The 144,179-nt window shown below is 37.9% G+C and overlaps 1 protein-coding gene across 4 annotated transcripts; it reads right to left on the bottom strand.

Moving 5' to 3' along the window:
- Positions 1-25,556: 25,556 nt before the first annotated feature.
- MME (membrane metalloendopeptidase) lies at positions 25,557-116,694 on the bottom strand. Of its 4 annotated transcripts, XM_060297618.2 has the most exons (24): positions 116,587-116,694; positions 112,329-112,352; positions 111,465-111,634; positions 110,697-110,732; positions 84,205-84,366; positions 83,168-83,248; positions 82,986-83,081; positions 82,748-82,866; positions 80,698-80,763; positions 72,633-72,767; positions 70,541-70,642; positions 68,735-68,871; positions 68,532-68,625; positions 67,254-67,382; positions 66,386-66,484; positions 63,713-63,793; positions 62,272-62,375; positions 49,302-49,360; positions 43,861-43,980; positions 42,023-42,156; positions 41,619-41,684; positions 38,566-38,661; positions 38,146-38,222; positions 25,557-26,747 (listed from the first exon to the last, which is right to left on the bottom strand). In XM_060297618.2, exons 3-24 carry the CDS (start codon positions 111,622-111,624, stop codon positions 26,648-26,650), a joined length of 2,253 nt encoding a protein of 750 aa, XP_060153601.1. In that variant the 5' UTR covers positions 111,625-111,634; positions 112,329-112,352; positions 116,587-116,694; the 3' UTR covers positions 25,557-26,647. The 4 variants fall into 4 exon arrangements, with proteins under 4 accessions (XP_060153601.1, XP_030700506.1, XP_060153600.1 ...); XM_030844646.3 differs by lacking the exon at positions 112,329-112,352 and having other exon boundaries at positions 116,587-116,691; XM_060297617.2 differs by lacking the exons at positions 112,329-112,352; positions 116,587-116,694 and adding an exon at positions 116,318-116,416.
- Positions 116,695-144,179: the final 27,485 nt, after the last annotated feature.

A 144,179-nucleotide genomic window follows, 5' to 3' on the forward strand; every position in this document is an offset into this window, starting at 1 on the left:
TCTTTGAGCTGAGCTATCAATATAAAAGACTTATGTTAGGATGAAAAGAGATGTAACTTTTTTCATGGAATAGCCCTGTTAACAGATTTCCTTTAAGGTCAGAGGACTTTATCAGAGAGTAAAGCCATCTAAAGAGAGCAGACAACCCAGTATTTAATCATCCAACTCTTCATTAAATAAACATTTATTGACCATCTGCACTATCCTGGATGTTAGATCTAATGGGAGCAATGGTTAATCCCCTTTTGGACATCAATTTAGTGGGGGAATAAAGTATTTCTAGAACAGGATGGTGGATACTGTGACAAGGGAAGGATATAGTATGATAGATATATTTAAGAAGGTCACAAAAAGATGTGGCTGAAATGGAAATTATTCAAAAGGAGTAGATCAATGTGCTACTAAACAACGAATGGATCACTGAAGAAAGCAAAGAGGAAATAAAAAAATACTTGGAGACAAGTGAAAATAGAAACATAATGATCCAAAATCTGTCGGATGCAGCAAAAGCAATTCTAGGAGGAAAGTTTATAGCAATACAAGCCTATACAAACGTTACCTCAGGAAACGTGAAAAATATCAAATAAATAACCTAACCTTACAACTAAAGGAACTAGAAAAATAAGAACAAACAAAACCCAAAGTAAGTAGAAGAAGTCATAAAGATCACAGCATAGAGACTAAAAAAATTAGAAAAGTTCAATAAAACTAAGAGATGGTTCTTTGAAAAGATAAACAAAATTGACAAAACTTTAGCCAGACTCATCAAGAAAAAAAGAGAGAGGACCCCAAATAAATAAAATCAGAAATGAAAAAGGAGAAGTCACAACCAACACTGCAGAAATACTAAAGGATCATAAGAGTTTACTGTGAACAATTACACGGCGTTAAAATGGACATTCTGGGAGAAATGGACAAGTTCCTAGAAATGTACAATCTCTCAAGACTAAACCAGGAGGAAATACAAAATATGAACAGGCTAATTACCAGTAATGAAATTGAATTAGTAATTTAAAAACTCCCAATAAATGAAAGTCCTGATCTTCACAGGTGAATTCTACCAAACATTTAGAGAAGAGTTAACACCTATCCTTCTCAAACTATTCCAAAAATTTGCAGAGGAAGAACACTTCCAAACTCATTCTATGAGGCCACCATCACCCTGATACCAAAAGCAAAGATATCACAAAAAGAGAAAAATTACAGGCCAATATTGCTGATGAACATACATGAAAAATTCTCAACAAAATACTAGCAAACTGAATCCAACAATACATTAAAAGGATCACACAAAATGATAAAGTGGGATTTATCAGGAATACAAGGATTTTTCAATATCCCCAAATCAATGAATGTGAAACACTACATTAACAAATTGAAAAATAAATATCATATGATCATTTCAATAGATACAGAAAAAGCTTTTGACAACACTTAACATCTATTTATGATAAAACCTCTCTAGAGAGTGGACATAGGAAGAACATACCTCAACATAATAAAGGCCAGTCTTTCAAGACTCCCCACCTCACCATAAGTCACCTTTCAACCTGACCTGGAATTCTACTTGTGACATGCCTGTGACATCACTTAATGACTCTTGGAATCTGCTCTGTATTCTTATATTTCTCTATCCTTTCTTATGTGATCCCCTCCACTCAGGATGCCCTTCATCTCATTTTTGGCCTGAGGAAACATGCTAATCCTTTAAAACCCAACTAAATATCACCTCTTCACTTAAGTCTTCTCAGAATGACGGTCTCCTTTTTATTTTTTCCAAAGTACTTGGTTATTAGCCTGTAGTGGGGATAAAAAAAAAAAATCTCATTAGCAGGGAACAGAATTTTTTTAGGGAAGAATTTGCCTTTGTTTAGGAAAAGGTCTTGATCATCCCCCAAACAGGAAATCAAATAGCAAAAGACCTGGCAATAAAGTAAGTGGCCCAATTGCTGTGCATGAGAAATGAACAGGAGTTTGCAGTGAGTGGGGGTGGGGGTGTGCGGTTTGGGGAAACAGCTGAGTAACATGGCTGAGAAGCCTAAAGAGCTGGGATAGGGACACTGATATTCCATTGAAGGGTCTCTGTTTCAGTGAGATACATCCTACCTGTATTGCTAAAGCCTTCAGTAGAGTATGGCACACATTGAAAGTCCTCATGAAAGTGAGGCTTTTAACTTATTCATTTGGAGAGGTATATTTGGGTCGAAACGGTGGAAAGGTATACTCACAAGGCAGAGTAAAAAAAAAGCAGTCAGCAGAGCAGAACTTGGGGGCTGAAAATATTTATGAGGCACAGGACAAAACTGGGGATTTAAGCCAATTTTCTTTACATCTCAGGTGACAGCAAAACCTTAGCTGCTATCTACTTCAACGCAATTATACCAATTATCACAATCCATTTTAGATTAAAGATGATTGTAGGTTATGTGTACAGTTCCTGGGGTCAGAGTCACATTAAAATGTGGCTGCCTCTGATGCAGTCATGGAAACGGAGTGATGATGAGGACAATTCATAGAGGAGGGATTCCAGGTAGAAGAGCAATGGGTGTCTGTGACAAACAGTGATTTTCCTTAACTCAGCAGTAATTGTTAACATCACCAATTGGCCTAACCCTGTCTGTATATTGCACTGTTGAGAGATCTTGGGTATGGCTGGCCAAGGCAATATACCATAAACTTCTCACAGGAATACTACATTGCTATGCACTCCTTTGTATAAAACACAAGTTTACAAATGAGCTCAAGGGGTAGGTTTTATAAAAGCAGAAAGTGTAATTCTGTTTATCAGTATATCCTAGGACAGTGCCTGGCCCACTATAGAAGCAAAATAAATATCAGTTGAATTAATAAAAGGATTAATAGCTTCCCAATAAATTTTTAAAATATCAATAGTTTGTTGAATAATACATTCTTATAAGCTAGAGCTGGAAGAAATGTGGTGATTGGTGGCTGATGAGAAATAAGACAGAAAAATGCAGAATGTGCTAATCTATATAACCTGTTATCATGGTCTCTTTTTCTTTTCTTGGTACCAACTAACCTCAGTTGCTACAGAATAGAATCATGGTTATCTTAATTCTGTGTCTGGTGATTTTCCAACTAATTTATAAATGAATTTCAATATTTGCCAACAAACTAAACTGGGTCCACTAAAACACAATCTTGTTTTTCATATTATTTGAATTCTTTCCCTTCATACTTTTAAGCAAACTAGAAATGCATATGAAAGTATGGCTTGAGTTTGATGGTTAGAAGCTACTCCTAAAGATTCTGGAAAAAGGTATTTATGAAGGCTGTCCTTGCCTGTCACCATTCGTTCCCTAGAGCTTCAGAATCACAACTTGCCTGCACTGAGCTGAAAGCTATGACTGTTTCAATAGTTATTTATCTTTCAGTTTCTGGGCAATATTGATTTCCTCTGTGAATTGAAAACACGTTTGCCAATTTCACATGCATGAATCTTAGAGAATACAGTTTTAGGAGGCATTGAAATTACTTACCAGACTAAAAGCTTTTATTTTTGTGAGCAATTAATATAATTAAAATACTTGGTTACATCTGATTGCCTCATTTTCTGAATACTGTACTGATCAAAGTAGAATAAATACACATTGATCAAATATTGGATTACTTTTGCCTTCTGAATTTTTATTTGACTTTTCTGAATAATTTTATGCTATATAATTTGCAGCTGTTCTCTTGTTGCCCTAAGCATAACATTATAGTGTTTACTGCACAGTGGCAGTCTTAGTTTTCTGGGGCTGCCATAGCAAAATACCAAAGTGGACTGGCTTAAACAACAGAAATTTATTGTCTTATGGTTCTACAGCCTAGAAGTCTAAAATCAAGGTCTCAGCAGGGATAGTTCTTTCTGAGAGCTGTGCAGGAGAGCCTGTTTCAGGCCTCCTTCCTAGCTTCTTGTGGATTTCTGGCAAATGTTGGCATCCCTTGACTTGTAGTTGCATCACCCTGAACCCTGTCTTTATCTTCACATGCAGTTCTCCCCGTTACCATGTCTGCCTTGGTGTCCAAGTTTCCTCCTCTTATAAGGACACCAGTCACGTTGGATTAGGGCCCGCCCTAATGAACTCAACTTGATCATCTGCAAAGACCCTATTTCAAATAAGGTCACATTCACAGCTACTGTGGGTTAGGACTTTAACATCTTTTCCGGGGTTGGGGGCGGGGTGGGGGACAATTCAATCCATAACAGTAGCATATTATTTTCAGAGATTGGTGTAAGGCAAAGTGAATAAGAAATAAAAATCTCTTTCAAGTGCTGAGCTGGGCCCTGAAGGGGCAGAGTACAAGGGCTGGTGGAGAGAGACAAAATACTTCACGAGCCATGGGAATAAAGATTCACTCTGATTCCTTTGATTACTATGTCACACCTGAGCCAAGCACAAGTGGAAAGGTCTTATTAAAAGAGATAAATAGTAAAACAAAACAAAACAAAACAACAAAAAAAGAGCTGGATGTCAGTCCCAGCTCTGCTATTCTTCCAGCTAAATAACGCTGTATAAGCAAATCAAAGTCTGCGAGCCTCTTTTTCCTAGTCTGTAAACAGAAGATCTAACAGCTTGAGGCTTAAATGAGATACTCTATGTAAAGCACCCAGAACTGTACCTGTAATTTTTGAGCCCAGCTCAAAAATAGAACTTCCCTTCTCTCCCAGTCCCTTTTCCATTCTCCTTCCCTTTATGCTTTAAGCCTTAAAATTGCACGTATTAATGACTTTAAATAAGTGAAAAATGTATAGCATCATATTGTAATTTTTTAAGATAAGTGTCTGAAGGATGAGGCTGCATACGTATTGTAAAAATGGGGGACCTCTCTGGTGGCACAGTGGTTAAGAGTCCACCTGCCAATGGTGGGGACACGGGTTCGAGCTCCGGTCCGGGAAGATCCCATACGCCGCGGAGCAACTATGCCCGTGCTCCACAACTACTGAGCCTGCGCTCTAGAGCCCACGAGCCACAACTACTGAAGCCCGCGCACCTAGAGCCTGTGCTCCACAATGAGAAGCCACTGCAATGAGAAGCCTGCGCACTGCAAGAGTAGCCCCTGCTCGCCGCAACTAGAGAAAGCCCGTGCGCAGCAGTGAAGACGGAATGCAGCCAAAAATAAATAAATACATAAAATTTTTTAAAAAAGGAATGATTCTGAACTCTTCTTCTGTTTCCCATTCTGACTCCTGGGTTTGGCTTTAGCCTGAAGGCATTTAGTCTCAACAGTTTTTAAAAACTGTTTTCCTCTCACTTGGGAGATTGTCACATGAACACATTACCATCCAATGACTCTTAGGGGGTGTGGAGGTGGAGGCTATTTATTGGATGAGCCAGAGGGTCTTGAGGGAATGTGATAAGATCAGGTTTGTTACATCTAAAATGCTTGTGAGACATTCACCTGGTATCAATTGAGCTCCTTCTCTTTGCCAGGCATTCTGATCAGTGCTGGTGGCTGCTTTTGACAAGGTTTACTTTTTCCTCCCACGAGAAGCCCATGTGTTTGTGGACAAGAGGTGTCTGCACAAGTACGGTCCTGTATGTAAGTGCCAGTGAGTACACAGGGAGGGTCCTGAGGGAAAGATGCTATTAAAGTTATGGGTGATAAGGGTTAGGCTCCCAAGACTCGCTTACATCTTAGAACTGGTCCTGATGGAAGAGGAAAAAAGTAAACACTGCCCTTTAAACGGTGATTATTGTGATAAGGTAAGTCTCAATAGTTTTGTTATGGCTATACTATTAAGAACACACTTCAAAACAGCACACTGAAAACTTTCTAGGCAACTTTGCATGATATCATAAATATTGTCTACGAAACACTGGAAACAATGTCCTATTAAGGAAGTGAGGAGAGTACTTTGAATCTAGGCACTACGGGCCTAATTCAATGATAAGAAATGAAGAGGGCATGGGGCCCCCTTGGGCTCTTATTCTTACTGTAACGTACCATTCCCCTTAGTTAATCATGCTGAGACTTCGCAAATGTCTTGGTAAAATACAATATTAGAGCTGGAACAGGCTTTAGACATCACCTAGTTCAAGTCCCCCAGTTTAGAAGAGAAATTGAAGCATGTAGAGATTAAGTAACTTGTCCAAGGTCACAGCTTCCTTCATAACAGGTTTTCTTACTTCCAATCCTATTCTCTTTCCTTTTGGAGTTGTAGATAAGAGACAGTAATGAGATTTTAATTTTATAATTGTCAATTTCTCTATATATACTTATACATGGGACATGAATTTTCTCCTATATTTTCCTCACTTTTATCAAAATTAAGCTATTGGTTGGTTTGAGATTCTCTGTGATTTGAGCTTGGGTTGTCTGAAATAGAATTCATTACCTTGGGAAACCTGAATCCTTTCCTCCTCCTTGCAGTATTCCTCCTTTCTCTATAAATAGTTGTCTTGACATGGTCTATTACTGTGTATATTTCAACCATTTTGCTAGTTATTCTTACCATTTAACTTTGATTTTCATTAACTGCCAGGTGTTAGGCAGCTGCTCTGCTTATTTTGGGTTCATCCTAATTTTTGAATTCCTTTTATATTAGCCTGGCCTGTTTTGTACAGTCTATCTTAATGGCTTGGCCTAATCCCAAGTTACAAAATAGGTTTGTAACTAGTTAGATACTTTCCAAATTCAGTTGATTTCAGAATAAACCATGGTTTTAAAATATTTTTCACTAATTTTTACTACTGGCCTTACATGGTAACTTTATTTGTAATCTTGGGTTAAAAAAAAGTTATAATGATCAAGTCTGGGAATGCCAAATAATTCTAAATTTGTTCTACATGGTACATTAGCCACAGGCATTCCAACAAAGGGATTATTATGTTAGTTCTATATTTCTTAATAAAGCTAGTATCTTGCAGGCATTTACTGAATAAATATTCGGTTTTATTAGTGTCAAGAAAGAAGCATTCCCTATCTTCCTCCTGCAGATCCACGTGATTAAGCTTATTGGTCACCAGGTCAACCTGTGGTGACAGACATCGTGGAAGTCTGTTCTGCCACAAGTGTTGTTTCATTTTGACTCTTGTTGGTAAGCCTATTAAGAATTTCTTGTGTTGACAAAGTCTTCACCAGCTCAGATTTTCTCACTGACTCCTAGATGACTTTATTAAGGAAGAGCTGGAATCCTAAGAAATGAGCAGCATAAATGGGTACTTGCCTGGCTGGGCTGAGTCTGGGTTTACAGGCCATGCAGTTTCCTGATCTCTGCTCAGGGTCTGAAGATTCCTGGGCAGAAAGTCCTTTTAAAGAAGTGTTGATCTTTTCAAAAATCCCTAAGTAGTGTCTCCAGCTGGATTGCCCTTCTGGGTTAAAGAGCAGATCGAGTCTTTAGCAACAATTCTCTCTGGGGGCTCATGGAAGTTGGTGCAAAATATTGATTGAGCTAGCTGCCTAACTTTTTGTAGGAAGGGTTCAACCCACTGAAGTTCTTTGGAACAGAGACCAATTAGTCTGATAACACATGTAATTTTTGAGGTGACTACTTCTCATATTCTTGTACCTCAACTGCTGTAAATCATGTTTTCACATAAAATTCCCTTTCAAATCTCTAGACCCTTTTAAATACACCTAACGTCTTCCCACAGTCACATTCTTAAAGCACCTAACGTCTTCCCACAGTCACATTCTTAGAGCACATAAGAGTCATCAAGCCTGCTGACACACATTGCTTGAATAGCTCTGGGTCTCTTCATCTTGTTAGGTTACCGTTTCTGCCAATTCTTATTCCAGCTGCTTTGATTTTCCTAGTGAGTGTAGTGACTTGTGTGGCCACCATTTCTTAAGAATAGAGTGTTTTAATATATGTTTCATTTTGGAGGAGCTCTCCATGGTGGAACCCACTGAGTCATACTGAAATGTATTTTGTGGGAATCTGGAGAATGGTTCTTTGGAGGATCAATGTATCATTGGAACCTATATGCATAGTGTTAAGGTAAATGAAATATTTTATAATTGAAAAAAGTTTCTGGCTCAAAAGTATGAAACACATGTATAGATACACATAAATTATATTTTATGTAAAAGCTGAGTACATTTCAATATGTTTGGTATGAAGTAGGGTTAAGCTTTTAAAAGTAAAAATACCCAAGGTCTAGAAAGCTGTTAAAATGCCTTGGTTTCTAGAACTGACATAAAATTTAAAATTAGTGATCCATGTCCAAAAGCAGCAGTATACACATTCTTTTCAAGTGCACATGGAACTTTCTCCAGGATAGATCACATGCTGGGCCACAAAGCAAACCTTGGTATAGTTAAGAAAATTGAAATCATATCAAGCATCTTTTCAAACCACAACAATATGAGATTAAAAATCAACTACAAGGGGCTTCCCTGGTGGCGCAGTGGTTGAGAGTCTGCCTGCCGACGCAGGGGACGCGGGTTCGTGCCCTGGTCTGAGAAGATCCCACATGTCGCAGGGCAGCTGGGGCTGTGAGCTGTGGCCACTGGGCCTGTGCGTCCGGAGCCTGTGCTCCGCGACAGGAAGGCTGCAACAGTGAGAGGCCCGCGTACTGCAAAAAAAAAAAAAATCAACTACAAGAAAAAAACTGCAAACAACACAAACACATGGAGGCTAAACAAAATGCTATGAAACAACCAATGGATCACCAAGGAAACCAAAGAGGAAATAAAAAAATATCTAGAGACAAGTGAAAATGAAAACATGATGCTCCAAAACCTTTGAGATGCAGCAAAAGCAGTTCTAAGACGGAAGTTTATAGCAATACAATCTTACCTTCAAAAACAAGAAAAATCTCAAATAAACAACCTAAACTTACACCTAAAGCAACAAGAGAAAGAAGAGCAAAACCCAAAGTTAGTAGAAGGAAAGAAATCATAAAGATCAGAGCAGAAATAAATGACATAGAGACTAAGAAAACAATAGAAAAGATCAATGAAACTAAAAGCTGGTTCTTTGAAAGAATAAACAAAATTGATAAACTTTTAGCTAGACTCATCAAGAAAAAAAGGGAGAGGGTCAAAATCAATAAAAGTAGAAATGAAAAAGGGGAAGTTACAACAAACACCACAGAGATACAGAGGATCATAAGAGACTACTACAGGCAGCTATATGCCAATAAAATGGACAACATAGCGGAAATGGACAAATTCTTAGAAAGGTACAATCTCCCAAGATTGAACCAGGAAGAAATAGAATGTAAGAACAGGCCAATTACAAGTACTGACATTGAATCTGTGATTAAAAAACTCCCAGCAAACAAAAGTCAAGGACCAGATGGCTTCACAGGAGAATTCTACCAAATGTTTAGAGAAGAGTTAACATCTACCCTTCTGAAACTATTTCAAAAGACTGCAGAGGAAGGAACACTTCTGAACTCATTCTATGAGGCCACCATCACCCTGATACCAAAATCGGACAAAAATATCACAAAAAAAGAGAATTACAGGCCAATATCACTGATGAACATAGACACAAAAATCCTCAACAAAATACTAGCAAACCAAATCTGACAATACATTAAAAGGATCAAATGGGATTTATCCCAGGGACGCAAGAATTCTTCAATATCTGCAAATCAATCAGTGTGATACACCACATTAACACACTGAAGAATAAAAATCATATGATCATCTCAGTAGATGCAGAAAAAGCTTTTGATAAAATTCAACATCGCTTTGTGATAAAAACTCTCCTGAAAGTGGGCATAGAGGGAACCTACCTCAACATAATAAAGGCTATATATGACAAACCCACAGCTAAAGTCATACTCAAAAGTGAAAAGCTGAAAGCATTTCCTCTAAGAACAGGACCAAGACAAGGATGTCCACTCACCACTTTCATTCAACATAGATTTGGAAATCCTAGCCACAGCAATTAGAGAAGAAAAAGAAACAAAAGGGATCCAAATTGGAAAAAAAGAAGTAAAACTGTCACTGTTTGCAGATGACACAATACTATACATAGAAAATCCTAAAGTTGCTACCAGAAAACTACTAGAGCTCATCAGTGAATTTGGTAAAGTTACAGCATACAAAATTGATATACAGAAATCTGTTGCATTTTTATACACTAACAATGAAAGATCAGAAAGGGAAATTAAGGAAAGAATCCCATTTACCATCACATCAAAAAGGATAAAATACCTAGGAATAAATCTACCTAAGGAGACAAAAGACCCATACTCCAAAAACTGTAAGATGCTGATGAAAGACATCGAACATGACACAAACAGATGGAAAGATATACTGTGTTGTTAGATTGGAAGAATCAATATTGTCAAAATGACTATACTACCCAAGGCAATCTACAGATTCAATAAAATCCCTATCAAAATACCAATGACATTCTTCACAGAACTAGAATAAATAATTTAAAATTTTGTATGGAAACATAAAAGACCCTAAACAGTCAAAACAATCCTGAGAAAGAAGAATGAAGCTAGAGGAATCATGCTTCTTGACTTCAGACTGTACTACAAAGCCACAGTAATCAAAACAGTATGGTACTGGCACAAAGACAGATTTCTAGATCAATGGAACAGGATAGAAAGCCCAGAAAAAAACCCCATGTATCTATGGTCAATTAATCTACAACAAAGGAGGCAAGAATATACAATGGAGGAAAGACATCTTCTTCAATAAATGGTGCTGGGAAAACTCACAGCTACATGTAAAAGAATTAAATTAGAACATTCTCTAACACCATACACAAAAAAGTAAACTCAAAATGGATTAAAGACCTAAATGTAAGGCCAGATACTATAAAATTCCTAAAGGAAAACATAGGCAGGACAGTCTTTGGCATAAATTGCAGCAATATTTTGTTTTTTGGATCTGTCTCCTAGAGTAATAAAAATAAATACAAAAATAAACAAATGGGACCTAATTGAACTTAAAAGCTTTTGCACAGCAAAGGAAACCATAAACAAAATGAAAAGACAACCTACAGAATGGGAGAAAATATTTACAAATGATGTGACTGACAAGGGATTAATCTCCAAAGTATACAAACAGCTCATGAAGCTCAATATCAAAAAAAACAAACAACTCAATCAAAAAATGGGTAGAAGATCTAAATAGACATTTCTCCAAAGAAGACATACAGGTGGCCAAAAGGCACATGAAAAGATGCTCAACATCTTTAATTATTCAAGAAATGCAAATAAAAACTACAATGAGGTATCACCTCACACCAGTCAGAATGGCCATCATCAAAAAGTCTACAAATGATAAATGCTGAAGAGGGTGTGGAGAAAAGGGAACCCTCTTACACTGTTGGTGGGAATGTAAATTGGGGCAGCCACTGTGAAGAACAGTATGGAAGTTCCTTCAAAATCTAAAAATAGAGCTACCATATGATCGTGCAATCCCACTCCAGGGCATGTATCTGGAGATAGCCGTCATTTGAATAGATAAACGCACCCCAAAGTCCATTGTAGCACTATTTACAATAGCCAAGACATGGAAGCAACCTAAATATCCATCGACAGATGAATGGATAAAGAAAATGTGGTATTTATATACAATGGAATATTACTCAGCCATAAAAAATAATGAAATTTTGCCACTTGCAGGAACATGGATGGATTTGGAGGGCATTATGTTAAGTGAAATAAGTCAGAGAAAGATAAATTCTGTATGATATCACTTATATGTGGAATCTAAAAAATACAACAAAACAGTGAATATAACAAAAAGCAGCAGACTCACAGGTATAGAGAACAAAATAGTGGTTACCAGTGGGGAGTGGGATGCTGGGCAATACGGGGTGGGGGGAGTAGGAGGTACAAGCTACTGGGTTTAAGATAGGCTCAAGGATATATTGTACAACACGGGGAATATAGCCAATAATTTTGTAATAACTATAAGTGGAAGTACCTTGAAAAATTGTATAAAAATTTTTTTTAAATAAAAAAAAATTAGTGATCCATGGAATACTGGATGTGGCAGACACCACAGAAATCATTAATTTCAATTCCTTTCTCTCTAGCCTTTAATGTTTTACTTGCTTATTTTCTCACAGATGAGAAAAGGGAGCCCAGACAGGGTGATTCTCCCAAATCCACAGAGCCAGTTAGGGACACAGCTTGATTGACAGCACAAGTCTTCTATCTCCTGACACAGCTTTTTTTTTTTTTAAAGGTGGCGTATCACTGCCTACAACAGTTTATGGGTATAACTTGAAAAGGCCAATTAAATTCTGCCTTGGAACTAAGTTAAAATGTAATTTCAGCATTTCATCAAGGGTTTCAAATGAAATAATGAGAAAATAAATTTTAATCTCTCAGCTCTCATAAAATTAGGACCAATGTTGTAGAATGGGGGCTATTCTGAATGCTTCCTAACTCTGACATATGTTATAGGCTACACTTCAGGGTATACTTGAGAGTTGAGGGGATCAAGTGTTTAAGGGGACAACAGATTATAACCAATATGTTTTGGGCTGTTGCTTTCAAAATGGCTGTTGTGGAAGAGACTGAAAATACTCATGAATATTGATGAGCTCCCTATATTTCGCAGTCTTCTATTTGACTAGTTCTGGTCAATAAAATGTGAGTGAAAATTTTGGCTCTCACTTCTAGGCCTGGGTGATAGTGTATTCTGTGTATCCTCCTCAGGCCCTCTCTCTACATCCCCATCCCCCACCCCCCATCCATGTGGTGGGAAGCAAAGAATTCTAAGACAGTGGGTAAAAATACAAAAAGGAGCCAGGTAACAGTCATGGGTAAGAGAAGAGCCACCCAGTAAAACTGCCCAGCTCCAGTGGATTTCATGTGAAGGACAAGTTCTGTGATTGTGCTCTCCAGGTTGAGGAGTGTTTGTTACAGTAGCTCGTATTAATTACCTAGACACAGCCAACTGTCTTTTAAATTTTAGTTATGTATTCATTTGACTATGATGGCCTAGGAATTAATATGAAGTGGTGGCTTTAAAGGACATCAGAAAATTTCTCTAATATAATTCTCTTTTGTCATATTAAATGTAGATTTCCAGACTATTGTGTAGTTTGTAATGTAATAGTGCACATCTAAAGTTTAAGTCCACAGTTCTTTTTCTCAATAGCTATTATTCCCATATAGACTGCACAGTCCCTGAGGTTGTATGATATAGTTTCTCTGGTCATTCAAATACAGATATTTAAACCTTTGTGTCTTCCTTCCAGAGGCTGATGACTTTATAATGACTCCTTGTATTTGTTTGCACACAGACTAAACTGCTGTAACAGAGTCCTCTTCTTCACCCCCAAATGCTCTGATTCAAACAAGATAGGAGTTTATTTCTCTCTCATTAAATAGTCCAGAATAGGCCCAGAGTGAGGTCGCCCAGGGGCCCAGGCTCTATCCATCTTGTTACTTTTCCATCCCAGGTGGATTCTAGCTCATCAGCATCACATCTGTATGTCTGAGTCCGCACCATGGAGTGCAAGCAATCTCCTTCCTAAACTACATGACCCAGAAATTGTATATATGGCTTCTGTTCACATTCTATTTGCTGAAAAATAGTCACATGTCCACCCCTGGCTGGAAAATATGTCTCAAGCTGAAGAGCCATATGCCCAGACACAACTCAGAAATTCTTTTATAAAAAGGAAGAAGAGGAGAAGGGACATGGGAACACAGCAGTTTTTACCTAACCACATTGGGACCTTTGGCCATGTTTCAGTATCAGAAGGGATCTGTTTGCCATATTTTGTACTGTTCTATAGTAAATACCCTTACAAATGAGAAGCATTGATGTTCCCTGAAATTAATAATCAATACCTTTATCATACAGCAATCTTATATATTTTTCCCATTATTAGGGAATGAAGACATGGAAAATATACTTTCCTGTGATAGTTTTAAAAGTGTCATTCTGGGCTTCCCTGGTGGCACAGTGGTTGAGAGTCCGCCTGCCGATGCAGGGGACACGGGTTCGTGCCCCGGTCCGGGAAGATCCCACATGCCGAGGAGTGGCTGGGCCCGTGAGCCATGGCCGCTGAGCCTGCGCGTCCGGAGCCTGTGCTCCGCAACGGGAGAGGCCACAACAGTGAGAAGCCCGCGTATCGCAAAAAAAAACCAGTGTCATTCTGTGAGCCTCCACTGTATTTTCCCTCGGATTTAAGCAGTTCTGGAAGCAGGAGACTAGCCAAAATATTTCTTACTAATCAATCAGGATGGGTGCCAGCTGTAAACAGACGGCACACCCACATAGACACCTACCAGCTGAGTGTTAGCCCTGTCTAGGATGGGGAAAGCTCAACAGGAGTTTGTTTAGAGTGAAGTGAAGAGCCTCATAGAAATAATTTATCCTCAGGGAAGTGGGTTGAGATTCAAGAGTTTGGCTTGGAAGAAGGGAGACTGTGCATGGTCTGTCACTCAGAATGTTGTCATGAGTTCAAATTTTAAGTCCTAAGTCAAGGGGTCTGCAATAACAGGGCAAATACTATATAGATAGCAACTATATTATATGGCATCATTTTATATATATATATATACATACATATATATTTATATACATATATATACATATATATTTTTTTCCCTCCTCCCCAATAAAAATAAAAGTCTTTGTGGGATGTGGGAACACAAGATGTCAATAACATGGTAGTTGATGCGATGGAAAGATTCCATGCTGGAGTCTTTGGCAGTAACAAGAGACAGAGCCCTTCAGTCAGATGACAATGTCCTCAGTGTCTGGCTCAACACTCTGAGAGCTGTATCACTGGGGACATGGCTGTGCCTTTGTGGGTGTTAGCAGCAGTAGCCCCCTCTGTGATCATAGGAACATAGCTGCTGCATAAGGAATTGGCATTAACAGAAGTCTTTGCAGAAAAGTGGAGCCAGAGAGAATTCTTGAGTGGTCAAGAGTACTGAACTTGGTTTGACATGGTACGTGTGTGAGGTCCCTATAGGACTCTCAGAAATATTTGAGAGGAAGTTGAGGGGATCAGGAATTTGTTCCTACATGATGCATGGGAGTGAAGACAGGGAGACCGTTTAGTGACACTTACTGTGACATTTTCTCTACCATCTCTCCCTGTTTTATAAATAGGGACCTCACAGCTAATGTTCTTGATCTATTTGATCTAGGGCTTGAGGCCTTATCTGGTAGAGCTCCAAACCTTGCTACCCTACCACCCTTGGCCTTTGTTATTGATTTGCTTGGACTCTCAGAAGAGGGAAGGGCTCCAGCCTAGCACACTTTCTATTCAAGGAACAAATGATCCCGAGGCTGAAATTAAATGATCCTCTTTACTAAAGCATCCTCCCATTTCATTGAATTCCATTGTTTCTTTTGTTGTCTTGGCCACTCCTTGAGTACCATTTTGCTGGTTCTGATTCAAGGCTCTAGTGAAAGAATGAGGACCACACTATTAAGCAAGTCTCCCTTATTCTAGCCTTTTGTCACAATTTTCTATGCTAATTATGTCTCCTTATCATTAGTCTTGCATCTTAACTTTAACCTCTTAATTTTAATTTGGCAAAATACCTTACCAGAGGAAAGAACGTAAAAGTCACTTTATAAAATGACTTAAGAAATGGTTTAGTATGGGCTTCCCTGGTGGCGCAGTGGTTGAGAGTCCGCCTGCCGATGCAGGGGACACGGGTTCGTGCCCCGGTCCGGGAGGATCCCACATGCCGCGGAGCGGCTGGGCCTATGAGCCATGGTCACTGAGCCTGCGCGACTGGAGCCTGTGCTCCGCAACGGGAGAGGCCACGACAGTTAGAGGCCCGCGTACCGCAAAAAAAAAAAAAAAAAAAAAGAAGTGGTTTAGTATTGGATTAGTTGGGATGTATTAAAAGTATTTTAACAAGTGTGTTTTGTGGTAGAAGGATTAAGGACAATGGCATAAACTCAGCTCATGGTCCCCAAACAGAAAAAAATTTGAGTGCTGTGATGAACTGGGTGCTCTACCAAGCCCTGAAGGTACAATGGTGAGTAAAACAGATGTGAATTCTTATGTTGTTTACTAGGTCTCTTGTTTCATGTTAGTACAACCCCCTTTCTGGCAGAAAATCAGGCTTTAAAAACGCCAATGCACTTCCAAATTTAAACTTCTTTGTTTGGAATTCTAGATCCCTACAATTAGGCCACAAACTACCTTGAGAAGCGAATTTTCTTCTGGTTAGTTTGAGACAACCCAACTGGCTCTTTGAAGAACTGTCCCAACTACCAACCTTGATCCAGGTTGTTCTATTCTCTTGGAATTCCTGTCTTGCTACTTTCCCTGAGGAAGGTCTCTCCATCTTTAAAACCTAGCTTAATGATGCATCTTCCTAAAGCCTTTGCAAATATTTGCAAATAGGTGTGGTCTCCTCATTTGAACTCCTTCAGCATTTGTATCATGATTAAATCCTCTACCATAGTTATTCTGACTTAACTCCCTTAAATTACCATTAGCCCACACATTGCCACTGGGTGAATTAGAAAAAAGTACCCCTTCCTCAAGATACTTTACTTTCATCTATTAGAAAATTGTTGTAACATGTTAGAATAAAAAAGAATACAGCCATCTGTGGAAAAAGTTACCACTATACAAATCTACTATATCTAAGACGTGTAAGAAGTCTCCTAGATAGTGTTGGCCTTTAGATGGTCACTCTGGTTTTACTTACTAGGTTGTGATTTGTCATTGGTCATGGTCAGTGGTGTGTTGGTAAATTTTGAATAGCTGGCTCTCTGGGAAAATCAACCAATCAACCAACCAACCAACTAACCAACCAAACAACCCTGATTTGTAGTGTTGGCTGATGTCAAACTACCAAGATGACATCAACTGGCTTGCAAAATCCGTGCAAATTTAAAAATGGGCTCTCATGAGCTAGTAAGAGCTGACTCCTGAACATCATGGGTTGGGCTTTGTTCATTCATTTTTGCTATCTACAGAACTCAATAAATATTGAAGAAGCCCTAAGTAACATAAATATGAAACTTACAGGTATCGTACATTAAAAAATTAGGAACATTCTTTGTTTTTTTTTTTCGGTACGCGGGCCTCTCACTGTCGTGGCCTCTCCCGCTGCGGAGCACAGGCTCGGATCGCGCAGGCTCAGTGGCCATGGCTCATGGGCCCAGCCGCTCCGCAGCACGTGGGATCCTCCCCGACCGGGGCACGAACCCGTGCCCCCTGCATCGGCAGGCAGACTCTCAACCACTGCGCCACCAGGGAAGGCCCAGGAACATTCTTGGCATTGCTACCAAGGACAACAGCACTTGCCAGTGTAACTATTTAATATTTGAGCATTGGGGCAACATATCTTTTTTACGACACACTTCTGAGGCTGAAGTACAGAAGTTTCTGAGAATATAGCAATTCATTAGCTTGCCTAGGGTAAAATTAATACCTATAAATAACCTTTCAGGAAAATGTAACGTGCCAAGTACAGTAAAATCTTAAGGCTGCTTTGTTAGTACTTCCATGGTCCTGGGTTTCTATTTTCTCAAAGCTTTGCCTAAACAATTTATATTTTAGCTACTTTAGTGGATAAAGCTATAAATATTTTCCTGGCATATTAATGCTTATACAAGTAAGGTCCTCTTTGTGGTTAGTTTGCATGCTGAGATGAAAGGTGGGTGATAGGCAAGGCTCGTTAAGTGTCAAATACCTAACTTCTGTAAGATGGATTATGTTTATTTTATAAAGGCCAATGTTTTAGTCCTTGCATGAGTGAATCAATTATGACTACCCACATTAGTTGAAAATACTGGTAACTCATATCTAGTTATCTCAAACTGGTGTTGTAACCATATACTTCACAATCTAATAACAGATAAGTGAAGAATAATAAATATTTTGACCAACTTTTTATAGTTGCATATATTTTACCATTAGAAGATAATATCTAAGCTTGGCATAATTTTCAAAAAGTTTAAATAATTCTGAAGTATTATACACTGAATATTTATTTATAGCGTGTATTTTCTATAGCTGCTGCAACAAATTGCCATGAAGTTAATGACTTAACATAAATTCATTACGTTACAGTTCTGTAGGTCAGAAATCGGACAGTGGTCTCCTTTGGCCAAAATAAAGGTCTTGGCAGGGCTGGTTCCTTTCGGAGCCTTTAGGGAAGAATCTGCTCCCTCACCGTTTCCAGCTTCTAGAGGCTGCCTGCACTCCTTGGATTGTGACCCGCTTCTTTCATCTTCGAAATCAGCCACAGCTGGTTGTTTTCTCACATCACATGGCTCTGACTTCTACCGCTCTCTTCACTTTTAAGAACCCTTGTGATTACATTGGACCCACCTGGATAAGCTGGGATAGATAATCTCACCTTAAGGTCAGCTGATCAGCAACCTTAATTGCATCTGCAAGCTTTAATTCCCCTTTACCTCGTGCCCTAACATATTCACAGGTTCTGGGAATCAGGATATGGATATCTTTGAGTGGGGAGGGGGGCATTATTCTACCCACTGCATAATCACATGACAAAAATACATTTACATTTTTACACTTTACCTCTGAGCAAACAGTTTCAAAGGGGTTAAATAGCGTTCCCAAGATCTCTGGGCCAATGCCATTTTCTGAGCAAAGTAAAGGAACTTGCATAAACTGTTTTCCCCCAAATTGTCATCTCGCTGAAAACTTCAATTTTGTTCTGAGTGTGCTGCTTTTGCTTTTTTTTACTTTTGAAGAAATCCTCTGCTATTTAAAGGATTGCACGTTTTGTGCCTTTTCTGTTTCAAGAGTGTCTAGTGAGAAGAATGATTCAACAGGGATTAAGTAAGCGACTCACCTAGAGCAACAGAACAGACAATATGGTAAAAAGAAAAAATAAAATTCTAGTCTTTAAGCCAAAAGTCCTCATGTTTTTAAAGGCCTACAGGCTTAATCAAGATATTAAACTTCAATGTGGTTGAAAATACAATTTGCTGGCAACTGGTACAATACCCTTTCCAGAATGGTACAGTGATTATGACCATTCTGAAGAGGAGGAAATTGAAGCTTAGAGGAGTCAAATGCTTGCCATGTAGCCATTTGGCTGGTCTTTGCTTTGACCCTGCGTGTCCCTGGGTCTGTATGGATCACTCTGGATTCAAGTTTTTCCATGACACTGTGCCCTAGTTCTGCACTCTGATATCTTTCGCCATCTCCAAAAGGTTTGATTTGCAAAACATTTCACCTGCCTGCCTTCTGGTTTGGAAAAGGGCTTGATCTTTACTCTGATTTTAATTCTGAGACAATGAAAATGCAGAGAAATTAGTTATTTGCTCAATGCAGTGACTTAGCAACAGGACTGGAATAAGAGTAGTATTCTAACTTCCCAAGAATAGAAACAAATGTCATCCTATCACCCAACTTCTAGCAAATGCAAGAAATGCACAGAACTTCTTTCAAAGTAAAATGATAATGCATAAACGTTGAGAACAGCATAAGACACCTGAAAAAATTTAAAAAGCTTTTCTTGGTATAAGACATGTCAAGAGCCAACTGTGAATAATGAACAATTGTGTCAATCTCAGAGTGCATACTCCCCTTGGCTGTCTCCTTCCAGAATTAGCATTTCTACCTAGACTAATTTGGTTCTTGCTCTTTAGTTGCCTAATTTTGTATATGAGGCGTACACAGCAATATTTCCTTAACTCCTTCTTCAATTTTCAAAACCTCATCCATACTGTCAAATGCAACGTGTTACTTCCATTGGATGTCTTTGCCATAGTAGGAAATTCTCCTGAATTCTCAAATTGTGTTTTCTCTGTATCTCTTGACACATCACACATTCAGCTGCATAATGTGTTTGTGTACATTTTAATGTCTCTACTAAATTAAAAGTCCAGCTGTTTTCATTTATTTTTATCTTCTAATGACCCCAGTAGAAGATAACCTTCTAAGGACTCTTTTATATGTGATATAGTGCATCACACATAAAAGGTGCCGAACATTTGGTCAATGAGTAAGTGAATGGGTATAGTGGACAACTGTAGTGCCAACCAAAAATATCAGTTTATCTTGTTTTTCTTTTCTAGCTATTTGTATTTTTCCTTCTAATATAGTACCTTGAACATAGCAGATGCTCAATGTGTTCACTGCTATAATTGTTTAAAACACTAAACATCCTTTTAAAAATAACAAAGGCTTATGTAAAGTAATAAATTAGAAAATATATTGTTTCTTATAAAAGATATGTTTTGGGAATTATTAGCTACAAATGAGTTGATTCTGATAGGCTAAAATGCATTTTTTAGTGACACAGAAAACTCTGATAGTAAATTTATATAGATTTTGGACTTCAACATACCTTGATTTGGTCCCTTGTCATTTACTATCTTTGTGAATCTGGGCAAATCAGTTAACCTCTCTGAAACTCAAATTCACCATCTGTAAAATAGGAGTACTAACATTAACTCACAGGAAAGTTACATTAAATGGAAACTTTATACAAACAACCTAAATCATGGGCCTTACTCACAATAAGTAAAATGTATTATTTCCTTCCTTCCCACCCTTTTTTATTAAAAACTTTTTTCTTAAAAATTAAATCTAAGTAAAATGCATGATATCTTCATTTTGGTCAAACAAAATTAAAATTGACACATTTGAAATTTAATATGCACAACGTAATCCAAACTGAGATGTTTTGCAAAGCTTTTAAGAAATATCTAGTATAATTTGGTGTTTTGGACATCTGTGTCTTTTCCTTTCTCTTCTAGGAATGGTGCTTTTCTTCTTTGGGGAAACTGCCCTTCTCCTACTCTGTAGGGGATCAATGATCATAATTTCTACAACTTTCTCACTTCCCCATGGCCTATTCACATGGGTAGGCATGTTTCCAAAATGGGCTAATTGGTTTTTCTCCAGGATTTGTCAAAGGTACTGCAGTTAGAAGCTGTGCTTCCCCTGGGAAGGAAGCAGAGAATCTTTGACCCTATCATGTTTGACCAGCATGGCTTCCTTTTGGAGAAAGTCGACTGGCAATCATAAAGTAGACCACATGGAAAGAAGGCCCAGTTACTCTTACTTGCCCCAAATTCAGTTATGGGGATCAACACAATCTCCAGTTTTGGCTAAACTAGTATGAGTTTGATTGTAACCAAAGTCAACTATAAGCAGTGAATTGCCTAGAATTAGCTGTATCCTGCTCCCTCCTCCCTGATCCACCTCTAAACATTAGCATCTGTCCCCCAGGTAAATCATGGTGCCTACCAGGTGGAGCATTTAGGTTTGATCACTGTATAATTTACTGGTTTCTGTTTCACAGTCATATACTGTATCCTTAATTTTGTCAGTGTTTGGCAAATGCTAGGGTTTTGTATGGAGGGAGACCAATGGAAGAGTGTGGCCGGATCAGTTCATCCCTTTAGCATTTTCAGGGGTAAAAGAACCCAAACAGACCCCTCTAGAGTACATGCTCTGTTCTCACAGAACCACTTCGAGTAGTCAGTGGGAAGTCCGCCAAATCCCTTTGCCCTACGTTAAGCTGTGTGTATAAAAGCCACCCCATAAATCTGAGATCTGGTCTGTCGTGGGGTGGGGGAAGCTTCTGACCCAAATTCTCTGCCCTGAATTCCCTGAATCTAAGTAGACTGAGATACCAAAGTGAATAGCTTCTAAAATAAATCAACACAGCTTAAACCCAGGGGAGTTCTATTTCTCTCTCTTTTTTTTTTTTTTTTCGGTATGCGGGCCTCTCACTGTTGTGGCCTCTCCCATTGCGGAGCACAGGCTCCGGATGCACAGGCTCAGCGGCCATGGCTCACAGGCCCAGCCGCTCCGCGGCATGTGGGATCTTCCCGGACCAGGACACGAACCCGTGTCCCCTAAATTGGCAGGCGGACTCTCAACCACTGCGCCACCAGGGAAGCCCCTCTATTTCTCTTTTTGGTCAACTTTTCCATCATTCCCTCCCTTTCATCTTTTCTCCCATACTTCCTCTTTTCTTCCAAATGACATTTTAAAAATGGTTCTTAAAATGTACTGTTTTCACATTATAGAAATATTTAAAATTCAGGAAAAAAGGGAAATAAGAATCACCTGTAATATCACCAATCAGAGATATTCCCTATTAATTTTTCGCATATATTCTTCCAACTCTTTTCCTATGCAACAGTATTTTAACATGATTGAAATCATTATGCATACTCAGCACTATGTCCTTTTCATATTTTCTTTGAACAAATCTAAACATTTTCTGCTGTTTAGTTTTTTTCTTTGATATCATGGATAAAGCTGCTGTGACCATCTTGCCATTACATCTTTGACGACATACTGTAGGGAACATAGAGCTTGGATAGCATGTGTGTTGAAGGATTAACATCAAGGTATTCGATAATCCAGGTACTTGACCCCATTTTTGCCTTCTGGATGTAAAGTAAACTTTCAGGATGCATTATAATTTGAGATGATCAAGTCAGAAATGACAGCAAGTGTACTTACAGAAGTGGAATCAGATGTTAATATGCCTGATAGACCTGAAAAAATGGTTAGTTTTGGCTAGAAAGGAAATCCAGAAGTATAAAAATTAGTCACAATGGCTGAACTTCGTCTTTCTTCACTGCCTAGGATGAGAGCTCAACCTTGTTTCCAGCAAGAGCCAATGCTCATTCTTCTGCCAGACTTCACTTGCACAACCTAGAGGATCTGCTTGGTCAAATAAAACAGAAGCATGTTTGGCTATAAGGATGAAAACGCTAGTGGAGTTTCTCACTGTTTTAGAGGAAATGCAAAAAAAAAAAAAAAAAAGTTGAAATTAAGACAACACTGTTAAAGAAGAGATCAGAATGCAATAAACATGTGCCACTTGGACACCAGTCACATGTGGCGCCTCTCTTCACCTGATCAACCAAAAGTCAAGTCCCTCAGTCCAGGCACAGCACAAAAACAGTTTTGGCTCCCGCCTAAGTCACCTGATTATGCCTGTAATTCCCTATAGCACTTGGCCACCTTTTTTTCTTAACTTTTGAAAACAAATCAGATCAGAAAACTGTGGTATCTTTGCAAGAATGGGGTGGTGAAAACAAGAAAATATTGGTCAAATAGTTTCTATCATTCTTTTTTTTTAAATAAATTTATTTATTTTATTTTTGGCTGCGTTGGGTCTTTGTTGCTGTGCACGGGCTTTCTCCAGTTGCAGCGAGCATGGGCTATTCTCTGTTGCGGTGCACGGGCTTCTCACTGCGGTGGCTTCTCTTGTTGCAGAGCATGGGCTCTAGGCATACAGGCTTCAGTAGTTGTGGCGCACGGGCTTAGTTGCTCCGTGGCATGTGGGATCTTCCCAGACCAGGGCTCGAACCTGTGTCCCCTGCATTGGCAGGAGGATTCTTAACTGCTGCACCACCAGGGAAGCCCTATCATTCAGTTTTAAAAGATTCAATTTGAAGCTAGCAGGAAGTGTAAGGTTACAGAGATAAAAGCTCCATTTGGGCTTAACATTTTTCAAGACATAAATGCTGTGAGGATTTACATGGGGGGTGGTGGGGTGGGAGGGATGGTGGTGGGGAGGCTGGAACAGAGCCGACTAGGAATAAAAGCAATAGTATGAAAAATATTTGTTTTTATTTTTAAGACTGGAACCTGATAAAACTTCCTGATTTTCCATCTTTGGCAGGGTGGAGTCTTATTTCCAAACTAACAGTTATCGTCTACTTGGAGAACTACATCTGGGACAACAGGAATGATAAAGGCTTTTGAGGAAACTCTAACAACAGGACAGACCCAATCTCAATGAAACTTTGGTCTTTGTTCTTTGGATTATAATGTGGTTTAATTGGACTCAGACACTTACATGGGAGTTTTGAGATTATTTTATCCAATGGGTCTTAACTGGGGAATAGATTAAGACAGCACTGGATGTATTCTCCCTCTCTTACTAAGAACTACTAACAAAACCTAATTCTCTTTATTTCAGGTGGGGAAAGCAGAGGCCCAAGAGAAGATATCAAATGCCCAAGGTCACTTTGTCATTAGTGGCAGAACCAGATTAGAATAAGAAAAGACTCTTCTCCCAGGATAGTGTCCTTTCCACCTTGCACTTAGAATTTACATAGACAGTGCAGCATGCAGCAGACACCTTACCAATGATGTTGCCAAGAACATTCTATCTTCATCCCTGAGTGACATCAGCTCCCAACCCTTGGTGTCTCAGCTTATTAACTCTTTTCTTGACCCGGAGTCGGGCATGGTTAGACTTAACGTGTGAGATCATGACAGATAGGTTTTAACTGATGGGATAACACCAAGTGATTGGGAGTGTTTATGAGAGACCATAACGTCCCATACAACTCAACAACTGTGCCACGTATACTTAGTGATGGCTGCATGTGTGAGGGCAGGGGAGGTATTGGTATTCTGACTTTGGTCTAGCCCTTGGCCTCAGAAAGTCTTATATTTCTAGAGATAAAAGATCCAGGCACTGGAGAAACTTTTTTTTCCAAAAAACTTCACTCAAATTATTTCATAAGGATGGGAGCCGGATGTTTTATAGAGCTGGCAGTGGGGAGTCCAGTGCCTTTTTATAATCTGTACCAGTCACTCTTCAGTTCTGGTTCTTCAGCTGCTCTGACAGGATGGAAATTAAATAATTCAGAGATCGCTTTTCTCTTCAGCACTGGATGCTCCAACTATTAATACTACTTAGGAATGTCTTAAGTTTACTTTAAGGAAATATACACATAAGTATACTTTGAATTATCCACAATAAAGGTGGTAGTGATAAAGGAGAAAAAGATAAAGTTTTATCCATGAATAGCCTGAAACTGTATTTTCCATATTTATAATAATTTTAGGAAGGATTTGTGGAAATTAGCCCATTAAAATCTCAAGTACATAAAGATGATAATACACAAGGATGTTCATAATTGCACTACTTGTAACAGCCCCAAACTGGAAACTCCTCAAGTGGATCAACAATGGAAGGGATGAATTGTAGTATAGTCACACACAACAGAATAGTGTTCAGCAATGAGAACAAAGAATCCACAATCACATGCAACAATACAGATGAATCTCACAAACGGAAAGCTGAGTGAAAGAAGCCAGACGCAAAAGAATACATGCTGAACGATTCTCTTTACATAAAAGACAAAAACAGGCAAAACTAATGGATGATATTAGAAGTCAGGACAGTAGTTGTCCTTGGAAGAGTGAAGTGATAATTGGGAGAAGGGGCTTCTACGGCGCTAGTAATGTTCTGTTTCTCAGAAGTCCTGGTTACAGGGACATGTTCAGTGGGAGAAAGTTCATTGAGCTGTACACTTATGTTTTTAAATTTTGGTATATATGTTATATTTTAATACCATTTTAAAAAAACATGTAAATGGACATTTTTCAAGAGGCAGGAAAACCAACACTCATATTTTGGATGTTCCTTCATTTTCATGCTTTGTTAGGAAAAATAAGTATTTTGGACTCCTTTTGTAAAATATTAATCAAGTAATGAAATGAACTAAACTTGCAAACAGGACAGGAAAACAGAACATAAAAGCCTTGAGAGCTGAGTTGCTATCAGGGACTAGACCTCCCCCTCCCAGAACTCTAGGTGAGTTAGAATTTTAGAAGCAAGTCCATTGGATGTGTAGAAGCGTCTCATTTCTATCCAGAAATGCGCTTTCCAAAGCTAGATGGCTGGCACAATAAGCTTAGTGAGTAATGGGTTCACAATTTCAATTTATTATCAAAATATTTCCATCAGATGACAAACCTGAAAAGATAAGGAGATGCAGAGCTACATAGATGCAGTTTTGCCCTTTTATCATGGCCACCTTCAGGGACAGATTTAATTTTGAAAATCCTGCTTGTAAACCACAACTCTCATGTATCTTTAGACCACTGTCCAATGGCAATTTTTACCCCAAAGTTTGTGCTTAAAGCTTTTCATCAATATGATTTATAAGTTTAAAAAGTCTCAAATCTTCATCTGTACATCACTTTACAGATCTTGGTTCATAACTATTTATCTTGGTCTGAAGCTTCAATATTCAATGATTACCTATAATAACAATTCCTTAGTCATAAGTGTAGTTAATAATTAAATATAAAAATTATTATTTACACATTACTACAAATCTCTTAAAAAGACCAAGTTTTGAGAGAGAGAGAACAAGAAATTGCTTAGAAAATTGCAGGGAGCCTCAAGAATCTCATTATCAGTCAAAGCAGGTACAACAAAAAACAGTTTCAGACACTCATTTTTGCCCTAAGAGTGCTTAAAATACAATGCTCTCAGAATGAGTAACTGATGATTGGCAAAATTAGATTAAAACTACTTTAAGGCCCAAGGCCCCAATATGTATAAGAATTCTTTGGAAGAGTTTTGAAGGAGCATAAATTTTGCAAATAAAAGTAAAAATAAGTACATTGGCAACATGTTTTTAACTCTCACGTCACTGCTGTGCTTTTGGTGCCAACGGAATTCTTCCACCTCTTCTTTCTCCCTTTGATTAGAAATGCCGGTCTACATCAAGAGAAAACATCAAACTGGCAGATCATATGAGAAACAGCAATGAATGGCAATATTCTCTTTAGAGATTAAGCATTATTTATACAGTGAGAAGTGATTGATTTGATAGACATTAGACCTCTCCTCCCTCCACATTTTTCCAGAGTAACCTAGCTTCATTTTTATTGCTCTCATCCCTGTGAACTATCTCCACGTAATCAGTGAGCTCTCTGGTCCTTTTTCTCTCAGATAGAGTTCCCCATTTCTGTGATGTGGGCAAGTCTAGCCAAGGACTGCACCGCTTCTTCTGAAGATTACCAAACCCTGCATTTCTTTTCTGGATTCATGTACGAGTTCTTGTGGCAATGAAAGGCTTCTGAAAACTCAGGAGAGTTCTGCAAAGTCCCAATAATCCTGTGAAACAAACAAAAGTCACCATCAGCATTTGATACTCATGTCCATACCATGCAGGAGCTCTACTGAATTTTTTTTATGTAGGCCAGCTGTGTAGGTTTGGAACTTTCAGTTTAAAAGGAAATTTAAAAAGAAAACAAACAAAAAAACAACTGGTAGAATGAGCCCTTTCCTTTTCATTAACAGAATGTTTAAATGGAGAGGTAGCAAACTACAGGAGTTAAAAGCAGATTTTGAAGACAGATGGCATGGTTTGAATCCTGGTTATGAGTCGTATTTATTTAGCTTCTCTGTGCCTCAGTTTCCTTTTCAGTAAAATGCATATAATAATATTACCTGCATCTTAGGCTTGGTATGGGGAGTCAATTTATAAACACGCTATATGTGTTTGTAAGAAAAGTGAATAATTCATATTTGGAATTGCAGTTATTTTAAGAAGAATTTGGTTAAAGAATAAAATTATGATTTCTTACTGTATCTTGAAAGGCCTCACACAATAACTTTCAATATAATAGACTTTAAATAGATATTTGATTTAATAGGGAAGATAACAATTATTTTCTTTTTTCCCAAAAGAACCCCACAGATATCAGAAACTGGATTCAGCCTGAAAGGGTTGGCAACATGTCAATTTCCTCTTAACTCTAACCCCAATAGGCAAAAACAACACTGTCCAGCCCATTACTGGCACCAAGCAGCATTTGAGGGGCAGACAGGTCAGTACAGTGATGCAGAGGTGATGTTTTCCCATCAACCCTGAACCAGCTCCTTCCCTTCTCTTCCCACTGGGACCATCCCATCTCAGCCACCTTGGGCTTACTGAGATCTCCCTACATGGTAGATGTGTGGACATGTATACATCCTAGCGTTTCTCTCCCCTCTGACCCCTTCTCCACCCAGCAGTCAGAGTGAGCTTTAAAATTTGAATCAAGTTCAGTCATTCTCTTACTTAAAACCCTCCAGGGGCTTGAAGGATATTCAAACTCCTCTCCACGTCTCCAGCGTCCTTATGGCTCCAGACTACCTTCCAGGCCTCCTCATGGTCTGTCTCTCCTCCGGTTCCTCATGAAGCTCAAACTACACAGATTCACTTTCCATTATGCAAACTCGCCAAGCTCTTGCCCTCTTCTGGACCTGCTGTTCCTGCCAACCACACTGCCTGCAAAAGTTACTCCCTAGTGCCTACACGGCTAACTCCTTCTCAGTCTTCATGCCGCTGCTTCAACACACCTCCTCAGAGGTCTCCTTGGAACAGTCTACGTGAGTCTCTCCCACCTGTGCTAGCCTGTCACAGCACTTATCACGATGTGCAATGATTTTTCTCTCCTTCTTTACTTCCCGACATACTCTCTACACTATAATCTCTATGAGGACAAAATACTGTGTATACCTTGTTCCCGGCTGCACCGCCAAAGACCAGCACAGTGCTTTGCTTATTGCAGGACTCCGGAAATAATGAATGAGCCCGTCACCTGGCCATGGTGATTATATGCAGAGAGTAACAGGGCATTACGAAGAAAAATACTGCTCAGTGTTTTTGGTTTATTTGCTACTGTGGACCAACCAGAGAGAGGAAGAAAGCATTTTCTTTCCCTATCTCCATTCCACGTCGAATTTCTAAAAGTTCTCCTTCCTACTGTGTCACCCATCACCACATCAGCTATTTCTCAAACCCCACTATCCTTCAGGGAGGAAAACTTTTTTGGTTGTATGTTTTTGAGGACTCCTAGAGGAGTCTTAAAGATGGAAAGGAATCTCTCTGGTATGAAGGGCTGGGGGTTGAAGTTGGGGAGGGTAGAGCAGAAGAATTTACCTCTATTCGTCCACTGGCTGGAGAGGGAGAAGACTGGCCTCCCCAAGACTGAAGAGGGGCCCAGTAAAGGCAGGTTATATGAATGACAAGGACGTGCCTGTCACTGTGAGCAGGGCCCCGAGAGGACTTCTGATAGGATGGTACGTGGCTGTCGAGGAGGCTGAACGTCCAGAGGGGCAGTTCTTGCCTCCCTTGACCATGACCAATGGAAGGAAATGGAGCCACCCGACTTCAGATAGGGCGATCAGACTGCAAGGATGTCAGCACCCATCGCAGGCTGGGAAAGGAGGTTATTCCCTAATTTCTAGGCTCATGAGATGCCTTTGGATTCCAGTATAACCCTAGAAAGGAGTACACTGAAAATGACTGAAATTAAATTTCTCACCTCTTGGCTTTGGGTGGGAGCCTAGAGTTTGAATTAATTTGATTAATAATAATAATAATATGTCATTTCTTACACCTGAAAGTTCGAACAAGTTCACTTGATACATGGTCAAAGTGATCATATATGTAAGAATATAAAGATTTTAGACATCAGGGATTTATATTAGTACCTTTAAGGTTCTAGGCTCACAGACTCGGAGTTACAGAGGTGCTTTGATTCATTTAATCTGATCCTCTTCCTACATTAGGAAGCCCTATACACTGGCTGAGGGACAGTATTCTGGTGGTCTGACTGTTCCTCTAGCTGGGGAGCAAGCTCCCTGATGGACAGGGTAAGCATTTGAGGGTCGTTGGCTGAAAGAGCTGCTTTTTCTTTTGTTTTTTACTTTATTAACATTTTTTCAAGGGATTGTTGTCTTAGATATCACCGTATGGAGATAAGTACTTCAGTAAAAATGTCCAAACCCAAGACGTAATTCTACATTTCTCTTAAAAATATTAAAGAAATTTAAAAAAACCCACAAACCTTAAAACAAGAAAGTCTTCACAAGACACCATTGGGATTTGGCCATGCAGCAACACCCAAACTAATGCACACTCAGCCCTCTGTCTCCATTCCAGCTCCTCTCTTTCCATCCAAAAACTTCCATTTAGATAATATGATTCTGAATAATTAGGTCAACAATGTACCAAGGCTTCACTTATTTTCCTAGGACTCTAATTAGTGTTTGGTTGTTTATAACATCAAATCTTTGGATGGATGACATAATCTATTTCAAAATGTGGATACATTATTAAAGTGAATCCCTTCACTAAGAGTGGGATCATAATTCATTTTTAAATGAATTTCATGCTATATGAAAACTATGTAGTTTTTGTGTTGTGTTTATAATAACAGAATATAATAAAAGTTTTTATTGATTATTTCCTAGAGTAAGTTACTTGAAATTTTTACTTTAATATATAAAATATATACTGCTGCTGTTTTATCATACTACTGCTATTTATTCCCATGGCAAATAATCACTTGTATTGAAAATACCTAAGATATGTGGAGCTGAACATCATGTAACCAACAATGAACTTTATATCTGACTACTCCTGCTTGAATTTAACTGTTTTTTTTTCTTTTTCATTACTGAATGAGCATTTTACAATTAATGAGTTCTCTGACAATCTTTTGCTACGTCTCTTAAATAAACAACTAGGCTACAAGGTTAACCAGCTTCATTCATGAGTAAACTGTCCAATTTTTATCATTAACTGATGTTCAGGATTCTTTTAAAGTAAGGTCACGTTGGTCTACACATGTTCCTCTATAAATTCATGAAGAAATAAATGCCTGAATAGATTCCCAGGTATGGGCTAAAGATTAATAAGTGCTAATAGAAATTCTTCAAGGCCCACCAAAATCCACACCATTTATAAAATGTCAGAAACCAATGCTAATATTTAAGGTAAATGGAGGAAACATCAGTATTTCAAAGAGGGTTTAACTTAGGCATACTAAATCATAGAATAATAAGGAACAAAATAGCCATATTACTTTAAAATGTCTAAATAAAACACTAGAAAGAATACTTTTTAAAAGTATTAGATATTAAGCTGTGGAAAACATTTCTAGCATTATTAGTGGTGTAGGTTCTATAAAGTGTCCTTTATTCTGACTGGAAGATGATCTCAAGCAATATAGGTATCTAAATTAGCACCATACTATTTAGGTAGCAGACATTGATATCACTTTGTCTATTTGGACTTACTTTAAAAAATTATCAGTGACTTCCCTGGTGGTGCAGTGGATAGGAATCTGCCTGCCAAGGCAGGAGACATGGGTTCGAACCCTAGTCCGGGAAGATCCCACATGCGGCAGAGCAACTAAGCCTGTGCGCCACAACTACTGAGCCTACACTCTAGAACCCATGAGCCACAGCTACTGAGCCCTCATGACACAACTATGGAAGACTGCATGTGTACAGCTCGTGCTCCGCAACAAGAGAAGCCAGCATGATGAGAAGCCTGCACACCGCAACGAAGAACAGCCCGCGCACCGCAACGAAGAGCAGCCCCCACTCGCCACAACTAGAGAAAGCCTGCACAACTAGAGAAAGCCTGCACATAGCAACAAAGACCCAACGCAGCCAAAAATAAAAATAAATAAATAAATTTATTTATTAAAAAAATTGATCAGACCCTTATATCTTATACAGAAATATTATATCTATACACCATGATCAAGTGGGGTTTATCCCAGGAATGCAAGGATTCTTCAATATATGCAAATCAGTCAGGGATACACCATATTAACAAACTGACGGAGAAAAACCATATGATCATCTCAATAGATGCAGAAAAATCTTTTGACGAAATTCAACACCCATTTATGATAAGAACCCTCCAGAAAGTAGGCATAGAGGGAAATTACCTCAACATAATAAAGGCCGTATATGACAAACCCACAGCCAACATCATTCTCAATGGTGAAAAGCTGAAACCATTTCCTCTAAGATCAGGAACAAGACAAGGTTGTCCACTCTCACCACTATTATTCAACATACTTTTGGAAGTTTTACTCACAGCAATCAGAGAAGAAAAAGAAATAAAAGCAATACAAATCGGTAAAGAAGAAGTTAAGCTGTCACTGCTTGCAGATGACATGATACTATACATAGAGAATCCTAAAGATGCTACCAGAAAACTCCTAGAACTAATCAATGAATTTGGTAAAGTAGCAGGATACAAAATTAATGCACAGAAATCTCTGGCATTCCTATACACTAATGATGAAAAATCTGAAAGAGAAATTAAGGAAACACTCCCATTTACCATTGCAACAAAAAGAATAAAATACCTAGGAATAAGCCTACCTAAGGAGACAAAAGACCTGTATGCAGAAAACTATAAGACCCTGATGAAGGAAACTAAAGATGATACAAACAGATGGAGAGATGTGCCATGTTCTTGGATTGGAAGAATCAACATTGTGAAAATGACTATACAATCCAAAGCAATCTACAGATTCAATGCAATCTCTATCAAACTACCAATGGCATTTTTCACAGAACTAGAACAAAAAATTTCACAACTTGTATGGAAACACAAAGGACCCCAGATAGCCAAAGCAATCTGGAGGAAGAAAAACGGAGCTGGAGGAATCAGGATCCTGGACTTCAGACTATACTACAAAGCTACAGTACTCAAGACAGTATGGTACTGGCACAAAAACAGAAAGATAGATGAAGGAAACAGGATAGAAAGCCCAGAGATAAACCCACACACCTATGGTCACCTTATTCTTGATAAAGGAGGCAAGACTATACAATGGAGAAAAGACAGTCTCTTCAATAAGTGGTGCTGGGAAAACTGGACAGCTACATGTAAAAGAATGAAATTAGAACACTCCCTAACACCATACACAAAAATAAACTCAAAATGGATTAAAGACCTAAATGTAAGGCCAGACACTATCAAACTCTTAGAGGAAAACATAGGCAGAACACTCTATGACATAAATCACAGACCCACCTCCTAGAGAAACAGAAATAAAAACAAAAATAAACAAATGGGACCTAATGAAACTTAAAAGCTTTTGCACAGCAAAGGAAACCATAAACAAAATGAAAAGACAACCTACAGAATGGGAGAAAATATTTGCAAATGAAGCAACTGACAGAGAACTAATCTCCAAAATTTACAAGCAGCTCATGCAGCTCAATATCAAAAAAACAAACAACCCAATCCAAAACTGGGTAGAAGACCTAAACAGACATTTCTCCAAAGAAGATATACAGATCGCCAACAAACCCATGAAAGAATGCTCAACATCACTAATCATTAGAGAAATGCAAATCAAAACTACAATGAGGTATCACCTCACACCAGTCAGAATGGCCATCATCAAAAAATCTAGAAACAATAAATGCTGGAGAGGGTGTGGAGAAAAGGGAACCCTCTTGCACTGTTGGTGGGAATGTACTTTGATACAGCCACTATGGAGAACAGTATGGAGGTTCCTTAGTAAACTACAAATAGAACTACCATACCACCCAGCAATCCCACTACTGGTCATATGCCCTGAGAAAACCATAATTCAAAAAGAGTCATGTTGGCTGCCCTGGTGACGCAGTGGTTGAGAATCTGCCTGCCAATGCAGGGGACACGGGTTAGAGCCCTGGTCTGGGAAGATCCCACATGCCGCGGAGCAACTAGGCCCATGAGCCACAACTACTGAGCCTGTGCCTCTGGAGCCTGTGCTCCGCAACAAGAGAGGCCGTGATAGTGAGAGGTCTGCACACTGCGATGAAGAGTGGCCCCCACTTGCCGCAACTAGAGAAAGCCCTCGCACAGAAATGAAGACCCAACACAGCCAAAATAATTAATTAATTAATTAAGACCACATATTAAAAAAAAAAAGAGTCATGTGCCACAATGTTCATTGCAGCTCTATTTACTATAACCAGGACATGGAAGCAACCTAAGTGTCCATCAACAGATGAATGGATAAAGAAGATGTGGCACATATATACAATGGAATATTACTCAGCCATAAAAAGAAATGAAATTGAGTTATTTGTAGTGAGGTGGATGGACCTAGAGTCTGTCCTACAGAGTGAAGTAAGTCAGAAAGAGAAAAACAAATACTGTATGCTAACACATATATATGGAATTTAAAAAAATGGTTATGAGGAACCTGGGGCCATAAAGGAATAAAGACCCAGATGTAGAGAATGGACTTGAGGATGTGGGGATGGGGATGGGTAAGCTGTGACAAAGCGAGAGAGTGGCATGGACATATATACACTACCAAATGTAAAATAGCTAGCTAGTGGGAAGCAGCTGCATAGCACAGGGAGATCAGCTCGGTGCTTTGTGACCACCTAGAGGGGTGGGATAGGGAGGGTGGCAGGGAGGGAGACGCAAGAGGGAAGAGATATGGGAACATATGTATATGTATAACTGATCCACTTTGTTATAAAGCAGAAACTAACACACCATTGAAAAGCAATTATACTCCAATAAAGATGTAAAAAAAAAATACTACTATGCAGGCACAAAGACACAATGTGTAAAAAGCATAGTGTTTTGTACATGCTAAGTTTTCAATAAATTTTACTTATCATTATTAAAAAAAAAGAAGTGTCATGTACCACAGTGTTCATTGCAGCTCTATTTACAATAGCCAGGACATGGAAGCAACCTAAGTGTCCATCGACAGATGAATGGATAAAGAAGATGTGGCACATATATACAATGGAATATTACTCAGCCATAAAAAGAAATGAAATTGAGTTATTTGTAGTGAGGTGGATGGACATAGAGTCTGTCCTACAGAGTGAAGTAAGTCAGAAAGAGGAAAACAAATACTGTATGTTAACACATATATATGGAATAAAAAAAAATGGTTATGAGGAACCTGGGGCCGTAAAGGAAAAAAGACGCAGATGTAGAGAATGGACTTGAGGACGTGGGGAGGGGGAAGGGAAAGGGTAAGCTGGGATGAAGTGAGAGAGTAGCATGGACATATATACACTACCAAATGTAAAATAGCTAGCTAGTGGGAAGCAGCCGCATAGCACAGGGAGCTCAGCTCGGTGCTTTGTGACCACCTAGAGGGGTGGGATAGGGAGGGAGACACAAGAGGGAGGAGATATGGGGATATATGTATATGTACAGCTGATTCACTTGTTATAAAGCAGAAACTAACACACCATTGTAAAGCAATTATACTCCAATAAAGATGTTAAAAAAAGAAATATTATATCTGAATAACTTTAGAAACACATTTATAGATCATATAGTAAATATTATCATAACAACCGTTCCCTGAAGTGACTGTAGACAGCTAACAGAAGCTGGATTTCCAAAATGAAGTCATTTAAATTTCTAGAATATCATAAGGAAACGGCTTTGCTTTAAATACTAAAGTTTTAGAGGTTTATTTTAAAGTACAAAAAACTTTAGTTAGGAAGAATAAAATAATTATAGCTTAGACCTAACATGGTTTTATAGATTCAGCTTTATATGGTTTTATAGATTCTTTACAGTTATACTTTGCCTTTTGCTTTTGATACTGTGGTTATTTAAGCATAAGGTTACAAAATTGCCCTTTGTTTCAGAAATGTTTCTACAGAAACCACCATGCACAATTTTTCAATAGCAACTCAATGTCTATTAGTTTTTAAGGTTCTTTAAAAAAATGTGTTTTACTTTGTACAGCCAGGAAGCAGCCTGTTTCCAAAACTAAGTGTGACCTCAACCTTTTGCCAAGGAAATCCCTTTACATCCAGAGAAAATAATAATTTCCTTGACAAAAGGTTGGCATTCCATTTACCCTTTTAAAAAATCAACACATACTTCTCTTATTATGAATGAAAAATGGTCAAAGAGGCATCTTTTGGACCAGAACAAAGAAAATAAAAGTTACAAATAATTCTACATGTTTCTAATAAAATACTTTTTTCAATTTAAAATTGGGGGTATAAAACAATTACATATTTACCTACATGATCACTTAACCAGTGATCAGTTACTGACATTTTGAGCTATGCAGACATAAGAAATGAGGGGAAAAAAAAAAGCCCTTAACTGTCAGCTAACATGGAATGTTGCAAAATCCATATACTTTATTCATAGGAACTCTTATCCTGTTCGTATCTCTCTCATGTAAAAGTAATTCAAGTACTAATTTTCAAACACATATACGTAATAGGCACTTCATATATATTAACATTAATCCTCCTAGCAGCTCTCATGATAATTTAATCCTCACTTTATATATCAAGAAATTGAGACCCAGAAGTTAAGGAATAGCTCATAAACGGCAGAGCCATTGATGGAACTCAAGGGTTTCTTACTTCAAAGCTTGCATTCATTTTTTACTATAAAGTATAATGATATGTTTTCTGAGCTAATTGGAATGGAGGAATGGCACAGTTGAATGCAGGCAATACCTTAACAAGAAAGAGAACTAGGGAAGAGACAAACAAATAGAAAAACTCTAATAAAAAAAATAAACTGAAAAGTCAAGAAAATCACCATTAATGTCTCTGTAGGGTAGGAATAAATAACTCCACATGTTATAGCTTCTGAGGCTTTCACTAACTCAATAAACAGTGAAACTATAAGTAATAGTCATAACAGAAGTCTGTGTCATCAAAAAAAGAAAACTTAGGTTTTCTTCAGGATACTGTGTTAATAAGGCAGGAAGTTAGAAAAGTTATTTTAAACAGAGAAATTTTAATCCACGGGTTAAGATAAAAATGTTAATACTCAAGAGACAAATGTTAGCTGTCAAAAATTAATGTGCCACCTCTTGTTCTCTGAGGATGCCAGATGTAGAAGGTACTATATTAATATTATTTAAATCCACCTAGGCTTTTTATGGATATATGTTTTTGTTCATGAGGATATGTAGTGCAGAGCTTTGACAAATTAGATTGTTATGGTCATTTGTGTGAGCTTATCTGTTATCCTCAGATTGTTAGATCTTAACCTCTGAAACTTTAGTAAGGAAAAAGACAACTTTAAAAAATTAAAGCTATTGAATCATTGTTGTACACCAGGAATTAACATGGTGTTGTAAGTCAATTATGCTCAAAAACAAACAAATACACTCAGAGAAAACGCTATCAGATTTGTGGTTACCAGAGGTGGGAGGTGGGGAGGAGGGGAATTGGATAAAGGTAGTCAAAAGGTACAAACTTAAGGTACAAACTTCCAGTTATAAGATAAATAAGTACCAGGGATGTAATATACATGATACATATAATTAACACTGCTGTATGTTATATATGACAGTTAAGAGAGTAAAACCTATGAGTTCTCATTACAAAGAAAAAATGTTTTTTTCATCTAATTTTGTATCTATATGAGATGATGGATGTTCAATAAAGTTATTATGGTAATCACTTCATGATGTATGCAAGTCAAACCCTTATGCTGTACCTCTTAAACTTATACAGTGCTGTATGTTAATTATCTCAATAAAACTGGAAGAAAAATTTTAAAAAGAAAAGAAAAGAAAAATTAAAACCAGAAGTTACAAAACCATAATGACAATTGATCCAGGGACTTTCGTTGCTCATTACCGAAAAAGAAGCTAATTTGTATATCCTAGCAAGACTAAATTTAGCTTGCACTATACATATAATAGGCGTACAATAATCAATTGTTGAGTGAATGAATTTTGAAAAAACTGCTAAGGCAAACACCAAATGATGATGATGATGATACTAGAACAAGCTGAGAAAATTCTTTAATTTTAAATGTGCTATTTTATTGTTTCACAACTGCATGAGTTTTTTCCCCAGGAGTGAATAGTCTGGGCAGTATGTTCATATCTATTTTAGGAAGATCTTTTAAAATTGGCCCATTAGTTTTCTTTTGTTCTCAAACTCTGTTTTCCACAAACCTACAAAATTTTTAACTGGTTTTTCACACACTCATGCCTGAGAGGTGCTGCTGTTGATCAATGAATCAGTGATGAAGATTTTAGTGCCTGCGGAAGAGGTAGGAATTAGGAATTCAGTCCTAAAATAGATACATGGGGGTCTAGAATTTGACACTCAAATGCTGGTTGCTTGATTCTCTTTCAATCCAGTATTCTCTTAGGTTTTCTGATTTGGGATGGATTTTAGATATCTTATAACTCAACTTTCCACTCTGCACAGAATTTTTCTCCAGCATCCCTAGCAGATTGTTCTCTGACTTCTCCTTCATGGTACTCTCTCCTGGAGCTTTGGGGATAACTTTGCTCCAAAGTTATTAGAGGTTGAGACCTCTAATTACTGGAAAGTTTCTCTCTGTGTTGAATGGAAATCTTTCTTTGGAACAGCTACTCATTGGTTCTAGGCCTAAGCCTTTTGCAACCTCTTAGAAATGTCTCTCTAGCTTTAAATAGAGTCACTCTTCTGAGGTGACATCTTTGTTGGAATTCATCAAGCACTGGACCTAGGTCACATATATTCTGAGGATAACAGCAGTCACGGCTATGCTTGTGTAAACATGACATTTATCTTGAAGTGTTCTGTTACTCCTTTCTGAGACCCTCAAAAAGAAAAAAGAAAAAAGAAAAAAAAAAAGAAGGAAAAAGAAAAGTACTGGATTTCCAAATTTTACAGAATCATCGAGTTAGAAAAAACCCTCCAAATTTGAAATAATGGAGCCAATATTGGAGCACCTCAACAGATATTCATAACCACGCACCTAAAATTGCCTGGACTGTGCACATCTGTTTTAATGGAGTTGACTGCATACTCTGGCCTATAGGTCCCACACCACACCTAGGGACAGAAATAGAAAAAAGAAAGCAGCATACTTAGGTTCCATCAAGGATTATTTGTTTGGGCAATCTGGAGGAAAAGCAAACTTCCTATCGCAAAAGTTAAATTGGAATTCTGCATTCCTCAACCAATTACTCTTCAAATAATGTTCAATAATAGGCAGCCAGGAACATAATTATCATTAATACGGTCTGACGGTCTGTTACACACAATGAAAGTTAGTCAATCAAATGCTCTGCCACAATGGATTAAAACGAGAAAACTCAGTATGCAATATCTAACGTACTATGAAATTATAACTCAAGATGATTTTCATATCTATCAATCAAGAAAGATACAATACCTGGGCAAAATTCAAGAAGAACAGTTGTTTGTGATTTAGGTCAAGTCCAGGAAGTAATTTTTCTTCACCATGCTTTTTAACATAATTTTGATAGGCCTAGGCAGTTAATGAAAGAGAAACATGATGTTTATAATTTCCAAATTTATATATAAATCTATGCAAAGATCATGTAACCAAGTAATTAAACTTTTATATCAGAATCACCATAATAATATATTTAGTTATGGCAACCTACAAGTATTTAATGGATTAGAAAGAAAACTAGTATTTACTTACAAATGCTCTGAAAAGAACAAGATTAATGACTAACAGATGATAAAAGCCTAGCATATGTCAGATGATCAGCAAATGTTAGCTGAATGAATGGATGACTTAAATAGTGATGAAAAACTTATCTAAATGTTGTTATATAGATGGGTGAGTCTAGCCAGTTGGAAGAAAAGATTGCCAATGGAGTCTGTAATTGCTATACTTGGCCTGGGTACTACTCTCAGCAAAAGAGACTCACACCAGACTTCATATGAGTGATTCCTGACAAAAGTCAAGGGAGTCTCTTAACAGCCCTTAGAGGCCTAGCACCCTATGATTCTAAGAATAAGGATGTGCAATTATTACGGCCCCCTGAAGACAGGGCAAAATAGATTGAACCTCAGTCACATTAAGAAAAAGGAATTTAGATTACATGAACATCAGGAAATTTTCTTAATTCTTAAGGATCTATAGACACTATTGAAAAATGTAGTTTTCCTCTACTAAATACACTTAAGAAAAGGATTGACAACAAACTTTCTGAGATGTGTTAGTTTCAGTTTAATACAAAGAAAGGTGATATTAGATACGCAGAAGATATATTTCTTTTCTTCTTACTTGCCATCAACATAGATTTATTGAGTCTGTAATGTGCAAAGATGCTGGGGATATGGGAAAGACTTGAGCCTACTCCTCTTAGGGAGCTCATAATCTAGCAGGGAGCATTACAAGTCAAGATTTCATGTATAATAACATATTTGTACAATTGTAATTTGCTTCATTATTATAAATCTGTACTTGTTCTACATGAGGATCTCCATGCAACTACCCTTAACCCAGACTTAGGCTGAAGTTTTACAGCAGTGATTCTCAATCTGGTTGCGTATTAGAATCACCATAGAGGAAGGCCCAATGCCTTCCACTTCCAGGCAAGATGGAGTGACAGGGACTGAATTTACCCTCCCACTGAAATGACCAAATGATAGACAAAATATATTAAACAATGGTTTGCATGACACTAGACATCAGGCAAAAAGGAAAGTCATCTCTGGGAGATGGTAAACAAATGGAGGAGCCTTACGATTGCCCCAGCTTTTTGACTTGAGCATTTCCAGGCCACAAAATAGAGCAGGAAGGCCCAGTGGGAGCCTGGCAGACTCCTTGAGAGGGTGAGGAGAAGGGGCTGAGAATTCAGGGACACCAAGGAAAGGGTAATGAAGAGGAGAAAGCTGCAGAGAAACAGACTCTCAGAGATCAATGGCCCCTCAGGTATTCAGCTGAGTACCTGAGTATGCATGTGAGCAAACTACCCAAGGCTAGGGAAGAAACTACAGAAAAGGATTAGAGATAAAAACGTCTGGTATCACACAAGACAAGAACGAAAGATTCACACTGTAGGTCCTTGCCTCAGCAGTGAAGAATAATTATCCCTAGACTGAGCACTACCCCAGACATGCCTAACAAATTGTAAAAGCAAGATCTAACAGGACCAAGCCATTTCTGAGGAATTTAATGGCATCCTAGAATAAAGCTCAAGAATATTTAGAGGAAAACAAAAATATCTACCACCCAAAAAGGTAAAATGCACAACGTCTGGCATCCAGTAAAAAAATTTCCAAGTATTCAAAGAAGCAGTAATCTACCATCTCCCAGGACTTGGCTGGAACTCATTCTTTTGGAAACTTTGCAGCCAGATTAATTTCCCAAGCCTCACACTTTGATCATCCAGGGTCACTGCCAAGTCACAGGCCCCACCAGTCAACTCTCCTGCATTACTCTGATAATTCCCTCCTCCCCTCCAACCCAAACATCTCGATGGAGAACAAATAACCCTATATCCTCCCCCACTCCAATGAATATTCCATCCATCTTTATGTCAGTAGCCTGATTCTATCCTGTGGACACCTTGTCCCCTGTATCCTCTCAAGTGGACTCTGTTTTTTCTCCCACATGTGGGCTACCTCAGCATTGGGAAAACAACTCAAAATCATGCTCACTCCTTGCTGCTTCCAAGACCATTATTCCTCCACTGTTTTGTGAAAACCCCTACTTTTCCTTGTGCACATAGTATCCACTAGACCATGTTTAATCCTTGTTCAAATCATCAAATAATGGCATATTTTATGGAGGGTGCGAAGCTGGATCTCCAGTACCAAGTGCCAAACACATAGTAAAGCCCTCAGAAAGTATCGTCGAATGTTAAGAATGAAGGGAAGTCCAAATGAGATTCTAAGGGATGCTCCAACAATACACTCCTCTGAGTCTAATGGTTTACACCATTACAAGGCCCCATGCTGGGACCATATCACTTCAGTCCCTCACTGTCATTGTAATGGACTGTAGTTTAATATTATGCCTGTGGTTTATGTTGATTATTGTTCCCAAATACTGCTTCATCTGCCATGAAACTGAGGGTCATGCTCAGTACATCAATCAATGACTCTAAAATAAACCTTTCTATATACTATCTTTTCTAAAATAACTATTTCAGAGGTTATTTCTTAGAAAAATATCGCCTCCTCTGTGGAACTTGCTTATCTCAATTCTATCATTAAAATATTCTGTGTTTCCTTTTCTCCTTGGCTTCTTCAAAGCTTAGAGGCTGGTATTCAGCTCAATCATATCAACTGTATTGCCCCTTCTGGTTAGCATATTTACAATCCCTTTCTCCTTGTGAATTTTCCATTTTCTTGTCATCCATTTATTGCTTACATTATATGTTTTTTGCAAAAGGCTTTAAATGAGTGATTAAATATGATCAATATACACTCCAATCACTAAAAGGGGAAGAAAATATTACTCACTCTGTATGCTTGGCCAATACCACCATTATCAGCAATGTTTTCTCCTAGTGTGTTAATTCCATTGAGCTGTTAAAAAAAAAAGACACTTAAAGACCCTTAACTATGTTTGGATTGTTAAGAAAACATCAATAGGGCTTCCCTGGTGGCGCAGTGGTTGAGAGTCCGCCTGCCAATGCAGGGGACACGGGTTCGAGCCCTGGTCCAGGAAGATCCCACATGCCACGGAGCAACTAAGCCCGTGAGCCATGGCCGCTGGGCCTGCGTGTCCAGAGCTTGTGCTCTGCAACGGGAGAGGCCGCAACAGTGAGAGGCCCGCGTACCGCAAAAAAAAAAAAAAAAAAAGAAAGCATCAATAATTCATTTAAGATTGAATATAACTTTTCAAGAGAATGCTGATGACATACATGCTGTCCACCTGCTAGGTCCCAGGAGAAGTTTCCATATTGGTACACCATGCATTGGGATTGGTCTTTAAAATTATTTGCAGACTGTTGAGTCCACCAGTCAACGAGGTCTCCATCCTTGTTAAAGTTTCTGCCTGGAATATATATTTATTTAACTAAAATGGGAACTTATTACAATTGCAATAAGATATCTTTAATTCAAAGTGCAAGGACTGAAATACCAGTATGTGAGAGAACATTAAACTGGACAGATGATGAGATAAACTGTTCTGCTTTCTCAACCAGAATTGATGAAACCCCAGCTGCTGGGACTCTCTTTGCTGATATGCCTCAGTATTAATCCAGGTATGTCACCCACTTGGCTGTTGATGTCTCAGCCAAGGCCATCAGACAAACACTCCTGAAATCATGACTTGCTTCTGTTGGATGGTCTGTTTAATTTGATGTTTTGAGATTGTAAAGATGTCAATATTTCACTCTGGCATTCATTTCATATCTCAAACCCTTCATTAGACATTGCAGACTCATAGTTTTGCTATACTTCAAGGACAAAGAAAAAGTCACCTTTTCTCCTGGAGCTTTTTTGCTAATTTTTTTTTTTTTTTACTTTTTATTTTATATTGGAGTATAGTTGATTAACAATGTTGTGATAGTTTCAGATGTACAGCAAAGTGATCCAGTTATACATCTATTCTTTTTCAAATTCGTTTCCTATTTAGGTTGTTACATGATATTGAGCAGAATTCCCTGTGCTATACAGTAGGTCCTTGTTGGTTACCCATTTTAATATAGCAGTGTGTACATGTCAATCCCAAACTCCCTAACTATCCCTTCCGCCCAACCCTTCCCTTTGCTAATCTTAACTACATTGATCTTTCCCCTTTTGAGCTTTAGCAGCATTTATATACGTCATATGTTTGATACTTGATTTTATTATCTTTTAAACAGTTATCTATGATGTAGTGAATAAGAAAAGGGATATAAAGACAAGCTACCTGAACCCACATCCTGGTTCCACCAATTTCCAGTTTTGTAATTTTGAGCAAGTCTTATGTGCATCTATATTTTTCTGTTTGAAAAATGGAAATAGTATTAATACCTACCTGTGAAGTTTGTTGTGTAGTTTGAGTTAACAGAAGCTTAGTTAAGTCCTTCCTGTCTCCTTTTCTTCCTCTGTCTCTCTAAAGTTGGATTAAGGCTTCATTATTTTCCCTCTACTGTTCTCTTGTTATTTTCTTTCCACTTGTGAATCGATCTTTGTTATAACTTCAACTATTACCTCTTTACATATTTTACATCCTTACTTCTATTCCTCTCAAATTTCATTTCTAAAACTATTTTACATTTTGGGCAGCATGTAAACATTTAATTGCCTACTGTTTTCAAGGCCCTGAACTAGGTAGTAGGTGCAAGATGCAGCAAAAAATATGTCTCTGACCACAAGCAGTTAAAAGTCCTGTGGGCACCTTACTTTCTGAGTTTACATCTGATTTTTAAGACGTGGACTCTGCCCTCTAAAAGTCTAGAGAGATAAGACATAAACAATCATGAAATAAGACCAAACATTATCATTGGTGTTGACAAATATCACAATGTTTTCTCAATGTGAATATTTGTTTTATTCTGTCAGAGTAAAAAGCACACATTGCTAACCTCACTATTAGAAAATTCTGATCTTCTTAAGCAACAATTTAAAAGGAACACTAAAAGTGTGGTGATTATTAGACCAATGATATGCTGATGAATAAATGTGTTTTTGTATTGATAAATTATAATAACTCTTAATGAGGTTTACTAGGGTATATCTCAGCCAAAGAAAAGCATCAATTGCACTTTACCATTGTCATCGAAGCCATGGGTGATTTCGTGTCCTATGACCATGCCGATGCCCCCATAGTTCAATGAGTTAGACTGCTGGGCACTGAAGAACGGGGGCTGCAGAATGCCAGCTGGGAAGACTATGAAGAAAGAAGACAGTTAAGACTACTTGTGGTTTTATCCTGTGATGACAGGCCTGGGGTTGGCTTCTTGCCTGCTAAGCTGTTTTCCAGTATGTCAGTTTCACTTAATTGTGTACAAAAATCTTCTGTGATAGAAACAAATGCAGGTCTTTTATTGTTGATGACAGTAAAGAGTTCATCCCAGAGTGGCACCACATCTGTGAGTTATAATCATAATTGACTTTGTAACATCTATTAAGATTGTTTCCCCACTGTAAGGAGTTTAGAGCGAAGGAAAATTATCATCTTCATGCAGAAGGTCTTTTCCCCAACTGCAAATATTGGGGAGAAATAGTTACTTAATAATGGAAGTATTACTTTTAATGTATCTAACATTTTATCCATCTACAATAGCTTAGTAAATAAACAGAGCCACTCAATCGAAAGTATCCCCCAATTACACCACCCTTATTTATTTTCATCAAGGCATGTATGGCTATTTATGGTTGTTTGGTCCTTCTTTTTCTTGTCTGTCCCCATGGCACCTCAAATATTAGCTCATTGAGAGCACAGATTTGTTTGTACATACATGTGTTTGTTTTTGAGTCCATTTGAATTCTCAGTTCATTATCTCCAGCACCTAAAACTGGATGGTGCCTGGAACATAACAGGTGCTCAGGAAATGTGTTGAATAAATGAATAATCAATGATGATGAATCAATGAATGAATTTCCTACGGTGTCCTAAAGACTTTGCAAATAAATAAACTGTAATTTTTATGTCTACCCTGACATCTGTCTTACCTTGCTAACTTTCTACACTTAGGTGTCTCACACTATTTAAATTTCATGTGTCAGACATCAAACTCATCATTTTCCCTTCGAAGCCATCACTCTGACTTTATTATTTCTGCTAATAGCATGTGAAGGGTCTCAGTCACCCAAACTGAACATTTTTCTGTCTATCTTCGATGTCTCCTTTCTTTTATGAAGTCTCATATGATCTATTTAGGAAAAGATCAGGTCATGTACCTTCTTTCCAGTAGCATCTCTTCTGTTTATCTCCTCCTATCAGTCCTACTGCCACGTTCCTAGTTCACACTCTCATTCCTTGCCTCAAGAACTTAATTTCCTAATCGGTCTTCTTACTTCTAGTCTCACCCTACTACAATCTATCCTAAATCCAACCTATCTTGTCTGCCAATAAAAGTGCCACTGTAGTCATTATTTCTCCTCTGCTAGAACACCTTTGATGGCTTATCATTGCCATGATAGATAATCTAGATAATCTAACTAGATACAGCCTCTTCTTACTGGCCTTTGTCTCTATGGTCTTCTATTTCTCTGCCTCCTCCATACTCTCCCCTTCCCTCATAACGTCCATGGTTTTGTAATTGTATCTTTCATGTTCTACAATTCTAGTAACCACTGAAGCATTATGTTCTGTAATCGAAAAAAAATCATTAGTTTCAACACCTACTATGCATGCAAATCCCCGGGCCATTGCTACATGGGATATCAAGAATACAAGAGAAAGGCCCTGACCTTAAGAAATTTAAGACCTAGTTAATACAGAGTAGCAAATGTTGTTTCTTTGTCATTCAGGTGGAGTGAGTATGACATAACCTTGCAAGGTTTCAGGGATAAATATTAGATATTTACAGAGGAGACTTTAAAATACACTGGGCAATTTAAGTGCTCTCCAGATCTTTAAAAAAAATCTTGAAAGTTGCCATAACATTCAAAATTACAAAAAAAAAAATAGTTTTGTCCTTGGAGAATTTTGATGAACGTTATACCTCACGTGTAGCTGCCTGAGCTATCAACAGTGCCAAGAAATTATTTTTAGTTTGAAGTATAAAAATTATGTGCAGTACTTTATTAACTTAAAGTGAACACTATCTCCCACACTATGTACTTTGATTAAAATCCATCCATTATATAAAATGCTCTTATGAAATGTGCTATCAAGACTAAACATTAACTGTAAAGATCCTGCTGCTTTAATTATACCCTGATATGCCATTCTTCAGGCAAGTGATAAGATTTTTATGGCTCATATTAAATACTAGTCTTCAGGTTCAACTTTGCAAATTATGATTTCTCCTTTTACTCTGTCAGCTAAATATCTATGATGAGGATTTTCCCCATTAGCCTTATCACTGTTACTAGTAGGCATCACAACTCTTGATAATAACCAACTGCTTAGTTGTGCATTTTTTATGTTCATGATTGTCTACAAGTTAGTTAATTAAATAACTCATTGGTCCATGAAACAAAAGGCTGTTTCTACCCACCCCCAGCCCCTCACTGCCCTGGTTTATTTTTTTAAGGCTGCAAGCAATTCGACTTTAGAATCTTTGATATAAAGCTCAAGAGTGCATTCAGATAAACTCAATTTTGGTGGAAAAAATTAAACATTGTTTTTTATATCAAATGAAATAGCAATATGTTCAGAAACATTTACTCTTAATTCTCAAGTCTGAAAATAAGACTCCTAAGAATGACTAAGACAAGTTTAGAAAATTTAATTATGTCAAGGTAGTCATAGATCACCCAGACTGAGTACACTAAATAATCCATAAATTTCCTAAAATTTAAAAAAAATTTCTTGTTAATGAAAAAGGAGAATGCAGCAGTAGTAAGACTTCCCAAATGACTTGAGCATTTCCTTGGAAATGACTTGAAAGTTTAATAGGATGATTGAGTGGTGTCTGAAACTTACAGAGAAACATTTGACAAAACTTTCAAGCACAGCTTTCCTAACGGCATGAAAGATTCCTAAAGCTCCATGGAGTAACTATGAGTTATGACAAAAGTGGTGGGAATTGAATTAAACAGTAGAAATTACTAATATGAATAACTCCCTATACAATAATAAAACAAGTTATTTATCACCATAACACAAAAAGACCAATCCCATTAGAATTGTATGTGATCTAGCTTAGGGTATTTGTGTGAAGGTGGGAGGATCATTTATGAGACATGTTATTCTATACCAATTCTAATTATGTAATGCACATCATATCAAGTTCATTAAGACAGTGCTGCAAAAGTTATATCTCTAGGTATAGATAGACACACAAATACACTTTTATCAAGAAGAAAGATACAGATCTGGATCTTCAATTGTTTTTAGTTAAGACAATCCCCACTCTGGAGATTTAAATGAATTGTTAAGGAGAAAACGTATACATGTCAAATATTTCTCCTCTTGCATGACACTTTCCCTTTCTCTGAACTGCTTTTATTAGCAGATAAGCATATGAAAAGCATATGAAAAGACGTTAGCAATTTTTCAGATTTCTTATTTCCATCATATGAATTTACCTTGAGTATCTTTAAAAGGTCTTTCTTATATATTAAGAATGTTTATCACAGCCATTTCTTGACTATTCAGAGGATATTTGTCTACTTTGTGAAATGTTAGCACACTTTTACCTTCTTTTTCCTTTTGCTGTACGCTTGTTTGGTTTGAATGTATTAAATTCAAAATGAGAACATTCCCAGGTCTTCTCAGATCAGGGAATCTCTGAGGCAGACCAATTTTGAGCCAGCCTCAGGGCTATGGGGTAATTCAAAGCCAAACTAGGCCCATCTTGACCTAAACTGGGTGGACCTGCTCTAGAGAAGAAATGAAAGGATGAACATGCCAGAATGGTCCCACAGGTCTGTATGGCTCTTCTTATGGGGATGAATCAGTGTCAGGTCTGATAGGATCCTGAGCTGGATTAAAATAAAGCAATATCCCTTAGTCTGCCCTAATGCAGAATTCAAGTCAAGGCCACCTCAATTTGCCCTGGGATTCCATTAAAAGTCAATTATCCTGTTCTGTCCAAGTCTACAATGAACTAGATCTTACACTGACAGACCTCAAGAGGTCTTCAAAGTGAAGACTCTCCCAAGATAATGGAGCTTCTAAGAAAAGGTCTGAATGGTGTCTAGGAATACATAACAAAGATAGACTGCATGGGTTCTGAGTTGATCATTAAACAGGCTCTGATCTAGGTTTAGGTAATCATTTCACTAGCTGGGAGATATATTACCCTAGACTTCGAACTAACTGACTTTAACCCAGTACACATGCCTTAATTATTACCTATTTGTTATATAAAGACAAACTTTTCTGATCATAATTCATTTTCATCTCATGTACCAAAATAAGCTCCAGATAGACTAAAGATTTGCTCCAAAAATAAAAATCTATAAAAATACTAGAAGAAAATGTGGATGATTTCTTAATTTAACACTTCCTAGGTTTAAAAGCAATGGGGGTGGGGGGGAATTCCCTGGTGGTCCAGTGGTCAGGACTCAACAACTTTCACTGCCAAGGGCCTGGATTCAATCCCTTGTCGGGGAACTTAGATTCCACAAGCTGCGTGGCGTGGCCAAAAAATAAATAAATAAAATAAAAATAAAATAAAGGCAACGGGGGAAAGTGTCATCAAATTTTATCTTCCCTCTTGATTCTTGACTACACTGAGAAATGAAGGGCTGGACTGAGTACACCTGGAGAAGCTGGCTGTACTGTTTGTTTAGAATACTCCCACTGAAGTACTGAATCAGTTGGTTGCCTTTCTACATACTAAAAACCCTTGGGAAAAAATGGGTCTATCTGTGAGATACTTAAGAGAGAGTTTCAAGATGTCGCAGTATTCCCAGGAAGAGAAAAAAATATATCTTTGTTATATTAAGCCATTTCATTATTCATTATATTATTCACTCATGTATTAATTTCTATGCATATTTCTGTGATACTACTACTAGGGAACATATAAAATTTTTTTGATCAGAAGTGGTTAATAAATAAAATTTCATATGGTTCAACCTAGCATAATTGACTTTTCAACTTTCTGAGCCTCTTGGAATCTTCTAGAAAAAAAGATGATAAAGAACAGGACCATCTCTACCAGTGCCAGTGTACAAAATCGACAAAAAAATTGGATTTCTGAAAATTTGGTTCTTGGAATGTTAAACCACCTAAGATGCTGACACTTAGAAAGTCCTAAAGTTAATATAACTTTATGGCGATATAAGGGACTTTAAAAAAGTATTTAAAAATAAAATAAAAGTAGATAGAAATAAGACAAACCATTCAACTATAAATGAGAATATTGTAAAAGAAACAAAACTACTTAGTGTGATTTACACTGATTTAAATTTTGCTATTATAGTGAAAAGAGGTACATGGATGCATTTACTTTCAAGGAGGATATTCAATAAATCCGTAACTCAGCCTCGCTGTGCTTTTATGGGGAGTATAATAAATTGGTCACGCAAAGCACTACCGCTTGGGAACAACAGAGAAATATTAAATAATTATTTAGGAGTAGACCTTACCTATCTGGTTTCTGCCTGAAGAATAAAATGCATTGACTACAGCTGCTCCGCTTATCCACCTATAGAAAACATAAGAACTTGTTACAAACGATACTGCATTACCTGATTTAATCTGCTCACCACAATAAAAGCATTATCACTGTTCCTAGATGAATCTTAACTTTCTGTTTGAAATATGATCAACAAATTAAAATTAGCTCACTAGGTGAGAGAGTTCATTGAAAGTATTTCCACTTCTTGAAATACAGGAATATATCCAGGTCTGCAATCTGTTTTTTAATTTGCATAAATTTTTAATGGAGGCAATTGACAGTACAAAACCCATTCTAATGTATCTCTTTGGAAACTGCAATGGATTAAAATTATATTGAAATGTGTTTAGCTCCATGTTCCTGATACTAGGTAAACTATGCCAACAATTCTGGAGCAGTTGACAGAATATCGAAATGCAGGTTGCTAAAATTTCAGACTCTTTGTAAACTATGAATTAAATTTTTTTAAATTCATAGTTTACGAGGAGCCTTTTTGGGGACTAAGAGATCCCTTTGGCAGGTATTTAGTTTTGGGTAATGTGCCTCCTCTGATTATTGCCATTTAAAATTATTTCTTTAAAATATGGCATACCAGCTATGAGAGCAAAGGGATATTTTTGTATAATGACTGTAAAATGAAATTCAGGTGGTTCTTAAGTAGATTTGCCCATGTATGCCATGAATTAGGCTCTATATTGAATCTAAAGATTTTATAAAATACAATTCCTGACTTTAGAAAACTCTAGTTGAGGGGATGATAAAGAGGCATAAATAACTATAATACAAGACAGAATGAGAAAAAAAACAACAACAACCCAGCCAGCGTTAAGCTAAAGGATGGTGCCAGTGTTCCAATGTCTTTCTGCTCAGATGTTATGAAGACCGCACATCAATAATCACTGTTAAACACTTTTGTGCAACAGGAGTAATATTACCATCTTAATAGACTATTACACATATCCTCATATACTCATTGAAAAATGGGTACTGCTTGACTTCAGATACCTCCTTAAATGTTAGCACACATGCATACACTTAAGACAATCATATATTATTATCTAATGGCTGCATTGTAGTTATTCCACTTTTAGGGCAACAATTAGAATGGCAATTATTATCCTACTCATGGAAGGAGTTTATAGTAATTAGTGCAATGAGGTTAAATCAGAACTGTTTCCAGACCCTGCTTTGCAAGATAAGCAATACAAGGTCAGCACCCCTAAATCAGCATTTTAGCTACAATTTCAATAACTACTGTCAGATTTCAGATGTGAGTCCTATTTTGATCTCTTAAAAATAACTCAGGGAGGGCGACATATAATAACTATCTGATAAATTCTAATTAAGCATGAATTCTGTCTCCAATAACATGACTAAGACATTCATATAAAGGATTTGGGACTTGAAAAGAAAATCCAGATAGAATCTCTGTGAATTTTTCTTTAGGAAGAAAATAACTTTGAAGATGGAGGGTGTAGGTGGGGGAATAGTTGATCAATGTGTTTCTTCTTTGGTTTGATATTGTTGTTGTAAACAGAAAACATTTTCATACAGGATGGTGTGACAGATAGCTTAGTCCTCCCTAATTTCATCACAGCTGAGTCATCAATATTTTAATTTCTTGCAGGTTGTTGATTATAAGCATACAATTTTATTTATTTTAATTAAACTCCACCTTTTCCCACATGCTTTGTGGTGACTCACAACAAAAACATATACTTGTAATCCCAGGGGTGTTAGACTAAAATCTAGAGATCAGAAACTACATAGGACAGGTAGATTTTGTTTGTGTGACCCAAAAGATCATGAAACAAAACATTTGTATAAATAAAACTCAGGATCAGGGAAAATGATGTATTAGGACTCTGTTTATATATATTCACACAGTTATTATGACTCAAGTATGGTTCAAGGTTGTCTGGCAGGAGGGGCAAAATACGAAATGTGCTCATACTACTCCTGAGGAGAAACGCTGTTCCTTGCAGTGACTTTAGAAAGATATTTCTGATGTGTCCTCAACATTCTGATAGTGTAGGAGAGCAAAACTTGCCACCCCCAAATGTCTATTTGGTATGAGGATTATTTTGACTTGAAAACAAATCAAGGCCCAAAAGACTCAGGAAGAGACTTTGACCTGCCTCCTAACTGCCTAAAAAATTTTTAGATAGAGGTCCTGTTCCTGGAATAGAGCCATCACCAGAGGTAAGTTCAAAGAATATGGGCCAGGTGTGGTGGGAGAAACTTGACAGAGCCCAGAGGTCAGAGTCCACTCTGTATTCCATTGTCTCAGCATGACCCAGAGAACAAGTGTTTACCAAACACTTGCTTTTCCATCTCCTTGTGAATTGCCCTCCTCCCCGTTGAAGTCTCCATCCACTACCCCAATCTCCTTTTGTATTTAGCTGAAGATGGTACCTAAGGTGAGGGATTCAGCCATCCTGGCAAGTTACTCAGTTTTCCTGGGTCTCTCCCATATATACATGTTATTAAATTTTGTTTGACTTTTCTCCTGTTAATCTGTCTCATGTCAATTTAATTCTTAGACCAGCCAGAAGATCCTGGAAGGGTAGAGGAAAATTTCTTCCTCCCTGGTAATAGCAAATATGGCAGTAGATTTTATGCATAAACAGCTTATAATTATTAAAGTTATTAAATTTCAATTGTTATAAAAATGAATTTAACATATTTTCAGGTCTCATTTGTTCAATTATGAACTTCTGATTTAGTGATGGTATACTCTGCATGGACTTTAATGGGTAATAACAAATAATATGCAAATTGCTGGTCTGGACTCAGGCACAATGCTAATAATGAAATACAAAAGGTCCCAATTCAAAATGCTTTTTTTTTTAAATTATTATATTACAGAGGGAAGGAACTAGATACAGGAAACTAATGTTTCAGATAGCAACAGATCTCAGAAGTAGGACACAGATGAATGAAGTTTATATTACCCATCTCATGTTTATTGCTTTTGTAAAAATAAATGTCACATCTTTTGTTTTAGTGATTTTTCTGCTCTTCTGTTACATTACTTTGAGGGGGGTTAAGATTGCACTTTGAGTAATGTTTGTAACTTTCCAGCAGGGAGGGTTTTACATATTAAAATGTCCACTGTGAATTACACCTTCACGAAAATAGGTAGCTATTTATGACCACAGGACACTCAAATAAAATTAGAATTATGGTGGTTAGGTTCACAGAGCACTAGTGTGCAGTGTTTGCCTTTTCTTCCTTGAGATCTTTCACAGTGCGTCCTCAGACTACCCCTGGGTAATTACCCAGATTCAAAAGTACAGGGCACTTTGTCCCTGGGAATGATCAGAACTCGAGGTACTGTGACTGGATCATTACATCTTAGTGTGATGATAACAGCTACAGACTCAATGTCTAATATTTGTGGTCAATCATGAAATATTTCACTATGTTACTATAAAAGCTAAATTAATAGGACAAAAAATATTTTTCAAAGTAAATGGTGATGTAACAAAATATGTAAGTTCTTCTGATTTGGATGCAGCCTCCAAGTTTCAGGAGAAGCTTTCATTTATGGAAAACAGACAAATCTGACCATGAATAGCAGCATAGGAAAGAGAAATTGCACAACTAAAGAGAAAACCAAGTATCCACTAACATAATGGATAGTGCAGGTTATCTGAAGATACCTTTAAAGTATGGAGGCCAGACACGAGCATCTCCTAGAGCAGGTATTGAACCTGAGAGATGGAGTAGATATCACCCTGTTCTTTGAATTCTCTTCCTGCCTCCGGTATGTGTGTAGGAGTATGGATGGGTGTGTGTGGTATAAAGTGAAGCGTGGGGAAGCAAGAAGTAAGCAAACTTTATTTAAAATTTCTGAGACATAATTTTGTCAGGTAATCTTATTCTTGTTTTGGGGCATTTACAGTAGGACAAAGGGCCACTATAAGCAGCATGGCCCTCGAAGCTGAACTAACAATGTAGCTGGGAAATATGAATGATATACCCTTGAGAGGGGGACCAGGTGTGTTTCTCTTCTATCTCTTATTACCCTGAAGAACCTAAGTGGTGATGAGATGAAAGAACAGAGACATCATTTTTACTGCAGGGAAGAAAAGCAGAAGTCTACAGACTGATCCTATAGCCTTATAGATATAATAAACCCACTGGATTGCAAAGGCACCTGGAATAAAACTTCTTTTGCTCACTCATGTGCAACTTAAAAAATTTAAGCAACAAAATCATTAATGCTCCTTTCCCTGAAAGCATTCAATTTCTTAGCATCTTGTGGCCTTGAAGCAACTCCTTTGACATCAGCAGTACAATACATTGGTTTTCCCTGTCTTCCTCAAGTACTTCTGGAAAGGAGAATTCTCATTTTGTAATTGCAGTTGCCACTGTAATGCTTTACATTTATTAATATTCCCTCATCAAAACTTCAAGCTTTTCTATATATTTTCATTCACCTTTCAAACCATACGAATAAGATAGATGACACCTCCAATTTTCAGGTGTAGAAACTAAGGCACATCATAGCTCAAACTCTTTTTCCTACTTACAGATTTAGCAATACAACAGGGAAAAGGATATATAAACTAGGGAGAAAGAGGACACTCTCATCTTCCAATCAAATCCCCTACTTCTAACATGTTGATCTGCATCACACATAAAATTTCATCACAAAAATGAATGCCATTTCCTTGCCATCCTCTTCTAAAATGAAAGTGCTCATTTTTAGACTGCTTCACATTTAGGGATGCCCCTTTCCCTAAGAAGCTTTAGGATGCTGGCCTCTATGCCACCCTGAAGTCTCATCATGAGCAGATCTTAACAACAATAGCTACTGTTTAATGAACACCTAAGTTACGTGGCAAGCACATTACACAACACAATGACCCACAAGGCAAAAATAAATGCTATTATCCTCAGTTTATAAAGGAATCATTGAGGCTCAGAGGTATTATGTAGGTTGTCTAAGTTCACACAGCGAATAAATGGCAGAGGAAGAATCTTACCTCAGGACTGCGCACTCCCTCTAGCCCCCACCTCCCATCACTGCCCCGACTCCAGAGCACAAGCTCTTTCCACTGCTGCCTAAGGTACAATATTTTACCCAAAGGCAAAAGCACAGTAGGACCAAAGAGCCTATTCCACTGTTCATTGTTTTTGCATAAGAGTTGTTTACATGACTGAAGTACTCTGAGTGACTCACCTGATCCTCTGAGAGGTGAGAGCCAGGACTCCTATGCTGACATGACATTGGGAGAATCCACTTCTCTTTCAACAGAAAGCAACACAAATCACTACTCTAATTTTCTTCCTAGAAGTCATCAGTTGGTTGTGTGTGGTTCTAAGTTTGGCAGCAAGACTCCATCTTTTTAGTCTTCAATAATTCTATATGTGTGTACATGCACGCACGTGTGCCCTCATGTGGGTCACGGGCCAAATTCAGAGAAATGCTCAATTTGGAACATATATGGGCGGGTGGATTTTTTCTGTCAGAATTTTCTTTTGGTACTTGTTCTCCTGGTTAAGAAAAACCTTGCGATCTTTCAGGAAAGAATTGAAAGCTCTTACATCCTGTATAACTCTTAGCAATGATATAACGTGATGTTATAAGTCCATTGTTGTCTAGCTCATTAGACAGTGACTCCATGAAGGCAGGGGTGTTCCATGTTTTGTTCTTTTTTAAAATTTTGGTAAGAACACTCACCATGAGGTCTATCCTCTTGACACGTTTTAAGTGTACAATACATTATTGTTGACTTTAGGTACGATGCTATACCTTATTAATCTTGCTTAACTGAATTTTTATGCCTGTTGATGAACAACTCCTCATGTCCTCCTCCCCTCAGCTCCCAGTAATCATGATTCTCTCCTTTGATTTTATGAATTTGGCTATTTTAGATACCTCATATAAGTGGAATCGTGCAGTATTTATTTTTCTGTGTCTGGCTTATTTCACTTAGCATAATGTTCTTAAGTTCATCCATGTTGTTGCATACTGCAGAATCTCCTTCTTAAAGGCTGAGTAGTATTCCATTTCATATACAGACCACATTTTCTTTCACCTTTCATCTGTCGATGGAAACAAGTTGTTGCCACATCCTAGCTAACATGAATGGTGCTGCAATGAACATGGGAGTGCTAATATCTCTCTGAGATCCTGATTTCAATTCTTTTGGCTATATGCCCCGAAGTGGGATTACTGGGTCATGTGGTTCTATATCTAATTTTTTGAAGAAACTCCATATTGTTCTCCATAGCTACTGCACCCTTTTGTATTCCAACCATTTGTGCAAGGGTTCAAATTTCTCCATATCATCACCAACACTTTTTGTCTTTTTTTTTTAAAAAAACAATATGCAATCCTAACGGTAGTGATGTGATAACTCATTGGGGTTTTGATTTGCATTTTCTTGATGATTAGTGATGTTGAACATCTTTTCATATACCTGGTGGCCATTTGTATGTCTTCTTTGGAGAAATGTCTATTCAAATTCTTAGCTCATTTTTTAATTGGGTTATTAGTTTTTTTGCTATTGAATTGTAGGAGTGACGTATATTTTGGAGATTGACCCCTTACCAGATATGTGATTTGCAAATATTTCCTACCATTCCTTAGGTTGCCTTTTCATTTCTTCTGCTATGCAGAAGCTTTTAATCTCAATGTAGTCCCAACTGTGTATTTCATGTTTTGTTCTTAATAGTATCTCTAGGGCTTAGCACAGTGTTGGGAACATGATAGGCACTCAACACATATTTGGGTCTTGGCATATCAGTGGGTCCTTCCAAGCCCCAAGAGTACTGACCCTTCTCATCCTTGGGACCCTGGGAGGGTGGAGGGCACTAAGCCTAGGTGTTATGCAGGCTGTAGAGAGCCATGGAAACTGGAAGTCATGTACTATCTGGACATTGCCCTCTCAAGAGGGTTCACTGGTATAAAGTTCTAGACTTCTTTTGCAAAGTTCTCCCTGTTTAAACCTTTTAACTTTTATCTTCCCTCCCTACCTATTCTTCCCCCTCTGAAAACAAAACCCTGCTTGGGTGCTAATTAAAATGCAGAAATGTTTTTAGTGGTAAAATGTATTTTGCTTATAACCCAAAAACATGTTGAAAAATTGCATAGTCTGTTGGCCTAATGGGAATCTAAAAGATGGAACTCTAACATTTTAATCTATTATAATATGTGTAGAACATGGGCACACCAGGGCAGATACTGCCATAGGGAATTAGAGTGACTTGTCCAAGTTTAGTTTATCTGTTATTCTGTCTTTCTGGCTGAGTAGTACTTGATGAGCCGAATAATCTGTTTTGTGTATCTTCCCCATACATCTACATCATGGAGAGTCACTTGTGTCCCAAGTCTCCAGCAGTCTGCGTGCCCACCCTGGACAGGTCCTATCAACTCTCCACCTGTGTGCCCTCTCATTTACCCACATAAGTCCTCTATAACTATTCTTCTTTAAGTTCAATGATACAGAGTTAGTTACAAGATTGAGTCTAGAAACATTAGTGAAGGGTAAATATCAGAAGAGATATTTTAGAAAGAAGTGAGGTACTTCCCTAACTCCCAAGAATATGTTCTTTTTCTCTTGGGTCACTTGATGTGGAGAAGCCAGGGAGTAAAACATCCTGGCTCTTGTCAAAACTTCACAGTAAGGGCCATAAAATTTTAGTGCTGGAAAGAACCTTAGAGATGTTACGAAGTCTAAATCAACCTGCTCATGTTATAAATAAGGAAACTTCATGGCTTTTAAAAGGCCATAGATAGTAACTGGCAGAACTGAGACATGAAAAAGTGATAGTAACTCACAGCAGTGGCAAAACTATGCTGGTACCAGCCACCCTGCTATTTTTGATGGTGTTGGCCTTTCAGGAAGAACCACATAAAGCCACAGCTGTTGGGCTGCCAACCTCAGTACCAACACTCATTTCAGGGGCTTGCAAACATTCAATTAGCCCAGATTAGAAAAGACAGCAGACTTGAAGCAATGAAGAAGACAGAAATGAACCAACCATTTTGTCTGGTTTTGTTTTAAGTGAATCCTCTGTTCACCTCAATATTAATTTAAATGCTGACATGTTGTTTCCAGAGAAACAACAATTAGTAAAACAACAATTAGTTGTTTTACTAATAAGTAAAGGTTTAATTGTGGCTTAAAAAAGTGCTATCTTAGCACTTTGTTGTCTTGTAATAGCACCAACCAACTCTGCTTTCTATCAGCTTTCATTGCTGCTCACCTGCCTCTTCTACTAGATTACAGGCTATGAGTCTTACTCATTACTTTATCCTCTTTATCCTTACTCATTACTTTACTGTGCTATATCCTTAGCACAGTGCTTTGCACACTGTAGCTGCTGGATAAAATGTTTATTGAGCTGGCTGCTGTTAATGTCAGCTTGTTTTTATTTTGATGTACAACAGCAGGAAAGAAGCAGCAATGGAATAAGTCCTCGTAGTTTACAAAATGCAACTCCACATGCTCAGTGGTCATAATTTACAAACACTGGCACTATCTGTCCCAATTATATTACAGAAAATTCTGTCCTGAGAAACTAACAAGATAATATCAAGTCTAAAAATAAGAAAAGGAATTCATTTTATTTTGTTCCCGTACACTGTTTCTTTTCAGAGGTTTACGTTTGTTCCATGGAGTCTAAGTGAATAATCATGTTACTGGCAGTAAATCATTTTAGATATATCACTAAGTAATTTTGCCAATGGATATTACAGTCTCAATTTAACATTATTACTATTTGATAACATGATGTGTTTGAAACTCTTTACAAACTGTCATTAAGTCCCCAGAGAACATGATGTTTGAGATAATTTTGGAAACACAAGCTAGGCACTCAGAAACCACATGAGCCAAGAGCCTTTTAAATTTAAACCTTTGTCCTTTGCAGTTGCCAGGGGCTCAAATGGGCAGAAGTCCTTTTAGCCAGATGATTAACTTAGGCATATCACATGCAGACTTCCGGACCTCCTTAATGTTTTGAATTTTTAAGCAGAGAGAACAGCAGAGATCATGTTGGACATCTTCACCAACAATGATGGTGAAATGCTTGGATGTGTCAATATTTACTTTAGTGGCTGAGTTCACTTTGTAAGCATTATTACAAACTGGCAATTTTATCAATCATTCACTCCATCATCATTGAGGAGAGGTCGACGTTCTGCTCATCAATGTTCAATCTCTGGTGACACAAATACACTGTTTCTGCTTTCAACAAGGCCTAGTCCAGCTAAATGTAATCAGATGTACTGGTGCTGTGACAAAAATGTGTGTAAGGGATAGCACAGGGACAAGATGAAGAGGATCATGTAAGGGGGTGCTATGAGTAAGGAGATAACGCTCAAGTTGAATCACACCATGTGCTGGTTTCTGTTAAATGAACAGGGCAGAAAGGGTGGCCCTGGTAAGGGATAAGGAGGAGGAAGAGATGCAGCGATGACTTTACAGTAATTCCTACGGGTGGAGATTTGGGGCAATGCTGTGGGGTAGGGTGACTCTAGAGGAATTCTGGAGTGCTGTTACAGGGAGGTACGCAGAGCTCGGTACACGCTTCATGAGACGGGCAAAACAAACGTATGGAAAGGTTTTCATCAGAAAATGACATGACTCAATTTGTGTCTTTAAAAGCTCTCTAAGGCAGTAGCATGGAGAGTAAGCTGAAGGACTGTGAGATGATTGATGATAAGATTAGGAAAATATTATCATCACTCTGGTGAACAATGAGAAATGTCTGAATTAGGGCATGACAATGGAGATGGTTAAGATGGAGATCCACACCCCCTCATGCCTATAAAATATTTAATTAGCAGCTGGTGGATGTAAACTTTTTTTTTTTTTGAATGGGATTTGAAGTAGGTATCACTGTAGATATCAGAGATGACAGAAAGGGTCTAGGATGATGAACCCCTGGTTTCTGCCTTGGTAGCAATAAGATAGAAGTTGGAAACTAGGGGGATCAAGGGAGAAAGATGATAAGTTTTTTTCTCAAAAAGGCAAATGCTGTGTTTGTAGGGTCAATGGAACACCTGCATGGAGATGTTTCATTGACAGCTAGACATTTGGATCTGGAGCGCAGCAAACAGACCTGGGCCAGATACATGTATTCAGGGGTCATAATGATAGTAGAAGATGCAAATAAGTATACAAGTCTGCCCAGTGAGAGCATGTGGAGTGAGAAAAGAAAAAGTCCTGAAGCTTACTCTTTGGTTAATTGACTGAATTTATTTAAATTAATTGCTGCCTTGAAAATTTAATGCATCATCATTTCTCTATAATACCCTACAATATAACCCTACTGTAATCAATAGCTTTTCTCATCTCTGTCTCCTCTACTGTGGATATGGACACCTGTTTGTCCTGCAAGACCCTAGGAGTGAGGACTTGAGCATCTGAAAATGTAATTCTCTGAGTTAACTGCAGGTTACATGAATAAAGTAGAAGCAATAGATGTTATCTGCCTGAACATACACAGTGAGGACTTGAACTTGATGCTATATAAAAAAGGAAAGAAAACATAGTGACTTTATTGCTATTAAGCAGGTACAAATTAAGTCAAAAACTTTCACTATAAGAAAACTCAATAAAATAGGAAGAACTTTTATTATGCTGTAATCTACAGGGTACAGTCCTAATGATTTAATGCAGTCACTGTCAAAAGTACTTCCAATATTTTGGAAGACAAACACTAAATTTTAAAGCTAAATTGCCAAATTAAAGATATCACCTTGTAAAAAGATTTCACAAAATTGAATATGAGCAAGTATGAGTCAACACAAAAAGGAACAAACACTAACGCAGGGGTTCTGACTTGAGAAGGGGGCGCGGGACTTAAAAAGAATACCAATACCTGGGTCCCCGCCTACAGGCATGTACATCACAATCTAGGGTGGTGTAGAGTTGGGGAATCAGTACTATTTCTTTTTTTTTTTTAACTTTATTTTGTTTATTTTTTATACAGCAGTTTCTTATTAGTTATCTATTTTATACATATTAGTGTATACATGTCAATCCTAATCTCCCAATTCATCTCACCACACCCCCACCCAGCCACTTTCCCCCCTTGCTGTCCATACGTTTGTTCTCTACATCTGTGTCTCTGTTTCTGCCCCAGGTGACTCTAAAGTGCAGTCTGAGTTTTGAACCCTTGTAATCAGCATACAGGTAGAAGATAGGGAAGGAAGAAAAACTAGCCTGGTATGGCAGAGAAGACCTTATACATCATATTGCACTTGTGATTAACAGTCAGAAGCTCACAGAAAGGATCCAAAAAGTACTACTGAGCTATGCATGCTACTGAGCAAATATTCTTTTAAATATTATATACAATTGTCACTTTCGATTATCTATAGTAAAGAGAAAAAGACTCAGAGAAAGTCAACACATACGATAAAAAGGAATAAAAACTGCACACCATTTTACGAAATGAGCTGGGACTATATTAACTTCTAAAGAAAACATCAAGCAATAATTCAACAACTATTTTTTAAATTATGAAGAAATCTTCTGGTGTCAGGTGGGTGCAGGTTATATTAGCTATTTTCAGAAAGAATATTCGATGATATTTGTATGTAGATATTTTACTCGGTGCTAACAACCATTAAGTGTAACTATATGTAGTTTTAAAGAAATAAAAATATTCAGACTTAGAAGGATTCTCAGATTATAAATTTTCCCACAGGATATTATTTTTGATGACTTTTTGTTTGTTTCTAGAGATAGGACTGACAACCGATTATAACACAAACCATATGTGCCCATTCTCCATCTTTCTTTCCCACCTGGGACACTAAACATTCTGTGACATTTGCTGTCTCATTTTTAGCACCAGACAATATAACATTTGCTCCAGTATAAACATAGAGGTCAGCAAAAGAAATCAATCTCTTTTTCAGTGTACCTTAAGGGCTCAAAATGTCGTACAGGGATTGAAATAAACTGGCATTTCCATATTAGGAATTTTGTCCAACCTGGACTTGGTTTACTAATAGAAGAGTCCTGTTATCAAATAGTCCTTCTGCACTTTGTACCTTTCTTGGCACATTTTCCTCCTGGTGATACAGTTTATTATAACACGTCTTTCATACCCTCTGCTGCTGTAATGTAATGTAATACAATCAAAGTTCACCTTTGATTCTCCCAGTTCCCAATGACACCTGGACTTGGTATGGCATTGTGTCAGTTACCACAAAAAGCAAACTAGTATATTTACTTTTCACTTGCTCACTCATTCATTAATTTAGTTTTAACTGAAAACCTCCTATGTGTTCAGCACTGTGCTGAATGGTCCCTTGCTCTCTAGGAGCTAAAAGCACAAGCAGTTCTAGGGATTTAAGTGCATAAACACTTATGTTGATAAATATGTTAGACACATCCATTTAACTGAAAAATGAACATTAAACTAATAGTTACTACAATGTACTAATGCCACTAGTAAGCAGAGATTAAGAGCATTTGAAAACTACAAATGAGAGTGAGTCCTGATATCTCATATTTGGCTACCACAGGGTTGACAGAAGTGTTACCTGGAGCAATCTAGGAAGGGCATGGCTGCAGGATGATGGACCGATAGAAAACAGGTGGGGCTGAGGGCAGATGATAATGCCGTGTACAGTAATACAGCCTCAGAGAAGGCTTGCAGGAGCTATGGATTACTTAGGCTAAGGTGTTCTTGAGAGCCCTGTCCACAAACAAAGTAGAGGGGACAGACAATCATATGAGGAGAAACCGAAGGTAATCTAAGGACACCTTAATGAAAAAAGTTTAAATTTTGATTAAATCCCTGACTCATCTTTGGTATAGTCTTAGATGCTCTTAGAAGTACTCGATAGAAAGAGAACATGACACCTTTTAACATTATTCTAAACCAGGTTCTTTCTCTTAATCCAACAAGGTCCCTCTTCTGAATGAACATATTTTTAGAAAAAACTGGAATATACATACTCATCCTTGTCCACCTTTTCTCGAAGCTTCTTTAGCTGTTTATTTTGGCTGAACTTCAAGTTTTGGATTATGTTCTCAAAGTATTCGTCTTCCCTGTAGCTCAACTATAGTAATTTAAAAGATTTGGGGAAAAATATTAAAACTGGTATCTTCAAAGTTTTTGCTAAATAACATTAAGAGATATTTTCTTACATTCTATCACTTAATAAAGTTAACAGAGAACACCAAAACTTGCCAAAGAAAAGTTAAGTTCCAACGAGCTTAGTTCTATATTACAGATCGCTGCTGCGCTGGCTGAATCACTACCTCAGTCTATTCTTTTGTAATTAAACGAAACTAAATGTCAAACAAGCTTTTCTATATTGATATTAATCCTTACAGGACAGACAAGATAAAAGCATTCATATTTAGTACCTACTAAGTTATAAGAACTTCATATATCACATTTTTGAATCCCCATAATAATCTTATGAAGATGGGCTGTTACCACCAATTTAAAGCTGAGGAGACTGAAGCGCCATTAAGTCACTTGCCCAAGTTAATGAGTGATGGAGCTGAGATCTGAACCCTAGGAGTCTGACTTTGAGCTTATGCTCTTAGCCAGCTAGTGAGAGGTGTAGCTGAGATTTGAACCCAAGCAATTCAGCGGTGAGACTATGTACTCAGCCATTAGACTCCTGTCACAAGGGCCCCGGGGACTCACATGCTACAGCCAGCTCATTTTATAAAAAGTCAAGCTTTTCTGCAAATGGAAAAAGAAAAGAGGACACTATGCCTTGCAAACTCCCGTGTTATGCTAGTAATCAACAGATTAGGAATCGCTGTCATCCCCAGATCTAGGCAAGGGTCACCTTGTCACCAGGGTTTCAAGTAGTTGTGGTGACTGCAAGGTTAATGACAGGACCTTTAGCTGAGTCTGAAATGAATACTGTAGTGACTTCAATCAACTCTGTTTTCTTTTCATTGTTACATTACCAAAGGAGAATAAAATAGTTCCCCATTCTCAAATAGTAGATTTTTTTTCAAATAGAGAAGGCATGACCTGGTTTACCCAGTGGAGGAATAATTAGAAAGTGGAAGGAAAGCTGAAGATTTGACTTTCAGGCGTGTATAAAATGAGATAAGAAGCCTGAGTACTGCCTGTTCATCATTTAAATGTCTATGTCTTAATGCTCTTTAAAAAACACCAGATTTTTATCACTACTCTTAAAATGGAATATATGGAAAGCAAAATAACAAAATCAAATACAGACCAGCCCATGAAACAATAGGTTAAAACTAAAACAAACATAGTTCTGGCTTCAGTGTTAAAGGCTTAATATCAATATAATAAGACCTCTGGGTGTAGGCTATTTCACATAATTTCTGGCCCCCCTCATAGCTAGAAATGACATTGCCACCAGCCCCAGGCATCATCAGTGCAGTCTTTATAAAGACTTACCTCAAGGTATTCATTATTCAGTTTGTTGTCATTTGAAATAATGTCATCAGGATAGCCGATCCTTTCTTTAATTGCTAAGGCCTATGAAAATTAGAATATTGAATGTGAGCATGATTATGAACTTCCAAATGCAAACATTATAATTTGCCCTTGACAGCAGTTGAATGACCTGAGCCATACTGTTTACAAGACGAATATCTGACAACGTTTAAACAGAGATCTTTGCATTGGCTTTTTCCTGGAGTTCAAAATAAACAAAAAATAGTTCTGAAATTTAGCTTCTAATACCCTATTCTCATAGGCTACAGCTTTCCCAAGAAAACCAAAATGAAAACTGACAAGTCACTGTTCCAAATGTATTGTACTTTTATGAACTCTTTCTCTGAAAGGCTTTTTTCTTCAATTTTACAGGAGGGGTAATATTTAGAACTTCCATTCTAGCAGCTTATAATTATCTTTCCACTTCACTGATTTGGCTGAGAAAACAGATGTGGGCTTACAGGTTTAATGCTAATATTCTTCCTAAATATTGGTTCCTGGAGTTTTTATGTTCTCCTTTGGTCTCCAGAGCTAGTGTACCTAACTTCCCGCAGTTAAATGAATGACATTAGTTAAACAAGTAGAAAACAGCGTTTTCCTTGTTATACCATCTCATGTTTACCGCTACCTTACTACTATTTCTATTTTTATTATTTTAAAATTGCTTACTTATTGTAATTATTTCATCAGTATCACTTGTTTACTATTTGCTATTCCTATTTCTATTTTTTATTTCTCTCATTTTTCTCAAAGATAGTTGACTTTTGATTTTATCATATCACATTGCTCTTAAATAATTTAACTAATTTAATATTTTCATGGGATATTAAGCTTGCATCTCTGAATTATTTGTTTTACCATCAAATGGATGTGGTTCTGTTACAAATCTGTTTCATAAGCCTAGGATTTCCCCAGTGGATCAGACAGATGTGTCACTAAAGCAGTTTGGCCAAGCCCATTTCCTTTCCATACCATCAGCCCATAACGAATCATCTCCCTCTCAATGGCACTTTATTTGCTAGAAGGTATTTCCCCAAAAGGTGTCCTAAGGGATACAAAATCTACAGAAATAAGAGGTACTACATGAAAAGGATATATTGCCAAATATTTGGGGTAGATACTGTGACAAAAACGTTAAGCAGGCTTCTTCACTGAAAGACTACTTAGAGTTTAAAATTAACTAATTGTAAGTGCCCAATGGGATGAATTAATTTGTCTATTTATTCATTCAATTTGTCTTCAAGGGTATACAACAAGCCAGGTACTTTGTAAGAGGCTGAGGATACAATGCTAGGCAAAAATTTCTACCCCTGGAGAGTTTACTATAAAGGTCAATGGTAGGCAATAAAATGAATCTTAGCTCTCAAGTGTGATGTATGGTGCCATAAGATCACACCCTACAGGTATAGAACCTAGTCAAGGGTGGGATCAGGGAAGCCTTCCTGCAGGAAATGTTTCCTAAACTCTTTTTGACCATGGGAATCTTTCACAGAGCTACCTGGCAGGTCCAGAGTTTCATGACACCACCTTGGGAAATGATTACCTAGAACAATTTGATTGGCAACCATCAAATAGTACCATGTTGTGATAGCTAGAACACGAAAGGAGCAAATCCAGCCTGAACTTCTGAGGACCTACAGAATTATGGAAAGATAGCTATACTGGGGTGCGAAATTCTAGACCTGACCCACTCAGGGCTCTGTGATAGCTGAAAAAGATAATCCTTTCATGTGATCTAATCCTGAAAGAGAACTAGACTACAGCTTGATTCTCTTATTATAATAGATTTATGGACTCTTTCTGTGTTAGTTCAAAGAACGGTCTGTTCTTCCTGTTACCCTAACTACAGAGGAATAATCAGGCTGCATGTGAATACTGCTCATAAACACATACAGTTTTCACTGGACATGTTCCTTTTAGGTTTATATAGTTATCAACACAATGGCATAGTAAATTTAAACCTGAGATTTCCTTAGACATCTCACTTTTATTCTAATGCAAGATACTAAGAGTCCCAATAAAAGGTGCACAATGGGGGTAAATAAGAATAGTTATAAAAAGCTCCTTCAACATCCCTCTAATTGTAGGTCACCTTATAGTACTCAATGCACTACCTTACATTTGCTTGAATAGAAATTTAGTATTTTTCTCCCTAGGTCATTTAAAAAAAAAACTAAATAGTGCATGCTTAAAAAAAATTTAGCTAGAAATTTACATTAAAGATTAGGGGATATTTTTAGATATTGGTGAGGTCTTTTAAATATTTTTCATAAAAGGAGGAAAAACATGAACCACTGATAATATCTTCTAATGCTTTCTTGTTCACACAAGATTTTCCTCTTGTTTTGTGAAGACTTCCTTTAAAAAAAAAAAAAAGAGGAAAATTGGAGATCTTTCAAAGTTTTGAGCCAAACATGGAGAGTAGGAGCTAGTTACAAAGAGATAATAAAAGATGAAAGTCATAGAAAAAAAATTCTTCATCCCTGAAAAGTGTTCCTGGACACACTGCAGCTTGAAGGAGCTTGCTTTTATTTTACGCAATCTTTGAATACTATGTTTTCCCCAAATTTCTTAAAAGTTAATCTTTTCTTATAGATTTTTCTTTGATAATTCGCCCTGCCTTTTGCTCTTTACCTTTTCTTCAGCTCTCTTTTTCGTTTCAGCATCCATCCAAGTAAGGTCATCTAAAGTCTGAATAAAAACTTCCCGGATCTGTGCAATTAAATCCTCAACCTTAAACCAAAAGAACAGAAGGCAAATTTAGGCCATGAATTAATTTTTTCTAACACAAATTAAAAAAAAAATAGAGCTATAAGCTGTCTTTATATGATTCAATGATATGTTAATAAATGTAAACTTATAAACAAACTGGTGATCTAAACAAATGGATATATGTGGGTAATTACATTTTTAAAGCAACACTGCTACTATCAACACTAATGATTAAACAGGTCTTAATGCATACATTAATAAAAATCACCTTCAGAATGTATGGTTTCCATTATCACGAAAGACGAACTAACATAAAATACTGTCATTACTATTAGTAGTTTAGTTAAGCATGAGGTAGCATTTCAATAGATTCTTTCACCATGTCTTTAAGTTCCCTTGTCTTCATTTCAGTAACAATAAAAAATAAAGTACATGTCTTACACTTCAAATAAACCCTGGTTTACTTTCTGGTTTTTAAGAAAATACTAATTCTTAGTCAATTTTGATAACAGAAGAGATTACAAATGACTATATCATTAGAACACGTGACTGGGTATTGTGAATACATTGCTTCTGGAAAACAGACAATTGGTTTTGGGTTAAACAATATTAGGATCAGAAACATAACCAGACCCATGGGGGAGGGAGAATAAGATTTATTGGGAAATAATGGCAAATTGTGATTCAGAAGTTCTCTGCCAATTAATAAAAGTTTAACCAAATGATGGACTATTGTAATTGCCCATCATTGCAAACACACACTGATAGAGTATTGTGCAGAAAACATTACCACATGTTTACTCTCTCCAGGAAATGCCGCTTCCACATAGAGCCTTCCCACAGCATTTTCCATATTCCCATTGACATAGTTTGCACAACGTCTCCAAGTCGCTGTTTCTGATGTTGTGCCATAAAGAGCCTATGGGAGAGAAAAAGGAAATGGCATTTGACCAGGAGTACATGGCCGAAGCGTGGTAAGAGCACAAATTTCACAGGACTCTGTTCTTTATGTCTCCTAAATTCTTGCAATATTCATTGCTTCTCCTCACATGTCAGGATGTCCTTGCATAGGATAAAATGTAATCCAATTGAATTATTACTTACTATGATCTGGAAATAAGGTATATTTTCAGTAGCACGTCCTAGAAAAACTGTTGGCTATTGCAAGTTAATATCTTTCTAGACAGGGTTAGAAACAACAACTCTCTCCACCAAACAAACAAAATAACACTGTTGCCACTGTATAAACATAAATGTGAAGTAATATTCAATAAATGTAACAGGGGAGAGATCTGGTATACAAGAAAACACATTCCTGTTTTCTAAAGTTTTTGCTGAAGTTCCAGTACTTAGAAGAACTGCATGTGTACAAATTTAAGAACCAATAAAGGGATTAACTTACGGAAGGGAAATTTAGCAAAACACCATTTTTACATTCTCTAATTTAAAAAATATGTCTACATTTTCTTTTAAAGGGTAAAAACTAAAAATTTCAATCAATCAGGGAGTTATTTCCTTTCCGTGACACCAACCAATACATTTGTGAGAATTTCTCCTTCCTCAATCCCTCCTGCCCTCTCCCCTCACAATAGGACAAAAATGATGATTCTTTAAATAATGCAGGTACAGTCTAATAAAAGGTCTTAAGGCTATCTCCAGGTAGGTATATTCTCAGGGGATTGTCCACATCAATGTAGTCCAACTGTCTGAATGTCTAGTATGTTATAAGCACCAGAAAAATCAAATTAATTGAGATAGATACCCCTGAAATTACTTTGAACACAACAAAAAAACAAGCTAGTATTCTTCCATGAACTGCTCAAATAACCAATACATGCCCTTCCCGGGCAATTCAATCACGGTGCCGGAGAAGACAATCATAGGACCACAGAGCACCTGAAAACTGGCTTTCCTAGGCAACATGGCTTAAATACAGGCAACGTACCCAGCATTTGGCATTTTGTCTCTTGGCAAAGTTTACCACTTCTAGCAATGTACATGGCAAGCCTTCATAACCATGGATCGCTTTATGCTTTAAGTCTTAAGAAAAGAGAGATTTTTTCTTCACCTTGCGGAAAGCATTTCTGGACTCCTTGTAGGTTCGGCTGAGGCTGCTTACAAGATCCATTATGAACCGCCAGGACATTAAATTTTGAAGATCTCTGCATAAAAAAACCCACCACCCAGCAACAGAAAAGATGAGGCTGCAAAGCTTCTAAAGCGTGATATTAAATGTAAACTTTGGGAACATGGGCACTCTGACATACCTACCTGGCAGAATATTTGGTAAGAATGAGCTTAAGTTTGGTTAAATATTCTGGAGCATAAACAACCACATCTTCCTCATTTGGAATATTAATATTCACAGTTGACATGATTTCATTTGTGAAATTTGACCAGCTGAATGGCTGGAAAAAAGCAGGCACAAGACATTGAGTAATTATGGATTTCTCTTCTTGGGTCCAAGACTCAGTTATGGTTACAGGGTCAGACATGGTTACAGTGTCAGTTGCATCACTATATAATTATCGCAATAGTCAGTTTGATATCTGTTTGGGATTTTTCTCTAATTGCTTCAATCAATTTTTGAATAAAAATTAGTTCTGTAGCATAATTATTTAAATAAAAGAATTAAACCAACCATTTAAGAGCAAAAGCAAAGCTTCTAAGTATAGTGAACATATGCTAGAAATTAGGCTCAGTGTCAAATTCTTGGTCTAACCAATATGAAAGAAAAAGAAAAAGAAATTTAGCTGTAAACATAAAGTTTCCTAGGTTTATGCAAAAATTTAAATGGGTATAAAATGTTTATCTCTTAAAGGTGGATATTAATAAACAATCAATTTAAACACAGTAATACATCTCAGTGGAGCTGGTGTTGTAAATGAAAGCACACTGTTGTCCTAGCAGAGGTATAGTAAATGTATAGATACAACACAGATGGTCCGATGAAGATGAACAAAATGTACTTTAAGCCATCAATATCAGGTCTACAGCCATGCAGTTCTCACACGTCAGAAGCTGGATTTGGAGTTGCCAGAAGATGGAGTCTTATCTATTATTCTTTAAATGGGAATTGTGGTTATTCAACCACCAATGGATATAAGAAAAAACAGCAGAAGTGGAGATTATGCAGATCTTGCTGAAATGCCACATTTCAATGTTTGAGAATGTTTAAGATTACCAATATCTTATGCTCTGTAATTTTATATATATATGCCTAGAAGTATATAAATACACTGATCACTTACTAAGTGTGAGATGCTATGTACTTTTCTTGATTTCCTTTGGCAGTTTGGCCCATTATTTCAAAACATATTCATTAAATACTTATTATATTAAAAAGCTCTATGTAAGAAATTCCTAACTCAGTAGGTTATGCCTTTAAAAAGTCCTTGTTTTCAGCAATTAGTGACAAAGAGAATTCCATCACTGAATGTGGTGGTTTGTAGATTTTTCCATGAATGTTGCTTCATTACCTGATTGTGTGCATCAAGTAATACATAGAATATATTCATAGCCTTAAAAGAGATTATTAAATACTAGCTAAGGAATTACAACTAAGCAAAAAGATGTCAATTGGTGTTTATAAATGGAACCTATAGATTTTTCTGTTTCTTATGTTCTATTTCTCCATTATTGCTCTGAACACCTCCACAGATGGCCTTGATGAGAACATGGCAAGTTCTATGAATAAATTATCCCTTTTCAGAGTTAAAAAGAAATCTGGTACTTATATTATTTGACTGTCCAAGTCCAATGGCTATATAATGGTCCTTCAGAAGGATTTTTGCTTTTAATGTTTCCAAACCCTTTTCTATGATAATTTCTAATATTATTACATAGCTGCCTTGAAAGGACTTTTACCTTTGAAATTCACACTAATTAAATATAATTATGTCAAATAGTTTTTTTTCAAGTCTTTTCATGAGTCAAATGGCTGATGTCGTCTAAATTCATTTTGATGTTCAATTTATTTCAATAAATTAAAAAATCATTAAATTTTAACAAACTGCATTTTAATATTATAATTTTAGAAAATGGCACAATAAGAGAGTACATAAAACTGCTACTTACCTTCCCACTGATCTCTAGTGAAAAGTTATTTTGGATCTGGGCTAATGTCATTTTGTTATAAAGAAGCATTGGATCATTTCGATCTTCAGATTTAGTTGTAGCCTATGGATTTAATTTCTTATCATTATTTTAGGTCAAGAACTCTTTAGAAAAATATAACTATATACAAGGGAAAAAGAAATATGGCATAGGTACAACATAATTATATTTAAGTTCTATTCTGTATTTGTGTTATAATTTATTTTGTCTTATCAAGAAGAAGAGAGAAATATAAGAGATTTTAAGTATATTCAGTAACAATTATCAAGATTTGGCTGCAGTGTCAAGTATAAAATTTTTCAAAAATCTTTTTGTATTTTCATAACTGCCAAACCACATCAGCAATATTTACAGGCCTCTTTCCTTCTATGGCCAAATGGGCAGCTCAGCTGTGTCTGTGGCTATTTCATATGATAATGACTTTCTTGAATATAGTCATTTCCAGTTTCTCTCTCAAATACTCTTTCTCTCACCTACCACCATTCAGTGTCCCAGTTAAAATTCAGACGGGAAAAAGAGTAGAAAAAAGCACAATGATTTCTACAAGAATTTAAAGCAAGTAAGACTGAGAAAATTCCTAGTACATAACACAGGTAGGTGGCAAATTATCTGGAGAGTTCTAGCATCTACTTTTGTGACTGTCCGCTCATCTGGCCTAACGAGTTCAGTGTTATCAACAGCATCCAGTATTATTTTTTTCATTGAATCAAAAAAGAAAATTTCAATAACAACTGCCCAACTAGTGGTTGAAAGGAGTAAAAGCAATTTTAAGCGAAAAGAAACAAAATGTAAAAATGGGAATTATTTCTCAAGTGACAACGGCTCCAATTTCCCCTTTAGGTCACTTATTTATTCATTTAAAAATTATGTTTGTAACATCTGCACGCAATAACGTGCTGGACACTGTTAGAGACACATAGGTGATTCAGGGAGGACTGAGACCCCACTACAATCTCAGAGTGTCAGAGGGGAGAGAAAATGTAGACACAAAGAATTCTGAGGTAAGATACAACTACTACAGAAGCTGAGGCTGATCAAAGGAGAACACGGTCTTGGAAGGTGCCAGAGGTAAAAACCCAGGGTAATAAACTGTTCTCCTCTAAAAATTCTGTTTCCAACACAGAACCACATGCAACCCATCAAACTGCCATTCATCCAGCTGCAGCTCCAAGCAAAGTCTGGTTCTGATTCTACACTTTTGGTTTCATGTAGCCCCAGGAAAGCCAAAATTTCCCTGAAAGATCTTCAGTCTTCAAGGTTCTGATGATAAAGTGACAAGCAGACGGGGATTTAGGAGTGCAGGTTGCTGTTTGCAATGTCAGAGAGCTCTGTGGATCCTAGACTGAAACTGACCGTGAGTTCAATCAATAACCCGGATGCTGTTTACAGAGCTCACTCGCTTGAGACTGCAGACCCCGTCAGAGGAACTTCAGACAAGAATGTGCCAACTCAGACTCTAAGGATTGACCTGGAACTAGAGGAAACTCAGGAACACACCCCTTGGGCTTTGCTGATAAACTCCTCCTCTTGGATCTCCCCTGAGCTAATAAGCAGCCTGACAGTTTGAACTCAGTGATATCGTACTGTAGTGTGGCCACGTTCAGAGGCTAAATACTTCTTAGCAAAGGGATAGAGACAATTTCTGTGGTCACCTTAAACTTTAAAATAAAATAAAGTAAAACTGTACATATCAAAACTAAAACAGCTTTGCTGAATAGCTAGCAATCAAGTGTGTCCTGAATCTCAAGGGCATCTCAACAACAGTTTGACTGTAAATGGTTAGGATATTGATGTAATCCACTTATAATAGGTCATTAAGTAGATCTAGTTTAATATTTGTCAAATTAAGTATGTCTCCTGGATGTCTGGAACCTGGTTTACTGTAAAATTCCAGTTTTAAAGGTCCTCTTGAAGTCAATGATCCATTCCCGAGCTATGCATTTTTATCACTTGGTTAAGGAGATGTACATTTTACCCTTAAAATACGATAGAGAAGAGAAAGAAATAAAAAGTGGTTGACATTGTTCAGTGTATCAGAGAAAATGTGTTTTACATTGGCAATTTCTTTTTCCAATTCCATAACTTTATTCATTTCCAAAGAAATCTCTTTTTCATCGACAGGCAGTCCCCTTTCCTGACGAATCAATTTGGCCACAGAAATCATAAAATCCACATATGCTGTACAAGCCTGCAAGAAATAAATGACAGTACATTGCTGAAGAATCTTCTAAATATTCATCATGGTGCTTTAACTTAAAACTTATTTTCCATTCAGTATTAATTTTTGGTGACAGATAAAGCACAACAAAATAGAAATCCATTCCTGAATCCTAAAAGAAATGACCTGTACAGATTCTCAGAAAGTCAATGTGTCTTTGAAGTATAGCAGAACAATAAAGGATCACTCTGAAAGTATTAAGTAACTTATAACCATTTGGTTACGGAGATTTTATAACTTTCAACTTTTAATCAAACAAATTGCTTTAATAAGAATGCAGATGTAAAACATTTGGTAAGCAATAACCTAGTATTTTTTTCTTAAATAATAAATTCCTTTGCCATATTTCCCTTTAACAGGTTTTCTCTGCACACACACATATATATATATTTTTCAACTATCCATGAAGAGATGGCCACAAACATATTACATTATCAGGACATCTTTTATTTGTCTTCTCTGGCCAAGCAGTATTTTTTTTTTTTTTAAATGAGAATGCATTCTCATGAGCTCCTCCAACACAAATCTGTGGGTTTTAGTTAATTCCAAAGCTGGCTGTCATTACTGTGAAATTTCTAAGATACCATAGATTTGAATATCAGCTTTCTTCTGAGAACTCAAATTCTTTCCATTTTATCTTCACACACATTTTAACTTTATGAAGATAAGCTATAAACTAGTTTTATTATTGACCTTTTATAGAATATATAAATACCTTATTCAAGTTCAGAGTGGCACTGAACCCAGGAAATTTAATACCACTTTCATAACATTGCTATTTAGCTATTATTTTCTATGAGCAGTTAAAATAAATTATGATCCCACCACATTCAAGTCCCAGCACCAGTTTGGTGACACGCAGATGACCGAATTAGGAAAGCCATACCACACAAGTTTGGGATCGATGGGTAGTCCTATGCTTCAAAGACTTGTCCACACAGGGTAAATATGAAGGAAAGCTGTAGAGTGCTTAACAATTCCACACTTTCAAGGGGCTTTTACAACCCTACTAGTTGATTATCAGTGAAAGGGGCACCCTTCTAGTCACTGTGAGTGCAAAGGCACATCTAAATTCACAGTGACTCATTAAGAGAATCAAACATAAAACTTATAGGGAAAATGAAAATATTTTATCAAGCAAGAACCTAAGTAAAATGTACAAAGTCATTATTAATTTGAAATTCAAGAAGACACCTTTAGATACTGGCATCCCATGACCTTTACTAAATGCTAAGTAAACAATTTCCCAGGGAGAGGGCTCTCTCTTTCAAGGATACCCAGCGATTGTGAGCCTGTCTCGCTGGCATCTCTATCCATGGATCTGCTACTCAATAGAACAAACTATTTTTCAGCCATGTGTCTGTATTAAAAACCAAATCACTAAGGTAACAGGGATAAAAGGATGTTTTTATGTATATTCTTGCCAACTCCATTCTTTTCCTATTAAAAAGTAATCAGAATTCTTGTTTCACTTTGAAGAAAACAAATATGTCTGAGTTCATACCTCATGGGACCAACTATTCCAAAGTACAAGCATGCAGTGCTTTGAATTAACTGCATTTCAAATCATATAAATTCATCTGCATTCAGCAGGGAATTACTACTGACTATGAAGGAAATGGTAATTAAAATTTTCCAGTATCAATCTACTGAGTTTTTTTTTTTACTCTATGGGATGCTTTTTCATTAATGAGGTGAGAAAACAATAATAAGAGTGTTCTCCTCCATTTCGTTGACTCTGCAAACTGGTTTTAACTCCAGTATCTTTATCCTTACAGATCTATTTAAAGACCATAGAATTTGGCAAGCGGAAGAACTTTGGAAAATGCTTCTAGTCTTCTGAGCTGGTAAAGTTTCCCAGAAAACTGGAAGCATATTATACCATGAACTTCTGAGATGCTTGAATATTTAATACACTTACATGGAATACACTACTTCCTTTAATGAGCTCCACTACCTGGCAACCTATTACAATGTGACTGATTAAAACATGTCTTAGTATCTTGATTATCTTTCCTGGCTTCCAAATTTATCTAGTAGCTGTCAGAGCCCAGGCTTACTGCTGCTGTTAAACCCTTTCTACAAGATATGATTCTACCTTAAGGTATTGATTTTCTTCCTTGAGATACTTCTAGATTTTTAAAATGCCAAATAATAGCAATTGTCATAATTTGGCAAAAAAGTAATCAACACATATTTTAACATTTAAAAAGTACATTGGCCAGGATATTTTTTAAATCAGATGTCAATTTTTCTTTTCTGTCACTAAGAGAGCAACTAGTTATTACGATAAGGGTCAGAGGCAGCTACCTTTTTCGACAGTCGTAAGGTAGCCTAGTTGAAGCTTTGATACAGTGAATCCTTTATGTGACAAAACAAAAACAAAAACAAATGAAAAAACCCCCAAAACCTAAATGTCTATGTAGTCCTTCCTTTAAAAATAAAACACTGCAAATTCTAATGCTTATAATAGCAGGTTCAAAGACGCTAATTGGTTTTAAATGGTTGGGTAAAATCCCTAATTGCAGTTTTGTGAACTTTTAAATTACACACTTTTGGTGAGATGATATTTACCGGTACCCAACACCATGAACTGTTACTCTAATTAGGACTATCTTCATATTGCAGGACCAGGCAATAATATTTATATATTGGCTCTGTTCAGAAGTTGGACTTCTCCTGCTTAGAAGAAAGCTGATATTTGTTAGAGTTGCCAAAGAGCAAGAGAGTGATGCCATTCCACTATTGTCCTTCATACTTGGTATCTTTGTTAATAAGTAACAGCAAGTGCCAGGGAGGAACAGAGAGCTCTCTGGACAGGTTGGCCAATATTTCTGTACCTTGGTGTGCCAACAGCTATGGACCAGGGGTTTCACTTTGAAAGTTTCTGTTCCGGGACACCTAGCTCTTACCAATTTTCTGCCCTTCCCTTTCCAAGACATAATGTGGAGCATGCAGTGACCGAAAAGTCACAGAACTGTCTTATTCCTAGCCACTGATGCCGGTGGTGTTATTTAATAGTGTTACACAGAAAAGTTTCCTGAGGGAACACACAGGGGCCCCCAGCAGGAGAGAGATATTTCCTCTCAGAAGGCTTGGGATTTTTTCCCACTTGAAGCAGCATGTCAGGGATCATGCAGCTGTCAGAACACAGAGGCTTACTCCCCAAAGAAGGGCACAGACACAGAGAATCCCGCAGCCATTCCTGGGGACAGGAAGTGAGAAACAGCCCCCAATCCTAGCAGGGCTCTGGAGTAGGAGAAACACAGGTTACAAGAGGATCCACTACGGACCAGCATGGGGACTGGTGGGGGCTTTCATCAAGTTATTAATGAGAGAGCCTGCAGATTCATATGAGAGAACTTATTGTGTAACTTCTAAGGTTTGTTGCATATGTTTGGGAAGGTGCATGTAGTTCTTTGTACAAACTGAGTTCAGTTGATCTAAAAAATTTGTTTTGTCGTATCCAGGAAGTCTCAAGTTCAAAAGCTCCTTTAGGTTTTGTGGACTGGGTGAAACCTCCTGACTATTAGTCACCTGGTGCCCAGAAAGTACAAAATGAGGTCAGCCGCTTCCTTTGCAGGATCCGTTTTACCAAGTCAACCAAGCAGCAGTCACAGCAATCTTTTTAAAAACCAAATCAAATCACATCTAAATTATCCACCGACCCCTACCCCCAGTCATTCATCTTGTATCATATCATCCAGTTTTATTTCTTTTATAACACTATCTCCATTTATCTTGTTTCTTTAATTTATTTACTTGTTTCTTTATCATCTATCTCCTCCGATTAGAACATGAGTTCCATGTGAATAAGGACCATTTCTGCCTTGTTTCCTTGGTATCCTTACTGCCTAGAAAAGCATCTGTCACATAGTAGAGGCTCAATAAAAATAAAGTTAAATTGTAAGTATATTGAGTAAGTTTCCCTCACCTCCTATGTCATCAGATTTCTAATCGCAATCCAAGTCCGGAGCAGTTTCTCTGAGCTTGTATTTTGGGTAAGTGGGCAAACAAAATCCTCTCTAGGTTTACCCTCAGTTCCAATACCTGCTCATCTAAAGGACTGCAAAACTCAGCTTGTGCTCTTTCCAGAGCAGGTACAGCTTAGAGAATTTCCCTGGACTGTGTTTGAAAGAGGCCCCGGATCACCTCTTTTTTGGCTTCTAACCATTCTGGTCATATTCCAAGTCCTCTATCTTCATCCCTGAAATGTTTCCCTTTTTTTTTAATGAACATCAAATTTTTCTAAGCACTGTAAATTTCTTCATGACTCTGGCCTCCTCCACCCCTGCCAGGCCCCATAGCATTATACTATATAGCTTCTAATCTCCAACTCCTTTGTTACCTCCTAGGGCTCTCACTTGCTAGATCAGTGGTTTTCTCACTTTTCTTTTAGCCCTGAGATGCTCTGTTCAAATAATGTTTTGTTAATGTATAAATAAGTAAAATGAATCTTGAAGAACGTAAACATGAAGGTGTGGCTACACAGAGCACTGTCATTGGCACACACAAAGTGGTCCTTAGGTTCAGAAACCACTACCCTGGCTAATTTTACCTTTTCAGACAGACACAGAACATAAACATATCTGTGATCCAATTATGCTCAAATATTTTGGGTACCTAACCTGCAGATTCCTTATGAAGAAGGACAAGGCAGCAATCAGCCTTGAAAAGCTAAAGAGGCAGAGAAAGGGAAACTTTAAGACCAATTCCAATTCATCCCCATAGAGTTCAGAGACTCTTCTGGAGGTGGTGATTTTTCAAGAAAATTAAGGTTGTCATTCCTTTCAGTGAATCAATAAGCGAGAGCTTTCTCACATGAAGTAATTGGTTGGTTCCATTTTAAAATTCCATGAATGGGATGATTATTTTTTATGGGCAATATGTATCTTTCATATTGTTTTCCTAGCATGGAAATGCATACTCTTGTATGGGATAGGATTGTTTCAAATCTCACTACTTCTGTCCTTTGAGGTAGCAATGTGTCATTAAGTGATCTCTTCAGATAATCAGAATACCTCAGAAATAAGGTTCTATCTCTTTAACAAGAGACATCCAGCATGAGTGGCTCCTTGATGAACCCATTTTGAGAACAGTTTCGTCTGCCACGACATTTAGGAAGTTCTATTTATTTCCTGGGAAAGGACACTTTATACAACAAGGTGCCACACAGATAAATCCCAATTTTTAAAATAAATGTATGGATTTGTTCAGTATTTATATAGATGGCTATGTGGCCTTCTGCCTAATATTTGGCCTATAGAACACTGTGTTATTTTTTTTTTGTAACGTCTTTATTGGAGTATAGTTGCTTTACAATGGTGTGTTAGTTTCTGCTATATAACAAAGTGAATCAGCTATGCATATACATATATCCCCGTATCTCCTCCCTCTTGCGTCTCCCTCCCACCCTCCCTATTCCACCCCCCTAGGCGGTCACACAGCACCGAGCTGATCTCCCTGTGCTATGCAGCTGCTTCCCACTAGCTATCTATTTTACATTTGGTAGGAACACTGTGTTATTAAATTTACATTATAAACTCCTGGAAAAAGAGTGTTTATGTAGTCTTGTTTGGCACCTTGTGTCATCCACATGAGCCGGCTTAATTCATAATTTTAAATGAGATTTGCTCTCCAGGTTTTTCTATAGAAATAGCACCATCTAGAAGGAAAAATAGATTGGGAACCAGGAGACAGGATCATGATGAGGAGGGCTATAGTAGATATTTCTCCTCATCTGCTCATAACAGAACCCTCTATTCTCTTTCCTCTTGGTGGAACTATTGATCAAGGGGTCTCCCTTCCTGAGCTGTAGAGATGGGTTGGCAGTACCAACTACCCAATCAGAGAGCCCAGTTCCCTGGACACAGTGATTGGTCAAGAGAAGGGCAGGTAGCTCAAGCAGGAACAATCAGAGCCCTTTCCTCAGAAACTGATAGGAATAAGAGAGATAGAATTTCTTTTTTCTGGATTGTAAGGCTGCCAGGGATCATCTCTGATGCTACAATGGAGAAAGCCTGCTAGAGAAGGACTCCAACACAGAAGAAAGTAGCACCTTGAGAACAGGAAAAGAGATAAGATGGTTCAGTTGAACCCCTGGAACCAACCATGCCTGATTCATCCCTAGAACTTTACATTTAGGTGTGACAAACAGAAAGCATTTTTTTTTTTTTACAGAATTTAAGTTAGAGTAGGTTTCCATTGCTTACAATGAATGTTCCTGACACATAGATCTTCTAATCCATGACTTAAGCAAATCATTTTACTTATTTGGGTCTCTGTTTTCTCATTTGTAAAATGAGGGGTTGAACTAAATTCTCTAATGTCCCACTTAGCTCTTAAAGTCTGTGCATGAGTAACCTTAATTAGTAAGAAAACATACCATTCTGCCATGTAAAAACTACAAGAATAAATACCTTTGAGTTTCTATTGCCTTAAGGCCTGTTCTCTCTTTAGGAAGGAAAGTACAGAAAACAAAAAGGAACTGAGGTATTTAAGTTTAAAATAATCAGAGGAATACAATATGCATTTCTCAAAATATAAGCTAATCTAAAATTAAAAAAAAAAAACAGCCACAGGTTAAACAAAATGCTTCCATATGACCCAAGCCTATGAAAGACAGCTCTAGATTATGACCTTTTCTCGATTATGAGATAGCGTTGAACATAAAATGCACAAATACACCATCATCTTAACAACAGGATCCTTTCCAAAAGAAAAAAAACAAAAAAGAAACTTTACCACATTAAATATATACACTAACTGGTGGGTATACTTTGATATCAGGAATGTTAAAATACAAAAAAAAAATACATCTTTTTAGGATTGGACAAATTTGCTATGTTTTTAGGACAAAATCCTAAATTTGAAAAGCATCCTAGTTGATGACAATGAAAATGTAGTATAATGAGCCAAAATTCTTCACTCACCCTCAACTCTGCAATAGGAAGCAGTTAGACAGCTCATAAAGCCAATAGCTGCAAGCCACACAATACCTGTAATGAACTCAAATGTCCCATACCCATTTGACTGTCTGTGTTATTAACTGTGGACTTTTACAATACATCTTTTTCTTCATTTCAATGCTGTGTAGCTACTCAAAAAGATACTTTACAATGAATTTATTCCATGCTATTTTGAATTTAATAATGAGGCAAAATGCACACTCAGTATAAACATATAAAGCTAATAATTTTAATTAAGAAGTAATTTCAGCCACACCACCATCGTGACCCATCAGAATAATCAAAGGTAAACTTAACTTACTTCTGAGCTACAAAATAATGAGGAAAACATTTATGGAACCAACACCTTCCCCAAATACCTAATAATATATTACACTGCTAAGTTTATCATCTATGGTTCCTTTATATCAAGAAGCAAAAGCACATCAACACCAGCTTGAGGGAGGCAAGGCTGTGAGGCAAAGCGAAGCAGTTCTGTGCGGTATGATGAATGTTAGAATCAGAAGGTGACTGCAAAGGTTTGTCTGAACCCAGTGCCCCTATCTGGGTAGTCCTCTGAAAGTCAAATCAGAAGGTTCTAGAAAAGTGCTGCAGAGTATGATGTGTCTGATACTGGACCATTCCCTGGTCCTCACTGGCACTGACCTAGACCATGATTAACCTGTTCATTTTTTAAATGATCAAATTTATAGAGAAAATAAAACATTTAAAATTGACTTTTCAAAATGGGTCACGTGACTTAAGTACTAAGGTCAAGACATGAACAAGGAATTTCAAGTTTCTTTGTTTCTTAGTTTAGAATATTCATTCAGTCAAAGGAAGCTCACTATTATGTGTGATTTTCAGTATCTGCCTGAGTGAAGGACATAGAGCGTTAAGTTTAAATTCTGTAGTTTCATTTTATTTTGTTGGATTTCTGTTTTTGTTTTTACCTCTTTATATATTCCAGTGCATTCATAGTAGTCTCTGGAAGGCAGGCCAAGTCGAGGCTGGTCAATCTATACAAAAATATGCGAAGAAGAAAATATTCAGTTGATATAGAACAGTTGGACAAATTACAAGCACGCCTATCTATGTATGAGCAAGATCCTAGTGTTCTAGCAAATGTAGAATAGATAGCTAGTGGGAAGCAGCCGCATAACACAGGGAGATCAGCTCGGTGCTTTGTGACCGCCTGGAGGGGTGGGATTGGGAGGGTAGGAGGGAGGGAGCCGCAAGAGGGAGGGGATATGGGGATATTTGTATATGTATAGCTGATTCACTTTGTTATAAAGCAGAAACTAACACACCACTGTAAAGCAATTATACTCCAATAAAGATGTTAAAAAAACAAAAAAGATCCTAGCATTCTTGTTCTTTATAAGGGTAACAAGCAGACACTGAGTGAATACATAGGAAATGGTTTCCACGCTACTGCTTCCAAGTGTTAAACTGATGGGTAGCTAGATAATCTGGAAGTCTGTGCTGCAGATATTTGAGAAAAACCAAAGAAATCTTGAACAAAAAAAAACACACACGGGGAAGGATTTTTAATGCATAACAAAGGGGGAGGTGAACAAATACATGTTAGAATCTAGGACTAGGGAGCATTACACTTTTACAGGACATTTTGGCTTCCTGAGATTCTAATATGCTCCCTGAGGGACATTCTCTTCTACCCCCACCCTTAATTGGGACAGAAAAAAAAAAAAAAAAAAGGTGGAAAACCTCTATGGTAAGTCAAGAAATTCTAAGCTAGCAGAAATCTTGATTATTTTGAGATCCTCTACCCTAAGGGGATAGAGGAGATTCCTCCTCAGTTCTCTCCAAAGCTGTCCTGCTCAGGACGCCAGCAGACCCAGCTGCCAGCTGAGTGTGTGAAAGAGGTAACTCATCTCGGTTCTAGTGTGTCCAGTCCACCTTGGATACCTAGCAGAAACTTCTGGACACCTTGGATACCTAGCAAAAACTTGTGGACATACTCGCGGCTTTGTCAGAGTCCCTCTTACGCGCCGCACGGTAAGATGGATGAGGTAAACTAGAGCATTTATGGGTGAGAGTGAGAATCCTAGCAGCTGTAAAGGGCCAGGCCAATACAAAAGAAACAGAACCCAGAGGACTAGTAAGGAAAGAGCCAAAAGGCATCCCCACGGGAAGAGCCCTGCCCCTTCTTCAACCTCCTGACCCTCCTTAGGAAACCCCCTCATGGCGATCATGCAGGATACTGGCACTTGAGAGCCAAAGGAGAGAACGTAGGAAGAGAGAAAGGGGTCCACTGTAGGCAAGAGTTGGGTTCAGTCTCTTTCATGATTTTAATAAAAATGACTATAAAGATTTATGCAACAGTGACATAATTATGCTTCTGTGACCTGCAACTTTTGGTTAGTTTCTTTTACAGGAGACTAAACAAAAGTCCCTAGATGTTTCACTCTATTCCGAACATACTCAGTTAAGTAAATCTTGCCCTAGGTAAACCTAAATGAGTGGCTTACACTTTAAAAAAATCAAATAAAGCCACTTAAAAAGAATGGGATTCTGTTTACCTTAATTGAGAAAAAAGTACAGACATTCTTTAGCAAGAACCAAAATTGTGTTAAAAATCCCATTTCTATGATCTTTTTGGAATCAATTAGGAATTTCTAATTTCTGACCTGTATTACTTATGTAAACCAGACCATGCTCCTTTCATGAACATACAGAGAAATAAGGTGCTTTTTCTAAACAGGAGAGACCTGGAGTCTTTCCTTTCTTATCATTTGTTTTTATAAAGGGAGAGGTATCTAAAACAAAGGTAGCAGGAAGGAGAGTTGAATGTCTAAACCACAGCATCAAGAAAACACTTTCAAAATTGGGAATCCAGGCATCTGTCCTTGAACTTATTACCACCTTGCTCATGCAATTCAAATGAGAATATGCATTATTTCTAAATATCAATAACAACAATGTGTGTGGAAGTTTTACTGCAATTTAAAGTAACTTTGGCTGTTGGCCACACAAACTTACATGAATTACATGGTTCATAGAGTTTTTATCATCAGTGCCAACAAAGAAATTAATAATGACTTTTTTCCCATATTTAGAATTCAGCTGTGCAATAGATTTCTCAGCTGTCCAAGAAGAACCTAAAGCAATGAAAGGTGAAGTATATCATTAGATGCTTTAGTGCATTAATATGATACTGTAATAATAACAGATTTTATATGGAAATAATTTTTTTTTAAAAGAAGGAAAATTGCCTTACCATATGTTTGGTTCCAGTTTTCTGTCACTACTGGCCAATCATATATATCTGGTAACAGTCTGAGTAGAGGAACTCCGCCTCTGCTATCAATAGCAGCTTTTGAAAATAATGAATATAAATATATTATGAAGACTATGCATATTTTGGCACACTCCTAATAAAATAAAATACAGAGCACTTACATTCATTTATACAAGATCTATACAATGTTTTTGCTTTCTGCACTGCTACTATGTCTTCAGTTTTGGGTTCCTGAAGGACATCTGAAATAGGGTATTGATAAAACACATCAGTATAATTGCTTATTTGCAGCTGCAATTAACATTTTCAATGCAGGTTTGGTAAAAAAAAAACTTTTGTACATATGTTGACACATCTCCCATTCCAAAACCCTATAGGAAAAACCAAACCCCTTACACCAGATCATTATTCCTGGTGCAGAACTGAGAGTTAGTTTCATCACCCAGCTTAGCTTTGTGTGTGTGTGTGTGTGTGTGTGTGTGTGTGTGTGTGTGTGAACAGTGATGTTCCATAGAGAAGTTACTTTTTTGAAATGGACATTAAAAAGAAAACAAATACTACAGAGGAATTTGGAATTTAATGTGATAGTCTTCTTGATGGTTTGAAAATAACTATCTTTGTGTGATAGTACTGTCCATGCTCCAGATGAAATGAATGTACTGTTCTTCTTGTTTGGATATTAGAAAATAGCGAATTTTTTTTTTTTTTTTTTTACAAAGTAACTTCTAAAAGAGGAGAACAGAGAATGGAGTATAGCAAAGGACTAGACACTGCTTTCTCAACTTCCCAGGGAGAGTGTCTTAACTGGGTTAGAACAGATATACCTACTCTGGGAAGGCAAATCTCAGTAACATCTCACAGTGACCTCAACACAGGGCCAGGGTAGAAAGAACATGCAGGTGGTGTTTACTGGCAATAATTTAATTTCTTCTGTAAAATGGCATAAAGGTCCCATCTCCAGGGATAATAGAGCTTTATCGTGTGTACCTACAAATGAAAGCAGGAATGCTAAGAGATACCAACATACCCATTTCAGCGTCTACCACCCTCAGAGTGACTCAGCGGTGGTCCACAAACCTTGGAGGGATTATCGACTTTAGTCTTTTGCGATACTCCCTGTAATCGCTAAGAGCTGTATCTTAAGAAATGGATATATTAAGAGAGAAATCTTTGATGCATAGACACAAACTCCACTAACCTTTCAAAATGACTTCTAATTCATCCCTTAGAATGTCAAAGTTACTGTAACGGGAGCTGGTCTCGGGAATGACGTTGCGTTTCAACCAGCCTCCGCAGGCGTATTTGAAAAAGTCTGTACAAGGCTCAGCAGTGGCATCCATGTTCTGGATCAGTCGAGCGGCTGAAAGACCAGAGAAAGTATAAGATAAAATGAAGGGTGTATTTTTGTAAGTTTGGAAGGGGAAAAAAGAGACACATTGCTTCTGTATGATCTAGTCAACCAGACTGATGCTCCTCTTTTTACTTGTGTAACCGTGGATTCAGGTAGAATGACGAATATTATCTGTGTATAGTCCTCCTTCCTTTACTGTAGTTGGTTGGTTTTATTCTTGAGAGGTCTGGGTCCTCCTATCCTATATCTCACCCCCTCCTTTAAATAACTGAGCTTCTTGCTAGTTCCTATGTCAGATGAAAAAATGAATGCAGGGCTTCCCTGGTGGCGCAGTGGTTGAGAGTCCGCCTGCCGATGCAGGGGACACGGGTTCGTGCCCCGGTCCGGGAAGATCCCACATGCCGCGGAGCGGCTGGGCCCGTGAGCCATGGCCGCTGAGCCTGCGCGTCCAGAGCCTGTGCTCCGCAACGGGAGAGACCACAACAGAGAGAGGCCCGCGTACCGCAAAAAAAAAAAAAAAAAATGAATAAAGGTCTGCCTTAGCCGTCCTGGGCCTGGAGTCACTCTTCACTCTGATAACTTGGGCTGCTGACTCCGCTCTTCAAGGTGCTGTGACCTTTGAATGTCTAGGAGGCTGGCTCCAAGGCATGTGGGATTGTTAATGGATTTTATCGTTTTAGTAAAGATCTGAAGCTACAGTGATTGCTTCTTGTACTTCGCTTACAAAATTTTTGCAATTCAAATTTGATATCCGCTCTGCATTTGTCTATGTAGAGTCTGTCATTATAAGATTAGCTGTAAGCTTGTTAGTTTTTCTTATGTCCACTATTTTACCTTTGAGATTTATGACGAAAGTGCAAATCAACCAACACTGAGTATTTACAGTGTGCAAAACACTGACTGTGGTGGGTGTGGCAATTGACAGAAAGATGTATAAAATCTTCATAAAGTATTACCACTGAACAGAAGAATATTACGCACAGGAGGCTCAATGCCCACAACTTCTACACCTGGAATAGTGAGGAAACCCTTCCACTGCCCTCCCCTCGTTCTTTCTCATACAAGTGGAACTGTTTCGCAAGGAAAACAAAAGAGCAATTGAGAATTCATCTGCATCAAGAGAGTATAAATTCTCAAGTGAGCTTCTGAAAATACTTCACTTTCTGAATAAATAAGTTAATTAAACACTTTTAAGAATTGCTGAGCTCTGTGGAATTTTCCAACTTGGAATGGTAAATCTGTCTTTCAGCTGAGCCTCGAGCCCCCGCTTCTGGACACGTTTGCCTGGCTGTCATCTCAGGTTCCATCTCTTTAAGACTAAACTCTCTGGGCTGCCTCCAAACCAGTCCTCTCTGGACGTTTATACTTTGGTCTACAGCACAATCGTTATCACAGCCTTCGGTGTTTGAAATCTCGAGTAAAATTCTGTATTTCTTGCTCTCCCTTGGGCTTATCAGTAACTCTTTTGCCTCTTTTCTATACTCTTTAGATGATCAGTTTTACATCTTCATCCCTTTTGACCAGAACTCATCTAACTACTCCTCTTGCTAGTATTGTCTCCCTACTTTTATACATATGTCGAGCATCGTTCACAGATTAAACTTCACCAAATACCCTTTTGCTCTGGCCACTCCCTTGCTCAAAAATGTCAGTGGCTTGACGTTGCCCAGGTTAAATTACAAACTCTTTAACTTGGCTAATCAAAAGTCTCTACCTTCTCTTTTTTTTTCCTCTCTGAGTTTTCATACAAACTCTGCTCCAGCCAGATGGGCTAACTCCACGTGCCACAAACACTCCTGTGCTTCTCTACCTCATGCCTTTGTTTCTCTCCCCCTCACCCCACCCTTTTAACTCCTCCTCCCATTCTTTCCAAATTCTACCCACTATTCAAGGTTCATCTTATGTCCCATCTCTTCCTGAAGCTCCCATGACTCCAAACTTTAGGGAAAACTTCTTTCTCTGAACTCCTGAGAGCTCACTGCCTCACTCAGTCTTAAAGAGGCTTTAGATGAGGCTACTTTGAATTTCTCAGGTGAATACCTACGGTGTCTTCCTAACCATTCTGTTGATGAACTTAACCTCTTTGTAATCCCATCACCTAGCACTTCAGTAAAAGTCATGCAGTTAAGTTTATGTGTGATGACATTACTGAATCATCAGTGAGCCTCTTCTTCCCTCCTCCTACACGCCCCCCTCCCCAGCTCCTGCAGGTCAGACCAGCTCTCATTTCACAGCCTCCAGAGTCCATCCATCCTTCCAGGTCCCAGTTTCTATTCTTTCTTGGGCCTTCCTCTCTCAGGCTCTATTCATGCCCTTTCAACCAAACTATGGCCCCGGGTCTCTCCCCACCCCATTCATCCTGTGTGTCAGTCAGATTCACATTGTCCTGTCATTTCAGTACGCTATTTTCCACTTCCAAGTTTTCAGTATAATCCTCTTGCATTCATAATAAAATCCAGAGTCACAGCACATTCTAACTATGAACTATAGTTCTGAACTATTCTACTTCACTATACCTAGTGAAGCTTCTTTCACTACTTTCTAACATGAGCCATCTGCCCCCAATTTAATGAATGTATTCATTTTCTGCTATGAAACACCTTACAGTTCTCTGCTTCTGTAACTTTGACCATAATTCAGGTATATTCAAGGCCCAGTTCAAATTCTCCTTCTTCATGAAGGATCGTCCTTACAAAGCCCATATCGGCTGACATCACATTCATTTTTTTGTTGGAAAATCCATTGTCTCTTCACCGGGACTGTGGTTCCAGTAAAGGAGGAGATACATTTTCCAGTTTTCTCTCAGGGCCTAACGTTGTGCTCAGTAAAGACTTGTCAGTAAAATTTCTAACTTGAAACCTCAAGTAAAGAGTAAGAAATTGACCTTAAAAAGGTAGAGAGAAAATGCAAATCCCTTGCACTTTGAAGGAAATGAAGATTAGATGACAGGGGAAGTAAAAATAAAGACCCTAAAGAACAGAAGATTATCGTGTAGAGTGAAAAACCAGAAAATTGGAGCCTGAAAGAACTGCTACCTAAAGACATTCTAAGCACACATTTTTAGCAATTTTATATAACTCTTGTCTTTTAACATACTTTTAAAAATGTAAGCTGAATGTTGTAAAGGCAACTGCCATTTTGGGAGCACTTCTATTTTCCTCTCTTCTCTGAGGAAATGGATGGTTTATGTCCTAACACCACAAAGAGCCAAAAACTCCTATTTGGGAGAGCAGCAAACAAGTAACGAGCAAGTAGAACGAACAGGGAGAGGAATGAACAAGTCTCACTGCCTCTCTGGAAGTACCACCTGCCTTGCCTGAAAAGGACGAGCAGTGGCTGCAGTTCCACGCTCATGAGCGCAAATCCACTGCCACGTTCTTGCAGCCCTACTTCCCACATCTCCCATAATGGAAAAAGTTGATCCTTTCCCTCTTAGGTTGAATTGCTCACTTGATACCCAGTTACACTACTTACATCTGGACAACAAACCAAAGAAGCAGCATTCAAGCAATTTGTGAGGGATGTGAAGACAAGAGAGGGAGAGGCAGCTCTGCCAACCCCTTCTATGCCACTTTGACCAGAGAGCTCATCTGAGCACAGGCGCTTCCAATCACTTCAAAGAGAGCTCTGCTCTGATGAATATTTTGGGGCCATGGGCCAAGGCAAGTCATGGGCTAGCACTTTTATGCTGGGGCCTTGATCAACCTTCCTTTAATCTCTTATCATGGGTTTGATTCTCGTTTTGCACCTTATCCTCTGGACCCCCTCTGTGCTGACTTTTCTTTGAAGTTGGCGGTAGACTCATGGGTAGACGGGCCATAGGAAACAGACGCACCACTGTCAAACTGGTTAAAATTGTTTTTATATTTTGCACGTTGAATTACTCAACCTCTCCACATAGACACACCTGGGCTCTTCAGATGTTTCCTTATCTGTGGGTTTCTGACATCTGAGTAAACAAATGTGGTTTAAAAACAAATAAAATTATTTCACCTTAGTAAGCAGACATAAAAAATGATGTAGTAAAGGCCAATGTATTGGCGTGGAATGCTGTTGACCAGATGTTTATAAAGTGAAAGAAAGTGTATATTACGATTTTTGAAAATCTGTATAGACAAAGAAAGTCTAAAAGGCCTTTACAGCAGTTATATCTGGGTGGAGGGATTATGAGTGTGTTTAATTTTGTTTTATTTGCTTATCATTATTTTCCAATTTGTATTAGGTGAACATGTGTTGCTTTCGCAGTAAGAAAAAAGTTTGTCTTTAATTCAAGAAAATAGTCACATAAAGACAAGAAAAGTAATCTATTAGTAATGAGCTTACTTCTTATGAATGACAATTCTGAATGTTCTACGCTGATAATAAGTGGCACATCATTTTTTTCCCAACTAATCTTCTTGTAACATTTCCCCAACTTATTTGATCATAGGAATTTAAAAACAAGCTCAACTACCATCTGGGATGTTATTAATTACTGTATTCATTACCAGGGTCTATTGTGAGGGTATGGATTAGGACATGCTGTATAAGCTGAGAAAGTGTTTGGAGTGCTTAAATCAGGCAGACTTGTTTTGAATCCCTGAGCTTTCCCACTTCTTTGTTGTACGAGAATAAGTAGTTTCCCCAAGATCAAGCAGCTAGTAAATGATGGAAACCCAGGACTTGCACTTAGGTGTGCGTGGCTCCAAGCTCACCCTCTCCCCTCCACACTTTGGCTACATTAGGTGGGAGTGTGTGAGAAGCAGTGAGCATGCTCCATTGCTTTCTCCTCCTCCACTCTTTCCCAATTAGCCTTTATTCTCCCCTTGCCACGCCCCCTTCTTTACTTTGTCTGCTCCCTGCCTTTCTGTCGCCACAGCGTCCCTCCCTCCTCAGTGTCAGCCTTATCACCAGCAACTAGTGCTGAGTCCACGGAAGAAGAAAGCATCAGAATTTGGAGTCTGTAGTGGCCGGGAAGAAAGGGTAAAAAACAGATGAATTCTTCACAGTGGGGCAAACAGACAGGAAAGTGGCATGGAGGCGTTTCGTACTCAAAGGCACACCCCGAAGTGCATCTTCTTGAGGTGGACACGTAGCAGGGTTCTTGCCTAACCTTCCTCTGGATAGAACAGGATGGATGATGGAGGGTGAAAATTCTCAGTGATATGTTGTACAGCAGTATTTTTCAACCCTGGCTAACCATGTGAATCACCTTAGAAGCCTTTAAACATACAGATGCCAAGGATAGATCCCTGATCACTTAAATCAGAATCTTTGAGGTGGTCTAGGCATTTTTTAAGGCTTCCTCAGTGATTCTAATGTCCATCCAGGGGAGAACTATCAGATTAGACAATAGAGAAACACGGAAAATGAAAACAGGGGAATCTAATATCAGGAAGTAAAGACGGTCCCATACTTAGATGAATCAGGCCTATTTCTTCTTGCCTTTCCAGTCTGTAAGTACAAATGGGCCCATGTCATGACAACCCATATTTCTAAGTACAATTGTCCCTTCTGAGTCCCTGGCACAGGATGGCAGGGAGCCACACGTGTGTCTCCTGTACAAGTCCACTCTCCTCAGGTCTCCACTCTCTATACTGGCTTTACCTCTACTACCTCCTGCCCCAGACCCCATCCATAACCTCTGGGGTTGGAGCCCTGTGATACAGGGAGAATGCCTCTCTTCCATCATCATTGTCCTAGAGGAGTTCCCAGGAGGGTTCATGGTGCCTCCAGGTGAAGAGCTCTCTTAGATTTTATCTCCATACCTCCTTCTCCCAAGAACCACAAGGACCAATGGGCCTGGTTTGGGGGAAGACTGCAACAGCAAAAGCTGAACTATATTCAGAATCACTTCTCTGATGGGAAAGGCTTTATTCAAGGGACATTTTTGTTGAGCTTGACTTTTTATTCCTCTGAGATGAGCTCTCTCTATCTTAGGAGGCTCCTGGCCCTCTCAGGCAACAGACCAGAGACACAACCACTCTACTCATTGCCAGACATGATTAGACATGGCAGAATTCCAGATACACTGGAAACCTGCTACATGTCTACCTCAAGAAGGGGCAATCTTTGGCCGGTCTTTGAATGCCAATGGCTTCCAATGTCACATGATCCCCCTTTCTTATCTATATGCCATGCTTTCCAACAGCATCAATAGCTTGCTAACTGAAAATAGAATTTTAGGCACTATACACAAGAAATATTTCTATGTTGATACATGTACATTCCACAGAGGCTACTTTTCTGGTGCTGTGTGTGTGAATGTTCATGTGTGTTTTAAAGAGATTTCTGCATGTGTCAAGTAATCCTGGGGAAACTCTCAGTAAAATAATGAAAATCTCAAATAAATATGATTGCCACAAGCAGCAAATGAATAAAGTGGATAGCATGAACCTCTCTGCTCGCACTTAATTGTGGGTTTAAGTTTATTTAACGTGGATCCCTACTTAGTAGATCACTGATGCTTTCTCATGCGAATGGATTAACAGGAATTATGAATAGGGCTGCTTCTCGTTATTTGATGGGTTTTGTTCTAAAGTCAACACTAACATTGAATTAACAAATACTGAATCATTGACCTTTGGAAAATAGTGTTAGGTTCCTATGAGCCTCTGATCACACAGCATTTTCATCAACTGATCAATACATAATCTTGTTTTATGTCTGTTTCTGTTTAATTTCTGATTTAATATATATCATTGATTCATTAACATTGAAGTCACAGCCAATAGCACTACAACTCATACCTGAATGAAGCTTATTCAACACATGTCTTTTCTCTGTAAGGCACATCACAGCCTTCTTGCACTTAGGAACACTAGACAGCACTGCAGCTCTAGGCTTGGGGGCCATTTTAAACAGTTAAATCACTAACAAAAAGCACAGAATATGTGAAAAACGTGGCACTAAATAGACTGAGAGAAGGACCCTTGTTTACAGTCTCCTTGTTGGACCTCAGCTGGGTACATGTGTGCAGAGTGATGGAAATCTTTCATCAATCTGTGTATGTCTGTAAATGACCTCGAAAGCACCGTGAGTATTGATTTGGGGGTAACAAATAAATTTTAGCCAGTAGGCGAATTAGCAAATAGGAAATCTGTAAATGATTAGGATTGACTACACTTTTGTCCATTTTTTCTTTGAGGCTTTTAAAAAATATCCAGGAAAATGTGCACAAGAAGCAACAATATTAAGTGGGAATGGTTTCAAATCACTTCTTTCTCAATTACTACTGTATTTTTCAAAAAGTCCTGGCCACTATATATTTTGGTGTTGAACATTTTAAATAGGCCAGGCATCTATTTATAACATATATGCCACATATCTGGCTTGGTGGCAAAATTTCTTCACTGATGGTTCTTGCCCTGCATAAGTAAGGTTTAAGGAAGCCTTTATGAGCAAAACTGTTTTCAGCTCTGTTCTCTCCCAATCGGACTACGCCCTTGGTTTTTTGCTCCCAAAACATTTTCACACAACATTTTCATTCTGGTATCTTAAAAATCACTGTAATCATCAGCCTGGCTTATGACTGCTATGGAAGTGTCCAGAAGAGGTCAGAGAAATGCTGGGGCACCCAGGAGCAAATGCTCCTGTGAAGGCCTTAGGACATTCATTTCTGACCCAAACTCCTATCCTAAATGTTTGCTTTACTAATAGATACCAAGCTTGATATTACTTACTAGGCAATTTTTGACAATTTAAAAATCTCCTTTGACAACATTCTGAAAGTATTGCTGACCTCATTCCCCTGCTGCCACCCTCTTCCCACCATCCCCTGACCAAAATTAAGGCAGAGTCAGAACGCTTTGAAAGAACACAAGGAAAATGCAATGTAATCACAATGGGTCACAAAGGACTCCATTCAGAAGGCAACGATGTGGAAACTAGAATCTGGGGGACCATTCCTAAATAGAAAATGACTGAATATTAGCAAGCACACCAACTAATACTAATAAAACCAAACAGTTTTCATTACAAACATTCTGGATTCTTGCAAAATCCAATCCTCCCTTTTAAATGAAATCCCTGTTTCAAATTGCTTTTGTGATATCTTGGTTGAAGAAAGGTTGGGGGGAAGAATGGGAGGGAACACCCGATGCTGGATGTAATCAGGACTGCTAGTTAATCATTTAGTCAAACACTCCCTGTCAGCCACTGGGTAAGTTCCAGCTAAGCCAAGGTCAAGTCTTGCACTAGTCCAATTGGTCAGCACCAAGAAAAGTCATCTCTATATAACTGTGCAGAAATTATCTGTGTATTTACACAGGTAGATTTGAGGGAAGTTCCAAGATAGTGAATGTTTTCTGTAGAGCTGCAATTCTCAGGAAAGGAGACCTATTTTTTGTGTTTTAGCTTGAGGAGTAGTTTATAATTGTATTTCATGTACACATGTGACCAATTTACCTTGAACGCATAGGCACAAACGCACACTCACACCCACATACACACAGGCACAAGCTATACATAGTTAACCTGGAATCCAGTTGCTATCAGATTTACAGATAAACTCACTGTCAGATTTATAGGCAAAATGTAAACTATAGGATTTTCATTAGGTTTCAGCCAAAGATGCTTATGTAATAATAATAATAAGTCAATGTTTGACCTGTGTCAGGCGCCAAGTGCTTACTTCACGCGAGTCAATTTTCTAAATTCCTTGACTTTGTTCATCATTTAAACTGTATATGGTAACAATATTTTTGTCCCCACTTTCTAGCTATAGAAATTGGTGGTAAGGAATCTGTATCCACAGTCACACAGTTGGTAAGTAGCAAAACTGAAGTTTATCCTCAAGCAGTCTGGTGGCCAAAGCCTAGGCTCTTAACTATGATGTTAAACTGCTTCTCTGGTTTTGATTATATTTCTTCCTTATGATATCTTCCCATTGCTCTATAAATAGGACATGTTACCTCTGTTTTAAGGAAACCTAGGCATAGAGTGGTTACATGCCCAAAGCCACCAATATGACTTTAGATAGAGCCTAGGTCTAATTTTAAACTGATGTTTTTCTACAGTATCATCCTTCTGTAACTCCAAATAGCATTAAAAAAATTTTGGAAGCGCCACAGAGAGAGAATCCAAATTAAATTATGTAGCAATCACTGTCTTTCTGATGCCCAATTAAGATTCTATTGCTCCATAACATGAGCATAGCTACATAAACTTTTTCACCTCATCTGACCCTAGATTTTTAGAACTTGTTGAGATAATTACAGAAATCTCAAGTCTAATGGACCTACAGTAATAATATTTAGTTGGCTCTCCCCAAATTAGTGAAATTCTTCAGCCTTATCTCATAGCCCATTTAAATGAATGGCTCACAGCCAAGAGAGGACATTCAATAATTTTCCAGTAGGGATTCCTCCAAAATTGACAACCAAAAACATTCTGTGAACAAATGGAAGCCCTGAAACTGTGTTACAGTTAAGTTAAAGTGTCGTAAGTCTAAAAATAAATTTTCTTTTTCAAGTCCAATTTGCATTTTAAATCCAAAAAGAGTCTTTGCTGGCAAAAAGCTATTAGAGATTATACTGCAATTTAAATACAATATATCACTTAAAATAAGTTATCAAGGCTGTGTGTTGATTATAATGTTAATGAATAATAATGTTCCTTTTTTAAGGAAAGATATAGAAGGTTATGAAAAGGCTACACTGTTCCCTAAGTAACTCTCATCAGTTAGATCCCAAGCTTCCTGGACACTGGTGGATGTTTCTGAAGAGGAAGCAATGAAATTACATACCCATGTTTCTCCCATTTAAACATTTTGCAATTTTGGATCACACTGTTGAACAGAAATGATCAGTCCAACTTCAGTAATATGTAATTACTGAGAGTAACTCAAAACATTCTGCCTTTGCATCAATTTTGGTTAGGGCGTGGTACAAAAAGATCATAGCAAAAGGATTAGCTGGGTCACTGGTGCTGTAGAATGCTACCTCAAACGAAGTCAAAATTGTAAAAACAAAAAAAAACTCTTCTCCAGTGGGCACTATGAAATTTAGTATGTATTAACAAACTAGGCATTTAGTTGACACAAGGTGGTATTAGGCTCCACATGTTTATATTTTTTTAATGAATATGTATCTCTGTTCTATTATAGAAGACCCAGAGGGTTATGCTAAATCATTTGTCTTCTCCAAAAAGATTTTTTTCCCTGTGGACCATGAAAAGACTCTGAAACTTTTCATTTCATTTCAACAACTATTTTTGAGTACCCCTACATGTCTGACACTATTGGGATCTGAATATATGTCATGGCGAATAAACAGATATAATCCCTGCCCTCACAGAATTTGCAGGTCTTCCTCTGACACAAGACTGTTTCTTTTATGATGCATATGAACTCCTATAGTGTAACTATATCTAGAAATGAAGGGTTGTTATGCTCTGTTCTCATTTCCAATTCCTGAATTTATGTAGTATTCAGTTGACAAGTAAAGCTCCTATTTTATGTAACTTAGAGGTAAGGAGTCACTTGCAGTGTGCATCTATAAATAAGCTTATTATGCGTGTATGTGTGAGCTGACCAGGAGTCTGAATGAGCGTACTATGAGTGAAGCAACCTGGGATAGAGGAACCTTCGAGGACAATGGTCAAAAACCAGCAGCACTTAGCCAAACAGAGACACTCAAGGGAAGGCGAGCACAGGGCCTCATTAAAGGAGAGCAGAGATGAGTTACTGAGAAGGAAGAAGCTCTGAGAGAACTGGAATTGGAAAAGAAAGCCCAGACTAATGGAGATTTTGGTCGCAAGGAGCTGGAAATGCTTACCTGAGTGGGAGATTAGTTGAAAAATCTCCCTGAAACAGGAAAATAGTGGGAAAGAGAAATGCATACAGAAACTGTTTCCTTGTTGACCCAGTTCTAGCTTAGGAGGGTAGAATTAACTAGGTAAATTAAACAACCAAGGAAGAGAGTAATTGACTTTACTGCTAGCAAAGGAGATAGATCAGACAGAAAAGAGTTTGAGAGGGAGATACAGAACTGAGAAATCTAATTTACGTATGTGAGACAAAGCCCGAATGAGACCACTTCTTTGCTGCTGTATTTGTGTATCAGGTGCCCTAACAAACACCTTGCCTAGACAACATTGGTTTTGTGACCAAGATAAGGAACCTGACAGAATAAATATAAAAAATAAATTAAATATTCATTTATGCAACCAATATTTATTGACAACTTACTATGTGCCATGCACCTTGCTAGCTGCTGGAAACAGAGTGGTAAGTAAGATAGAAATAGTTATTACAGGGGCAAAACTAGACATTGCACAACTAACTACAAGTGAGACGTGAGTCATGGGTAAGCATACAGGATGTGCTGGGAGCGAAAGAGTTAGCTAGGCAAAGATGGAAGAGGGAAGCCATTTCATTCCTTCATTCATTCAACAGATATGTGAGTCAGGAACAGAGTTGTGGTCCAGGCAGAGAAGGTGAGTGACAGCCTTGATAAAAGAGGCAACCGAAAGAGGACTGGAGTATAGAGCGGCTCTCTGTGAGTGTGGAAAGATAGGCCATTCTCAGAAGGAAGGACACAGGATAGATAAAGAATGAAGAGCTAGATCCCCAGGGCCTCAGAATCCCAGGAGGAACCCTACCTGTCTTTGATTGGTGGAAAGAGACCTGTGGGAACTAATAGTCAGGGGCTTGGCCTTTGTCACCCTGTCCAGTTTAGGAAAGAGATCTGATCATGGGAAGAAAGATTTACTCTTGCTGAGCTTGCAGGAAACAGCCAGCCTTGTCCTAGAAGTCCTTATCTTGGGCATCTAATAGAAGCGGGTCCTTTCATCCTCAATCTATCTGTATGGCTGGTCAAAAAGTTCCAAATCATCTCTTCAACACATGCCCTTGCCAAGTCAACTTAGGCTTTCAGGAGCCCTAGTTTGGACAAGGTGTCCCCATGAATCTAGACAGAGTTCTCGTGGATTGCAGATGTTAAGCTGCGGGACGACCTCTTCTGTAAGGTTCATACATCATGGCATCATTCGTATGACTGTATGGCTAGGTGAGAGATGGAGCCTTAGACCATCAACCATGAAATAAGTTATCAGTATGAGATGTGCAGTTTCTAAGAAATAACTCAAAGTATATTACCAGGTAATCCGCAGAATATAAAAACAATGATAATTATAGGTACACCCTCTACCCACAGCAACGATTCTAATTCCAACACCTTGCACAATGACTAGTTCATAACAGACACTCCAAAAGAATCCTTCATTCTCAGTTAAGTCTTCTGTTAGGAAATTATCACCACCTGTTATTTAAAAGCCATACTTTTACTTTATCAGATCTTAAAATATTTTGATACTGGTTTCTTATGCCTGTTACTACACTCGAATAAAAATGGCTTTTATTGTTCATTTAAAGTCGGATAGGCAGTATCTGAAAAATTTTGAACTTTCAACACTTAATTAGATTTTCTTATATTTAAATAAAACAAGACAAAGAACTGATTCCTCCCTCCTTAAGTTTTTAAAATTAATAGGTGTGGTTGGCTGATGGTTGAGGGAAAAGCCAGATCCTTGGCTTTCTGTGTTGGCATATAACATTAGTGAGCTGTTTCTTCCTCAGCAAATGAAGAAACATTTTTCTTCCATATAAAATGTGTGTCATGTACATAAACTGGGCTCAGGTAGAAGCAGTCTGAGCCAATCCAGTGAGACTGAATCTTATTTTAGATAGACCACAAGGAATCAGCAACAGAGGAAGTTCCTGGCTAAGAGCAATGGAGAGAAGCTACACAGGGACAAGGAACTGCAGGCAGCTGTGACAAGGGGGCTGTACCCAGCAGACAGTGTGGTGATCCAAGAAAGTTCTTCAGGCAAAAGGCAATGAGGTTAAGAATTAAGCTGGGTTTCAGTCCCAGAAGATGGGGAAGAAAAAGCAGAAACTCAATTTCCATAGCTAGGGAATGAGCCAGAAGTGAGGTCCCAGGGGACAAGGTAGGAACCCACTCACTACAGCTGGGGTCAGAGGCAGCTCACCAGACGTGAGACTGACTGGAGATGGAACCAGAGTCGCTGGCCTTGTTCTTAGTAAGGGCCTGGGCCTGCAAAGGGGCTGATCCTGCAACAAGGGCGTTCATGGAACTCAACCAGTTCGTCAGCTTTGCAAATCCTCCCACTTCTTTTCTTTGTTTTAATTTTATTACATAGTTGTTGAAATACATCATGTAAAGTTGCATAGTATCTATAGCTGCTAACTTATATTCTCTTTTAAAGATTCATATTTGCATGGATACGAGTTTAAGGGGACTTTCAAGGTTTCACTTGTGCCATTTCTTCTCAACACATTGTCATTTCCTTGCTACAGAATATTATATACACCGGGCTTTGAGAAATATTCTGTTCAGTTAATGACTTTTCATATATTGCTTTTTTATTTGATTCACTTAAATATAATTAAATTATTTCTCTGAACAAATACAATTGTTAATACTTTGTTTCTTGGCTTCTAAGTTAGTGAAATCATTGATTGCTATATACATGTGTTCAGGGATAACGAATTCATTTTGGCTTCAGACTGGCAGAGGTATCAGAAACATCCTAATTTCACTCAATTAATTTCATTATACCAGAAGATTAAGCCCCTAGATTTTACAAAAACTTTCTTTTCTGGAAGTATTTTTAAATAACTACTAGATCCTCAAGCACATCTTATTACAAGTCTTTAATGACTTGGGAGTTCTTTCAATAAGAATTTCTTTGAAGTTCAAGAAAGCCTTGATTAACAAAGGGAACTACTTAAAAGATATGGCCTAAGCCATCTTCACCATTTTATAGTTGGCTTGCTTGTTTTTGCTTTAAGCATCAAGCACAAAGGAACAGATGCACTGCTGGCTACTGGTTACCTGCTAATTGATTTCAGTTTGACTTCCTAATCCTTTAGTCTGTGCTGTGGACCAAACCTCTCTTTATTAGTTTCAAGCTAAGGTACCTACTGTCAAGACTTCTCTGGATTGAAAAGTATCTGAAATGTGATAGTTCCGTTTGGACTTTTTTGTTTCTTTTAATTTTGAAGGGAGATCGTGCCTCTGAAAAATGTTTAAACAAACATTTTGTTTTGAGATAAGAACTCACTGATTCACTTTGAGTTTTTATCTAAGCTGGTGAAAAAACAAATAAAAATGAATTCATGAGTAATTCAAATTCCATCAAACGGAGTTCCCGCACAACATGCCAGACAGGCAGCCCTCCAGTGTCTCCTTTCACCGGCTGCTGTTGATCCACTGGAGTGACATTATCACATATGACAACAAAGAAGTCGAAAACCCTACCCCGTGTGGACTAATTTCTAGATCGGGTGGCACATCCTATGATTCTAGAATCTGACTCTTGTCAGCAAACACTTCCCTCCATTCAGAAGGGTATCTCCTACAATCCTACCTCTAGAGAATGAAAGAAAGGGCTTTGGGTTGTATGAGGAAACAGGATTAGAAGAGCATTTCTAGAGTCATCTTGGGCAAGAAGGCATGATTTATTAAGCCCTGAGCCTACTCACGGATACTCCCTTCAGCTCTCTGATTTAAGGGAAACCCTCTCCCCTGAAGCTCTCTCTCCCTCAGCACTCTGCACACTGAAAAACAAAACCAGTCTTCTTCTATCACTCTATGCAGCCTCCAAATCATTCCTCTCCACTGTGTTTATTTAGGATTCTGCCAGCTGACCAGCCCCACCCACCTCATCTACTTTATCTCTGTCATCCACTAACTTCCTAGACATTCATCTTTGTTTATTAAAGACTCAACACCTCGCTCTGTCTTCCCTTCCACAAATGTTCTACCATCTTCCCAAGTAACATCAGGGACTATGTGGACAATCTCTGCTACTCTCTGGCTTAAGAATTTCTTAACCTTAGAAACTCTCATGACCTTCACCTCCATTCCACATCTGTACCTGCATTTTCATGGTCCTAATGTTGTTAACACCAAGAAATATTCAACTTGAGTAACCTACACTTTGGCCTTCCCATCCTTAGAAGTTTTTTCATTTCTTTATTCCCTCTGCACCTGCTCTTCTACTTTCCTGAGAATTCTCACTTCATGCTCACTCTGTTCTTCCTTTGCCTTTCTTTCACCTTCTATCCAGCCTACATCCTGTGGTGTCATCATTTAAACCATCAACTCAGCAAAGTATTTCATTCCCTCGCCCCTGCACATGAGCCTACCCTGAATCTTCCCAGCTGCCTACCTTTTCCCTTCCAACTCTAGGCTAAGATATTTAAGAATGTTTTTTACAGATTTATTGATTGACTTCTTTATTGCAAGCTCCTTATGAGCAGGGACTTTGTGTTGTTCACTTCTGCATCTGCAGCAACTAGAACAGTACTCCATAAATATCTGTGGAAGATATTACCTGTGATGCTGGGAAAACCCCATAACTTCCTGGTTTAATGCCATTTCAAATTATGGCCTTCAGCTTCAACAGGGCCATCAATTCTGTGCACAGCCTTTCTACGTGGTCCTGCTTAGCCTTCCCTCCCACTCCATACACTGGCCCTTTCCAGCCTTCAATACCCTTACTTCCTCTTACACAGAGAAAACTGAAGTAACTGGATGAGCCACATGGCTTCCCATCCTTCTCAGCCTCTAACCGTACTTGCATGCACACTATCATCGCTGCTTTCCCCCTGGTAAGAGAGGAAGAGGGGGTCCTCCTCTGTTTAAGAGGGGTCCTGCCATCTTTTCTCTGGATATATCCTCTCTTACATCCCCAGGAACAAGATCCATCAACTTTCCCATCTTCAATGGAATCTTCAACCTCTTCCTTTCTGCCTTCATTTCTTGTCCTACTCAACCTCTCAGCTGCATTTAACTCCAGTGATCAGACTCTGATTTTGAACATACTCTCTAACTTTTGCTTCAGTGATTTTATACTTTACTGATTTTCCTTGTACCTCCCTGGCTCTTCCTCTTCAGTTTCTTTGAAAAAATCTCCATTCCTTCCTGGGAAATCTCAACCACCTCTCCCCTATGCTGATGACTCCTGAATCCTTATCTCCAACCTAGACTTCCCTGAACTACGCCACACAGAAGACTCACCAGTATCCCAAATCTACACTGTCTCAAAGGGAACTTTTCGCTGCATGGGCCCCAGCCTATTATCCAACCAGCTCTTCCTCTGTGTTCCCTGGCTCAGTGACTGGCAACACTTACCACCTAGTTTCTCACGCCAGAAACTTGAGTTACATTTCACTCCTTTTTCACAACCTCACATATTTACATAAACACTATGCCTTATAAATTCTACCTCCTAAATATTTCTCAAATCCATCTATTCTCTACACCCTGTTACCATCAAATCCAGGCAACCCTTAGCTCTCATCCAGATTAAGTGCGCAGTAGCCCAATTCCTTGCCCAGAGTCATTCTTTAGGTACAGTCAGTGACCCTTCTCAACAATTCGGATCAAGTCATGTTTCACTGAAAACCCTTCCTTCTGTAACTTCCCATTGCTATTACGAAGGCTCAAACACTTTACCACAGACTACAAGATTCAGTTTCTGCCTATCTCTTGTGCCAGCACTCAAACACCCTTCTCACCCCCACTCTCACATCCACATTCATGCCCACTGTGACTCAGCCCTATAGCCATTCTTCCAGTTCTTTAACCTTGCTAAGCTCTCCCTCATACCCGGGACCTGGAAATAGTATTCCCTTGTGTGGGTAAATCTTTGTCTCCACTTCACCAAGTCTGTGCTAGCCAGCAGGCAAGCTTGAATATGTTCCACTTCTGCTTAAAATCCTTTAGATGCTCCCCATAACATATTTATTCATTTTCTACAGACTTGAAGAGGAATTATAACCCAGTGCATTTCACATTACACGCCAGCCATCATGAACCACTTGCAGATCCTACACTCACCCAGCCTTTGCATGCATCTTGCATCCAGCCTGTGCACATGCTGCCCTCTGCTCCACTGGCCTGGCAACCTCTGAGTGGCCTTCTGAACTAGCAGATGACATTTCCTCTTGCGAATGCTTTCCTGGCCCTGTTAGTTACAATCACTCTAGCTGCCAGTCTATAATGACTGATGTGGTTTAGGCGCCCTGTTCTCAGAATGGCTGTAGCACTGCTTCTCTCTGCCTTAGCACTTACCCAAACCGTATGGTAATTTTGTTTATTGGTCTGTCATGCTGACCAGACTGTCACTTTCCTGACGACAGGGTTTATCTTAGTTCATACTCCCAGTGTCTAGAAAAGTGCTCAACATTTAGAAGGTGCACAATTAATGATTTTGAGAAATATAAAAAAATGACTGAATGAATAGATGAATGGATGAGGAAAGACATTGTTCTGAAGTCTCTATGAAAACATCTGTGCCCGCATTCTACTGGGGAAATTCAGGGGGACAGTCCAGGTTCAGCTTCTCCATTATTAGTAGAAAAACAGGCCTAGTGACCCTCTGCTCTGACTTAGTTTTTACTGAGCGGCACAGTCTGAAATCGCACCCGTTAAAGCAACCAGTTGGTTAACATATACCTTTTAAAAATGCAAATGTCCAGGGAATTCCTACATATCTTAAAGCAACCAGTTGGTTAACATATACCTTCTTTTACAAATGCAAATGTCCAGGGAATTCCTACATATCTTAATGTCAATTTATTTACTTAAATTCCTTTCCCCCAACACTTATCAGAGACCACTCCGCTGAAGGAATTGGAACTCTGTGTGTCAGAGAGGAGGGAGGTCTGGCATGGGTATATTCGAAAAGTTTCCCCAATTATCCTAATAAGCAGCCACAGTTGAGAATCACTAGTCTTCAGCGCTTTTCAAACTTTACTGTGCACTCTCCTCTCCTGGGGACTTTACTAAAAATGCAGCTGCAGATTCAATAGGTCTGAGGTGGGGCCTGAGAATTTGCATTTTTGCAAGTTCCCAGCTGATGCTGATGGTACCGTGGACCACGCTTTGAATAACAAGAATCTAGTTATTCTCCTCTTACCACAGGCCTCTGGCTTATTTACTTTGAGGGGTTAATCACTGGGGAGGGAAGGGCTAACAGTGAATGTCTGCAAGGGTAAGCACAGAATAGCTACGTGTTCAAATCAAGTTGTGCTTGACTGGCTTTACAGAAAACAAACAAAAAAAAGCGTTTTGCTTTACAGGAAACATGGATCCAAGTGCCCATTTCTGATTGTGTTCATTTCACAGTTCATTCACAGGCTGAACTGTCACTCCCTGTGCTAACATAGAGCACAGTAGTCAAGGAAAATGTTAATAAGAGATGACATTTTTACCCGAGACTATCTAAAATGTACTTTCTCTCTCTCTCTCCCTCCCTCCACCCCTACCCTCTCTCTATTTTTGGCTACACCTTCCACTTAAAAAATATATTGACTGCTTTCTTTTGATTCTCACTAAATAGCTTTTTTTCCCTCAATAAATAGCTTTAAGTAGCGCATCTGTTACTTTCATGAAAGAACACATTAAATGGGATATATCTGTGCATTATACCTGTGGTGCATCTCCTTGAAGGATGCATAACATGAAATAGGCTGTCATTAATCTTTGCTGTTTCTCTGTAAAATAAGACACTTTTAATTTCAATTTTGTAGGTAAGGAAAATGAAACGCGGAGGGCTAAACTGACTTAATTAAGATCGCATACTAACAACACAGGATGTGGCCTGAACTTACATCTTGGTTCTACCATGTTGTTGGCTTAGTGGAAAAAGAAGCTGTAATCTTTCAAAAGATTGTGCCTTAATTATTCGTAACACTTGCATCTCTTTGAAATAAAGTTTACTATTTAACAGCCTTGCTCCTGCACATATCTATTGTTGGAATTTATCTATATTCTAGTCATCTAATTATTAACCTACATTGTTCATAAAAGAATTCAAAGTGGCCTTACAGGGATACAGGAAATAAAATCAAATACATTAGCTGAGAAAGAAGGAGGAGGGCATGAATAATGCTAATGAATCAAATGTATACAAAGATTATAATTATAGGTTAAAAACAGATCTCTTGACACACTGGTAGTCAAGGTGAAAAGGGAAACACTTCATAGAACCCTTATGAAAAACCACAATTTCCCAGAAGTATGAGTGTCACCAGTATCCACTTTGTGGTAGACCCAGTATTCCGCCTTTGATTGACAGATGACAGGTCCACCTGGCCCTACCATACCACATATATCTCTCACTTGCTCTGAAAGTGAAACTCCAGCACATGGAAACAATGCTTCCAATGTCTAATTCCGAAATAACTTCAACTTCCTAGTTGATTTACAATTTCCACAGACTTTTCATCAATATAACACTAATACGATGAAATAATAGGTACTCACTCAAACTGAGAAGCTTAAGTTATTTAGTGATTTGGTAGGCACTGAAAACTACACATAATCACTTTGAATTGTGGAAATAGGAATCAACGGACTCAATACTTAATTACAATAACAAGCATAAGATCAAAACAGAAGATAATTACTTACAAATGGACACTGGAGAGATGGGAAAAAAGGGATAAGGGTGATTTTGTTGCTTTTTATCCGCATACCATAAGATTCACCCAATGACTTTTAATACATTTATACAGCTGTGCAGTGATCACCACAATCCAATTTAGAAAAATTCCATCACGCCAAAAGGTTTCCTTTTGCCCATTTGCAGGAATCCCTGCTCCACTCCCAGGCCCTAGGCAATAGCTCTTCTACTTTCTGCCTCTACAGTTTTGCCTTTTCTGTAAATTCATATAAATGAAATTATATAATATGCAGGTTTTATTATTGTCTGACTTATTTTACTTCGTATAACATTCTTGAGGTTCCTTATTGTTGCATGTATCACAGTTTGCTCCTTTTTGCTGTTGTGTAGTATTCCCGTTTATACCCATACCATATTTTGTTTATTCACCTATTGAGGGGTATTTGGGTTGTTTCCATGTTTTGGCTACTATGAATAACGCTGTAATTTAAAAATCACATGAAATCCTTTTGAGGACATGTATTTTCATTTTTCTTAGGTAAATACCTAGGAGTGAAATTGTTGGGTTTATGGAAAGTGTATGTTTAATTTTCCACATAAACTGCCAAATGTTTTCCAAAATGGTTTTTATATATCGCACTGGGATGGACTGAAATATTTTACATTCCCACCAGCTACGTATGATAGTTCTAATCTCCACATCCTCACCAACACGTGGTATTGTCTACCTTTTTTATTATAGCCCTTCTAGTGGGTATGGGGTGAGGGTGTTTTGAACAAAGAGAATTTATTCCAGTTTTCAATCAGTCAGAAATCGGCTCAAAACAACCACCCCCCACCCCAGAATTTCCTTTTCTGAATGATCTCAGAGAACAAAATTTTTCAAGATTCAAGGGCTTGTGTAACTTTCCCCTTACAGTCTTTTTAACTCTTTATTTTTCAATTTCCCTTTAAAAATCTATCAATATTATTAACTGGAGCTTCATATTATATCAAAGGCTTATTGGGAAGCACCTTGCTACACCATGGATTTTGGTGAGCAGGACAAAGCAAGACCCTTCAACTGCAGAGGGGCCCTCCCATATTTCTCATTTTACAATGTTGAACATAAAGCTGGGGTCCTCACCCCACCCCCTGCAAGCTAGCGTTTATATCCACTCCTTTACTCACAGGTAATGTTCGCAGTTGTAAAATAAACCTTAAGATTCCAAATAAGCTTATCAGGCATTGCTAATTTTCTTTCCTTTTAACCACTTAGTCCAACTATACTATGTTTTCAATACCTTGACCTTGCACTAAAAAAAGATGTTGCACTACTGCTTAAAATCTACCCAGAAGGTTAAAAAAAAAAAAAAAAGTTACATATGTGTGTATTTATCACATCACATCACTGACTCCCTTTCTTGGAAAGGATGTGATTGACAGATGCTAATTTTGACTGGAGAATTTTTGAAGCAAGTATTGCTACACAATTGTCAGGAGAATGGTGTCAGGGAAGCCGCCCAAAGCAAATTGCCACATACCACATTTAAATTAACAAAGGTGTGCTTCAGCAGCCTTTCCACTAGGATGCCGGCTGCGTTATTGCCTGAAGGATTTTTTCAAGCTGAATTACATAATGAAATAGCCTCATCTCCCACTCTGAAAGGCTGTTACATGCCTAGCAGCCCTCAAGAGTCTGTCTGCGGTCTTTCCTGTACTCATCTAGTTGTGTCATTTTTCTTCGTGGAGGCTTCTGGGGTGTTAACAGGCAAGAAAGGAGGGACCATGGCCCACAGCAATGCAGAGATTCCTTGTTGCTGCCATGAAAAGGCCAGCTGGTAACAAGATACTTCACTTAGGGCACTACCAGGATCTGGTCCTTGAAGAAATGTTCAGATATTTGGAAGGTTCATTTACTTCAAGGGTTACAGCTCAAGCCACACAAAAGTGATTATAAATCAGAATATGAATACATAATCTCACCAAGCTTAACATATCTTTCAAGAGAACAGAATGCCTCCTTTCCCTGTATTAATATTTAAATACTCATCCAAAGTTTGCTTGATGAGTAAAGAATTAAAGTAAAGGAAATGGATAGTTATGAGGGGTTTCATCCAGGTCCTGATGCTCCACAAACCTGTCCCTCAGGGCTGCCACAATTGTGCAGTGTACAACCTGCACAACTGTACAGATGGTCTTGCTCTCTCTTGAGAACTGTATGGCTCGTGTATCTTAACTTGGTTTCTCTATCCCCTGGAGAGTTTAGGACTACACTGCTAATGTTTGCTTCTTTAAACCCCTTAATTCCATGTTGTGTTTGATGTACTAAAATCACTGATGAAGCTGATCCACTGTTCTCAGTAAAGTAGCTTGTTTCTTGGTCAAAGAAATATTCATTCTCCTCCTTCTTAGTCTGTATTTAATTATTTCAACTCTCTGAGAGTCATCTTATGTCCTTTAGTTCCAAGTTCTAGCATGAGCGGAGGCAATCTGTTCTCAAATACTGTACGTACAGGCACAGAGTATTAAAAGTTTGATAGACTCCTGGTCTCCTTTGAGGCAACAGGGAAAAGTGGTCATGAATACAGGTTCTGGAGTCAGGCTGCCTGGAGTGCAATCCTAGCTCAAGTTTGTTCATCTGTAAAAGGAATGTATAATGGTACCTACCTCACAAGGTCATTATGAGGATCCAATGTAAACTGCTTACAATAGTGTCAGACACATAAACATTCAGTAAGTGTTAGCTATTATTATTCTATTTTATCTTCTATTTTTACTTTATTATATTACATACCTCAATTTAGTAATAAAACACTAGTTTAGCAAGAAACACTGTGTGTGTGTTTTAACTTTTCAAAGACAGCCCCCAAATAAAAGAACTATGGAAGGGTGTATTATTAGTTCCCTATTGCTGCTACAACACATTGCCACAAATGCAGTGACTTAGAACAACACAAATTTATTATCTTATGGCTCTAGGGGTCAACAGGGCTGCATTCCTTCTGGATGCTCTAGGGAAGAACCATCCCTTTCCCTTTCCAGCTTCTAGAGACTGCACACATTCCCTGGCTCATGGCTATATTACTCCAAACTTGGCTTCCTCTGCTTCTGTTGTTACATTTTTCTCTCTGATTCTGACCCTCCTGTTCCCTTCCCCTTACAAGAACCTTGTGATCACATAAGACCATCCCGATAATTCAGGATAATTTCCCCAATATCCTTAACTTAATAATCACCTTTGCAAAGTACCTTTGGCCTTATAAGGTAACATATTCATAAGATCCAGGGATAGGAAGTGGACATCTTTAGGGAGGCATTATTCTGTCTACCACAAAGGGAAAAGCATTAGATGATCTCTTGAGATTATTTAAGCCAGTGGTACCCAAGTGGAGATGATACTGCTGCCCCAAGGAGACATGTGGCAATGTCTGGAGATACTTTTTGGTTATCACAGCTGGGAGAAGGTGCTGATAGTCACCTAGTGGGTAGAGGCCAAGGGTGCTGTAAAACACCCTACCATGCACAGAACAGCCCCCTTCTCCATAACAAAGAATTATCCAGCCCAAAATGTTAACAGTGATGAAGCTGAGAAATTCTGATTTAAAGTATATGATTCCTTGAAATCTTAGTAAGGTTGCAATGCAATGGAAGCCAGTTTCAGGATTTAGATTTACACAGAGACGTTTGAGAAATCACATCCGAGCTCTATAATTCCATGTTTTTAACAATCTTATATAGTAAATAAGAGATGAATAGTATTACTCATACTTTAATAGTAGGGTTTTGAACACTGCCTTAACTTGTAATTTGTTAATAAGTGTTTGTTTCATTTTAGGTCTGGTGTAATCTTTCAGAGGGATGCATTTCTTATACAGGCAAGTTAATTTAAAGTACGTCTTGTAAACAGCATTTTATGTATATTACAAATATTTAAATTTATAGAGGCTCAGATTTAAAGGACCCAACACCAAACAAATGTCAAGATGATCCAAAGCTTTCTGCAGTATTTTATTTTTGCCTTGGTGTGGCTTGACCTCCATGCCTTGACTTCAAAGGATCAAAGAGAGAAGTGCATTTGCCATGACTTTCCCTTCCATGAGGAGAAAGATTTCAGCTAAAACCAACTTTCACTTGAAATAAGCGCCTTGGGTATCAATACCTAACTTTTCTAATTCTCAACAATTTCTGTGCTCAGGTTTGAATTCTCCCAATCTTTTAAAGTAATCTATAGAATTGCTGGTAGGAGACTTTATATTTTTTTCAACATCTTTTATTCTGTCTTTCTTTTCTTTCCATCCACTCCACTCTTTCACTCTCTCCCTTTTTTTTCTGTCCTAGATTTCCCCTAGAGTTTTCTTAATCTGAAGCAACTTCTAAAAGCAATAGTTATGTTTTCTGTGGCAGAAAATATTTTCTAACCAGTAGAGGACTCTCTCTCTCTCTCTCTCTCTCTGTGTGTGTGTGTGTGTAGGGCGTAAAAACTTTATCCATAAGAGTGAGTTTCATCATTTTCCCCCCAGGGAGGAAGAGTAACTATGAATATGAAAGTATTCTAGCAGCTTGTGAACCAAAAGAGCAGAATGAAGAAAAACACACAGCTATTCAGCAACCTTGTTTACCACTGAAGCTACTTCTATTGTATACATTTCTCTGCCAAGGTATAGTTCTGTGCGGTGCTTTTTACATTTGGTATGATTTCTAAACTACAATTAAAGGATACAGTTTAAATACATTTTAATGAGTTAAGCCTTGCCAACCAGTATAAAAAAAAGCCAAAGCCATACCTCTAAACATTAAGTCACATGTAAGATTCCAGATTCCAAATGTCATATTGCTCCTTAGGTGGGTACCACTAAAGGAACCTGCTCAGATCTCTGGGGTACAATCACCTGTAGGATTTTACAAAGATATGCCTACCTAGTCAAAGGATCTAGTTTCTTCAAAAATAAAATCCAAGAAAAAAGAGTGAGAGGGAGAAAAATCTGAGAGAACCTACAGATTAAGAGACTTAATAGATGCATCAAGTATACTGAGGACTGAGACACTTAGAGATAATTGGAGGGCAACACATAAGTGGGAGTTACTCAAAACAGAACAGCATGAGCATATAATAGGGCAGCTGGTAGAGAGAAAGGAGAGATAGGATTTAGGGAGAAGCAAATGGTAACTTTGACAACTTGGGCACATACCAACTCTGGCACAGAGACCCTGGACATCTCCCAGGCAAGGCACCTGTGCAGCCATTTCTCTGAGGAATAAAGAAACTTCTTTTGTTTCTGGGAAGGCCCTTGGATGGGAAAGTGCATGTTATTACACTGAGGAGCAAATGGCTGGTATCCCAATCAGGTCTCCCTCAAGCTACCCACATCATGTCCCAGAGTGTACATGTGGTCAGTGTACTTGAGATGCAGTGCGGGGGGGAAAAAAGGCAAAAAGCAATACAGAAAAACAAAGAGCACATACATACTAAGGACATTAGACTATAACCTAGAATCCCACAATATTTTCCCATTACTATTTTGCAAAGGTCAGTGAATAACAAAAACCCAGATAAGACAATCCAACAGAAAATGGTTAAAAATCATTTGGGACAGATTATTTCTTGGAAGAAATGTAGACATCAGAAAGGAAGTTTACAATCTCTTGTCAAAGGGCATAAACACTGTGATCATATCCAAGGTGCTATGCCAGCTACCACCTTTCTTCTCCTTGTCAAAATGTTCTTTTTTTCACCACATTCTAATTGATGTGACTTCTATAGCTCCATACACTTCTCTGTTCCCTTCTCTGACTTTTCTTTTCCTTCTACTCTAATTCTTGATGTCCTCTTAAGTTCAGCTCTTACACTTCTTCTACTTTTAGGAACTCAAATATTCCCAAGGCTTCAGCTATCACCCCTTGGCTGACAGATCCTAAATTCACTTGATCTCTACTTTCTTGCTGTCTATCACCACTTGGATGTTACCCCTGACTTAGACGCAATAGGTCTAAATCCACATTAATCACAACCTCCCTAAAACAAACTTACCTCGTAACTTTGCTATTTCAGTATGAGCTGCCACGGTCTCCTGAGTCCCTTGAGGTTTCAAAGTTGGTGTCATTTTCAAAGTATTCATATCCTTCATTTAGCAAGTCAGTGCTATTAAGCCATCTAATTGTTCCTCACATTGTCTCAGAGCTCTTTCATCCCACTGCAAGCAGCCCTCCTAAACTCACACCTGGATTACAGAAGCAGCCCCTACCTGCCCTCCCTCCCTAGCTTTTCACTCAATCCACCCAGCCTAGCGTTCTCAGAATCATCTTCCAACTTTTACCTTAACGAGTGATCTGTTCAGGAAAATATCCTTTTCTCTTTTACTACAAAATCAAGGCTAAATATGAATTTTCAAACTCTCCATAACGTGTCCCTATCTATCATGCCTACATTTTCACTGCTTCTCTACACGATTTACTCCTGTTCTTTCTTCTAGTTTGGAATTCCCTCTTCTGTACCTCCACTTCCAAATCCTAGCCCTGCTTCAAGACCCCTCCCAAATTAACTTTTCCACCTTGCTTTACAGAACTATATGTCACTCCCTTTTTCATTCTTACACCTCTAATGATCTGCATTGAGAAATTTAGCACTTAATGGTATGATGCGTGCCATTTCAAGTGCTGATTTTTTTTCTCCAATTACATGGCAAGCTCCATAAAGCTACAGATATAGTTCTCCATCTCTACCCTACCATATACTCTGGGGTTGAAAAGAGTGAATTCTTTTTTGGAATGAATAAATTAACAAATCTATTACTTAAGTATATTTTGATGTTCTTTGACTATTAATTAATGACCTATAACAAATAAAAATATACACAAAGCAAATATAGAGATCTATTAGCATTTGATTTTTAAATGTTATACATCAATTGTAAAACTATTAAATTTAAAAACTATCTTCTTACCTGATTTTATGCAGTCTGATGACTTGCAAATACCATCTAGAAAAAGGAGGATATATGCATAAATATTTGCAATACACATATTCTTTCTCCCTACCTTTTGTTCTTTTATAAACGGCCAATTAAATAATCAATTCCTTAAAGCAAGAACTAAAACCTAAGTATTATATATCATTGACAGTAGTTAGAAGAAAATATAGAGGAATAAAATAAGCAAATCCTAAATTTAAAATTTTTTAAATGAAGGAAAAAAATGTATTTCTTATATCATCCCTGACCACTAAGCCCTAGGTCTATTAAGTTGAAACATCAGTTGTTTTAGTCTGGTAATCTTTTTTTTTTCCATTAATGAACCAACCTTTTCTAATCCTTATTGTGAAAAACTTCTAAGGCTCAAATTAGACCTCTTAAATTCTTGTAAAGCCGTTTAGAATTTCAATGACACAACAGAAGTTGACTAATTGAAGTTGGCTATAAAATTGTGAATACTTTCATCAAGTAAAATTATACATTAGAATCTTCATTAAAATACATACGAGTGCACGAAACATACTTGGCAATTAATAACTTACCTCAAGCATAAAACACATTGTACTTTAGTCAAAGTTAGGTGTTTTGGCATACTGATGTTACATTTTATAAATGAATCTTTATATCACCATCTTTAAGTGTCTCTTTCCTTAACACATTGTTTAATAGATGGGAAAAACCTAAGATGAAGGTTTCACTGTCTTCTGCATGTTTGTGGGCACAGGTGTGTGAGTAACTCACCATCATAGGTTGCATAGAGAGCTATCATTGTCACTGCAATGACGGCAAGCAGCAGGACAAGGACGGAGAGACTGATCTCCAGTGGGGTCCATCGCTGTTTCTTCTTTGGCTTTGGAGTGCTGATATCAGTTATATCCATCTGACTTTCTGATCTGCCCATTACCTAAAGTCTGGAAAAAAAAAACAACCACATTAAAAAGTTTTTTTCAAACTAATCATAATAAATTAATCAATAGATAAAAAGAAGAGATCTATATACAATTTTCTAAATGCTTAATGTGGCTGAATAAAGTAAAAGCTTAACTCATTTTAAATTAGAAATAAAAGTTTTTTGCTGAAAGTCAAAATTCTGATTCTGAAAGCAAAGAGTCTATAGTCACATAAGTTAGACAGATCCTGGTCACAATCTTTTGGATTTTTTTGACATATCACTGAAGATCCAAGCAAAATCAGACAAGGAGACTCAGTTAAATACTCACGGACGATTCCTTCAGCAGTTCATAAGCAAAAAACTTCTGTACCATCATTAAGGAAAGTTTTAAACTCACCCTTCTGAACTTTGTACAACATCAAAGGTGAATTTTATAGCTTGCTCCACTGGCTTCCTTTATAAGCTTAGAAATCAATGACTAATACTTCGAGGTTTTGACTAAGCAATAATTTTAAATATGAATACAGATAAAAACAAAAAGGAACAAACACTTGTAGTATTTTTTTTCATCTTAAAAACATCTTTAATTTTACAGTTCAAAATTACAACAACTGCTAATATGGGTATCTATTAACTGTTCAGACAACATTTTGAAAATGGTCACTCACTGGACCAAAAGTCATGGTTTACAATCTGGGATGAAAGATACTAACCGTAAGTACTGTTTCTTTGTGCAACTGAAGAAGAAGAAAATATGATTAAAAAAATTCAACCTTGCAGGTCAGGATAACAATTAAGATACTTAACTTGTTCTTAAATTAATAATATTAATACTTCTGCTAATTATAGCTGATATTTATTGAGTACTTCCCATGTGCCACTCACAGTTCTTGGTGCTTTGCATGTACTACTTCACTGAATCTTTGTAAGGCGGATTTGAATATTCCAGTTCTATACCTTAGGATAGTGGGGCACAGAAAAGCCAGGTAACTTGCCCAAAGCTACACAAGTAAGAACACATTTACAATGAACACATTTCAAAGAATACAATTACAAAGAACACATTTTGAAAGAAAATTGCATCATCATACAATGGTAGCTACTTTAAACCTTATTGCAGAAGTCTAGGGGGTAAAATTAAGGGGATATTAGCCTAAATATTAGATTTCATTATATTTCTTTTAGAGGCCTAGTGACTCTTTATCAGCTATTCACCAAAGCTTAGAACACACAAGTTCAATTTTTCTGCCTGACTGTAGAAAAGAGCATTGTAAACTAACAGATGAGCTGTGTATAGCCTGATGCAAATTAAGCATATAATTTAGTTCCTAGATGAAGTGACTGCTCAGAGATGCTCTCATAGTTAGAAATCTTTGTTGAATACACATAATTTTCTGAGAGTGTGTTTTGCGGAAACTGAGGCACAGGATAAAGTAGAAACGGATTCTACGTTTGAAGTATGGCCTGGGTGATCAGGCCATCAGTTATCAGCAGATAACTAGGAATTTAATTTCCCCAGTGAGTTATTAATAAGTGAGTCACAGTTGGACTTTAAAGTTCTGGATACAAAGTCTTAAGCATGCTGTCCCTGGGATTACATGAGGCTATAACCAAGGACAGACTATCAAATAAAAATATTTTATTAGACCATGAAAACCATGTCTGCTCAATAAAAGTGGAATGTAGTGTACCTGAATGTTAAAATGTCTTAATGGTTATATGACTCATGTTGGCTTAGTCTCACAGCCTCTTTCTTGGGTTATGATATGGAATTGCATTGATAGTAGCCCTTGGATTTTTAATAGGGGAGGTGGGTGGGGAAAGAAAAGATGGAAACATACTTAACGCTTGGACACCATACAGAGAGGTAAACAATAAAGAATAATTTTCCCGCTTCTCCCAGATGAATTCAAGACTGACTTCAAGAGCATCTGAATATTAATCACATTTGCTTGAGTATTTCCATTTCCTGAGTATTTCTCCCCCTGCTCTGATAATATTTCAGAAAACAATCTAGAGAAACGTTCTCCTGATATATTATAATATGACCCACTTCTCTTTTTAGTTCTTTCTTAGAAAAAACAATTAGTTTCTCTAGTAAAATCTAGGGCCAGGAACCAGGGCAGCCATGGGTTAAATTGAAGCTGCTCATTTGCGCCACCAGGTTTTCACCATGCAGGAAAACTAGTAGGCAGTTATGTCTTTCTCCCTTCTGGGTTACTTTTCCCGGGCGTCTACTTCTTACCCTTGAGACTGGGGTACTGAGGCAGCTGGGCTCTTAATGGTTCCTCACCTTAGCAGAAATTGTTACAGGGGAAAATAAAGGCAGTGACTGAAGCTGTTTAGTCCTTATACCTGAATCAAAATAATATCATCTTTGAATCACTTGCAAACTCTCCATCTGCCCCTCCTATAAACGTCCTGCAAATTTTCAGTCTTTTGCTCCTAAGAAGCACTTTTCAACAGCACTGACCAAAGCAGAAATGAGGCAAGTTTAACCTCCTAATTAACTTTGTCATTCATTTCCAGTAATTCCAATTGATTCACTATTTTCTTTTAAGAAAATAGGGGTCAGAATCTTGAACCTCAGGAAAAAACATATCACCATCCCTCAGATACCTGGATGTCCAATGCAACCACACCCAACCCCATTTTAGAGAGGGGGAAAAGGAGGCAATTATACAAAAGAATACAAAAATTATAAAGTCGATACTTGTAGTCCCATATAAAGCAGGATATCCCCAAACATACCTACATCCTTAAAGTATTCCACCTCAATTGGAGATATGTTGGAAAGTTCAAGCCAAAAAGTAGACATTTCCGCAAGAGAGGATAGAGGATTAGGACATCTACCCTAACGAGAATACTGCAAACTTCAGCTTGACAACATCTCCAAAAGAATAAAAGATTATTTTGCCTAAATAGAAACTGAGTTTCAAAGCAATATACAGCAGCAATTTTTATACCAGTTGAGTGTACACATTACTTTATCACATCATCAAATCAAAGAACCCAGAGGATAACTGGCTTGTTGAAAAGTATAAACCAAAGCAATGTTCATCTTCACAACACATTAGTACATTAACATTTCTGCAAGTCTCTGAGGTTACACTATGCAATTACAGTTTGTATTACGGAAACTGAGGCACAGGAAGCAAGACAAACAGGTTCCACCTATAATGGAGTATAATCTACAAAAATACTGAATCAGTATGCTATACACCTTAAACTAACACAATATTGTAAATCAACTGTACTTCAATTCAAAAAATACAGAGAGAAACAGGTTCCATATTTAGACGATAGCTGCAGATTTGAGGAGGCACATATGGTAGAGGAATCACCTCCTTGTTTCCCCGGACAAGGGAAACTTGTAGGTGTTTCCTGGATCTGATAATACGGAGTTCTGAACGCAAAGCCCCAAACATATTACTCCCATGTGCAGTGTTGCTATACAACAAAAGACACAGCATGGAGTCCAAGATTAAGTGCTGGAACCCAGCAATAATGCCAGCTAGATGCCTTCGTAGTCGGTGTGCAGACTAGTAGCTTCCAAATGCTGACACTGCATATCGAGGTACTTCTTTTCAGTTTAATAAAATTACCATTTGCATCGTATATGGAGGAGGAGTAAACTTGACCAAGAGGCTAAAGAGAACAATTTGGGACTTCCCTGGTGGTGCAGTGGTTAAAAATCCACCTGCCAATGCAGGGGACAGGGTTTCAAGCCCTGGTCTGGGAAGATTCCACATGCCGCGAAGCAACTAAGCCAGTCCTGTACAACTACTGAGCCTGCGCTCTAGAGCCCGCAAGCCACAACTACTGAGCCCGCGAGCCTGTGCTCCACAAGAAGAGAAAGCCTGCGCGCAGCAAAGAAGACCCAACTCAGACAAAAATAAATAAATTTATTGGAAAATAAATAAATAAAGAGAACACTTCAGTTGCAATTACTCTTTTGTTCAAATACTACAAATAGGTTAAGACAGATTAAGGAAACTTTCATCTGCAAAAGAACTCCCACCACCACTCCCACCAACCAACCCTCGAGATTTAAGCACTCTATCAGCATAAATTATGTAAGAGGAAACTAAGGTTTAAAGCAAGATGAAGAAGCAGGATAATGAAAAGATCTTCAGGGTAGGGAAAGTAAAAATAGGCAAGTGAGTTACAAATGAGAAGAAAATCTGACAGAAACCAAAATGAAAACAAACCTTACTTTAAAATACAAACAAAAAACAAAAACAAACAGTGTCTTTACAGCGGAATGGCAAATTCCCAGCCCCCAAATCAGCCAGCCTGCAATTTCGTAGCGCTGATCTCAGTAACCGGACGTAACTCTCCCAGGCAGAGGCTGCAGGAAGCTATGGAAATGAACCTGAAGAGTCGACCTGACATCACTTGCAGAGCCCTCGTCCAGGTCACCCTCTCTAACCCCAGTCCCTCACTCTTCAAGCCTCAGTTGCAGCTTCTTCCCAGGGCACGCCTCCCTCGCCCACAGCCGCGGGGTCCCGGGCGCTCTGATCTCGCCGGACCTGAGCCACGGACCCTGCTCCGTGCGCCTTCCACGCAGCCGCTCCGCGCGGCCGCCGCTCCCCTCCGGCTCCCGTCCCAACGGCTCCCACCGCCCCCGAGGGAAATCTCGCGCCCTTTGGACCCATCTCCCCCCAGCTCCCAGGTGCCAGCTCGCTTTCTCGGGACTCACCCATGGGATTCGGGAGAAGTTGGAGGCTGCTGAGCAGACACATCCCGACCAATGAGCGCACTGGGTCTGCGGGCGGCGGGGAGCGCCGCAGAGGGCTGGTCGGTCGGTGCGTCCGCCCAGGCGCGTCCCGAGCAGCGCGGGCTCCTGGCGGCGGGCGGCGGCGCCGAGCCCAGGCCGGACTCCAGGGAGGTTCCGGGCCCGCCACGGCCCGGGCCCGGGGGCGACGGGGAACCCGGACATCTCTCGGACCCGCACCCGGAGAGACTCACCTTGGTCTCTCAGCAGATCCCGCGCCGGGAGTCGGGCGGCTTCTCCCGCCTGCGCTGGGTCCAGCTTCGCCACTTGCACATCTCCGCGCCCCGCGCGTCTCGGCGCTCTCACCCCCCCACCCCCACCCCGCCTCGCCACTGCAGGACCAGCGAGAGGAGCAGTTCCCTGGGTGACCTGAAGGTTTCCTCTAGGTCTCCCAAATCCTGTCACATCCTGTGAGGGGGCCAGGGGTGGGGGTGTGAGAAAGCCCCCACCCCCACGCCCGCCCCCCCCTCACCCTTCCCCAAAGGGCTTTGCCAAACATTCTTGGAATTGCTTAGCTTCGGGGCTTTCAAGAAAATACACTGCCTCTTCGAGATTCTGTAGTGCTGATAAGGGTTCTATTTCTCTCTCTAATGGACCTGAGACAAAAACATTTCTCACACTCTTCCTTCTCCACTTCCTCGCTCCTTTTCCTCCCTTCAGCGAAGCTTCTTCCTTTCTCAGTTTTTCTTTATTTTTTTTCTCTCCTTGCTTTCTGTTTTTTTTTCTTTCATTCTTTTCTTGCGCTCCCTCCCTCCTTTTTTCCTTCTCTCCTTCCTTTCCTTTCCCCCCTCCCTTTTGCTTACCCTCTCTTCTCTTTCTTCCCTTCCTTTTTCTTGGTGATGTCCAGAGCTACATTCTGTACTGAAACTCTCCACTCCCATCTTCTGACTCTAGGGAATCGTGTAACGTGCGTACCCGAGGGGCTGGAATGGGGAGTGAGAAAGTCAGAGAAAAATAAGCTCAAGTGTGTCTGCTCTACCTACTAAAATTTAGCTATAATGTGTCTGCTGGACCCTTGTCATTTTGATGCAGTCAAGCAGCACACCATTTTCATGTATGATATGTGATTCCTTTTAAAGGGCGTAAAAAACAAGAAAATACTTTTTGCACAAAGGCGATTCCTTTATAAAAGCTGTTTTTAGCAGCTATAAACTCAGAAGAACTAAAGCTCTCCTAATTTTTTCTTTTTTTGCTTCCATGATTTTTGGTTCAATGAATCAATGCCAAGTATATAAGTAGCTTTAACATTGATCCCCTTTTCCTTATATATTTGCAAACACACACACACACACACACACACACACACACCCTGGGGAATTAATAGGGAAATACAGGTGGGTTTTCCTGAACATGCAGTTGCTATTTTTAACATCAAAATGATGCAGTGCTTGAGAGATGTCCCTTTGCACTGACAAATTTTGCATCCTTTTTATAGTAGAGAAAGTTGAAAAGCAAGGAGAAAAAGTGGTACTTGCTAATGAAAGGGTAAAGGGAATACAGTGGAGAGACATTAAGAAAAAGTTAAAACAATCATTAAATAATTAGATTAATACAGCAAAATCAAAAATGAAACAGGAGGGAAGGGGGCAGGGCACAACCTTTAAAAGAATGACATAGCCACAGTACATGACAACTAGTGAGAACCAACTGGATCCAAGATGGCAGAAGATTTGACTTTCAGTAGACCTTGAGCCTCATCATATGTTCATTGTAATACGTTAGCATAAGCTAAATGACACACCCACCAGTGCCATGACAGTTTTGAGGTCAACCATAGCCCAATTCCTGGAAATCCCCGCCCCTTCCCCAAAATAGTTGGAATAATCCTCTCATTAGCCTATGAAATTATCCAGCCCATTAAAAACTAACCACCCCATATTTCAAGGCCTCTTGCTTCTTGCCTTCCTAGATGGCCCACACTCTGTCTGTGGAGTGTGTTTCCCCCAAGGCTTCTCGCCTTCTGAGATGGCCCACGTTCCGTCTGTGGTATCTCTAAATAAATCCACTTTTTACCTATCACTTTGTCTCTGAATTCTTTCGCGAGGAGGAAAGGACCTTAAATTCACCGGCAGCAAAAGTACTCTCCTCATATCTTTATTCTTTACTCTTTCTTGGTGCATGGTGCAGACACTACTTAATCCTTACAGTATGGATGTAACTACCCCACAAAGAAGCATAAGGAGCTCTTCTAAGTTCAAACTGCCAGGAATTTGAATCCAGTTCATTCTGACTCAAATGCTGAGTTACTGTTATCCTCCCTTTATAGAAAATACTGAAGCATAGAAAGGTGATTTACTCAAATTCAATCTGTGAGAAATCTAGCTTTTCTAACACTCCAGTACTTAATTTTTATTACTTTTCAGCTAAATCATCAAAATGTTATTTCAAACTTACATAATTAACAATAAATTAAAATGAGCTAGAAAAGTCTTTTCTTTTTTTCATGTAGCCAGTCCTTAGTTTCTTCATAAGGAGCCATGGTCATTAAAAATTTAATACATTTCTTCTGATTAACATAATGATGAAAGTTTGTGGTAGAGGGGGAATACCTTAGCCAGAATAATCACCAAATTTGCATATCAACAGGAAATGCAAGTAAAACTTATGGGCTTGGTCTTAACATTTCTGTTTAAACTTTTCAAGCTAGGTTCTGTTTTCAAATTTGCACAAAATTTTAAAACAGAAAAAGTTCCTTTGGAAGGTAATATTTATCTTTGCAGTTCAGGAATATCTTATTTCCAGTAGAAACTAAGATAGTCTGATTTGTTTATAGTGCCTCTAAACTTAGAGCTGAAAGATGAAAACAAATTCATTTAAATTTTCTTATAAATGAAAGATTAGCTAATAAAAACTTTTCAGACTATTCAGTTATGATCATATATCATATATTTAGGTCTATCTTATTGTAAAATTAAAAAAAAAGCCCTGCAGGAATCCAATTCAAAGATTCACTCTTGATAAGGGTATTTCATAGGGGAAAAGAATGGGGATAGAGTATACAGTTAACGAAAATCAAAGTGTAAAGTTATTTTTAGACTGAGACTTTCACCTGTTAGCAAGTGTGTGTTTCCTACAAGAAGTCTTAATTTTATTAAAGGTCCCCAGAAATTTAAGGGTTTTATCAAAAATGCTAAATCTCTTCCCTGAAGGAGGTTATGTAAACGGAAAAAATTTCTGTTTTAACGGATCTAATAAGGAGGCACCAGATAAGGAAACTCAGAAAACTGAGGTTTGCGGAGGTTGTCCAAAGGCATGCAGTTTGGTGAGTTACAGGGATGGAGGAGAAAATGTTAGGGAACTGCTGACTGAAACTGCCCGCCTTGGCCAGTCATGGTAATAACCACTTGCGTAAGTTGTTTTACAACAGGAGGTCACGATAAGGAACACAGTGCTGCCGCTGAAAACTAACTTGGAGAATTCGGGAGAGGCCAAAAGGAGGGAGGAGATGTCAGTCCATAATATGTCCCACCAACCTCCCAGAAATCCTTGTGCTGGAAACCATCCTGTCTGAGAAATTCTTGCGCACTGTCAGGGAGGGCCTTGAATCAGGCTAAATATGGGCACGGAGAAGATGATTGGCCAGAGACAACACGGAAAGTAACCCCGTTACCATAAAACGTGAGACAGCAAGCTACGTGGCAGAGCAGTTCTCCTGGGTTCCCTTACCCTGCTACTCTCCAGGGTAGTAGGGCACCTACTAGGGCACCTGGGTGCCCTTTCCCAATAAAGTCTTTTGCTTTGTCAGCACGTATTTCTCCTCAGACAATTCATTTCCAAGTGTTAGACAAGAGCCCACTCTCGGGCCCTGGAAGGGGTCCCCCTTTTGGTAACAACAGTAGTCCTCCTGGCTGCCATGCATAAGTTATTAAGAGTGGAATGCATTGGTTCTAGAAAGATGCAGAATAGATCCTTAAAAGCTGTACTTGTATGCAACACTTACAAATGCTTGATAAAGTATTTTTTAAAGCCCCTTTAAATGCACCATTGAGCCAGCAAGAAAGGGAAGGAAAACATGAGAAGCCAAAAAATGGAGAGCTAGGAATCCAGAAGGGTATTTGAGTGATGAAGATGGTGCTGCCCTAGGGACATTCACCTATCTCAGGAGGCCCTGTCAAACCTAGGTGACCTAGAGCTTCAATCTTAACACAACTTGTGACTTCTTACAAAACCTAGTGCAGAACAAGGTGAAAATCAGGTCAGAGATTCCTACATAAAGCAGAGACTACTGAAAAGAAACATCTGCAGTGAAGAGGTGAACTAGAAAAAAGAAAAAACTCAAATCCCATTTCCACTCTTTCCCAGTCCCCAAACATAAATATATTTGCTTTTTTAGCCTCTACTTCAGGCAGGTAAATTTATACCAAAAAGCTTCTGGTGAAAATTCATGATCAGATCAGACTTCAGATGGATGTAGGGCTGAGATTTATATTAATTGTGCGACCTGAAAATTCCCAAGTTAAAAATTATAGTAAAGTGGTCCCATCCAGACTGTGCCAAACAAAAATTGAGAGAATTATCGCCACCTGTCTCTCACTGAAGGAACTTGTTGAGAATGAATTTGTGAAACAAAATAATACTAGATAGAAGATCTGATATGCAAAAAGGAATGGTAAGCAAACAGTAACAATATAGGTAAATCTAAGAAAACATTGACTAAAAAAATGTGTGGGGGAGAAAATGTCAACTAAAATACTGGACAATGGTGATTGTAACTTGGGAAAGTGTTAATTAAGTTAAAGCACTCTAAAGTGCTTACTTATGTTGTTGCAAAGGAGGATAATGATACTGATTAATTTTAGACTTTATTAAATTAATTATACATGTAAAAATTACTAGTGTAACCACCAAAAAAATAGGAATAGAGTACATAAGGTCAAATTTCGCATAAGGAAAAAAACTAGAATTAAATAAAAAGCAATCTAAATGAAGATAAGGAAAGAGAAAAAATGAAATATTAGAAATAAGATGGTAGAAATAAATCCAAATATATTAATCACAATAAATATAATTGGATCCAATTCTCCAGTTAGAGGACAAAGATTGTAATACAACAAATAAACAAAATCCAGCTATCTTCTGTTTAAGAGACACCCCTATAACATAATAATATAGAATGGTTGAAGCAAAATGATGGAAAAAAGATATGTCAAACAAATTTGAACCAAAAGAGAGTTGGTGTAGTGTAGCTATATTGTAATCAGACAAAATAAACTTACAATTTACCAAAGAAGACAGTAATCAGTTCAGAAGGGTGATACAATTCTAAACTTGGTTACATCCAATAGCATAAAGTTGAACTGTGTACTATAAAAAATAACAGAAGAACTGCAAGAGGAAACTGATAATTCCCCATGATAATGGGTGATTTTAATACACTGTTCACAATATTTGATAAAGCATGTGCACACATCAGTAATGATACAGAAGATCTGAATAACAATACTAAAAGCTTGTCTAATGGAAATGTATTGAATATTTTACCCAAGAATTGGAGAACACACGTTTTTAAAGCATCCATCGAATATTTATAAACACTGATTATACACCAAGCCATTAAACAAGGTCCAATGAATTTCAAAGACTTTTCATTATAAATAACACATTCTTGGAACTTAGCACAACTAAGGAAAGCTAAATCAAAACCACATGTACATTTAGAAATTGTTAAATGATGCACACAGACACTTTTAAATATGTTAAAGACAAGATAACAGGCCCCAAATGGAGTTTAGCTTATGTTAAGCCCCACAACACCAAAGTGAGACTGAACGTAATTACAGGTTTGGCTACTCCAAAAATGGAATTTTAAACTAGCCAATCAGGATTGCCTGATCAGCACTAGTTAGGTAATCTGCCTGGTGGACCACTACCATCCTCCAAAGGAATATCTAATCTGCTTTTCTTCCCCTAGTACAACTGCCATATTCCTGCTCCCTTATGTCTATAAAATTTCTTGCCCTGTATAGCTCTTCAGAGCTCCAATCTACCTGCTAGGTTGAATGCTGCCTCTTTCCTGAATCGTTGGATAAATACCATTAGATCTTTATATTTTACTCAATTGAACTGTGTTTTAAAATAACACATGAATGAAAGATGAAATCATAGCGAAAGTTAAAAAAACATAACTGGATGACAGTGAAAATACTGCATATCAATAACAATTGACTTATCTAGAAGGAGATTTACAGCCGTAAAAGTTTTTATTTTAGAAGAAAAAAGCTGAAAGTTCATGAGGTGAGCATCCAACTTAAGGAGTTAGAAGAAGAACAACAGAATAAATCATAAGAAAATGGAAGGAAATAAATAATTACCTTAGAATAATAAATTCATGAAATATATATAATAGGGAAGAGCAACAAATCCAAAGTTGGATCTTTGAAAAGACAAATAAAACTGGCAAGGCTAAATAAGATGGATGAGTCGGGAGGTTGTAATTGAACATTATATGGCATGAATAAAAGAAAAAACAAAAAATAAAGCAGAAATTAAAAAAGCATGAAAATGTTATATTCTGCTATATCCAATATATTTAAGAAATTGGATAAAATGAACGGTTGCGTAGGAAAATACAAATTACAAAAACTGTTTCAAGAAGAAATAGAGAACCTAAATAATCTTATAATCATTAAATAAAATTAACTAACAGTTAAGAATCTTCCCATAAAGAAAGAAAAAAGAAACAGGCCTAGACTTTTTTTTTAGGCAAATTCTACCTTATTAATGGACAATTCCATTCTCATACAAACTTTCCTGAAGAATACTTCCTAATTCATTTTATGGGTTAATATAACCTTGACACCAATAACAGGAGAGTATCTGAAGGGAAAATTAAGATCAGACTCACTCATGAGTTTCAAAGCAAAAACAAAATAATAGCAAACGGAATGCAGGCAATGTATAAGAATGACCCAAAAACTAGGAATACAAGTTTGGTTCAACGTTAAGTACAGTATTTAGAGGACTGAGACGATACAGTTAGAAAGTAATCAAAGAAAGAAAGAGAGGAGGCAGGGAAAGGAAGGCAGGAGGAAGGAGAAAAGAATAAAGAAGGAAAGAACTAAGCAAATGATGGCAAAACTTCCATTGTTTGAAAATAGTATGATCGTCAATACTGGAAAATGAAAGCAATCAATAAAAAAAATTAGTATTTGTAAAAGAGTAATATGATCAATGAATATAAGGTCAGTATTAAAAATTTAATTGCATTTTTCTACAACAGAAATAAAAATTTAGAAAATGTAACCTTAAAAAGACCTGTCTACAGTAACAAATACAGATATTTGTATAGATAGATAGATATAAATATAATTATAGATACAGAAAGATATTTCCTAGAAATAAATCTCATAAAAGACATGCAAGTTATAAATCTTCACTGAAAGTTACTGAAGAAAACCAGGTAAACTAAGGGACAAATCAAGAACTCAGAGTTGAATATTCAATATCATAGAAATATCAGTTATTCTTATAGATTAAATTAGATGTCAATCAAATGCCCAAAACATTTTTTTGAAAGATGATAAGCTGATTATAAAATGTTCACGAAAGAACAAAGAGAAAATTATAGCCAAGACAATCCTGAAAAAGAAGAACCACTAGAAAGGATTTGACCTTCTAGATGACAAGACTTACAAAGTAATTTTAATAATAATTTACTAATTAGCAGTAGTTTATTGGTTCAAAGAAAATATATCAGTGGAATAAAATAGGGATAGAAAAAGTAGACTCATGTATTTAAGAAAACTTGATATATGCAGTTGATATTACAAATAGAAAGAATTTAAAATTCTTTAAATTGTGATGAGACCTCAGCTGGAAAAATACTGCATTTCTACACAGTACAAAAACTTAGTTATAAATGAATTAGAAATTTAAATGTGGTAAGCAAAATTTTTTAAAGTGTTAAAAGTGTTAGAAATATATATGAGAATATCTTTATGACCTTGTGATATGGAGTGATTTCAAAGCCCAAAAAGTTCAAAACATAAAGAGACTGATAAGTTTAATTACAAATTAAATTCTATTTGCTTGCCAAAGAAACTTTGCAAAGAAAATACAAAGACAAGCGATGCACTAGGGAAAGATATCTCCAACACATAAAAGTGGAAAATTATTAGAGTATATAAAGAACTGCAAATGGAAGCCAAATAATCACCCCAAATGAATAAGAGACATAATCAGGCATTAAAATGAATATTAAATAGAAATGACCATAGCATATAAGAAGATACACAATCTCACTAATTAATAGGCAAATGCCAATTAAAATTCCAACATAAAACCAAATTTTACTCATCTGACTTCTTACACACCACTGGTAAGAATATTAATTTGTACAATCTGCCTGGAGGAAAAAAAAATTGTCCTTATAAAGGACAAAAGAGATCCCACAAGGACTCAGAGGCAAAAAATATACAAATCAATTTTCACTGCAAAGTAAAGGAGCTGTTACAGTGGAGGATTACTGGACTGCATGTCAATATTATGACATAGTATGAGTGTGTTTTGTGTTTGGTAATTGCAATCATTGTTGCTTTTGTTGTGGTCATCCATTAACAATGCTTGGTGTCAGCTGATTTATCTCTTGTAAAAATAAAATACAGTGTGTGTGTGTTAAAAAAATAAAATTAAAAAAAATGGGGAAACTGAGATAAATAAATAAATAAATTACCCAAAAAAAAGAGATTATTTTTAATGGAATTTGGGGAATTGGCTAGCACAAAGGTAGGAAAACTTACTCTGTAAAGGGCCACATAGTTATTGTTTTAGGCTTTGTCCACATATGTTTGTTGCTTTTTTTTTTTTTTTACAACTCTTTAAAAATGTAAAAAAAAAATCTTAGTATGTTGGGCCTAAAAAGCAGGCTACTACTGGATTTGGCCAGCCAGCTATAGTTTGCAGATCCCTGGCTAGCAGATCCTCCAGGATTAACTGATTCTATTGGTCTATACAGCAGTTGACTCTCTACAGGCCATGCTATTTTACAACTCTGAAATCAAAAGTAATGTAAATGTATTCAAAGATTTAGTAATTTGTAGGAAACCGACAGCAATAGAAATGATTGTTTTTAAAACAATGCAAATAAACTTTTTCTGACAGAGATTCTACTGATTTCCATTGAAAAGATAACCCCAAACATAACATTTAACTGACATTGGCCAATAAAATTTTGACTGGCCAATATAGTTTTGAAAAAAAACAAAACTACACTTTAGCAAACTGCTTTGGAAAATACTTGCATTATCTAGAAAAATGGAAGAAGTACATGATTCACAATCCAGCAAGTCTACCTTCAAATACATACTTGTGCACATGTGCATCTGGAGATGTGTGCAAGGCTTCATAGCAGCACTGTCTATAATAATAAGAAGAAAAAAACTAGAAAGAAAACAAAAGTCCATTGATGGAAAAATGGATAAAATATTGTAATACATTCATAAAATGGAATACTAGAATACTACCCAGAATGCCAAATAACCAACTGCAGCTAAACGAATCGATATGGATGACTCAGAAAGATAACGTTGAGTGAAAAAGCAAGCAAATCCTTTGCAAGACTGAGTAGATACAAAGAAAACAAAAGATAAGATGATTAGGTAATCAAGGAAGCCATAGTTTAGTGGGTAAGAGAAATGCAAACAAGCATTTACAATAGAACATGGTTATTTTTATAACTGAGTAATATATACAAAGTTCATTTGAAATATGTGAGAGGGCAACTTTTTACCATTGGGTACATTAGAACACTCCATCACTTAACACATTTCTTACTTGATTGGAGGTATTTGGCAGAAAAAGGAGAGGATAAGAACGTTCAAGACAGAGAGAACATAGAGAACCTTCTCTATGTCTTGAATATTGTATGAGGTACATTGCAAACTTTTGCTGACTTTGAGCAGTTTGGTACTGCTGAAGTATAAAAGGCATGGGGAGGGAGGAGAGGGGGGAGCAGTTTCTCAAGAGAAGACTGAAGAGGTAGGAACCAGATAATGAAGGAATTTGTATGCTCTGTAAATTGCTTACATTTGGATGTATGCAATACAAAGCATGGTAAAATTTGTGCAAGGGAGCAATAAGGTCGGAGTTGTACATGAGAATACCTATGCCGCACTGATGGTAATGAGAAGCATGGCCAGAGGAGGCAAAAATGAAGGCAGAGAGATGTTAGAAAGCGAGCGCAGTAATTCTTATGAGAGGTGTCTTAAAAACACATGATCAAAGGCAATCAAAGGAGAGATTTTTGAGGTGGAAACCATAGGCCTTAGGATTTTTTAATATTGAAGGTACAGAAGAAGGAATCTAGAAGGACTCCTGTAGTTTGGGGCAAATAGTTGGATCTATCACTTCACTGAGACAGGGAATACTTGGTGCTGGTGGTGGTGAGTTGTAGATAGAATGTTGAACAAATTGTTGAAATTGTAGCATTTCTGTCATATGACAGAACATAACAATGGGATGTTTGTTGTTTCTGACAATCTGGCAAAACATCTAAATATTTGTTATGTGCCAAAGGCAATACTTAATTGTGATGATGGACAAATAAGGCTCAGAAACATTGTAACTTCAAGCTTCACCCATCAAGCAGTTTTTTGACGGACTATAACTGAATGAAAATTACATTTTAAAACGTGGAATTGAGCCTATTCTCTGGCTAAACTGTTCCATGTGCTCTGATATTGCGGGGCAGTAAAGTCCCTCTGGGGACAGCCTGCACTCCCCCCTCACATGAGGATGTGACTAAGCTCAATTGCAAAGATGTGCTCATCCCTCCACATCCCAAAATGATTACACGTTTCATCACGGCAACTCTCCAAAGTTCCGTAACTGATCATGTACAGAAAAGGGGAAGGAGAGGTGGTTTTACAGCAAACTTGTGTGGATGCTTGGCATTCACAAGCCTGGAACCTAAATTCACAAATTCTGGCCTGGAGGGAGTACTGCCTGTGACAGGCACTTTGAGGATGCCTATCACCACATACCAAGAAACATATGCATCTGATTCACTCCCGTCAGACCTCTCTGATGCATTTCCTGTGGACATCTGTGGCCCTGACTCGGGGTAGGAGCAGGGAGTTGAGTACTACACAGCAGCAGCCACAGGAAGAACCCAGATTGGGGACAGCTGTTTAGCCTTGGCACAGTTTACATTTAAATCTCTGGTACTTTCTGACTCTGACTGCGGAAGGGGGAGAGGGCTGTCAAAACTAGGACAAGTAAGATAAAGGAAAGAAATGTGGCTTCTAAGCAACCCGTGAAGGGGAAAGTTTGCATCTTACCTTGATATACTCATATTTTAAATATAATTGATTCCCAACTTCTCCTGAATCCCTAATGTTTCCAGGAAAAGTGCCAAGTGAAATAGAAATATCTTGATTTTAGACTCATGTTTTCTGCTTTATGCTACACCAGTTCATTTGCAAAGATAAAGCTTATTTTAACCCCATCGCTTTATCCTTTCCACCAGACATTCTTACCGACTCAGATTATTGCATTTACCTACATTCTTTAATTCAACTGTAAAGAAAACTTGTTAAAATTCAATCTGATCTGTACATGCAGATGTATGTACATAGTGGCTTTTAGTGCATGTATTATTTAAGAATGCTTAAAATATTTGAATGCCAGTTCCTAAGTAAAACTAACAGCTCATTGCTGCAAGATGCTTTTTTTTTTTTTTTTTTTTTTTTGCGGTACGCGGGCCTCTCACTGCCGTGGCCTCTCCCGTTTCAGAGCACAGGCTCCGGACGCGCAGGCTCAGCAGCCATGGCTCACGGGCCCAGCCGCTCCGCGGCATGTGGGATCTTCCCGGATCGGGTCACGAACCTGCGTCCCCTGCATCGGCAGGCGGACTCTCAACCACTGCGCCACCAGGGAAGCCCCAAGATACTTTTTAAAGTAAAAAATCTTTTCAAGTATGGTGATTTGGGAGTGCTACTTCACAATAGTTTGTTCAATACACATTAATACGTTGTAACTTTCAAAACTACGCCAGGAAAATTAAAGAAATTTGAATAGGACAAAACTGATGTACTTGAAAGATTCAAAACCATTAAACAATGTGGTTTGTCATGTTTTCTGTCCTATCAAACAAATTGTATTTTTATAGAAGAGTTATTGTCTGTTCCCCTAGTCCACCTGTGATACCTGTTGGCTTTGGGTAGAGGTGGCAGTTACATTCCCAAGGGAAAATAATCTCTTCCTGATCTCTCTGGTTATGCCCACTTCTAGCTGCTTCTGGAGCTGGGTAGGAAGGCAGATCTCAGTAAGGTGTTTTTGCTAGGATTGCCTGACGTCACAAGATAAGGGATAAGTTCAGTCACATACTTGCTAAATTGAGCCAGTATCTGGGTATTAAAATAGCTGAAGGTAATGGAGCCTCTTCCCAGTCCATTAGGCTGCTTTTTACTCATTTGAAACTTAGTGAGTTTCTTTCTGCTAAGGAATCCAGGGCCAGATTAATTTCTCCAGTAACTCTTTGAAGTAGGTGTTAATATAAAAATAAAAAAGATTTCTCCATAAAGTACAATTTTTCTCCTCCTCCAATATCTTCAATAAATTGCTAGGGCACCATTTCACATTCTAGCAAGAAATGATTAATATTCTCCTAAAGTGCCTCAAAAAAATAGTGTCAGGTTAGTGCTCTTCTGTTATAGGGATGCCCACGTTCCCTCCTACCTTATCCCGGGCCTGGACAAACCTCTCTTAACTCTGAGCTGTCCACTCTCACCCTTCTTACTGAAAACCTGCTTTAATTTTCTCCATTATTTCTAGTCCGGAAATCTTTAACACATATATTTCTTGAACTTTCAGTTCTCAGCTTCTGCAACACTATGCTATCATTGTGCCTACACTAGCCTCCCCTGTCCTCTTTTCCCTCTCTGTGTCCAGTAAATTAAGCATCTTTTCTTCTCTTTTCATCTCTCTACCATTTCTTTTCTTTTTCTTATTTTTTTCTTTTTTTTTGTTGAATTTTATCTATTTTTTTATACAGCAGGTTATTATCTATTTGATACATATTAGTGTATACATGTCAATCCCAATCTCCCAATTCATCCCCCCACCCCCCCAACCCCACTGTCTCCACTTGGTGTCCATACGTCTGTTCTCTACAACTGTGTCTCTATTTCTGCCTTGTAAACTGGTTCATCTGTACCATTTTTCTAGATTCCATATATATGCGTTAATATACAATATTTGTTTTTCTCTTTCTGACTTAGTTCACTCTGTATGACAGTCTCTAGGTCCATCCACATCTCTACAAATGACCCAATTTCATTCCTTTTTATGGCTGAGTAATATTCCATTGTATATATGTGCCACATCTTCTTTATCCATTCATCTGTCAATGGGCATTTAGGTTGCTTCCATGACCTGGCTACTGTGAATAATGCTGCAATGAACATTGGGGTGCATGTGTCTTTATGAATTATGGTTTTCTCTGGGTATATGCCCAGTGGTGGGATTACTGGGTCATATGGTAATTCTATTCTTACTTTTTTAAGGAACCTCCATACTGTTCTCCATAGTGGCTGCATCAATTTACATTCCCACCAACAGTGCATGAGGGTTCCCTTTTCTCCACACCTTCTCCAGCATTTGTTGTTTGTAGATTTTCTGATGATGCCCATTCTAACTGGTGTGAGGTGGTGATACCTCATTTTAGTTTTGATTTGCATTTCTCTAATAATTAGTGATGTTGAGCAGCTTTTCATGTACTTCTTGGCCATCTGTATGTCTTCTTTGGAGAAACGTCTATTTAGGTCTTCTGCCCATTTCTGATTGGGTTGTTTGTTTTTTAAATATTGAACTGCATGAGCTGTTTATATATTTTGGAGATTAATCCTTTGTCTGTTGATTCATTTGCAAATATTTTCTCCCATTCTGAGGGCTGTCTTTTCATCTTGTTTATAGTTTCCTTTGCTGTGCAAAAGCTTTTGTTTCATTAGTCCCATTTGTTTTTATTTCCATTACTCTAGGAGGTGGGTCAAAAAAGATCTTGCTGTGATTTATGTCAAAGAGTGTTCTTCCTATGTTTCCCTCTAAGAGTTTTATGGTGTCCCATCTTACATTTAGGTCATTAATCCATTTTGAGTTTATTTTTGTGTATGGTGTTAGGGAGTGCTCTAATTTCATTCTTTTACATGTAGCTGTTTAGTTTTCCCAGCACCACTTATTGAAGAGACTGTCTTTTCTCCAGTGTATATCCTTGCCTCCTTTGTCATGGATTAGTTGACCATAGGTGTGTGGCTTTATCTCTGGGCTTTCTATCCTGTTCCATTGATCTATATTTCTGTTCTTGTACCAGTATCATATTGTCTTGATTACTGTAGCTTTGTATTATCGTCTGAAGTCAGGGAGCCTCATTCCTCCAGCTCCGTTTTTCTTTCTCAACATTGCTTTGGCCATTCGGGGTCTTTTGTGTCTCCATACAAACTTTAAGATTTTTTTGTTCTAGTTCTTTAAAAAATGCCATTGGCAATTTGATAGGGACTGCACTGAATCTGTAGATTGCTTTGGGTAGTATAGTCATTTTGACATATTGATTCTTCCAATCCAAGAACATGGTATATCTCTCCATCTGTTTGTATCACCTTTAGTTTCCTTCATCAGTGTCTTATAGTTTTCTGCATATAGGTCTTTTGTCTCCCTAGGTAGGTTTACTCCTAGGTATTTTATTCTTTTTGTTGCAATGGTAAATGGGAGTGTTTCCTTAATTTCTCTTTCAGATTTTTCATCATTAGTGTATAGAAATGCAAGAGATTTCTGTGCATTAATTTTGTATCCTGAAACTTTACCAGATTCATTGATTACCTGTAGTAGTTTTCTGGTGGCATATTTAGGATTCTCTATGGGTAGTAGCATGTCATCTGGAAACAGTGACTGTTTTACTTCTTCTTTTCCAATTTGTATTCCTTTTATTTCTTTTTCCTCTCTGAATGCCGTGGCTGGGATTTCCAAAACTATGTTGAATTAATAGTAGCAAGAGTGGACACCCTTGCCTTGTTCCTGATCTTAGATGAAATGCTTTCAGTTTTTCACCATTGAGAAGGATGTTCGCTGTGGATTTGTCATATATGGCCTTTATTATGTTGAGGTAGGTTCCATCTATGCCCACTTTCTGGAGAGTTTTTATCATAAATGGGTGTTGAATTTTGTCATAGGTTTTTTTCTGCATATATTGAGATGATCACATGGTTTTTATTCTTCAGTTTGTTAATATGGTGTATCACATTGATTAATTTGCATATATTGAAGAATCCTTGCATCCCTGGGATAAATCCCACTTGATCATGGTGTATGATCCTTTTAATGTGTTGTTGGATTCTGTTTGCTAGTATTTTGTTGAGGATTTTTGCATCTATATTCATCAGTGATATTGGTCTGTAATTTTCTTTTTTTCTAGTATCTTTGGTTTTGGTATCAGGGTGATGGCGGCCTCACAGAATGAGTTTGGGAGTTTTCCTTCCTCTGCAATTTTTTGGAAGAGTTTGAGAAAGATGGCTGTTAGCTCTTCTCTAAATGTTTGATAGAATTGACCTGTGAAGCCTTCTGGTCCTGGACTTCTGTTTGTTGTAAGATTTTTCATCACGGTTTCAATTTCAGTACTTGTGATTGGTTGGTTCATATTTTCTATTTCTTCCTGACTCAGTCTTGGAAGGTTATACCTTTCCAAGAATTTGTCCATTTCTTCCAGGTTGTCTATATTATTGGCATAGAGTTGCTTTTAGTAGTCTCTTATGATGCTTTGTATTTCTGTGGTGTCTGTGGTAACTGCTCCATTTTTATTTCTAATTTTATTGATTTGAGTCCTCTCCCTCTTTTTCTGATGAGTCTGGCTAATGGTTTATCAATTTTGTTTATCTTCTCAAAGAACTAGCTTTTAGTTTATTGATCTTTGCTATTGTTTTCTTTGTTTCTATTTCATTTATTTCTGCTCTAATCTTTATGATTTCTTTCCTTCTACTATCCTTGGGTTTTGTTGGTTCTTCTTTCTCTAGTTCCTTTAGGTGTAAGGTTAGATTGTTTACTTGAGATTTTTCTTGTTTCTTGAGATAGGCTTGTATTGCTACAAATTTCCCTCTTACAACTGCTTTTGCTGCATCCCATAGATGCAGCAAAAGCAGTTCTAAGATCATCGTGTTTTCATTGTCATTTGTCTCTAGGTATTTTTTGATTTCCTCTTTGATTTCTTCAGTGATCTCTTGGTTATCTAGTAACATATTGTTTAGCCTCCATGTGTTTGTGTTTTTTACATATTTTTCCTGTAACTGATTTCTAATCTCATAGTGTTGTGGTCAGAAAAGATACTTGATATGAATTCAATTTTCTTAAATTTACCAAGGCTTGAGTTTTGACCCAAGATGTGATCTATCCTGGAGAATGTTCTGTGCGCACTTGAGAATAAAGTGTAATCTACTGTTTTTGGATGGAATGTCCTATAAATATCAATTAAAACTATCTGGTCTATTGTGTCATTTAAAGCAGTGTTTCCTTATTAATTTTCTGTTTGGATGATCTGTCCATTGGTGTTAAGTGAGGTGTTAAAGTCCCCCACTATTAATAATAATAGTCCCCCACTATTATTGTGTTACTGTCGGTTTCCTCTTTTATAGCTATTAGCAGTTGTCTTATGTATTGAGGTGCTCCTATGTTGCATGCATATATATTTATAAATGTTATATCATCTTCTTGGATTGATACCTTGATCATTATGCAGTGTCCTTCCTTGTCTCTTGTAATATTCCTTATTTTAAATTCTATTTTATCTGATGTGAGTATTGCTACTAAAGCTTTCTTTTGATTTCCATTTGCATGGAATATCTTTTTCCATCCCCTCACTTTCAGTCTGTGTGTCCCTAGATCTGAAGTGGGTCTCTTGTAGAAAGGATATATATGGATCTTGCTTTTGTATCTATTCAGCAAGCCTGTGTCTTTTGGTTGGAGCATTTAATCCATTCACGTTTAAGGTAATTATTGATATGTATGTTCCTATTAACATTTTCTTAATTGTTATGGGTTTGTTTTTGTAGGTCCTTTTCTTCCCTTGTGTTTCCCACTTAGAGAAGTTCCTTTAGCATTTGTTGTAGAGCTGGTTTTGTGGTGCTGAATTCTCTTAGCTTTTGCTTTTCTGTAAAGCTTTTGATTTGTCTTTCGAATCTGAATGAGATCCTTGCTGGGTAGAGTCATCTTAGTTGTAGGTTCTTCCCTTTCATCACTTTAAATATATCATGTCACTCCCTTCTGGGTTGTAGAGTTTCTGCTGAGAAATCTGCTGTTAACCTTATGGGAGTTCCCTTGTATGTTTTTTTTTTTTTTTTCCCTTGTTGCTTTCAATAATTTTTCTTTGTCTTTAATTTTTGTCAGTTTGATTAGTATGTGTCTCGGCATGTTTCTCCTTGGGTTTATCCTGCCTGGGACTCTCTGCACTTCATGGACTTGGGTGGCTATTTCCTTTCCCATGTTAGGGAAGTTTTTGACTATAATCTCTTCAAATATTTTCTTGGGTCTTTTCTCTCCCTCTTCTCCTTCTGGGACCCCTATAATGTGAATGTTGTTGCCTTTAATGTTATCCCAGAGGTCTTAGGCTGTCTTCATTTATTTTCATTCTTTTTTCTTTATTCTGTTCCGTGGCAGTGAATTCCACCATTCTGTCTTCCAGGTCACTTATCCATTCTTCTGCCTCAGTTATTCTGCTATTGATTTCTTCTAGTGTAACTTTCATTTCAGTTATTGTGTTGTTCATCTCTGTTTGTTTGTTCTTTAATTCTTCTAGGTCTTTGTTAAACATTTCTTGCATCTTCTCAGATCTTTGCCTCCATTCTTTTTCCAAGGTCCTGGATCATCTTCTCTATCATTACTCTGAATTCTTTTTCTGGAAGGTTGCCTATCTCCATTTCATTTAGTTGTTTTTCTAGGGTTTTATCTTGTTCCTTCAACTGATACATAGCCCTCTGCCTTTTCATCTTGTCTATCTTTCTGTGAATGTGGTTTTTGTTCCATAGGATGCAGGATTATAGTTCTTCTTGCTTCTGCTGTCTGCCCTCTGATGGATGATGCTATCTAATAGGCTTGTGCAAGTTTCCTGATGGGAGGGAGTGGCAGTGGGTAGAGCTGGGTGTTGCTATGGCAGGCAGAGGTGAGTAAAACTTTAATCCACTTGTCTGCTGATGCGTGGGGCTGGGTTCCCTCCCTGTTGGTTGTTTGGCCTGAGGCGACCCAACACTGGAGCCTACCCGGGCTCTTTGGTGGGGCTAATGGCAGACTCTGGGAGGGCTCATGCTGAGGAGTACTTCCCAGAACCTCTGCTGCCAGTGTCCTGGTCCTCACAGTGAGACATAGCCATCCCCCGCTCTGCAGAAGACCCTCCAACACTAGCAGGTACGTCTGGTTCAGTCTCCCCTGGGGTCACTGCTCCTTCCCCTGGGTCCTGATGAGCACACTACTTTGTGTGTGCCCTCCAAGAGTGGAGTCTCTGTTTCCCCCAGTCCTGTCGAAGTCCTGCAATTAAATCCCGCTAGCCTTCAAAGTCTGATTCTCCTGGAACTCCTCCTCCCATTGCCAGACCCCCAGGTTGGGAAGCCTGACGTGGGGCTCAGAACCTTCACTCCAGTGGGTGGAGTTCTGTGGTATAAATGTTCTCCAGTTTGTGAATCACCCACCCAGCAGTTATGGGACTTGATTTTATTGTGACTGCGCCCCCTTACCATCTCACTGTGGCTTCTCCTTAGTCTTTGGATGTGGGGTATCTTTTTTGGTGAGTTCCAGTGTCTTCCTATCGATGATTGTTCAGAGTTAGTTGTGATTCCAGTGCTCTTGCAAGAGGGAGTGAGCGCACATCCTTCTACTCCACCATCTTCTTCCCAGAACTTCTGCTGCCAGTGTCCTTGTCCCTGTGGTGAGCCACAGCCATCCCCTATCTCTGCAGGAGACCCTCCAACACTAGCAGGTAGGTCTGGTTCAGTCTCCCCTGGGGTCACTGCTCCTTCCCCTTGGGTCCTGATGCTCATACTACTTTGTGTGTGCCCTCCAAGAGTGGAGTCTCTATTTCCCCCAGTCCTGTCAAAGTCCTGCAATCAAATCCTGCTAGGCTTCCAAGTCTGATTCTCTGGGAATTCCTCCTCTCATTGCCGGACCCCCATGTTGGGAAGCCTGATGTGGGGCTCAGAACCTTCACTCCAGTTAGTGGACTTCTGTGGTATAATTGTTCTCCAGTTGTGAGTCACCCACCCAGTGGTTATAGGATTTGATTTTATTGTGATTGCGCCCCTCATACCATCTCATTGCGGCTTCTCCTTTGTCTTTGGATGTGGCGTATCTTTTCTGGTAGTTCCAGTGTCTTCCTTTGATGATTGTTCAGCAGTTAACTGTGATTCCAATGCTCTCACATGTGGGAGTGAGCGCATGTCCTTCTACTCCACCATCTTGAACCAATCTCTCTCTACCATTTCTTCCTTGATTATTTTTATCCATTCTCATTATCTCAGCTATGATCTCATGACAGACAACTACCAAGTCTACATCAGTTTGTCCAGTGTATTTCCTGAGTGGTAGACCCACCTATCCTTCCATCTGCAGGACACTTCACATACCCATGCTTTTGTGAACCCATACATTTTATAGAATCAACATTGTCCAAGTTCATCTAGGCTTGACACATCCAAGTGATCTTTAATGATTTCTATATTACTACCCATACAGGAAGTTTCCAAGTACTAACATTTTTATCTCCACAGGAGCTCTTGAATTCTTCCCCTACGTGCCATTCCCAAAGCCAACATTAACCAGCATGAATGCTCTTATTTTTTTCTGAATTATTATACTAACATTTTAATCATTATCCTTACAAATGCACAATTTCATCTTTTATTTATCCCAATTTATTGTTCACTTTACTCCCTGGTTGATTATTTTAAACAGAAGCTCAGATTATTTCACTCCTCAGCTGTTCAAAAACTTTCAATTACTCCCTACTGCTGTAAAATTCTGTGGTCTCAAATGTCACTCACGCTAAGCCAAATTTAGTAAAACTTGTTCTGTTAAGTGAGTGGTAGTCCAGCTAGAATGGAATGGAAAAGGTGGTTATAAGTATAGAGACTTCAAAAGAAGTAGCTGATTAATAACACCAATGATACTGTATCAGACAGGCTTACAGTATCCAAGTTTTGGGGGGAATTATTTTGGCTTCAACACCGTGATAAATGTTTAATTGACATATAATTCATTGCACATACTTAAGTGTACAATTTGATAAGTTTTGACATATGTACATATACATGAAAGAATCACCACAATCAAGATAATAAATTTATCCATCCTTCTCCAAAAGTTCCTCCTGCCCATTGATAATCTTTCTCTCCTGCCCTCCCCTAACTTTCTCTCATGGTCAGGCAACAATTTTTGGCTCTCTGTCACTATATGATAGTTTTCACTTTCTAGAATTTTATGTAAATGTAATCATTACATATATATATATATACACATATATATGTAGTTAGTTAGATTTATAAAAGTATACTCTTTTGTATGGCTTTTTCACTTAATATAGTTATTCTTATATTCAACCATGTAATAGCAAAAGTTCATTCTTTTTATTGTTGAGTAGTGTTCCATTGTATGGCTACACCACAGTTTGTTTATCCATTAGCATTTGTGTTGTTTCCTACTTAGGCTATTACAAATAAAGCTGCTATGAAAACTAATGTACAAGCCTTTATATGAACATATGCTTTCATTTCTCTTGGATAAATACCTAGGAGTGCAATGGTTGGATATGATAGTCATACTTAACTTTTTAACAAACTGCTAAACTGTTTTCCAAAGTGGTTTGAGCTTTCTTTATTCTCACCAGTAATGTATGAGAGTTCCGTTTGGTTCACATCCTTGCCAGCACTGGTATGGTCAATCTTTTAATTTTAGCCATTGGAACAGGTGTGTAGTGTGTCTCATTGTGGTTTCAATTTACATTTCTTTAAGGACTAGTGACTTTGAATAACTTCTCATGTGCCTGTTTGGTATCCTTATATCTTGTTGCTAAAGTATCTGTTCAAAAATAATTTTTAAAAACTTTCAGTAAGGTAAGTAATATTCAGCTGGTACTCAGATATTTCAAACTCATTAACATGAAATACAAATGACTGAAATTTGGGAAAAACTGCTTTAATGTTTATCCTAATTACTTTAAAACTCTGCTCCACAGAAAATTAAGTTTTACATGGAGGTGCCTTCACTATTGGCAATGGGTGAGCAAGGAGAGGTGAACAAACAACTTTAGGGAGCCCAGCCTTGGGATCAACCACAGCAGCTCATGTTATTTATTTATAGGAAATAGGAAACATCAGAAAATGTAAAGAAGACAATAATCATCTGTATTTGTATATGCTTTTACTATACATCTTCCACCCTTTTTCTATGTTCATATACATTATTTTATAAATGAGGTTATGTCACAATTTTATATACTTCTTTAAGAGATAAATACTGGGAAATATTTATTTTCTATCTTAAATAGTCTTTAAAAGTTGACTTTTGAAACTCAGAATATTTATTTAAGCTGTGAACCTCAGTTTCACTTCTACAAAATGCAAGTTGGACTATATGATATCTAACATACTTTCCTGGTCTAACAGTCCTTGATTCTGTTAAGTGAACCAGCTAGAAGCTCCCAAATGGCTTAAAAAAATCAATCCCTCTTTATTCATCCTGGAAGACACTATACATACGTACGAAGCTGCCTGTGTGAAAGCAGCTCCATATACAGCAACAACAGTAATCTGGAACATCAGCCCATATCAGTACAGTTTGGTTCAAATTTGAAAACACTGTTCTTTTATGACCACAGTGTCTTATTATGTATGGAATGCTTCTTCTAATTAGTCACTGCCCTCACTTTACCTCAGCTTTGGCTGCTCTGGACGATGACTGCCTGTCTATTTAAAGCACCTCCCAGGGCTCTACAAAGTAGATTTTGTTTATGTCATATAGCTCATGTTTTAAATTAGACAATGTCCCTTCAAATTTTGTGAGACTCTGTTATGCTATTTTTTGTTATGTAGTAACAGATAAAGAGACAAAATTTCACTTTATTGACATAGATTTTATAAAGAATTAAGGATAATTATAGCCTGTACTTTGTTGAAAGTTGTGTATTACTATATTCCATTCCACTTTACCTTAGCTGAGATTTAAAGGAGAACAGTTCCACCTGTCTTTATATCTGGAGGGTCTTCAGGATCTAGGTGAAGCGTAATTCATTCATTTCATTTCACAAACATTTATCAAGGACATACATGTGCTAGTGTATATAGTAGGTGCTTAAGATATAAAAATAAACAGAATGTGTTCTCTCTCCTTAAGAGTCTCAGTCTGGTAGGGGAGAGAGTGATAATGAGAAACAGTTGCTACAGCTACCTGAGTGTGCTGATGAAAGAAGGCCCAAAGTCGTCAATTTAAAAACACAAAAAAGAATTCACAGGGATTATCTTTGAGGAAACTGCCGAACGCTACTCTACTGTGCTTAATAGTGTTCCTCCTAAATTCATGTCTTTCTTGAAACCTCAGAATGTGAATTTATTTGGAAATAGGGTCGTTGCAGATATAATTAGTTAAGATGTGATCATATTAGAGTGAGCCTTAATCTAATATGCCTGGTATCCTTATAAAAAGAGAAGAGACCCAGAGCAGAGTCACACAGGGAAAAGGCAACCATGCAACAAATCAAGGAAGAGAATGGAGTGGTGCATCTACAAGCCCAGGAATGCCAAGGGTTGCGAACAAATACCAGAAGTTAGAAGAGGCAAGAGTGAATTCTCCCTTACAAGTTTTAGAGGGAGCCTGGCCCTACCTACACCTTGCATTTGGACTTCTGCCCTCCAGAGCTGTGAGACAATAAATTTCTGATTGTTTTAAGCTGGCAGTGGTGGTACTTTGCTAAAGATGCCCTAGAAAACGAATCCAGATACCTAGAAGCTCACTAGGTAGATTGAGGAGAAAGTCTTCCAGGTAAAGGTAACAGCATGTTCAAAGGCAAAGGATTCGAAGAGTATTCAGAGTCCCATCAATACAACTGAGTTACTTAAATTCGACATATGTGTGGTTAAATGAATAATGAATAAACAACCAGTGTGTGATGATCCTCATCATGCCATGCAATGGAGTATATCTGTCTCAGAATGAACAAGAGAAATGAAACACAAACTTTAGCCTGATTTTTTTCTTTTCTTTAGCCTGTCGCTTATGCCTCCCATCATTGAGTGTTTTGCTAATTGGAGGGTTAATACAGTTGTTAAACATAATACAGTAGTTAAAAAAAAATGTGCCTCCCAAAAAAAAAATGTGCCTCCAAACACTTCATCTGGTACTCAATTAAAGAAACAGATATCTATTCCAATATGAACTAAACGTTGGATATATTTTAATTACTAAGAGGTCATTAAAAGGTCTCCAATTTAGCACCTTTCTAATAGGTTTTCAAGGGTAATTTTGGCTCTACCTAATTTTTGTCTACCACTGAATTGACCTAACTTCTCAGTAAGATTCTACTTCACTGTAAAAGACATGTGATGCCCAGTTTTCTGTTTCTATAAGTCTCAAAACTGGAGGTATGCAGTTATTATTTTCTTCTTTGCCAAGCTAATGAAATATTGAGAAAGTTTACAAAGCTATTTTTCACAGTTTGCTCATGTATGATCCTTTTAAGGATAAAAAGAACTGCCATGTATATTAAATAGCTACATATATTTGCACACATTTATATAACATATGAACATATATATGCATATGTGTGTATATAGAAACAGTGGGAAAGCTCAGATGGGAGAAATTAAGGAATTTTCTGAAGTTCATAGATTAATAATGGGAAAATCTAGGATAGTAATTCAGATATTCTAACTTCAAATTTAGCATTTTTCCCACTTAAATAGGATGACTAATTGTATATACATGATTTTCTAGCACAGAGGTTCTTAAACAGGAAATTTTTGTTTTCCAGGCAACATTTGACAATGTCTGGAGACATCTTTGGTTGTCCCACTGAGGGGATATTGCTGGCATCTGGTGAATAGAGGTCAAGATACCTGTGAAAATTTTACTATATATAGAATATCTGCACAGAAAAAGAGTTATCCAGCCCAAAATGTCAATAGAGCCAAGGTTGGAAAATTGTGATCTAGCATAATGGCTAATAATAAATATCTTTATTAAATATTTACCATATGCCAAGCATTATGCTAAATAATTCATTTCTAAATAGTGGTTTCTTTAACCTCAAGATATTCCTGATTTGGTACATAGCATTATGAATCCCATTTTACAAATAAGAAAATTAGGATTGGAGAAATTAATTTACCCCAGCAAATGATGGGCCTAGAACTCAAACACAGGTGTTTTTGTTGCCAAAGGCTATACATTTAACCGCTACATTCTAAATATCTCACTGACAGAAAGGTCACCATATGATACAATGTGATTCTAAATAACTTTCTGTTAAATATTATTTTGTAGTATGGTTGCCTTTGCCTGACAACAATTATTATATCCCTTGTAAGAGGATGATATGGTGTAAAATTTGCTGAGATCAGTTGGCATAACAAAATCAATCGCATAATGAACACAGGGTCATGTTTTCCTGCCTGAAAAATAAATGTTTCTATCTGAATTATACTTTGGAGAACTAGAAATATAATTTTAAAATCCTTTTACCTCTTTTAATATAAAATGTATAAGGTACTTCTGTGATCACTCAGTCAGTAACTTTTATCCAGCTATATTATGGTTAAGAAAAATTTATCAATAAATTTATCAATAATAGCAGACTGCATAATTCAGAACAAAATTCCCACTGTGAACAACAGAAAAACAAAGGAAGATAGTGAAAAGTGATAGTGAAAAGTCACAGGGTCAAAATCTAGGAGAAAAAGGTAACCTAGGAAGTGAGTCCTCAATTTGGAGCACTTTTCCTCTAGGGTCATATGTCAATTCTTGAAAAGATGTCTGAGAGCCTGAGATTGAGCAGTACTTTTAAAAGTTTTGTACAGCTAGACAGAAAAAAATTGAGGCTAGCACCTGCCAAAAGAAAACAAACAAACAAACAAAATAGTAAATGTCTCTGTGCTTTGGGTTGAGACCCAAAGGGCCACACGTTAAGAGTCAGGGTGTACGAAAATAATCTGTTTTTATTCCAGGAACTGAAGTCCAGTGTCAAACACATCTATCCCTTAAATTGGATTAAGGTAAACCAAGATTGTTATTCCCTCACCAGTAAATAAGCAAATCTAAATCCTCTGTGGAGAAAAATAATATTATACTATGCTTGGAATTATTTCACAATTTTTTATACACAATTTTCAGCACTCAATCAAAAATAACCAAGCACACGAGCAAAAAAGGGAACAGAAACAAAACTTTCCATAAACAATAGACCTCTAATAGAAGTGATCGAGAAGAAATAGATACTGGAATTATCAGAAATAGATTTTAAAATAATTATGCTTATTATGATACAAGACATAAAAGAGAAGCATGAGCATTTTGACACACAACTGGAAACTTTAAAAAAGAAGGAACTAAGTTGAAGATAAGTATAGGATTAATGACCCTGAACCTAAGTCAGAAAAGTAAAATAAAACAAAACAAAGCAAAAACCAAAAAATACCCAGAATGAAACACTGGGAGACAAAGGGGTGGGCAATAAAGAAAAGAAGGTAAAAGGCAGGAGGATACAGAATACATTGAGAGGATGTAACATACTTGTAACTGAAGTCCCAGAGGAGGAGAGCGAGTAGGGTAAGAAACATTATTTGGAGATAGTGGCTGAGAATTTTCCCAAACTGATAAAAGATATCATTCACAGATTTAGAAAGCTGAAGCTAAATTTAAAAAGAAAAGAAAAAAAGAAGAAAATCATAACTAGGTACGTCAGAGTGACCACGTTGAGAGCCAAAGTCAAGGAGAAAAGCCTTAAAAGCAGTTAACAGAGGAGCAGTGGGGGCTGAGGAAGCAGGATTTTACCTGTAGTTTTGTCAGTTTTGTCCACTGTTTCTCCGAAGTTTTGTTTCTGTTCTCTTTTCTTCTCAGATGCCTGGTTAGTTTTGATTGAGTGCTGGAGACTGTATACAAAAAATTTTGTGATATAATTCCAAGCCTATATTACCTTTCTCCACAAAGATTTATGTTTGCTTCTTACAGGTAACTAGGGACTAACTCTCTTGACCAGTTAGGCTGAGAGCTAAATTTTCAACATGAAGAATGGAAGCCCAAAGGCAATGGAAAGATAGTCTTCAAAGTTTTGAAAGAATAGGTTCTTCAAAAAGGAAGAAAAACTAAAGCAATTTGTTACCAACAGATCCATACCAAAAGAAATGTTAAAGTATGGAAAAGTATGCAGGTGAAAGCTCAGAAAGGCAGGAAGGAATGATGAGCAAGACAAAGGTAAATAGGTAAATCTAAATAAATGCTAATTGTATAAAAGTTAACTGTACAAAAGAATTACAGTATATGACAAGGATGCCATCTACCACCATTTCAATTTAACATGAAACAAAAAAATCCTAACTAGGGCAATAAGGCAGAATGAAGAAATAAAAATGTTATAAGTTTTAGAAAGCAACGAATATAACTGTTGTTATTCTCAAATGTAATGATATGTACCTAGAAAATCTAAAAGAACCTACAGATAAATTGTTAGAATTAATAAATGTGTTTAGTAAGGATAAGACACATAAAAAGTAAATATTAAAAAATCAACTTCGGGCTTCCCTGGTGGCGCAGTGGTTGGGAATCCGCCTGCCGATGCAGGGGACATGGGTTCGTGCCCCGGTCCGGGAAGATCCCACATGCAGCAGAGCAGCTGGGCCCGTGAGCCATGGCCGCTGAGCCTGCGCGTCCGGAGCCTGTGCTCCGCAACGGGAGAGGCCATGGCAGTGAGAGGCCCGCGTACTGCAAAAAAAAAAAAAAAAAAAAAAAAAAAAAAATCAACTTCATTTCTATATACCTGTAACAAATACAAGTTTGTAGTTGTGATATTCTGGTTTTTTAGTAAGAAATACATATTTGATCTCTGTTTCTATCTGGCACAGAACTACTAAAACCCTCGGAATTTCCAAAATGAGGAGCATAATAAAGGTGTCTTTGTTAATGAGGTGACTTTTGGAAAGGCCCTAGTCACCGAAGGATGGAGCTTGTTGCCCGAGAAACCAACCCTGGAGTTGGAACTTTCAGTCCCACTTCCACCCCTGACCTCTGGGGAAGCGGGTGACGCTGGAGACTGAGTTTAATAACCAATGGCCAAAGATTTCATTGATCATGCCTAGGTGATGAGGTCTCCATATAAACCCCAAACAACAGGGTTTGGAGAGCTTCTGGGTTGGTGAACACATGGAGATTTGGGGAGCGTAGTGCTCAGAGAAGGCATCGAAGCTCCTCATACTTTCCTCATACCTTGCCCTGTGGACCTCTCCCAGCTGGCTCTTCCTGAATTATATCCTTTTATAATAAACTAGTAATCTAGTGAGTAAACTGGTTTCCTGAGTTCTGTGAGTCACTGTAGCAAATTAGTTGAACACAAGGAGCGGGGTCATGCGAAACTCTGATTTATAGCCAGTTCATTAGAAACACAGGTAATAATTTGGACTTGCTATTGGCACCTAAAATGGAGGGCAGTCTTGTGGGACTGAACTCTTAACTATGGAATCTGATGCTATCTCCAGGTACATAATGTCAGAATTGAGTTAAATTTACAGACACCTAGCTGGTGCCAGGGAATTGCTTGGTGTGGGGGAAAAAACCCACACTA

Source organism: Globicephala melas, chromosome 4 (assembly GCF_963455315.2).
Source record: "Globicephala melas chromosome 4, mGloMel1.2, whole genome shotgun sequence".
NCBI lineage: Eukaryota > Metazoa > Chordata > Mammalia > Artiodactyla > Delphinidae > Globicephala > Globicephala melas.

Excerpts from the sequence above, each read along its gene's own strand:
- MME (XM_060297618.2), bottom strand. The coding sequence starts at position 111,624 with ATGGGCAGATCAGAAAGTCAGATGGATATAACTGATATCAGCACTCCA. Across the intron at positions 67,383-68,531 it reads CCAGAAATGCTTTCCGCAAG|GCTCTTTATGGCACAACATC; the intron begins GTGAAGAAAAAA and ends TCTCTCCCATAG. Across the intron at positions 41,685-42,022 it reads ACCTAGCAGGTGGACAGCAT|CTCAATGGAATTAACACACT; the intron begins GTATGTCATCAG and ends TTTTTTTAACAG.